The 144,179-nt window shown below is 44.6% G+C and overlaps 7 protein-coding genes and 2 pseudogenes across 7 annotated transcripts in view; 7 read left to right on the top strand and 2 right to left on the bottom strand.

The window, feature by feature from the left end:
• The window catches only part of LOC134294662 (zinc finger protein 135-like), a 72,228-nt gene extending 33,688 nt beyond the window's left edge, over positions 1 to 38,540 (top strand). Inside the window, exon 2 of the mRNA XM_062966254.1 lies at positions 36,334 to 38,540. Within this exon, the coding sequence (XP_062822324.1) occupies positions 36,696 to 38,093 (1,398 nt within the window). The 5' untranslated portion in view covers positions 36,334 to 36,695 and the 3' untranslated portion in view covers positions 38,094 to 38,540. The remainder of the gene's footprint in view (positions 1 to 36,333) is intronic.
• Positions 17,590 to 21,516, top strand: LOC134294660 (zinc finger protein 420-like). Its single transcript, XM_062966252.1, has one exon. The coding sequence runs from the start codon at positions 18,790 to 18,792 to the stop codon at positions 20,233 to 20,235; it is 1,446 nt and encodes a 481-aa protein (XP_062822322.1). The 5' UTR covers positions 17,590 to 18,789; the 3' UTR covers positions 20,236 to 21,516.
• A 14,696-nt stretch (positions 38,541 to 53,236) lies between the features above and the next one.
• On the top strand, positions 53,237 to 56,564 carry LOC134294642 (zinc finger protein 850-like). Its single transcript, XM_062966227.1, has one exon. The coding sequence runs from the start codon at positions 54,045 to 54,047 to the stop codon at positions 55,824 to 55,826; it is 1,782 nt and encodes a 593-aa protein (XP_062822297.1). The 5' UTR covers positions 53,237 to 54,044; the 3' UTR covers positions 55,827 to 56,564.
• Positions 56,565 to 67,637: 11,073 nt separating this feature from the next.
• On the top strand, positions 67,638 to 73,577 carry LOC134294674 (zinc finger protein 84-like; annotated as a pseudogene).
• Positions 73,578 to 86,442: 12,865 nt separating this feature from the next.
• LOC134294636 (zinc finger protein 135-like) lies at positions 86,443 to 91,146 on the top strand. The gene is made up of 2 exons (XM_062966221.1): positions 86,443 to 86,550; positions 87,191 to 91,146. The coding sequence occupies exons 1-2, from the start codon at positions 86,443 to 86,445 to the stop codon at positions 88,352 to 88,354; spliced, it is 1,272 nt and encodes a 423-aa protein (XP_062822291.1). The 3' UTR covers positions 88,355 to 91,146.
• Positions 91,147 to 95,272: 4,126 nt separating this feature from the next.
• Positions 95,273 to 102,420, top strand: LOC134294670 (zinc finger protein 135-like). Its single transcript, XM_062966262.1, has 2 exons — positions 95,273 to 96,910; positions 97,834 to 102,420. Exon 2 carries the CDS (start codon positions 98,279 to 98,281, stop codon positions 99,563 to 99,565), a length of 1,287 nt encoding a protein of 428 aa, XP_062822332.1. The 5' UTR covers positions 95,273 to 96,910; positions 97,834 to 98,278; the 3' UTR covers positions 99,566 to 102,420.
• A 4,777-nt stretch (positions 102,421 to 107,197) lies between these two features.
• On the bottom strand, positions 107,198 to 117,158 carry LOC134294658 (zinc finger protein 420-like). The gene is made up of 2 exons (XM_062966250.1): positions 117,041 to 117,158; positions 107,198 to 112,245 (listed from the first exon to the last, which is right to left on the bottom strand). Exon 2 carries the CDS (start codon positions 111,765 to 111,767, stop codon positions 110,322 to 110,324), a length of 1,446 nt encoding a protein of 481 aa, XP_062822320.1. The 5' UTR covers positions 111,768 to 112,245; positions 117,041 to 117,158; the 3' UTR covers positions 107,198 to 110,321.
• A 111-nt stretch (positions 117,159 to 117,269) lies between these two features.
• On the top strand, positions 117,270 to 127,971 carry LOC134294675 (zinc finger and SCAN domain-containing protein 2-like; annotated as a pseudogene).
• Positions 127,972 to 138,481: 10,510 nt separating this feature from the next.
• On the bottom strand, positions 138,482 to 141,958 carry LOC134294672 (zinc finger protein 135-like). The gene has a single exon (XM_062966264.1). It carries the CDS (start codon positions 141,469 to 141,471, stop codon positions 140,194 to 140,196), a length of 1,278 nt encoding a protein of 425 aa, XP_062822334.1. The 5' UTR covers positions 141,472 to 141,958; the 3' UTR covers positions 138,482 to 140,193.
• Between the last annotated feature and the right edge of the window lie 2,221 nt (positions 141,959 to 144,179).

Genomic DNA, 144,179 nt, shown 5'->3' with positions numbered 1-144,179 from the left:
AAGAATAGGAAAGGGTTAAGGGAGAGGCAGTGGGCGGGGCCATGCCAATTCCCTTCTACGTCCTATCCTTTTCTATGGCGCACAGCAAACAGAGGAACTGGTCAGCAGCAGAACATACTAGAGAGGGGGGGGGGTCTGGGGAGAATTCACCATGGTTTCTATGAGTTGTAGGGACTGGGATGTATAGTTCACGCGCAATCTAACAGCACTCTGAACTCTAGCAATGATGGAATTGGGCCAGACTTGGCCCACAGAAACCCCATGACCAGCAAAAAATACGGGAGGTCTTTGGGGGGAATTCACCTTGATTTGGGGGAGTTGTAGTTCACCTCCACCCAGAGCGCACTGTGAACCCAAACACGGATGAGCCTGGACCAGACTTGGCCTGCAGACCTGATGGGCCCACATGTGAATACTGGTGGGTTTGGAGGGGAATTGGCCCTGAGTTGTAGGGACTGGGATGTACAGTTCACCTGCAACCAATGAGCACTCTGAACTCCACCAACGATGGACCTGGAACTCACTTGGCCCACAGAACCCCCGTGACCAGCAAAAATACTGGAGGCCTTTGGGGGGGAATTCACCTTGATTTGGGGGAGTTGTAGTTCACCTCCATCCAGAGAGCACCGTGAACCCAAACACGGAGGGATCTGGGCCCAACTTGGCACACAGACCTGATAGGCCGGGATTTGATGACTGGAGGGGTTTGGGTGAGGGTAGTGACCATTCCAGCCCCAGCTTCTGCCAACCTAGCAGTTTGGAAACATGCAAATGTGAGTAGATCAATAGGTATCGTTCCGGCAGGAATGTAACATTGGTGCTCCATGCAGTCATGCCAGTGACCACAGGACCTTGGAGGCGTCTACGAACGTTGGCTCTTCGGCTTAGAAATGGAGATGAGCACCAACCCCAGAGTCAGACATGACCGGACAACATCAGGGGAAAACCTTTCCCTTTACGTAGAGGCATCACACTGGCAACGAAGGTCCACGTAGCTAAGGCAATGGTATTCCCAGTAGTGACCTATGGATGCGAGAGAGAGTTGGGCCATAAGGAAGGCTGAGCGAAGGAAGAACTGTGGTGTTGGAGGGAAGTCCTGAGAGTGCCTTGGACCGCGAGAAGATCCAACCAGTCCATCCGCCAGGAAAGAAGGCCCGACTGACTGCTCACTGGAGGGAAGCAGAGGAGAGGCAAAGATGAAGCCCTTTGGCCACATCATGAGAAGACAGGAAAGTATGGAGAAGAGAACGATGCTGGGGGAAAGGGAAGGAAAGGGGAAGAGGGGCCGACCAAGAGCAAGGTGGGTGGATGGTATCCTTGAAGAAACTAACTCCACCTTGAAGGAGGTGCGGGTGGCCTGGGCCGACAGGGAGCTCTGGCCTGGGCTGGTCCAGGAGGTCACCAAGAATCGGAAGGGACAGAACGAAGAAACAACAGAACAATATAATAATATGAAAATAGATTAGAAAAATAAAGAATATAATATAGAATAATCCTACAATAAATAATATAATAATAAAATACAATAATAGAATATAGTAATATAACAATTATATAAACATATTACAGTATAGTCTCACTTATCCAACGTACTGGATTATCCAACGCATTTTTGTAGTAAATGTTTTCAATACATCGTGATATTTTGGTGCTAAGTTCGTAAATACAGTAATTACTACATAGCATTACTACATATTGAACTACTTTTTCTGTCAAATTTGTGATAACATGATGTTTTGGTGCTTAATTTTTAAAATCATAACCTAATTTGATGTTTAATAGGCGTTTCCTTAATAGGGATAATAAGGAGGGCCTTATTATCCAACATATTCACTTATCCAACATTCTGTTGGCCCGTTTATGTTGGAAAAGTGAGACTCTACTGTAATAGAATAATAATAATAATAATAATACAAGTGTTACGAACCCAAAGGGTTCCTGTTCTTTTGTTGGATGCAGAGTGTTTAGGGAATCGTGAGGAAAATCCTGAGCGTGCCTTGGACCTTGGCAAGAAGTTCCGACCAGACCGTCCTCCAGGAAAGAAAGCCCAACAAGGACTGCTCACTGGAGGGAAGGATATTGGAGGCAAAGCTGAAGTATTTTGGCCACATCATGAGGAGACAGGAAAGCTTGGAATAGATCACGATGGTGAGGAAAATGGAAGGAAAAAGGAAGAGAGGCCGACCAAGGGCGAGATGGATGGACGGTGTCCTTGAAGTGACTGGCTTGACCTTGAAGGAACTGGGGGCGGTGACGGCCGACAGGGAGCTCTGGCCTGGACTGGTCCATGAGGTCACGAAGAGTCGGAGACGACTAAACGACTGAGCAGCAGCAGAGGGATCAGTGAGGCGCTTTTAGAGACCAAATTCGGTTTTAACACTTTTCATGTAACATTTATTGATAATCCCATCAGAATCATATCCAAATCACATCTAGAGAGAGCTCTCACCCACACGCACATGCATACATCCATACTCACACACACAGACCCTGCCCAGAAGAGGTGATCAGGTTCTCCCGACAGGTGTGGACGCTCCGTAGTCACAGGTCCAGAAAGCGTGCTGAATCTTTGAGGCATTTGATACCCTAAAGTTTAGTCCTTCTTTCGGGGAACGTGCTGTTCCTTCCGTTCTTATGGCATGGTTTCAAAACATTCTCCATCTCAGGCTGTAGGACTTATGGGGTCCCACCTGCACACGTTATTGACCATTGTTATTCGGATACGCCTTACTGGACCCTCGTTCCGTCTTGCCAGGTGAGAGACGCCTTGTTGGTTCCTCGCTTCATGTTGTGATCCCCATCTCATGCCATCTCCGGACACAAAGCGCTGACACAGAGCACATGACCATGGGCCAAAAGGGAGGACAGGACATACGAACCAGCCATAAAACTCAATTGCCCCGAGGTGGGGAAAAGGGACTCTGGAAGGTGGGAATGGGCAACCTCCAGGCGCCAGGACTCCAGGGTGATTTGATACTGTAGCTAAGCCTATATATACGGGCAGTAGAGCAGACTCATATTCCGAACAATAATGCCGTAGGTATCTCCAGCCCTTGTGTCTCTTGGCGTATTGTTTAAAAGAAGACTAACCCACACCACACAGTTGGAGCTGACAAGCCTCACACCCAACTGGATACAATTCAAGCCTTGGACAACTCATCAGAACCCAACTCATCAGAATCCAACTCAACTCAATGGAACCCAAGACAACTCAACTGAACCCAACTCAACTCATCAGAACCCAAATGAATACAACTCAAATCTTGGACAACTCAACGGAACCCAACTCAAGTCAAGTGAACCCAACTTGACTCAAATGAACCCAAGTCAACTCATCTGAATCTGATGCCATGATCCCCATCTCATGCCATCTCCGGACACAGAGCACTGACGGAGAGCACAAGGCCATGGGCCAAAAGGGAGGATAGGACACATGAACCAGCCATAAAACCTAAATGCCCTGAGGTGGGGGGAAAGGGACTCTAGAGTGATTGATGGTACGGTAAAGGTCAAGGTTTCCCCTGACGTTAAGTCCAGTCGTGTCCGACTCTGGGGGTTGGTGCTCATCTCCATTTCTAAGCCAAAGAGCCGGCGTTGTCCGTAGACACCTCCAAGGTCATGTGGCCGGCGTGACCGCATGGAACGCTGTTACCTTCCTGCCGGAGCGGTACCTATTGATCTACTCACATTTGCATGTTTTCGAACTGCTAGGTTGGCAGAAGCTGGAGCTAACAGCGGGCGCTCACTCCGCTCCCCGGATTTGAACCTGGGACCTTTCGGTCTGCAAGTTCAGCAGCTCAGCGCTTTAACACACTGAGCCACCGGAAGCTCCCGATGATACTGTAGCTAGGCCTATATACACAGGCAGTGGAGCAGACTCTTGTATTCTGAACATTAAAGCCGTATGGGATCTTCAGCCCTTGTGTGCCTGGGCTCTCTTTCAAAGAAGACTAACCCACACCAACACAGTTGGAGCTGACAAGCCTTACAATTTGCTCTAAATCCCTTACTCTCTGTAGCTTCTGCCTGCACCAGCCTGGAGGAAGGAGAGAGAGAGGACCAACCCGCAGGCATTTTGGGGGAAGAAGCAGGCTCCGAAGGAGGAGAGGGGGCAGGATCTCACACTCCCTTGAATGCAGCTCCCCCCCCCCCATCCAAGTGGGTCACACCAGCCCCGGGGGGCAAGAGGCTAGCTCCGGCCTTCCAGCGGCCGCTCCGTCTCCTCAGGCCATCTCCCCCGGCCTTTCTGCGGCAGCCCCTTCCTCCCATCCCGTTGGAGCTGACAAGCCTCACTCTTCACCACCCAAGTCCGTCCCATGTCACACTTTGCATGAACTCCGTTTTCTTTTGAGGCCCGTTTCTTCTTTCTTCACAAGCACCCACACAAACACACTCCCGTTTCTTACACACACGCCCTGGATACATCAATACTACTTTATTGTATCACATGTCTGATTCAGTGTCAATTCTATGTATATAATCAGTTTAATATAGTTATATTTAGCGGAAAAGCGAACCGCTCACATAGATTTAAATACCGGGAACTTTGCTGAAGCGCTATGGATCCAATCTGAGCCCAACAGAGTTTAAAACAAGTACCTTTATTATACTGCAGTATAGACGGATGGACAAATCAAAGGTGACCGCCGTGAAGAACATTGGAAATGAAGCTCAATATATAATGCCCTTGTTTACAACTAAGAAGTTCCTCATTTCTTTGGAGCAGTACAGAGTGTTGCAAGCGTGCTTCCTTTATCATAAACATTTGTAGAAAAACATGTTGTTCACTTATGTTCCAGTAAGTAGCTTAACCACATTAACCACAAGATGTTCCGGAAACATAGTGGCGACATACGGACACTTGCCTCTCCTCTGGAAGAAGGCAGGTTGCATCTTTAATAGAATAAGTTGAAGCAGACACCTTAATAATGCATAATTAAAAGCAATCAGAAATAGAAGAGAAATAGAATAGAAATGCAGGCACTTTGGCCCATCAACCCTCTCAATAGAGTCAACATACATCACAGTTCACAATTGCGTTTCTAAGTATTGCAATTTGTTTTCAAATACAGAAAATCGATCAGTCCCTCCTTGTAGCCCTCACCTTACTATTGGGTGCATCAATAGATGTAAACATGCTGCTGCCGCTTTGGGTGAATATCCGTTGATTTTATCCCACCAGTGACGTTCTGTCGGGCTGCTTCCTTCTGCGGCCACGCTCTGACGTTCTCCATCAACCTCTTGGATCCTAACAAAACCTTTCTTACTTCTTTCCTCATAACTCTCCAAATGTTTCTTCACCTGCTGATTCGTTTTTACGAGTATATTTAATTTTTCCCAATTAATTCCTTATCTTATATTTATGGATAACTTTTTAAACTTCAAGTCTATTTCACTGTCTCCATTCTCCATCACGTACACCAAATTCCCAGTTTCATCATCTTGAACAAAAGTTATGTTACATTTACATTTCAACCGAATGTTTGTTTATCGGGTTCTATTATATTTCCATCAGACCACAACATTAGCTAAACAGTAGTAACACAAAGACATCCCATTCCTGTATCTGGTGTGAATGTATCACATCTTCCATGTTTATAGCACACGTGGTCCTATCTGTGTGAGGTATGGTGAGCACACATAATCTGCTTCCCGCGCTTCCCACTGTTTTATATCCATTGTGGTGTTTCCTTTATAAATCTTTGTATCTGAGCACAATATCATCATCATCATTTAACTATTTATTAATTGCCCTCCATCCACGATGCTCTAGGCGATTTACAAGATAAAATTGTAAAGGATAAAAATATATACATACAAATATTGATAAAATTAACATAGATTAAAAGCTCTAGTAAAGAGCCAGGTCTTGAGTGCGAGGGTCAAAGGCCCTAACTCACGCATGGCTCTCATCTGGGGCGGCAAGGCATTCCATAAGGCAGGGGCAGAAATAGAAAAAGCTCTGCGCCTGGTCCTTTCCAAGTGCACTTCTCTAGGACCCGGTACATAAAGTAAGTCTCGTTGGGATGGTCGTTGCGACCTCCGATGATGGGAGAAGGAGAGATGGTCCCTAAGGGACGATGGGCCCTGGCCGTAAAGAGTTTTAAAGGTCAGGACTAGCATCTTATATAGACCACGGTAATCAGTTGGAAGCCAATGCAGATGCTGCAGCACTGGTGTGATGTGGCATTTCATGGGTGTTCTTGTGAGGAGCCTGGCTGCTGCATTCTGAACAATACGGAGCTTTCGGGTCGTGGACGTCGGAAGGCCAACATACAGGGCGTTGCAATAGTCCAGCCTAGACGTGACCGTGGCATGGATGACCGTTGCCAGTGCCTCATCAGATAGATAGGGTGCCAGTTGCCTCGCTTGTCGTAGGTGGGAAAAGGCCTGTTTGCTGGCAGCAGCGACCTGAGCTTCCATTGTCAGCTGTGAATCTAAAACGACACCCAGGCTCTTAACGGTGGGCGAAGGAGATAGGGCAGCACCATCGAAGGTGGGTAGCAAGTGGGTCAGACCAGTCGAGCGGCCATGCCAGAGAATCTCGGTCTTCGCCGGGTTCACCTTCAGTCTACTAGCACGTAGCCAGTTCGACAGAGCCTCCAGACATAAGGGGAAATTGTCTTACTTGACATTAAAGAAGGCATACAGAATATCCCATTGACTACTACAAGGGTTGTTGTTGTGTCACAAACCATTATCTAAATTGTGTCATGTTTTCTACTCACTGATCTCACAGACCTCACTCTTCCCTGAACACTCGGCAGCCAAAGAACAGGAAACCTTTGGGTTCAGAACAAAACAAGTTGACGGTTTCAGCAGTTTTGTCCCTTATAAATCCCCCTCTTTATGGCAAAAAAAAATCAAAATCAAAAAAGAGAGATTAAAAGCAACATTACAAAAAAGGCAGAAATTGTATATAATGCAACTACACATGAAACTAACTACTTCTGTCAGTCTGGCTTCAGGCCTGGTTACAGTACCGAGAATCTAGAGCGCCTTTGAACATCATTCCTTCTTCGGTGTTGGTGGCATGGGTTTGGATTCAATTGTCTTCCTTCAGACATTATTATTCCTACTATGCTTTACACAACATGTATTCACTGCTTTGATCCTCATCTATTCTTTTCCACTGCCTTGTCTATCCCGCAAACCCCTCCAGTGTTTTCTGCTGGTCATCGGGGTTCTGTGTGCTAAGTTTGGTGCCCATCTGTCATTGGTGGGCTTCCGAATGCTCTCTGGATGCAGGGCGAACTACAACTCCCACACACCAAGGTCAACCACCCCCAAACCCTCACAGTTGGCCATGTTGGGTCTGTGTGCCCAGTTTGGTCCAGATCCGGCATCCGCTTGTTTTGTTCTGGACCCAAAGGGTTCCTGTTCTTTGGATGCCGAGTGTTCAGGGAAGAGTGAGGTCCGTGAGATCCAGGAGGCCCTTCAGAGACCACGTCTGGTTGCTTTGCTGGGAAGTCATGCAAACACGTTCACACAAACGGGAAGGTTGGAAGATTTGGTTCATACAGATTTTAAGTTAATAACTTTTAAAAAATAGAAGATAAAATTTGGAAATTTGAATTATTAAGTCTGGAGTTGAAAACATGGCACAGTTCAGACAATGGTTTGTGATATAACAATAACTCTTCTCGTAGTCAACGGGATATTCTGGGTGCCTTATTTTATGTCAAGTAAGATATTGTGCTCAGAAACAAAGATTTATAAAGGAAGCACCACAATGGATATAACACAATGGGAAGCACGGGAAGCAGATCACGTGTGCCCACCACACCTCACACAGATAGGAGCACGTGTGCTATAAACATGGAAGATGGTACATGTAGGTTAACATCATGGGTAATGTAATACATTCACACAAGAGACAGGAATGGGATGTTTTTGTGTTAACTGCTGTTCAGCTAATGTTATGGTCTGATGGAAATATAATAGAACCTGATAAACAAAGAATTGGTTGAAATGTAAATGTAACGTAAGCTTTGTTCAAGACGATGAAACTGGGAATTTGGTGTACGTGATGGAAAATAGAGACAAACTCCATCACTGGTTAAAGTGTGTCATACTGGGCAAATGTGCTCTCTAGGTGCATCTTCGTAGTAGGAGTTCACTAGCTGCCGGGTGAACTACAGCTCCCACCATGGTGGGTCAGTTCCCCCCAAACCCCTCCAGTATATTAAGTTAGTCTTGGTGGTCCTGTGTGCCACGTTTGGTCCCGGTCTATTGTCGGTGGTGGTCCCAGTGACTCTGGATGCAGGCGAACTATAAATCCCAGTATCTACAACTCCCAAAGGCCCGCCCAAAGCCTACCAGTCTTCCAAATTGGCCATATCGGGTACGCTTGCCAGGGATATCCGCACCAGGCTTATCTTACCTTTGATACACAAGCACCCAGGCCGTCCAGGAGACTTTTATCCCTCCCAGCTACTTGTGGATACTCATTCAGCTACAACCGACAATGTTGCAAAGTTTTGTGCCTACAAAGTCCGCCAGAGGATGATGGTCCCAAAAGTGACCCATGTCTCCAGTGATCCTCTCTCTTGGTTCTATCACTGGCTGATGGACCTCTGCATTGTATGTTTTTGCCCTGTTTCCCCTTCCGCTCCTCACCCCTGTTTAATATCTTTATATCTTTAATATCTTTATATTAATGATTTAATATCTTTATATTTTAAATGTACTAAACATACCAAGTTTGTATGTAACTGTGACCTTTATGTCCTGTGCTGGTCTATGACCGAAATAAATGATGTGATTTGAAATTTGGTGCAAATCCATTGTTGTTTGCATTTGCACTGCTCTCTGGATGTAGGTGAACTATAATTCCTATAAATCAAGGCGACTTTCCCCCAAAGCCCTCCTGCATTTGTGTTGGTCATGGGGGTTCTGTGTGCTAAGTCAGGTTCAGGGCCATCCTTGGTGGGGTCCAGAGTGCCCTTTGGCTGCGGGTGAACTATAAATCCCAGCACGTCAAGGTGAATTCCCCCACAAACCCCTCCAGCATTTTCCTTTGGTCATGAGGGTTCTGTGTGCCAATTATGGTCCAGGTCCATTGTCAGTGGGGGTCACAGTGCTGTGTCTTGATCCAGGGTGAACTACAACTTCCACCATGTGGAGTCAGTCCCCAATTGTGGACCTGTGTCTTCAGGGGGAGTGTAACCCCATCTAGTGCAGGCTGTAACCCTATAACCTCTTTGGCCTTCTGACTGACCAGGAGGACCTCCGTCTTGTTTGTATCATTATAGTATTATTATATATTTTTATTATTATTATACTATTATATTATTATCAAATAATATAAGATTATTTGATAATTATAATATAATAAAATATTATGACAATATAATAATAATACTCCAGCGTTGCCCAGGTGATTTGACAAAGTCAGTGTTTTAATTGTCCAAATATCCATAAGATTGTGGGTGGACTACAACTCCCACCATGCCAGGTGAACCCCCAGAACTTCAATCGGTACTTGAAGCTTGTAATGTTGGACAAGTTTACTCAGGATGCACCACGGGTGGGGTTGAGCCTGCTCTCTGGCTGCAGGGTGAACTACAACTCCCACCACTTGGGTGAGTTCCTCTGCTCCAACCCTTCCCGGAGGTTGAGTGAGTCACGGGGTTCCGTGTGACACGTGTGGTCCAGGCCCACCATCGGTGGAGGTCCCCGTTTCCCTGGTGGTGGGTGAACTACGACTCCCAGGAAGGAAGACCCTTCCCTCCCATCCCCTGCAGGCATCCCATTCCAGCAGATCGGGTCTTCGTGCCAAGTGGGGCCCAGATCCCTCCGTGTTTGGGGTCACGGTGCTCTCGGGATGGAGGGGAACTACAACTCCCCCCAATCAAGGGGAATTCCCCCCAAAGGCCTCCAGTGTTTTTTGCTGGTCACGGGGGTTCTGTGGGCCAAGTGAGTCCCAGGTCCATCCTTGGTGGGGAAACACGTGAGATGCCTCTGCGTGTGCGTGTCGTGGGTCCGGTCATGGCATGGCGTGTGTGTGCCACGTGTGTCTTGACCTTGGAGGCGTCTACGGACAAGGCCGGCTCTTGGGCTGAGAAACGGGGAGGAGCCCCAAGGGCCCGAGTCAGGCTGGACCGCCCTTCATGTCCGGGGAAAGCCCATGGCTTCACTCAGACAGCCTTCAAGGTTTGCCCGGATCTGCCCCGGGATCTGCGGAACTCTCTGCCGAAGGAGGAGGGAGTTTGAAGAATTCGGCAGACGGGACTCGAACCCGCGACGCCCGCTCTCTCTCTCTCTCTCTCTCTCTCTCTCGTGCCTGAGCCGCTTGACCCATCGCGCCACTCAGCTCTGCGGGGAGAGGGAGGGGGCGGGGCTCTGACGTCACCAGAGCCAGGCTGGGAGGGGCGCCCTCGAACGGGCTCTGTGCTGGGCGGGGCTTCGAGAGGCAAGGCCCCGCCCTCCCCTTCCTCAGCCAATGAGGCCCCTCCCTTCCCCTGCCAGGCCGAGGTCCCGCCCCTCCCTCCCGTCTCTCAAAGGGAGAAGCCCCGCCCCCCTTCGTGACGGAATGAACCCTCGCCATGCCCCGCCCACGCCCTGACGTCACTCCCTCCGACGAAGAGGGGGCGGGGCCTCCATCCTGCCCTCAGAAGCCGCCTTCTTTCTCGCCCCTCCTTGTCACCCGTCCATCAAGGCCGGAGCCAATAGGGGCCCGCTCGTAGGCGGGGCGTCACGGACTCGGCCAATGGGGGGCGAGGGGCGGAGAAGGGGCGGGGCTTCTTCCTGGCTGGGCCTGCGCATAGCCTCTCTCGCCGCCATTGTTTTCTGAGGCGCTTCCTCTGGAGCCGCGAAGGAGGAGAGAGAGAGAGAGAGAGAGAGAGAGAGAGAGAGAGAGGTTGGTATTGATCTTGATATTGATCTTCTATCCGGATTGAGTGTCTCTGGGTCTGTCTTGGGAAGGAGGAGGGGGCGGGGCCTGCCTCCCTCCCGGAAGAAACGAGGCCTCAATGGCCGCCAAGGCCTCCCCTCCCCTTCCCCCTCCCTTTGGACTTGTTTGTTTATGTGTTTATTGTTTACTGCATTTCTATCCCGCCCTTCTCACCCCGAAGGGGACTCACAGCGGCTTAGCAATGATATGATATCAATAATATAATCATATTATACTATTGTATATACATGTAATACTAATAATAATAATATGATGTAATACAATGTAATAATAATTATAATTCACTATTATAATTCTATATTTATATTACATGCAATATTACTAATACTATTGCAATATAGTCGTATGACATAATATATTGTATGTATATATATTTGTAAACCGCCCTGAGTTTCCTTCGGGGTGAGAAGAGCGGGATACAAATGTCGCTAATAAATAAATAAATATGTACATACAGTATACTATAATATTAGCATAGCACAATATCAGCATTATCTATCATTCTATTGTACTATACTGCAATATTATTTGCAATATTACATGTAATATGTAATATACAATTATAATAGTGTAGTATTCTTACATTGCAGTACATTATAATATTATACGTATATACTATAATATATTATTAACATAGCACAATATCAGCATTATCTATTACTATATTGCACCATACCACAATACTGCAATATTAATAGCAATATTACATATAAAATATAATGTACAATTATAATAGTGTAGTATTATTACATTGCAGTACATTATAATATTATACGTATATACTATAATACATTATTAGCATAGCACAATATCAGCATTATCTATTAATATATTGTATTATACTGCAATATTATTTGCAATATTACATGTAATATGTAATATACAATTATAATAGTGTAGTATTCTTACATTGTTGTACATTATAATATTATACGTATATACTATAATATATTATTAGCATAGCACAATGTCAGCATTATCTATTACTATATTGTACTATACCATTATACTGCAATATTATTAGTACTTACATGTAATATATAAGATGTAATTGATATTATTATATTGTATTAAAGTATTAGAATTATATTGTATTACATTATATTATTATTTTATACTACAGTAGAGTCTCATCCAACATAAACAGGCCGACAGAACGTTGGATAAGCGAATATGTTGGATAATAAAGAGGGATTAAGCAAAAGCCTATTAAACATCAAATTAGGTTATGATTTTACACATTAAGAAACAAAACATCATGTTATACAACAAATTTGACAGAAAAAGTAGTTCAATACGCAGTAATGTTATGTAGTAATTACTGTATTTACGAATTTATCACAATGTATTGAAAACATTGACTACAAAAATGCCTTGGATAATCCAGAACGTTGGATAAGTGAGTGTTGGATAGGTGAGAATCTACTGTATTAGCATAGCACAATATCAGCATTATCTATTACTATATTTTACTATACTGCAATATTATTTGCAATGTTACATGTAATATGTAATATACAATAGTGTAATATTATATTGTACTAGCTGTGCCCGGCCACGCGTTGCTGTGGCGAAGTCTGGTGGTCTGGGAAATAAAGTATTGAGGAAATGGTGGTAGTTAAGGTCAAGGGTAAACATTTCCCCCTGACTCTGGGGGTTGGTGCTCATCTCCATTTCTAAGCCAAAGAGCCGGCGAGCAGTACCTATTGATGCACTCACATGTTTTTGAACTTCTGGGTTGGCAGAAGCTGGGGCTAACAGTGGGGGCTCTCTCCGCTCCTCCCAATTCAAACCTTTCGGTCCAGAAGTTCAGCAGCTCAGCGCTTTAACACGCTGCGCCATCAGGGGATATTATTTCCTAAAAGTTGTGAATATACAATATTTCTGATTTTTTTTTGTCTGTTGGAGGCAAGTATGAATGCTGCAGTTAGGAAAAATGATTAGGATGTAATGGCCTTGCTGGATTATATGAGGCCCCTTCTTCACAGCTGTATAAAATGCACACTGAAGTGGATTATATGGTAGTGTGGAGTCAAGATAATCCAGTGCAAAGCAGATAACATAAAATTATAAATGGGTTATATAGCTGTGTGGAAGGGCCTTGAGTCTACACTGCCATATAATCCAGTGCAAATTAGATAATCTGTGGAAGAGGCCTAAATGAGGCCTAAGTCTGCCTGTCCCCTCGGCTGAGTCAGTTGCTAGGAGACCAAGTGGGCAGAGATTAGCCTTCTAACTGGCAGCAATTGGATAAAAATAATTATTTCTTTCCCTCTAATTAGGACTTTATTTTTCTTTTCTTTTTCTTGTATCAACCTAGAGGCGTGGATGATGGGTTGTGTTGTCAAATTTTGAGGTTGGGGGCCCTGTAGTTTTGTTGTTTTGTCGGTCGCCGTGATGCCAGACTAGCTGTGCCCGGCCACACGTTGCTGTGGTGTTGTCTGGTGGTGTTGGTGAGAAATTGTTGAGGTAGTGGTGGTATTGAATGTCTGTTGTATGGTTGTCTTTATGTTGAGTATGCATTTGGTTGTTTGTGTACTGTGAAAGTGGTGAGGATAGAGGTGGTCTATGTCCCTGTGTAGTATTCTATAGTATTTATACGTTGTGCATGTGTTGTGAATGCTTGTATTGTGTCCTGCTGCATAGTAGAAAGGGTTGGGCTGGATGGCCCTTAGGGGTCTCTCCAAATTCTTGTGCCTGTCCCCTGGGCTGAATAGGTTGCTAGGAGACCAAGTGGGTGGAACTTAGCCTTGTAACTGGCAGCAATTGGATAAAAACAATTATTCCTCTCCCTCTAATTAGGACTTTATTTTTCTTTTCTTTTTCTTGTATCAACCTAGAGGCGTGGATGATGGGTTGTGTTGTCAAATTTCGAGGTTGGGGGGCCTGTAGTTTTGTTGTTTTGTCCGCTGCCCTGATGCCATCACTCTTTTATATATATAGACTACATTATAATATACATATATACTATAATCTATTATTAACATAGCATAGTATCAACATTATCCATCTATTACTATTTTGTACAAGGAGCCTTCGGTGGCCTAGTGGATTCGAATCCCAACCGGGGAGAGCGCAGATGAGCTCCCTCTATCAGCTCCAGCTCCATGCAGGGACATGAGAGAAGCTTCCCACAAGGATGGTAAAAATATCAAAACATCCGGGCAACGTCCCCTGGGCAACGCCCTTGCGGACAGACCTTGCGGACGGAATGTAATACTAGCTGTGCCCGGCCATGCGCTGTGGCGAAGTCTGGTGGTATGGGAAATAAAGTATTGAGGAATTGGTGGTAGTTAAGGTAAAGGGTAAAGGTTTTTCCCTGAGTCCAGTCGTGTCCGACTCTGGGGGTTGGTACTCATCTCCATTTCTAAGCTGAAGAGCCAGCGTTGTCCATAGACTCCTCCAAGGTCATGTGGGATGAGTGCATGGAGCAGCGTTACCTTCCTACTGGAGCAGTACCTATTGATGCACTCACATTTGCATGTTTTCGAACTTCTGGATTGGCAGAAGCTGGGGCTAACAGTGGGGGCTCTCTCTGCGCCCCCAATTCAAACTTTCGGTCCAGAAGTGAGACTCTACTGTATGTTGATAATCTTATATTATCTGCTTAGAACTGGATTATATGAGGCCCCTTCTACACAGCCGTATAAAATGCACACTGAAGTGGATTATATGGCAGTGTGGAGTCAAGATAATCCAGTGCAAAGCAGATAATATAAGATTATAAATGGGTTATATAGCTGTGTGGAAGGGCCTTGAGTCTACACTGCCATATAATCCAGTGCAAATTAGATAATCTGTGGAAGAGATCTAAGTGAGGCCTAAATCTGCCTGTCCCCTAACTGAACCCTGGCTGTGCTTGGCTGAATTGGTTGCTAGGAGACGAAGTGGGCAGAGATTAGCCCTCTAAACTGGCAGCAATTGGATAAAAACCAATTATTGCTCTCCCTCTAATTAGGACTTTATTTTTCTTTCTTTTTTTTGTTGTTGTATCTTACTGGAGCCGTGGATGATGGGTTGTGTTGTCAAATTTCGAGGTTGGGCGGCCTGTAGTTTTGTTGTGTTGTGGGTTGCCCTGATGCCATCACTCTTTTATATATATAGATTTATTTACAAGCTTTGGGGCATGCATTTGCCCAAGGAAGAAATGCAAGCAAAGCCCTCCTAAAAACAACTTTAGCCTCTTTTCTCCTGCCCTTTCCCACCTCTTTTATTTATCCCTTTTCAAACTCTAAAAGTAGCCAGAAAAGGCTTTTTAAAACTTCCCTTCCTCTCCCAAAAAACCCACCCCATTTTTGTTTCCTTGGGAATAAAAAGAAATACACACCTTCTGTTCCTCTCCTTTCCCTCCTTCCCTCCCTATTGACTCAAACATTCTTGCAATAATAGTAATAAAAATAATAAATCCTGCAAATTTGCAAGAGTCTCTCTTTTTCTTCCCCTTGCACCCATGCAATCTTTTTCTTCTTCCTGGCTTGCAAGAGGCTCTCACTCACTCTTCTTTCGCTTTTGAAAACATTCTCTTCTTGTCTCTCTCTCTCTTAAAAAATAAGATCACTCCAGCCTGGGAGGAGAAGCGGAGAAGGGAGGTTTTGGAAAAGAAAACATACTGTAGTCTCCAGGCTCCACTGCCTGGCTTGACCTTGACCCGATTATAAGCCGGGGGAGGCTTTTTCAGCTCATAAATAAGGGCTGAAAAACTTGGCTTATCTTCGGTATATATACGGTAATATTTTGTCTTCCATCCTTGTATGATTCTTACCTTCCTTGTCTTTAATGGATGTTATTATTTTCTTCCCTTTCTAACATGTGCTGCTTTGGCTAATAATTTGGAGTTTCTGTATTACTGTATTCAAAGTATTCTCTATTTAAAAATATCAAATCTTTTTGAGTCCTTTCTAACTCATGTTTTGCTAGCTGTTTTCTCGTTGCTAATGCTTTTATATAGAATAATCAGCTGCACTTTCATCATACAGTCCAAATCGCCTTGCCGGCTCCTAGCACTTTACTCCACTCTGGTTCCACTATTCATGTTTGCACAAGTCAGCCCCTCCCACGTAATCCTCAACAGCCCCACTCCCCTGTCTAACTGATATGCTATGTGTTTTATCTTAAAGTTTTAAAATTGTTTGGTTCTTGCTATGTATTTATATTTTGTAACTCCTACTGTTTTTATGCATATGTCAACTGTTGATTTTAGGGCTTTGTCCCCACGTAAGCCGCCCCAAGTCCCCTTGGAGAGATGGAGGCCGGATATAAGAAATAAATTATTATTATTATTTGTAATCATCTTCCGTTTATAGCAGTAGCCAAGGCCTTGGCAGTTGAGCGATATCACCTTCATCTCATCCACCATTTCGCTTGCATTCTTTGTTGGTCCCTGTAAAGAATAACACCATATTGTGCCACACTCTGTCCCCCTAATGATGATGATGATGATGATGATGATGACCATTTTATTTTTGTATCCCGCCACCATCTCCCTGAAGGGACGCAGGACAGCTTACATGGGGACCAAACTCAATCAAAGTTCAAAATATAACACAATAAAAATACATATACCAACATCATAAAGAACATAATTAAATAGATAATTCATCCTACAACCACCAGTATTTAGCTGAGTGTAATGGCCGTTTCCGAGCTGGGGCAAGGGAAAGGCCTTTGCAATACAGCTGCGAGAGCAGGGCTGAAGGCAGAGTGCGAGAGGCCGATGAGAAGTTAAGGCTGGAAGGGCCAGTCAGATGAACACAGTACAAACCCAGGACAGGGACAATAGTAAAGTGCAAGTCGAAAATGAAGTTCTGGCTAGAGGGATCCAGTCATTTAGTGAACGGAATTAATCAAAGGCACATTGGAACAGCCATGTTTTTAGGTCTTTATAAAAAGCGGGCAGGGTGTGCGCTAGACCCAGGAATGTGTGGGCTGGGCAGGAGAGGGTTCAAAGGCCTTTCCGCACGGAAACCCCTTTTCTCTTCCTTCCTCCCTTCCTTCCCTTCCCCTTCCCCTTCTCCTTCCTTCCTTCCTCCCTCCCTCCCTCCCTCCCTCCCTCCCTCCCTCCCTCCCTCCCTCCCTCCCCTCTCAGGCTGCCAGGTTCCTCCTCTCTCTCCTCTGCCTCCTCCTCCTCCTCCTCTTCGGTCGGGTGTCGAGGGCCAGGAGCCTCCTTGAGGAAACAAGGCTTTAGTGGAGGGAGGGCAAGCTCATGCTTTTCTGCTGTGGATGCGCTGAGGAAGAAGTGCCCGGCTCCTCCTCCTTGTCAGTCTCACTCATCTGCCGGTGGTGAAGTTGAGGACCTCTTCGCCCTCACTCAAGTGCAGCCTTGTTCCCTCAGGGAGGCACCCTCTTTCGTTCAGTCACAAGGACAAGGACTGCAAACGGTGACAGCTGCCTCTCAGCAACACCCGTCTCCCTCCTTCCCTCCCTCACCTGAGTATAAGCCAAGGGGGGCTTTTGCAGCATTAAAAACATGCTGAAAAGCCGGCTTATACTTGAGTAATTGTTTGTAGTTCCATCGTTACCATTAGAAACCTTCCTTCTATATCTGTCTTAACCATTTGCAGTTGCCAGAGTTTGGGGAGATAGAATACCAGGCCCTTTCTTTTGGAAGTTCCCTCTGATGCCAGTTCTTCTCCCAGTCATTTATGTTTTCAGCCTTACAGAATCAAGGGATAACCTTTCAGGCCATGTGGAGACCCCTTGAAGGTTCTTCCCAAAGGCATCCAAGGAAGACCTTTTCTCTCCATGGCCTCCAGTTTTCTTTGGATTTCCCCTGGATGGAGGAAAAAGAAGGAAAGGGGGAAGTGGGAAAAGGTGAAGGGAGTCGGCAGGAAGGAGGCTTTGTGGCTGGAGCTGTGCCTGTCTTTGCATCTCATCATGGGCTCAACAGAGGGAATGCAAGAATGCCTAATGGAACTTAGTTCAGCATGGACTCAATTTGTGAACGTGGTTGTGAATTAGCCAGTTGAGAAGGCAGGTCCTTCTTAGTTTGGAAGATTCATTTGGGAAATGTGGCCGGAGTGACCCTTTGAGATGCCGAGGAAGCAGAGTTGGGGGTCCCTGTGGCAGGGGAGATAATGACACAACCAATAAAGAAATCCTTTTTCCTTTGAGCATTTAGCACAATACTGGTAATTCACAGAAATCCATGATCCAGAATATGTTACACCCTTGAATGTTGGGAGGAATTCTGCCTGCCTTGTGTTCCTTTAACCATGTTTGGATTTGACCCAATGAAATTAGTGTGGTCCTCCAATATGGGAAAAGGGTTCAGTTCCCTCCTTCTGTGTTTCCTCCCTTCCTTCCACCTTTCCTTTCTTCTTTCCCTTTTTGCTTTGTTACCTTGAGCCAGAGGTACGCGACTTCATGTCTAACCTTTTGCTTCTTCTTTCTTGACCAGGACATGAGAGTTCTCTGGAGTCACCCCTGCCGTGATGGGAAATGAACCAGCTTCTAGTAGATATTGAGGCATTTGGAAACCAAAGTGCAGTAAGAAAACCAGTCCCCTAGGAAAAAGGATTCCTCTCAAGTGGCTGATCCTGCAGAATTCCTACATTCACTTTGGATTATAGAGTAGAACCATAGAGTCGGAAGAGACTGCATGAGGCACCCAGTCCAGGCCTCTGCCGTGCAGGAAACGTGCAAAGTACCCCTGACAGATGAGCATCTGACCTCTGTTTAAAAGATTCCAGAGGAGCCTCCACTGCATTTTGAGGCAGAGAGTTCCACTGCTGAACAGCTCTAACAGTCAGGAAGTTCTTAATGTTCAGGAAGAATCCACTTTCCTGTAATTTGAACCCACTGCTGTGAGTAATCAGAAAGGGAAAAACAAGAATCAAGTGTCCTTTTTAGAATTAAATATACATAACACTGCTGACATGGAGAAGAAAGCATATAAATGTATCGAAAGTGGAAAGAGCTTTAGTCAGCATGGAAAGCTGAAGGCACATCAAAGGACTCACACTGGGGAGAAACCCTATAACTGCCTGGAGTGTGGACAGAGCTTCACTCAGAAGGGAAGCTTACATACACATCAAAGGACTCACACTGGGGAGAAACCCTATAACTGCCTGGAATGTGGACAGAGCTTCACTCAGAAGGGAAATTTACATACACATCAAAGGACTCACACTGGGGAGAAACCCTATAAATGCCTGGAGTGTGGACAGAGCTTCACTCAGAGTTCAGCTCTACGTTCACATCAAAGGACTCACACTGGGGAGAAACCCTATAACTGCCTGGAGTGTGGACAGAGCTTCACTCAGAAGGGACACTTACATACACATCAAAGAACTCACACTGGGGAGAAACCCTATAAATGCCTGGATTGTGGACAGAGCTTCACTGAGAATGGACACTTACAAAGACATCAAAGGACTCACACTGGGGAGAAACCCTATAACTGCCTGGAGTGTGGACAGAGCTTCACTCAGAAGGGAAGCTTACATAGACATCAAAGGACTCACACTGGAGAGAAGCCCTATAAATGCCTGGAGTGTGGACAGAGTTTCTCTCATAATTCACATCTACATAGACATCAAAGGACCCACACTGGGGAGAAACCCTATAACTGCCTGGAGTGTGGACAGAGCTTCTCTCAGAAGGGAACCTTACATTCACATCAAAGGACTCACACTGGGGAGAAACCCTATAAATGCCTGGAGTGTGGACAGAGCTTTGCTCGTAGTTCAGGACTACGTTCACATCAAAGGACCCACACTGGGGAGAAACCCTATAAATGCCTGGAGTGTGGACAGAGCTTTGCTCATAGTTCAGGCCTACGTTCCCATCAAAGGACTCACACTGGGGAGAAAACCTATAACTGCCTGGAGTGTGGACAGAGCTTCACTCAGAAGGGAAGCTTGCATAAACATCAAAGGACTCACACTGGGGAGAAACCCTATAACTGCCTGGAGTGTGGACAGAGCTTCACTCATAATTCACATCTACATAGACATCAAAGGACCCACACTGGGGAGAAACCCTATAACTGCCTGGAGTGTGGACAGAGCTTCACTCAGAAGGGAAGCTTACATAGACATCAAAGGACCCACACTGGGGAGAAACCCCATAACTGCCTGGAGTGTGGACAGAGCTTCACTCAGAGTTCAGGACTACGTTCACATCAAAGGACTCACACTGGGGAGAAACCCTATAAATGCCTGGAGTGTGGACAGAGCTTCACTCAGAGTTCAGGACTACGTTCACATCAAAGGACTCACACTGGGGAGAAACCCTATAAATGCCTGGAGTGTGGACAGAGCTTCACTCATAGTTCAGGCCTACGTTCACATCAATGGACTCACACTGGGGAGAAGCCCTAAAAATGCCTGGAGTGTGGACAGAGCTTTGCTCATAGTTCAGAACTACGTTGACATCAAAGGACCCACACTGGGGAGAAACCCTATAACTGCCTGGAGTGTGGACAGAGCTTTGCTCGAAGTTCAGCACTACGTTCCCATCAAAGGACTCACGCTGGGCAGAAACCATAGAAATGCATGGAGTGTGGACAGAGCTTTTCATGGAATAGACATCAATTTGAGTTTAGCATATTCTAATAATTGTATATTTATTTCCTTTCTTAGTTTAATAAAATTATTAGTATCTAAATCTTCTAATTCTCTATAACATTTATTCCCAGATCCTTAATTGTCTTTAATTTTAATTATCCCCTCCTGTTTTATTTTTTAAATCTCTTCTTAGTGATAATTAAATAACTACACTTCTGACTTGTTCCAGTTAATTTGCAAAACTTTTAATTTTCCCAAATTCTTCTAGGTAATTTTCATTTTTTCCCCATTGTTGTATTGGGTTTTCCACTGATAAATGGGTATCTTCTGCAAATAAATTAATTTTATTTGTTTTAATACTCTTAGTTCCATAACTAATTTATCTGTTTCCTGGATCTTTATTTTCCAATATTTCTCAATATATTCCTCTATTTTACTTTTGGAGTTTTCTTTTGCCAAGTATAGTTCTTGATATGATCTTGGAAAAGTTAATATTTTGTCTTCCATCCTTGTATGATTCTTACCTTCCTTGTCTTTAATGGATGTTATTAATTTTTTCCTTTCTAATGTGTGCTGCCTTGGCTAATAATTTGGAGTTTCTATTACTGTATTCAAAGTATTCTTGTTGTGAATGCGCCTTCAGAGACTGTGAATGATAGTGGTGGGATTAGGAGAGGAAGGAAAAGCCCTCGCGAGGAGGGCTCATTGGAGGATTTGTTTAGGAAAAGGGTCAGGGAGACTGATGGGGAGTCTTCTGAGCAGGATTTATGTGGGGATCCTGAGGTGGAAATGGATGCTGGGGCCAATTCCCAGAGCTGAGTCTGCAAGCTCTGGAAATTGGAGCCATAACAAAGCGCGCTCCTGGAACACCTGGCAGCACAGCCTGGGAACTGGTGGAGTGAAAATGTAAACAAGTATAATGAGTAGTTTGTGTGAAAATGGTAGAAATGTGATACAGGGGGTGGGGTTTTGGTGATGATATTTACGTGTGATGTGACGTAGTAGCAAAGGTAATAAAAGTGGTTGTATGTAAACATTATGTCATTCTCGACTTTTTCCAAGTCGTGTGTTCTTCAATAAAGATTGGTTTTGAGAGCAGCTGTCTTTGATCTGCGTTCATGCTGGTCGTTTGAAGTGAGCGTGACATTTAAGTCGAGAATCCCATTCTCACCCTCCTGCGGAGTCGCAGTGAAGTGACAATGAGTGGAAGGGGCGACCAGAGCCCGAAGGGGGCAGAGGGGCCCCTGCCAGAGGTTCGGCCGCTGGGAGAGGAAACGCTACAAGCCATCGCTTCCTCTACCGGCTACCCCAGACCTAACAGAGTGACCCAGAGGATCCCTAGAGGAGGAAGAGGCGTCTCGGCGGCTGCAGAGACCAGTTGGGGGTCTGGAGGGAGCATGCCGGAGACCGTGGCCCTACGGTTGTCCATCTTGGAGACCAACTTGTCCAGGCTGTCGGAAACCGTGGGAAGATTGGTGCCGCTGTTGGAAGAGAATCTCCAGAGGGAGCCCACTCGATACGGTGCCGAAAGAGAGCCGAGTAAGGACGAGGCTTGGAGCCAGAGGGGCCAGCGCGCATCGACGCAGAGCCCAGCAGCGGCAGGCGGCGACGGAGACGAGGAGTACTGGCAGGAGCTGGAGTTCCGAGAGAGGATGGCGCGCGAGGTGGATCGCCAGCAAGCATTGGGAACTCTGAGGCCGCCAACTCCAACAGGACTCCCAACCCCCCGAATGGGCGTCGGGGTTGAAAGGCCGCTGGGACCAGGGATCGGGTCCAGTGGGTTGGCGGAGGAAGGCGAAGAGGAGCCGGAGATCCATGGAGATGGGGAGGATGCGCCGTACGACGAAGGAAGGCGAGGTGCGGGGGCTACAGCAGGGCCCGCATTCAGATGGGTGGAAGGGCCGATGGCAGCGGCAGAATTTTGAGAGCCGCGGGGAACAACCGCCGGGCTGGGGCGCGGCGTGGTCAAAGGGGCCGCCCAAGGGAACCCGATGCAACTCTTCCCCAGACCACCCATGCAGAGACAACGGGCCACAGAATGGATGCCTAGGAGAGAGGAGCTCAAATTGGAATACGGAGGGGAATCATCCGAGCTGAACTTTTTCCTCATTGGCATCAGAGGATACATGGAGGACAATGCGCACACATTCCCCTCCGAAGGAAGCATGATTCGGGCCATTGGTAATACCCTAAAAAGGGGGGCGGCCAGCTGGTATGTGCAGTTACATGCCAGACGCGACCCGTGCTTGAAGTCAGTGCCCCAATTCCTGGCCGCGCTAGAGAACCGTTTCAGAGACCCGCTGGAGCAATTAAGAGCCCGTGATCAACTTAAGGTCATAAAACAAAGGGACAAAACGGTGCCCGAGTATGCAGAAGAATTCCTCCATCTCGCAGAAAGGGTACCAGAATGGTCCAAAGTGACCAAAGTGGAGATATTCAAAGAGGGACTGCGCCCCGAGATATTCAGCTGGGCGGCGCACAGAGATGACCCGGAGTCATTACAGGGATGGATTCAATTGGCAGGGCACGTTGAATCCACCCTGTCCCAAGTAAGGCGCTTTCGGAGCGGCGGCGCCCAGCAGCGACCGGCAACGAGGGGTCGGGGAGAAACGCGGAAGCAGGAGCGACCAGGAGGGCGGCCCGGGATCCCCTCCAAAGGAGACGACAACAAACCCAAGACAGGATGCTTTGTGTGTGGAAAGACGGGCCATCGGGCGGCAGAATGTTGGGCCCGGAAGGGGGAGCCCCCCAAAGCCGTAAAACCCACGCCAGCAGCCGGGAGACGAGCGGAGGAGGAGGTGCGAGCCCCAGAACCCCCGGAGCAGCTGGTGAGTCAAGACAAATGCATGATAGTAGTGCCTATCTGCCTATCGGGGCTAGAGAATCGAGCCACCTGTAGAGCATTCGTGGATTGCGGCTGCTCTAGGAACATTATAACTCCAGAATTAGCGGAGGCGCTGAAATGCCAGCAAACTGAACTGAAAGCTCCGATTGCGTTCGCGCAATTGGACGGATCGGTTGCTGCTGGGGAGGCATCCACGAAAGAAATACAGGGGATCCCGTGTAAAGTAGGCAAGTGGGAGGGAGGAATATCCTTTGTGGTAGCCCCTATTGCCACGTATAATGTAATACTTGGGATCCCGTGGCTGGAGCAGGCAAACCCCGAAGTAGATTGGAGGGGAAAGAGCATGTCATTTAAAGAGCAACAAACACAATGGGAAATAAGCAAGATAGCAGGGGAAGAGAGCGAGGGAAATGAACCGGAGGAAATAAACCAAGAACTGTTGCCCCCTGAATATAGAGACTTTGTGGATGTGTTCAATCAGAAAGAAGCAAGTAAATTACCTCCCAAAAGGAATATAGAAGTGGGGATCGAAATAACCCCAGGGGCAAACTTACCTAAACCAAAGGTTTACCCTATGTCTGTTCAGGAGAAGGAGGAATTGAGGAAATATATTGATAAAAACCTGGCGCGGGGCTTCATTAAGCCATCCAGCTCCCCTTTGGGAGCCCCCGTATTATTTAGGAGAAAGACAACTCTTTAAGACTGTGCATTGACTATCGCAATTTAAATGCAATTACAAAGGACAATAAATACCCTATGCCATTAGTAAAAGATCTGATTACCGTGTTAAAGAAAGGGAGTATATTTACCAAACTCGATTTAATCGAAGCGTATCATAAATTAAGAATCAAACCCGAGGATACTTGGAAAACTGCATTTTCCTGCGCATTCGGACTTTTTGAATATCAAATTTTACCTTTTGGATTAAAAAATGGAGGCTCTTGCTTTATGCAGCTTATAAATGAAATCTTGCACCCACTGTTGTACCGAGGAGTATTCATATTTTTGGATGATATCCTTATCGTAAGCGAGGACAAAGAAAAACACGTGGAACTGGTCCGGGAAGTTTTGCAAAAACTAAGGGAAGCAAAGCTGTATGCAAAACTTTCCAAATGTGAATTCAACAAGACACAAATTGACTTTCTGGGGTATCGGATATCTCCGGATGGATTAGCTATGGACCCGTCTAAAGTATCAGACGTAAAGGAATGGGGAGTACCTCAAACAAGGAGGCAATTGCAATCATTTCTGGGGTTTGCAAATTTTTATAGATCGTTCATAAAAGGCTTTGCGCAAATAACCGCACCCCTTACCGAACTTTTAAAAACAAAGGGGAAAGGGGAGACGGCAAAAGTGAAAGCCCCTGGCGCCAAACTGAGTTGGACGCCAGAATGCCAAAAGGCTTTTGAAACCCTAAAAGAACGCTTCACAGAAGGACCCATCCTAAAACACCCCGATATCAGGAGCCCTTTCATAATCCATTGCGATGCCTCAGACTGTGCGTACGGGGCAGTACTATTGCAAAAAGATCAAAATGGGAACTTAAAGCCCTGTGGATATTTGTCCCGGAAGTTCAGCGAAACTGAAAAATGTTGGCCAATATGGGAAAAGGAGGCATTAGCCATATTAAAAGCCTTAGAATGCTGGCGACACTTCCTCGAAGGAAGCGGAATCCCATTTGAAATTTGGTCTGACCATAAGAACCTCCAGTATTTAAAGTCTCCTCGAAAATTGTCCCCCAAACAAATTAGATGGGCGCAATATTTCAGCAGGTTCGATTTCCAATTAAAGTTTTTCCAAGGGAAGCAGAATGTCTTGGCAGATGCTCTTTCACGCATGCCTCAACACGAAGGCATAACCACAGCAAAAGAGGGGACAATATTCTCTGATAAACAATGGGGCTTAGCTGTCAGGACAAGAGCGCAATCCCAAAAGGAGAACACGGCTATTGTTGAACTCGACGGGGAAGATAATTGGGGAAACGAACTGAAACAGTCTTATGAAGGAGATCAGTGGATCGCATCCAACGCAGAAAAGGGGGAGCAGAAGGGGGGATTTTGGTTTGTAAACAAGAAACTGTATATCCCAGCAATATTAAGGATTAAGATTTTGCATCGTTTTCACAATAACCAGAGCGCTGGTCATACAGGAATTACAAAAACAACAAAGGCAATAACAAAACATTGTTGGTGGCCAGGAATGAGGAAGGACATAAAGAATCACGTTGTTCAATGTGATGATTGTGCCAGAAATAAATCGAGAGGAGGGAAGCCTATGGGATTGTTACAAACAGTAGCAGAACCTACCAGACCTTGGGAATGTGTAGCTATGGACTTTGTGGGGGAACTGCCGGTTAGCAAAGGACATCGTTATATCTGGACAGTATTAGACCTGTTTTCTAAACAGGCCCACTTTATAGCACTGACAAAACTACCATCGGCCGAGAAACTAGCCGAATTGTACATAAATCATATTTACAAACTGCATGGATGTCCCAGTAGAGTGGTCAGTGACAGAGGAGTACAATTCACAGCAAAATTTTGGAAAAAATTCTTGGAAATGCTAGGAGCAGAAAGGAGTCTAAGTTCTGCTTTTCACCCCATGACAAACGGGGCAGTAGAACGTACTCAGCAGACACTTGGGCAGTTCCTTCGAATGTACTCTAACATGAGACAAAATGACTGGTCTAGGTGGTTGGCTTTTGCGGAACTAGCTTTTAATTCGACTATACATTCAGCAACAAATAAAACCCCCTTCGAAGTAGTTTACGGGTATGAAATACAGCCTTTGCCACAGTTGCCAAAATGGACAGAGAACGAGGAAACAGAGGCAGGGAAATGGAAAACGCAAATGCTAGAATGCTGGAGTCAAGTGACTGCATCCTTAAAGGAAGCACACAAAAAGTATAAAGCGTTCGCAGACAGAAAGAGGGTGGAAGGCGATAAATTGGATAAAGGAGATCTAGTATGGTTAAGTACCCAAAACATCAAATTGGGGCTACCTTCGAGAAAATTGGGCCCCAAATATATTGGACCATTCAGAATACAGAGTGTTATCAATGAAGTAACTTTCCAGTTGGCATTGCCAAAAAGTTTAGGAAAAATACACCCAGTATTCCATCGCAGCTTACTGAAAAAATATATGGGGACTTTGGACAAAATGGACACATAGGGTTGTTGTTTGATTTGTTTCAGGACTGTGATGAAAGAAGAGCCGAAGAGGAGGATGAAGAAAACGAGGGCGCCATGTCATGGAGCCAAATCCCAGGGCTGGATTTCCAAGCCCTGAATCTGGCTTCATAACATAAATAGCCCTGCAAGCACCTGGCGGGAGAAGATAAAATGAGCCTGGGAACTCAGGGTGGAAAGTGTAAACAATTATAATTGATATAGTGTGTGGGAATGGTAGTAATGTGATCCAGAGGGTGGAGTTTGATGATGATATTTACGTGTGGTATTACGTTGCATCAGAAGTGATATAATTGAGTGTATGTAAACATTAGGTCATTCTCGACTTTTCCAAAGTCATGTATTCTTCAATAAAGATTGGATTTGAGAGCAGTAATCCTTGATCTGCGTTCAGACTGGTCCTTTGAAGTGAGCCTGACATCCTATTTCTTTTACAAGATGTCGATTTGTCTAGATTTGTATCCAGTACCCCATTAAAGTCCCCAAAGATCATTAAATGTTCTATCTCTGTTTTTATTATTTGCTCTTTTAGAGCTTTTGTAAATTGGGTTTTGGGCCCATTTGGTGCATAGATATTGCAAACCAAGATTCTTAGTTCACCAATTTTGATTTCTACCCCTACATACCTGCCTTCTGTGTCTTTAAATTTTAGTTCTGCGGGAATGTTGTCACTAATGTAGGTTACCACCCCTCTCTTTTTTTTTAAGTCTGAGGAATAGAATTCCCTTCCTAGCTTTACATTTGTTAAATGGGCGACATGTTTTTGTGATATATGTGTTTCCTGCAGAGCCACTATGTCATACTTTCCTTTAATAATTGTATTCATCAGTGCTCTCCTTTTATTTGGTGAATTGATACCATTAACATTGTTCATATAACATTTTACTAGACGGTTAAACTCATCCATCATTATTGTCATCTTCTGTGGGAGTTTTTCCTCTTGCGCCTTCTTCAATGTAGTCCGAGTCCATAGGGTCTAAATTTTCCTTTGCAACCTTTTCTTCAGGGGAGTAAAATCTGGCTCTTTTTGGTTTAGTTCCCTTCATTGGGGGTGAATCTGAGGGGTTATCCATACTTCCGGTTTTTGTCTGGCTGGTTGTTGGAGAAGTGTTCCCTTTGCTTCCCACCTGGCGTCCCGTATTGTCAATGTTTGGAGATTTAATTTTCTTAAAAAACTCCCTTGCTTTTTCTTCTGATGTGAGCCAGTGTTTTTCATTTCTATAGGTAACCATGATTCCCTCAGTTTTTTCCCACCGAAAACGAATTCTTTGTTTTTTTTAACTCATCAGTAAGAAAGAAGTATTTCCTTCTTCTGCTCAGGGTAGTTAGGGGGAATTCTTTCAGTATTACAATTTTAGTTTCTTTAAAGATTAGTGGTCGGCGACTGTTATGAATCAGAATTTCATCTTTTATTCTTTTTTTCACCAGATGTACTATGACATCTCTAGGTGCTTTGTTTCTTTTAGAGTAGTTTGTATGAATCCGATAGGTTCTATCGATTTCATTTTCCATGTCCTGTTCTGTACGTTGTAGCATATCTGCCAGTAATTTAACTATAATTAGTTTAATTTCCTCATTTGCTTCTTCTTTGATATTCCTAAATCGTAGTTGATACTCCATTTCTTTTTGCTCCATCATTTCCTGTAGTCTCTCTATTTTTGAATTTTTGTTCTCCAAAATTTCAATTCTCTGTTGCGTCTTAAGTTGAGTTTTTTCTAATTTCACATTTGCTTTTTTTAGGTCGATAATTTCTTCGTGCATTGTTCTTATTTCCTGTTTTAACTGCCCAATTTCATTTTTAATTTCTTTTTTCATATCCAGCATTTCCTGATACATTTCTTTTTGCTGTTCATTATGTCTCTCAGACATGGCACATAATTCTTTTTGATAATTATCATTCTTCTCAGCTAGTTTCTGTATTTCTTTCATAATATCTTTCATAGAAATGTCCTCCGACTGGGAAGGCCTCCTTGCCATACCCTTGTTGTCCTTTAAGTCCTTATCCATCTTTGTTTTGGGGCCAGCCATCATTTCCTAGCTTTTAGTTTAATTACTTTAAAAGATATCCATTTTTTTCCTTTTCCTCCTAACTAGAGTTTGTCAGTTGCAGCTGTTTCTTTCTAATTTTTTATTTATTTATTTTATTTTATCCCCCAAATAGGTCTTATTTGGATAGAGTCTTCCCCAAGGACCAACTTCCTTGGATTAGTTTCCTTGGAGTTCTAATTGTTCCTCTCTCTGCTCTTCTGCTATGTCCCACGTCGTCCCGTCCTGAATTCCTATCTCCTCTTCGTCTTCTTCTGTCGAGCTTTATGAGGGCTCTTGGTTATCCTAGTTGACTATGTCCCACAGTCTTATTTTGTCTCTGGGTTTAAGTCTTAGTCCTGCATTTATTTTGTTTTCTCTTTAGACTTTTCCCTTATTTGGAAACTTGCAGAGGATGTTAGGTCTCTGTGTATTTCCGGATTGCTACCCCCTTCTTTGAACAGCTCGTTCAACAGGGAAACCGGCATTCCATTTCTTCTTTCCCCCTCTGGATTCTTCCGCCCTTCTCCTGGCTTTGCTTCAAGTGGCTTCCAACCAGGTTTCTTTTCTCCTCCCCTTCCTGTATGACGCTAGGATGGTGTTTGTTTATGAAGAAGGGAGGGAGGGGGAGGCTGTAGCCATTGCAATATGGCGCCGAAGGTCAGTAGACCCCTGATAGTTTATTTGTTTGTTAAGTCTGTCCAGTTCTAGTCAGGATCAACGTATTTCCCCTTCTTTATGCTTTTATATTTAGTTCGAAGCGGTCCGCGCCCTCCGTGGCTATCAGGGATTTCAATTGCCTATACGGAGGCTTGCGTTCCCCCCCGGCTGTCTCTCCGGGGAGAGGGGAGCCCACGCTCTACCCAACCGCTCAATTGAATGATATATTCACTCAGAAAGCTTTTCCAAATTTTTCATAGTCCAGTCCTAATTTAGCAAGTTTCTTCTTTTCCTTATTTTCTCCGTACCAGTTCCACCAATATGAATCAATGAGAGACGCTTGTTGCGTTCCGCCCGAACCTTAATGGTCCGCTTTACCCCAGCTCGGTTTCATTAGTCCCCAACCAGTTTTTGTTCCGGACCAATGAAAAAGTTATTGATTTAGGAGACTGTAGTCCCCTTAATGCCGTCCGGCTTCTTCTTTGCAATTCCTTTCCTTTAAAAATGGGCCGGGCTGGCGGTATATGAGGGGGTTTCCCCCTTCTTCCCGACTGACGATCCGCGCCCTCCTCGGCTCTCAGGTCTCTCCTCACACCCCTTTTGAGAGAGAGGTGAGCTGTTGGGACCCGAGTTGCCGCAATGGAGGCTTGCGTCCCCCCCTGATTCAATCCTCAGGGAGAGGGGAGCCAAGGCTCTACCCGACCTTCAGTAACGGTGGCTTACCGCAGAGCTCGGTAAGTCCGTCCCACCGCCATCTTGCCCACCGGAAGTCGACCCACATTGTCCGACTCTGGGGGTTGGTGCTCATCTCCATTTCTAAGCTGAAGAGCCGGCGTTGTCCATAGACTCCTCCAAGGTCATGTGGGATGAGTGCATGGAGCAGCGTTACCTTCCTGCCGGAGCAGTACCTATTGATGCACTCACATTTGCATGTTTTCAAACTTCTGGATTGGCAGAAGCTGGGGCTAACAGTGGGGGCTCTCTCTGCGCCCCCAATTCAAACTTGCGGCCTTTCGGTCCAGAAGTGAGACTCTACTGTATATTGATAATCTTATATTATCTGCTTAGAACTGGATTATATGAGGCCCCTTCTACACAGCTGTATAAAATGCACACTGAAGTGGATTATATGGCAGTGTGGAGTCAAGATAATCCAGTGCAAAGCAGATAATATAAGATTATAACTGGGTTATATAGCTGTGTGGAAGGGCCTTGAGTCTACACTGCCATATAATCCAGTGCAAATTAGATAATCTGTGGAAGAGACCTAAGTGAGGCCTAAATCTGCCTGTCCCCTAACTGAACCCTGGCTGTGCTTGGCTGAATTGGTTGCTAGGAGACGAAGTGGGCAGAGATTAGCCCTCTAAACTGGCAGCAATTGGATAAAAACCAATTATTGCTCTCCCTCTAATTAGGATTTTATTTTTATTTTTTTGTTGTTGTTGTATCTTACTGGAGCCGTGGATGATGGGTTGTGTTGTCAAATTTCGAGGTTGGGCGGCCTGTAGTTTTGTTGTGTTGTGGGTTGCCCTGATGCCTCTTTTATATATATAGATTTATTTACAAGCTTTGGGGCATGCATTTGCCCAAGGAAGAAATGCAAGCAAAGCCCTCCTAAAAACAACTTTGGCCTCTTTTCTCCTGCCCTTTCCCACCTCTTTTATTTATCCCTTTTCAAACTCTAAAAGTAGCCAGAAAAGGCTTTTTAAAACTTCCCTTCCTCTCCCAAAAAACCCACCCCATTTTTGTTTCCTTAAGAATAAAAAGAAATACACACCTTCTGTTCCTCTCCTTTCCCTCCCTATTGACTCAAACATTCTTGCAATAATAGTAATAATAATAATAATAATAATAATAATAATAATAATAATAATAAATCCTGCAAATTTGCAAGAGTCTCTCTTTTTCTTCCCCTTGCACCCATGCAATCTTTTTCTTCTTCCTGGCTTGCATTACTGTATTCAAAGTATTCTCTATTTAAAAATATCAAATCTTTTTGAGTCCTTTCTAAACTCGTGTTTTTCTAGCTGTTTTCTCGTTGCTAATGCTTTTATATAGAATAATCAGCTGCACTTTCATCATACAGTCCAAATCGCCTTGCCGGCTCCTAGCACTTTACCCCACTCTGGTTCCACTATTCATGTTTGCACAAGTCAGCCCCTCCCACGTAATCCTCAACAGCCCCACTCCCCTGTCTAACTGATATGCTATGTGTTTTATCTTAAAGTTTTAAAATTGTTTGGTTCTTGCTATGTATTTAAATTTTGTAACTTCTACTGTTTTTGTGCATATGTCAACTGTTGATTTTAGGGCTTTGTCCCCATGTAAGCCGCCCCGAGTCCCCTTGGGGAGATGGAGGCGGAATATAAGAAATAAATTATTATTTATTTGAGTTGAGCAATACCACCTTGACCTAATCCACCATTTCACTTGCATTCTTCTGTTTCTTTGTTTATTTTATGTATTTATTTCCATCATTTCTATCCCGCCCTTCTCACCCGAAGGGACTCAGGGCGGCTTACAAATCTGGCAGAATTTGATGCCAATACACAACAATACAAAAGAATAAAAACATAAGCGGTTAAATACAGATTTAAAACAATACAAAATATTTGAGCCATTCATCCACAGAACCTTGTACATAAACCTTAGTCCAGACCGAGTCGAAGCCGACAAAACTTATTCTTTGAACACTTTGTTCAACACTTTGTTGGTCCCTTTAAAGCAGGGGTCCCCAAACTAAGGCCCGGGGGCCGGATGCGGCCCTCCGAGCTCATTTACCTGGCCCCCGCCCTCAGTTTTATAATATAATATATTGTATATACATATAATATTGATAATAATATTATAATGTAATACAATATAACACTAATAATAATACCATATAATAATATTAATTATATATTCTATATTACATTCGTATAATATTACTAATAATATTGCCTTGCCTTAGGCGATCCCTCGTAGCTCGAGGACGATTGTCTTCCATCTTGGGTGTGTGTTCTCATGTGGCTGAAGAGACCGATTCTTGACCCGCATATTCTCCCGCAGTGAGGACATCGGTTTCCAGGTGGAAAGCGGTCCCGGTCGGGGTTAGCTTGACGCTCCTTCCTCTTGGCACGTTTCTCCCTTGAGCCCTCCATTTGTGCCTCTTCGAACTCCGCAGCACTGCTGGTCACAGCTGACCTCCAATTAGAGCGCTCAAGGGCCAGGGCTTCCCAGTTCTCAGTGTCTATGCCACAGTTTTTAAGGTTGGCTTTGAGCCCATCTTTAAATCTCTTTTCCTGCCCACCAACATTCCGTTTCCCATTCTTGAGTTCGGAGTAGAGTAACTGCTTTGGGAGACGGTGATCGGGCATTCGGACAACGTGGCCAGTCCAGCGGAGTTGATGGCGTAGGAGCATCGCTTCAATGCTGGTGGTCTTTGCTTCCTCAAGCACGCTGACATTTGTCCACCTGTCTTCCCAAGAGATTTGCAGGATTTTCCTGAGGCAACGCTGATGGAAATGCTCCAGGAGTTTGGTGTGACGCCTGTACACAGTCCACGTTTCGCAGGCGTAGAGCAGGGTTGGGAGGACAATGGCTTTGTAAACAAGGACCTTGGTATCTCTACGGATGTCCCGGTCATCAAACACTCTCTGCTTCATACGGAAAAATGCTGCACTCGCAGAGCTCAGGCGGTGTTGTATTTCGGTGTCGATGTTGACTTTTGTGGAGAGGTGGCTGCCAAGGTAGCGGAAATGGTCAACGTTTTCTAATGTTACACCGTTAAGCTGTATTCCTGGCTTTGCAGAGGGATTAGCTGGTGTCTGTTGGAAGAGCACTTTGGTTTTCTCGATGTTCAGTGAGAGGCCGAGCTTCTCGTATGCTTCTGCGAAGGTGTTGAGAGTGGCTTGTAGGTCTTCTTCTGAATGCGCACAGACTACGTTGTCATCAGCATATTGGAGTTCTATAACAGATGTTGTGGTGCCTTGGTTTTGGCTCTCAGTCTGCTGAGGTTAAATAGCTTGCCATCTGTCCGATAGATGATTTCCACTCCGGTGGGAAGCTTCCCATCAACAAGGTGAAGTATCATAGCGATGAAGATGGAAAATAAGGTGGGGGCAATAACACACCCCTGCTTGACACCTGATTCCACCTTAAATGGGTCACTTTGGGAGCCGTTGCTGTCCAAGACTGTTGCCATCATGTCATCATGGAGGAGCCACAGGATGTTCACAAATTTGTCAGGGCACCCGATTTTTTTCCATCATCAGATGGAACCAAAATTCTGAAGGACAAAACATCAATTGCACTACGTTAGAAAGAGCACTACCAGAACCTGCTGAATTGCAGCTCCAATGTGGCCGAAGAGACCCTCTCACAAATCCCGCAACAACAAACTAGGGATGAGCTTGCAGCACTGCACAGTTTGGAAGAAGTCAGCAATGCCATCAGCCAACAAAAAAACAATAAAGCCAGCGGACCTGATGGGATTCCTGCTGAAACCTTCAAAGGGGGTGGACCTGAGCTGATACAGCAACTCCACCAGCTCATTGAAAAGGTGTGGATGACCGAGAAAATCCCAGCTGACTTCAAGGATGCCACCATCATCACTCTTTTCAAGAAAGGGGACAGAACAGACTGCGGGAACTATCGCGGCATCTCCCTTCAAACCTCCACCGGGAAAATCCTCGCAAGGATCCTTGCAAACCGCCTTCTCCCTGTTTCAGAAGACACCCTCCCAGAATCCCAGAATGGCTTCCGTCCCTCCAGAGGAACAGTGGACATGATCTTCACTGCACGACAGCTCCAAGAAAAATGCAGGGAACAAAACCAACCTCTGTACATGGCATTCATTGACCTTGCAAAGGCATTCGACACAGTGAATCGCAGCGCTCTCTGGACCATACTAATAATATTACAGTATAGTGGTATAGTTCAATAAAGTAATATATAATGCTAATATTGTGCTATGCTAATAATATAATATATTGTATGTACATATAATTTGTAAGCCACTCTGAGTCCCCTTTGGGGTGAGAAGAGTGTGATACAAATGTAGTAAATAAATGTAGTAAATAAATAAATAAATAATAAATAAATAAATACATTTTAGACTTAGGCTCGCCCAAAGTCTGAAATGACTTGAAGGCACACAACAACAACAACAACCCTAATTAACGACTATCTCATTGCAGTGTGCATCGGAATTTATTTGTATTTTTTTAAAAAATGAAAATCCGGCCCCTCAACAGTCTGAAGGTTTGTGGACCGGCCCTCGGCTTAAAAAGTTTGAGGACCCCTGCTTTAAAGTATAACACCACATTGTACCACACTTCCCCCCCCCCAATAATAATAACATCAACAACAACTACTACTACTACTGCATTTTTTTTGTATCCCGCCACCATCTCCCTGAAGGGACGCAGGGCACCTTACATGGGGACCAAGCCCAATCAGACAAAGGTCAAAATATAACACAATAAAAATATATATACCACATCATAAATGACATAATTAAAAACATAATTCATCATACAACAACCAGTATTTAGCCGAGCATAATGGACGTTTCCGAGCTGGGACAAGGGAAAGGCCTGTGCAATACAGCTGCGAGGGAAGGGCTGATGGCAGAGTGCGAGAGGCCGATGAGAAGTTAAGGCTGGAAGGGCCAGTCAGGATAGTACAAGCCCAGGACAGGGACAATAGTAAAGTGCAAGTCGAGAATGAAGTTATAGCTAGAGGGATCCAGTCATTTAGTGAACGGAATTAATCAAAGGCACATTGGAACAGCCATGTTTTTAGGTCTGTACAAAAAGTGGGCAGGGTGGGCGCTAGACCCAGGAATGTGTGGGCTGGGAAGGAGAAGGTTCAAAGGCCTTTCCGCACGGAAACCCCTTTTCTCCCCTTCCTTCCTTCCCTCCTTCCTTCCTTCCTTCCCTCCCAGGCTCCTCCTCCTCCTCCTCCTCCTCTTCGGTCGGGTGGCCAGGGCCAGGAGCTTCCTTGAGGAAGGAAACAAGGCTGCAGTGGAGGGAGGAAAGCTCATCCTTTTCTGCCGTGGATGTGCTGAGGAAGAAGTGCCCGGCTCATCCTCCTTGTCAGTTTCAGCGAAGCATGAGGACCTCTTAGCCCTCACTCAAGTGCAGCCTTGTTCCCTCAGGGAGGCACCTGCTTTCGTTCAGTCACAAGGACAAGGACTGCAAACGGTGACAGCTGCCTCTCAGCAACACCCGCCTCCCTCCTTCCCTCCCTCACCCGAGTATAAGCGAAGGGGGGCTTTTTCAGTATTAAAAACATGCTGAAAAGCCGGCTTATACTTGAGTAATTGTTTGTAGTTCCATCGTTACCATTAGAAACCTTCCTTCTGTATCTGTCTTAACCATGTGAGGGTGCCAGAGTTTGGGGAGATAGAATACCAGGCCCTTTCTTTTGGAAGTTCCCACGGAAGCCCATTCTTCTCCCAGTCATTTTTATTTTGAGCCGGACAGAATCAAGGGATAACCTTTCAGGCCCTTGACGGTTCTTCCCAAAGGCATCCAAGGAAGACCTTTTCTCTCCATGGCCTCCAGTTTTCTTCGGATTTCCCCTGGATGGAGGAAAAAGAAGAAAATGGGGAAGTGGGCAAAGGTGAAGGGAGTCGGCAGGAAGGAGGCTTTGTGGCTGGAGCTGTGCCTGTCTTTGCATCTCATCATGGGGTCTACAGAGGGAATGCATGAGTGCCTGAATGGAACTTAGTTCAGCATGGACTCAATTTGTGAACGTGGTTGTGAATTAGCCAGTTGGGAAGGCAGGTCCTTCTTAGTTTGGAAGATTCATTTGGGAAATGTGGCCGGAGTGACCCTTTGAGATGCCGAGGAAGCAGAGTGGGGAGTCCCTGTGGCAGGGGAGATAATGACACAACCAATAACGAAATCCTTGTTCCTTTCAGCATTTAGCACAATACTGGTAATTCACAGAAATCCATGATCCAGAATATGTTACACCCTTGAATGTTGGGAGGAATTCTGACCCAATGAAATGGGTGTGTCCCTCCAATATGGGAAAAGGGTTCAGTTCCCTCCTTCTGTGATTCCTTCCTTCTCTTATCCTGTCCTTCTGTGTTTCCTCCCTTCCTTCCACCTTTCCTTTCTTCTTTCCTTTTTCGCCTTGTTTTCCTTGAGCCAGAGGTATGCGGCTTCATGTCTAACCTTTTGCTTCTTCTTTCTTGACCAGGACATGAGAGTTCTCTGGAGCCACCCCTGCCGTGATGGGAAACGAACCAGCTTCTAGTCGATATTAAGGCATTTGGAAACCAAAGTGCAGGAAGGAAACCAGTCCTCAAGGAAAAAGGATTCCTCTCAAGGGGCTGATCCTGCAGAATTCCTACATTCACTTTGGATTCTAGAGTAGAACCATAGAGTCGGAAGAGACTGCATGAGGCACCCAGTCCAGGCCTCTGCCGTGCAGGAAAAGTGCAAAGTACCCCTGACTGATGAGCATCTGACCTCTGTTTAAAAGATTCCAGAGGAGCCTCCACTACATTTTGAGGCAGAGAGTTTCACTGCTGAACAGCTCTAACAGTCAGGAAGTTCTTAATGTTCAGGAAGAATCCACTTTCCTGTAATTTGCGTAATTATGTAATTTGCGTAAAGATGCAAGGGAAAAACGAGAATCAAGTGTCCTTATTAGAATTAAATATACATAACACTGCTGACATGGAGAAGAAAGCATATAAATGTATCGAATGTGGAAAGAGCTTTAGTCAGCATGGAAAGCTGAAGACACATCAAAGGACTCACACTGGGGAGAAACCCTATAACTGCCTGGAGTGTGGACAGAGCTTTACTCAGAAGGGAAACTTAAATACACATCAAAGGACTCACACTGGGGAGAAACCCTATAACTGCCTGGAGTGTGGACAGAGCTTTACTCAGAAGGGACACTTACATTCACATCAAAGGACTCACACTGGGGAGAAACCCTATAAATGCCTGGAGTGTGGACAGAGCTTTGCTTGTAGTTCAGGACTACGTTCACATCAAAGGACTCACACTGGGGAGAAATCCTATAACTGCCTGGAGTGTGGACAGAGCTTCGCTCACAGTTCAGCTTTACAGAGACATCAAAGGACTCACACTGGGGAGAAACCCTATGAATGCCTGGAGTGTGGACAGAGCTTCGCTCATAGTTCAGCTCTACGTTCCCATCAAAGGACTCACACTGGGGAGAAACCCTATGAATGCCTGGAGTGTGGACAGAGCTTTGCTTGTAGTTCAGCTCTACGTAGACATCAAAGGATTCACACTGGGGAGAAACCCTATGAATGCCTGGAGTGTGGACAGACCTTCGCTCAGATTTCAACTTTACATTCACATCAAAGAACTCACACTGGGGAGAAACCCTTTAAATGCCTGGAGTGTGGACAGAGCTGCACTCACAGTTCAGACTTACGTTCACATCAAAGGACTCACACTGGGGAGAAACCCTATGAATGCCTGGAGTGTGGACAGAGCTTTGCTCGTAGTTCAGGACTACGTTCACATCAAAGGACTCACACTGGGGAGAAACCCTATATATGCCTGGAGTGTGGACAGAGCTTCGCTCAGATTTCAACTTTACATTCACATCAAAGGACTCACACTGGGGAGAAACCCTTTAAATGCCTGGAGTGTGGACAGAGCTGCACTCACAGTTCAGACTTACGTTCACATCAAAGGACTCACACTGGGGAGAAACCCTATGAATGCCTGGAGTGTGGACAGAGCTTTGCTCGTAGTTCAGGACTACGTTCACATCAAAGGACTCACACTGGGGAGAAACCCTATATATGCCTGGAGTGTGGACAGAGCTTCGCTCATAGTTCAGCTTTACATAGACATCAAAGGACTCACACTGGGGAGAAACCCTATATATGCCTGGAGTGTGGACAGAGCTTTGCTCGGAGGGGAAACCTAAATTCACATCAAAGGACTCACATTGGGGAGAAACCGTAGAAATGCCTGGAATGTGGACAGAGATTTTCACGGAATGACATTAGACATAAACATCATGGAATTCACCCTGGAGAGAATGGTGTTAATTGACCCCAGGGTGTCATTCAAACATGTACAAAAGCAACGCTTGCAAATTTTGGAAATGCGAGCTCAAAGTTGGGACTTTTCTTGCACTGGCAAGAGTATGGAAAGGAAAGAGAACTCCAACAATAGAAGAATGTATTTTAAAAGTACTTGACATTATACAAATGGACAATCTAACGCAAAATATAAGAGATTGGAAAAATAAAACGGACTGGACAAACTTTACAGAATTTATGAGAAAAAGAAAACTGTACATTGATATAGATCTGTCTTACATATAAAGAACTTACTAACAAAGGAGGATTGAAATAAACAAACAGGAAAAATCAGGAAAGTGAAAGAACATTCTCCAAAGCACAGATGGGAAGTGTATATGTATGTATATATATACACACACACACACATATATATATATATATATATATATATATATAGTCATTTTCCTTTTTTTCTTTTGTTTTTTTTAAAATATTTTTATATTCTATATGTGTGTGTGTGTGGGTATATATATATACACACACACACCTTTTTTCTTCCCTTTTCTTTGTCCTCTGTAAGCTATTCACTAAGCTATTCACTCTACCTTTCTATCTACCTATACGATGTTCTCCCACTTTTGATGTAATATACCACATAAATCAAATAAAAATATACACACAACAAAGTTGGGACATTTCATCACATGTGGTGTATTGTAGAAAGATTGAACTAAAATACATTCCATTCTGGAACGTAATTGAGGTTAAATGAAACTAGAGTTTTATATGTTGAGAATGTTGGATGATCAATTAGAATGAAAACATGGATAGTGACTGCAAGATACTAAAGTGAGAATTGACTATACACAGGGATGGAAGGAATGTTTTATTCCAACGCAAAAAGAATGGCTTATGAGGACCTGCAAATTAGCCAAAGTGAACAAACTGACAACAACATGGGCAAATGTCAGTTGTAATATTAATTGGAAGAGTGTTATCAGAAATAGAAGTGTGGTTATGTTATATTATCTAAAGGGAGTAGAATAATGAGAGATAAAAATTAACAGATCGAAAGAGGCCTGTTGCGAAAGAGGCCTATATCCACCCACCCTAGGCAAATCAGTAATGAAGTCCATAGAAATAATCTGCCAGGGCTTTTCAGGGAAGGGTAGAGGCAATAATAAACCACAAGGTCGACCCACTGGATGTTTACACTGCTGACAAATAGCACAGCTATCACAGTACTTTAAAATGTCCTGCCTCATTTTGGGCCACCAGTAATGACGAGTGATGGCTTGTACAGTCTTAAATCTCCCAAAATGTCCAGCAGTTGGCTCATCATGATATGCTTGGATGATTTCCAAGCGTAATTTACCAGGCGGTACAAAAATCTGCCCATTACGTGATAGTACCCCGTCCTCATCTTGTAAATTAGGCAGTATAGTCTTCATATCTTGAGAGAGCAATATCAGCTGTTCTTGCGTCCACCTATCCTCTTTTTGAGAGGACAACACCCGGTCATGAAGATCCTGCCTGTCCTGTACCATATTTAACAATGAAACAGGTAAAATGGTTTTCTCAGAGGATATTTCAGCAGTCTTAAACTCAGGCTTCCTAGACAAAGCATCAGCCCTCAAGTTCTGCTTCCCCTCTACAAATTGCACTCTGAAGTCAAACCTGGAAAAGAACAATGCCCACCTAATTTGCCTTTGGTTCAATTTCCTTGCAGTCTGCAAATGCTCCAGGTTTTTATGATCAGACAGGACCACTATCTGATGTTTAGCCCCCTCCAACCAATGCCTCCAAACTTCGAAGGCCACCTTGATAGCTAGCAACTCTTTCTCCCAAATTGTGTAGTTTTGTTCAAACGCAGTGAGTTGTCTAGAATAGAAACCACAAGGCCTTAATCTACCGGACGGGTCCTTCTGCGAGACCACTGCTCCCAGCGCATAATTAGAAGCATCTGCCTCAACAACAAATGGTCTGTTCACATTTGGATGTACCAGAATGTTCCCATTCTGAAAGCTACGTTTCAGTTGTACAAATGCCTCTTTGGCCTCTGTAGTCCATTCAGATGAACGCTTCTTTTGCAGGAGTTGGGTTAAAGGCACCGTCAATTGTGCAAAATGGGGAATGAACTCCTTATAATAATTGGCAAAACCCAAAAACCTTTGCACATCTTTTTTGAAGGTTAATTCTTGCCAGGTATTGACAGCGTCCACTTTTCGCGGGTCCATTTTTAGCTCCCTCCCAGATATAACATGTCCCAAAAACTCCACCTCAGACACATGAAAGGCACACTTTGAGGCCTTAGCAAACAACCCATTTGCCCTGAGCCTAGACAGAACCTGACGCACATGTTCCCCATGTTCACGAACGTTTTTCGAATAAATTAATATATCATCTAAATAAATCACCATAAATTTGTCCAAAAGGTCCCGGAACACATCATTAATGAACCGTTGGAATACCGCTGGTGCATTGCACAACCCAAATGGCATTACTAAATTTTCGTAAGCGCCATAACAGGTGTTAAACGCGGTCTTCCATTCATCCCCAGCCTTTATACGCACCAGATTGTAAGCCCCGCACAGATCTAATTTAGTGAAGATGGAAGCTCCCTGAACCCGAGACAATAACTCGGGAATTAGAGGTAGAGGGTACCTATCCCGAACAGTGTACTTATTTAGCACACGGTAGTCGCACACAAGTCTCAAGTCGCCTGTCTTTTTTGCCACAAAAAAGACTGGAGCGGCCGTAGGCGAGTTAGAAGGTCTAATGAAACCCTTCTGCAAGTTCTCATCCAAATACTCCCTTAAAGCCTGTCTTTCAGGTACCGTAAGCGCATACAACCTGCCTGCAGGCAACTTAGCTCCTTCCACCAAGTTGATTGCACAATCATAAGGCCTGTGTGGTGGTAATTTATCCGCTTCTTTTTGACAGAACACATCCCAGAAGTCCTGATAACAAGATGGAACACCTTCCATATCCCCACCCACTTTGTTTAGAGTTAAACACACTGGCGGGTCCAAGCTAATAGTTTTGCGAGCCCAATCCACCCGAGGATTGACCTGTGTCAACCAGTCCATACCTAAGATGACATCATATCTAGGTAGTGCAGTGACATCAAAAGTTAACGTCCCCTTTTGCCCTTGCACTTGCCAGGTTACAGCCGCTGTTTCTTGATCCACCATCCCGGAATGCAACAACCTTCCATCATCACCCTCCACCCAAGCTGTGACTTTTTTCTTCAATATTGAGATCTTATTCCTTTCTGCAAAACTTTGGTCTATGTACGAAACGGTAGCCCCTGAATCCAAAAATGCCTGAGTACTAACTGGTCTCTGACCCATTACACTTAATTGTATGGCCACAAACACATGCTTATTCCCTCTAGGCAATTGCATCATAGGCCCTAATGCGCTGGACTCATGGCACATTAGGGCTTCCCTTTTCCCGGCAGCTGAGACGGTTTTAAAGAGCAATTATGAGCAAAATGCCCCTCATTTCCACAGTATAAACACAGCCTTAATCGTCTGCGTCGATCTTTTTCCTCTTGGGACAGTTTGCGTTGCACTCCAAGCTGCATGGGTTCCTCCCCAGAGTTCACAGGGGCACTAGCATGATACTCCACAACTGGAGTCCTGTGAGTTTTCTTTCTAAACTCCAACCGAGCCTCAATTCTACAAACTTTGGTTACCAACTCATCCCAATTTTGAGCTGGTTCCACACGAGACAGTTCATCCTTCATTCAATCATTCAACCCAGCAGTAAATGCCAACATAAAAGCATGTTCTCCCCAGTCCAACTGATGCTTAAGCAAATTAAACTTATTCAAATAGTCAATTAAAGATCCTTTTCCCTGCTTTAACCGATATAAAGCCCAACCCGCATTTTCCTTTTGTAAAGGATCTCCAAAAGTCTCAGTAAGAGCTGCCTTAAAGTCCACCAAATTATTCTTAATTGGGCTATTGCCCCTAATTACATTAACTGCCCAACGCCCCGCTGGCCCAGTTAGTAAACTCAAAATAAATGCAACTTTGTTAGTGTCTGTAGGAAACGAGAGGTCAGATATTTGCAAAAAGTATAGGTCCACTTGAGCCAAAAAGGTTGGGAGTTTCTCCCTGGCTCCATCAAAACGTTCAGGAACAATAACTTGTCCTTTGATCTGCTGTGCCTTCTTTAAGGCTTCCAATTCCAGTTCCAAAGCTGCCACTCTGGCGTCCAGCCCAGCCATGTTAACTTGGCCCTTTGTTGTTGTTGTTTGGCGTGTGGCAATCTGTCAAGAGTCAGACGCCAATTAGCGAACAAAAATAGAGTTTATTCAGCAGATAAGCCAAAAAGTAATGTTAACACAGAAAAAACCTTGAAACACTTCACTATCAGTGCTTCAAGAGCAGTTCAAACAAAAATATAATTCAGCAACACAAGCAGGTAAAAACAAAGTTAAACAAACTTAGTGCAAACTGCACTTTCTGAGTCCAAGCCCTGCCAGCCGGCTCTGTAGTTTTCAAAGGAACAGTTCCCAAAAGAAAACACCAAATTGGTCAGGAAACAAACAAACAAACCAAGAATGCAGTAGACTGCTTCCACAATGTGGATAAAGCCGAAGGCTCCAAAAGGATGGTGAAAAGACGTCGTCCGGGATTCCAAGGTCAGGTCAGGAGATAACAGCGGTGTCCAAAGAGCAAGCCAGGAGTCAAAAGCCGATAGTAGTCATCAATCACAGGGCGAAGGCAGTAGCAAGGTCAAATTCCGATCCAAGGTCTGAAGAGGGTGCAGTCATCCAAAACAGGTCCACGATAAGACACAGCGAGAGCCAAGCTAGGTGATAACAGCAGATTCAAATCATAGTCCAAGTCCAGTCTTCATGGAAACACAGAGATCCCAATGGCGCCTCAGCAACACCTTGCCACACGCAAAGTGCAGTGGCCAAACATTCCCATTTTATTCCCCTTCCTCCTGGGTGACCAAACACTCACACCCAAACACCAGGTGTCCCAAATCTACTCAGAGTCTGAGCTCCACACAGCTAGAGCTCGTGGATCTGGAGTACCTAGCAATTTGTCGGAGTCCCAATCATCCTGCCCACACTTAGCTCCATGAACACTTAAAGAACCATCCTCCCTTCTCCAAGCATCCCAATTGGGATCAGCTCCTGCAGAAACCCCAGGTTCAGAAGTATCCATAGACCCCAAATCCCCAGACATCTCCGGTGGCTGTGCCCATTCAGTGCCCGCTTCCCCAGCCACCACCTGTTCCTCAGCATCCATCTCCCCATCTGAATCTTCCTCAGAAGATCCCCCATATAGCTCTCTAAGTCGCTTCCTGCGCAACTCCTCCAGTGAACCCTCATCACGAGGGTTTTTTCTTCCTCTTCGAATTCCATCCCCATCAACCATAATCCCCGAAGGCGCAGTCACAACAGGGCTCTCTGCTTCCTAATATGTACTCCAGAGTAGCAGCCAGCAAACAAAAGGAGACCAGATAAGAAAAAAAAATAAGAGGAAAAAATATAAAACAATCTTTGGATACCTGGAGCACTGCAAGCCTTCCAGCCAGCCAGAAAGAAAACAGTTTGAGGCAAGCAGAGATTCAGCAGTGTGATCCTCTTCTTACTTCCTCCTTCCCTCCTTCAAGGGAGGCTTGGGCTTAGGTGTTTCCAAACAGTTTCCAAACAGTTGCCAATAAAAACTTTAAAACTGCATTAGCTACACATGAACAGTCTTTAGTAAAAGCAAGGAGTTCTAGGGCAACAGTCTTCAATTAAAATTGAGAGTTTGAGATAATATAAGAGCAATTTGATATCAGCTTCAGAACTTGCCCTTGAGCTCGGCTGACGCTGCTCCTCCCGTTGCTCCACCGGAAGTCAGCATGATAATATAATGTAATATTTGGGAGACCTAACCTGCCTTCTTTTTGAGGTTTATACTATTTAGTTTTATTTATTCTGGCCTTTTTTATTTCCATTACAGTCCGTGTTTAACATAAATTGCAATTTTTAAAATTCCTGGTCGAATTTTTTATAGGTGACCTTCTAAATAAAAATAATTGATTTACATAATGTTTTCATCTTAAATCAATGCTATCCTTCCAAACTATGATAATTTGAGTTTAGCATATTCTAATAATTGTATATTTATTTCCTTTCTTAATTTAATAAAATTATTAGTATCTACATCTTCTAATTCTCTATAACATTTATTCCCAGATACTCAATTGAGTCTTAAATTTTAATTATCCCCTCCTGTTTTATTTTTTAAATCTCTTCTTAGTGATAATTAAATAACTACACTTCTGACTTGTTCCAGTTAATTTGTAAAACTTTTAATTTTTCCAAATTCTTCTAGGTAATTTCCATTTCCCCCCCCCCTATCGTATTGGGTTTTCCACTGATAAAAGGGTATCATCTGCAAATAAATTAATTTTATTTGTTTTAATTCTCTATACCTTTTATAGTACCTTCCTCTCTAATTGCATTGGCTAAAATTTCCAAACAAGACTGCAAACAAGATTGGGGAAAGGGAACAACACTGCCTTGTACCCCGGGTTATACTTATTTTTTTGTTAGGCATCATTTACCATCACAGCATAATTCTTTGAATATAATTTGTAAATTGGGCTTCTATTTTTTTTCCGAATCCAAATTTCTCCAATACCAGTTTTAATGCCAAGAGGCATTATCAAAAGCCTTATATATATATCGAGGGCTAATAAACCTGCTTTTACATTTTCTCTTTTTATATTATCAATTATATTTAGAACCCTACCCATTAAAGTTGAGATTTGTCTGCCTGCTATGAAACCACATTCATCTTCATTGATATACATATATATAAATATATTCATTCTTTTTGCCATAATCACTGTTAAAATTTTAGCATCTTGATTTATTAACTAAATGGGTCTATATGATCCGGGTTCTGTTGGGTCCTTGTTAGGTTTCAAAATTAATATAATCAGAGACTGTTCCTGAGATGGTGGCATCTTCTTTCCTGTTATTATCTTATTACATAATTCTTTTATTTTAGGTATTAATAAGGTTTTAATTTTTCTATAATATTCTGGTCCCATTCCTGGGGTCTTCCCAAGCTTTTAATTATCTATAATTTCTTTCATCTGAAATTAATTGTTCCATAACTAATGTATCTGTTTCCTGGATCTTTATTTTCCAATATTTCTCAATATATTCCTCTATTTTACTTTTTGCCGAGTATAGTTCTTGGTAAGATCTTGGAAAAGTTAATATTTTGTCTTCCATCCTTGTAGGATTCTTAGCTTCCTTGTCTTTAATGGATGTTATTAATTTTTTCCTTTCTTTTTTTAAATTTTTTAATATATATCTTTATTAAAGTTTTACATTATAGAAGAAAGAAAAGACAGGACAAAAAAAATACAAATCATGATATTTCACAGCGAAAGTGGGAGAACATTTCTTTATAGGGAGAAAGTAGGAGATAAAAAAGAAAAGAGAAGAAATAGATATATCTGTACTCGTCAAAACCTGTATGAATATAGGTGGATAGATAGCTAAAAGGGAAAAAATAATAAATAAATAAATAAATACTAATAGCAATAAAAATGATAATAAGAAGGGAGGAAAAAAATAATAATAGTAACAAAAATATGTAAATAAATAAATAAAAAGGTTGTAGACTTCCATCTGTCTTTTACTGGCTCTTCATCACCTTTTTCCAAATTATTATTAAGACACCATGTCCCTTCTTCCTCCTTACTCTTTAAGGTTGTGTCAGTTCAACAAATAAAATCAAACTTCATCTGTTTTAAATAGTCCTTCACCAGGTCCCAGTTTGTTTCTTTCTTTGGTAAACCTTGATTCGGGGATAACCAATAAGTGAGTCTATCCATGTTCATAATCTCTATAACTTTGTTTAACCAATCCCCCTTTTTTGGAATCTCCTTTTGTCTCCAAACCCTAGCATATGTTATCCTTGCGGCTGTAGTCAAGTAATTAAACAGAATCTCTTTGTCTTCATAATATTGTCCCAAAAGCCATTTCTGTCTGCAAAGCCTGACTCTTTATCTTTCCTAAAAAGATCATATACCTGTCTATAGTGAAACCAGGAACATTTCGGAAACAATAATTTAATATCTTTCTCCTCCTTTAGTTCAAATTTCCCCTTTGACTTTATTAACAAGTCCTCATAAGTAGGCCAGATTCGTCATCCCAACTCTCTCCTTTGAAAGGCCTCCAAAGGCGATACCCATAAAGGGGTCTTTGTATAAAATCTTGGTTTATATCTATCCCAGATTTTTATCAAGCCTACTCGAATGAAATGATTAAGAAAATTTCTTTCAATCTTTAACTTGTCATACCATATATAGGCATGCCACCCTCTCCACAGGTCAAAACCCTCAAGTGTCAGAATATTTCACCTTTTTAACGTCGTCCAGTCCCTGATCCAACTTAAACCAGCAGCTTCATAATATAATCTTAAATCCGGCAGGCCAAGAGCTCCTCTTTTTTTGTCATTTGTCATATTCACCCGTTTTATTCTTGGCTTTTTTCCTTGCCAAATAAATTTAGAAATGTCTTTATGCCAAATATTAAAAATGCTTACTTTCCTAATAATTGGGAGGCACTGGAATAAGTAGAGCAATTTTGGTAGTACATTCATTTTGATAATAGAAACTCTCCCAAGCAGAGATAATTTCAAGTGCTTCTAATTATCCAAATCCTTTTTCACTTCTTTCCATTTTAATTCATAATTATTTTTTAACAACTGAGAGTTTTTACCTGTTATTGTCAGACCTAAATATTGTATTTTATCAACCACCTTAAGTTCAGTAAGCTTGGATAGTTCTTCTTTTTTCTCTTTTGTCATATTTTTGGCCAGGGCCATAGATTTCCTTTTATTTAGTTTTAAGCCTGCAAATTTACCATATTCTTCTATTTTATCAACCTAGTTTGTTATGTTTTCAAATGGATTACTAATAATACAGATAACATCATTTGCGTAGGCTCTTATTTTATATTCTTCGTTCTTTATCTTTAAGCCCGTAAGCCTAGAATCTTGTCTGATCTCATTAAGCAAGATTTCTAATGACGTTATGAAAAGTAGCGGGGACAATGGACATCCTTGTCTAGTCCCCTTGCATATGTTAAATAAATCCGAATCTTGCATATTTATTGTTACCTTTGCTTGCTGCCGATCATATATTGCCTCAATAGCATTTATAAAGTGAAATCCAAAATCTAATTCTTTAAGTAGTAATTTTAGAAAGTCCCAATTCAGGTTGTCGAATGCTTTTTCTGCATCCAAACTTAGCAGAACTAATTCTTCTTGATTATTTTTTTCGTAATACTCAATTACATTTAAATTGTTCTAACATTGTCTCTCACTTGGCGACCAGGTAAAAAACCCACTTAGAAAAAATTTAAGTCTTTTCGCCAATACGTTCGCAAATATTTTATAATCCACATTAAGGAGTGAAATTGGTCTGTAATTCCTCACATCTTTAAGGTCTTGTCCTTCTTTTTTATCATTGTAATCATGGCCGTCTGCCAGGAATCCGGGGGCTTTTGCCTATGTAATATCGCATTCATAAGTCTATGAAGGTATGGTGTAACCTCATAAATCATAATTTTATAGTAACTAGCCGTAAAGCCATCCGGGCCTGGGGCCTTGTTTGAGTCCATGGACCTTATGGCCTTTTTTATTTCTTCTTCTGAAATCTCCTTATTTAACTTCTCCCCTTGTTGATCAGATATTTTTTGGAGATTCTGTCTGTTCAAAAAAGACACGATTTTTTAAAATTAAGTCCTTAGTATATAACTTCTTATAAAACTTAAAAAAATGTTTCAATATGTCCTGGTCATTCGTATAAATTTTTCCCTCTGTTTCAATTTCTGTGATAAATTGTGCCTGCTTCTTTTTCCGAATTTTCCTGGCTATCCATCGGCCTGGTTTATTTGCATTCTGAAAGTTGTATTGTTTAATAAACTTTAGTTGTTTAGCTGTTTGTTCAGCTTCTATGTAATCTTTCTGGGCAAGCCAGAACGTCAGGTCTTGTTTGAGTTTCTTATCTGTGGGATTCTGTTTTAGGCCTGCTTCTAATTTCGTTATTTGTTCTAGTACTTTTTCCAACTTTTGTCTCTTAAGTTTATTTTTCCTGGCATTTTGTTGTATCAAATGACCTCACATAACTGCTTTGCTCGCATCCCATAAAGTTTGGATTGAGGTCTCCTGGTTCGAATTCAGGTGAAAATACTCCTTTAAAATTTCCTTATTTTTTTTAATATCCTCTTCCGATTTTAACATGTTCTCGTTAAATCTCCATTTAAAATTACTCCTTCTCTCACCTAGTGTAAACTCTATCGGACAGTGGTCGGAAATACATCTGGGTAAGATCTTAACTTTGAATATACTTGTTGATATAGAATTCGTGGCCCATACCATATCAATCCTTGACCACGACTGATGTCTGTCCAAAAAGAAAGTAAAGTCTTTGTCTTTTTTATGTGTTATCAATTAGGTCTACCTCTTCCTTTAAATTTGTAAATTGTTTGGGAAGTTGACTCGCTTTATTCCCTAATTTATTTTTCTGATTTAATGATTTGTCCAACTTTGGGTCCAAAACCCCGTTAAAATCTCAAATTTATCAAATTATCAAAATTTTGACTTAATATCTTTTCTTTTAAGTCCTTTATAAAGGATGTTTTGGGACTGTTCGGAGCATATATATTGCAGAACAATGTGACTTGATTATTTTGATTTATAGTAATCCCAATCATTCATCCCTCTTGATCTTTAAAAGCTAAATTAGTTTCTAATCCTAGATTAACATAAATTACTACCCCTCTTTTCTTTTCATTGGCTGCCAAATAGAATTCTTTCCCAATATTTTTCTGTATCAAATTTGAGACATGTTTTTGGCATATATGTGTTTCCTGGAGCGCTACAATGTCAAATTTCCCTCTTTTAATTTGACCAAAAAGTTTTTTCCTCTTACTTGGAGAATTTAGACCGTTAACATTATTAATCCAACACTTAAGCTGCATTGTGTAACTTTATTTAATATTTTTGTATTTTGAGTATTATGATTTATTCAGATCCAAATCCGGTTGGGGCAAATTCTTGTTTGTCAAAGTTGGTGAAAGGAATCTAGCACGCTTCTTCTTTCTCGCATCTTTATCGTCCGGTGTCTTCTCATTTTCCTGCTCACTTATCAGCATCTCATAAAAAGCCTTAGCCTTGTCTCCGAGGTAATCCAGAATCTCTCTTCGCTGTACGAAAACATCATTCCTTCGCTCCTCTCCCACCGGAAGCGAATATTTCTTTTTCTTAATTCATCGGCCAGAAATGTATATTTCCTTCTCTTTATCAACGTAGCAGCGGGGTGTTCTTTAAGGATAGATATTTTACTTCCCTTATAGTGGTAGGGATTACGGCTGTTGCTCCTCAGGATCTCTTCCCTTAAATTTCTTCTTGCAAAGTGGACAATAACATCTCTAGCCACTTTGTGTTTCCTCGAGTAATTAGTGGTAATTCTGTATGTTTTTTCTATATTCTCTGCCATCTCTTCTTCCGTACATTTTGTCATCTCAGCTGTTATTTTGCATATAATCTCCCTTAGATTCTCATTAGCCTCCTCCTGTATATTTCTAAATCTCAGTTGAAATTCTGATTCTTTTTGTTCTAATCTTTCTTGTCTAGCTTCTAATTTTATACTTAGAGTCTCAAGTTTATGCATTCTAGCTTGCAATTCATCCTGGGTCTGCTCCATTTTCTGTTTTTCTTGTTTCATCTCTTTAATCTCTTGTACTGAATCAATTTTTTTTAATGTTACTAAATTCATCTATCATTTCCTTTCTCATGTTCAGCATCTGTTCCTGAAATGTATTTTGTATTTCATAATTTCCCGCATTATATTTTTGAAGCCCAGATTTTCCGGGAGAGATTGTCTCCTTTGTTGTGATTTAGCTTCTTCTTTCTCCACTCTTATCTTAGAAGCTGCCATTGTTAACTATCATATAAGGTAGTAATTAATAAATAATTTTGAGATTTAATCCTACTAAATATTAAAGACCTATGGGGGGAGGAAGATTTACAAGTTGATCAGTTAATTTAAATAATTAGTTAATTCTTTATTTGATACTTTAATTTATTAAGATAGTTATTTGATTCTTAGATATTTAATAATTGATCAGAAGAGTTGGTGATTTTATTAATTTAATTATCCCCTTATGTACCAAGAAAGGGAAGGATCTTCTTAATAAAAATGTGCTATCTAATCCCAGTTATAACGCAGCTTCACCCACTAAGCTGTCCTTCGCTGCCCTTCGCCGCTCCTCCCGGTCCGTCTCCTCTCCTGTTAATCTGTTACTCTGCTGAGTCTCTCTGCTGGCTCACTTCCCCAGTTGTTGAACTCGTCATTGGTAAGAGTCTCCTTTCTTTAGGAATACCGAGGTTTGTTGGCTTTGGAGGGTTTCATAGATCTATGTCCCCTTCCAACTTTTATAAACTTCCGCATTCTGTTCTCCCGGTGTCTCTCTATCTCATGACTTCCTGTCTCTATCCACTGTCTCTACTTCCTGTCTCTGCTTGCTTATTGTTGTCCCGCGTTATTTGGGACAGCCGCAAGCCTGCGCAGTACTCCTTTCTTCTTTGTTTAAAGAAAGGGAGAGGGATAGACTAAACAAAGACGATATCAAGGTCAGTCAATATTCCAAAATGTCAGCTCGGGTTCCGCTTCTCCTCTTTCCTTCCCTCCCCTCCTCACTCAATAAAACTTCTTATAGTTTGGAAAAAAGAAAAAAAAAGTCCAAATTTCCTTCTTTGTTATAAAGGTGCCCGGGTTAGTTAAAAATAACTTTCCCATCCGCCAAAAGTTCTTATCTTTCTACTCCAGCCTTAAATATATTTAACATAACCTTCAGCCCGCGCAGAGGGACGTTACGCCAGTCAAGCAGATTCGCTTCGTATAGAAACTTACTCAGTTGCGTTGAATTTCTTCTTAAGATTTGAAAGTGGATGGGTAGGCAGTCAGCTGGAAAAATCCAGGTCGCATTCCTTGCGGTCCGCTTGCCCTTGAAACTCCTTTGCCGGGTCCATGGACCCTCACCCTTGAGGGGAGAGGGACACTGGGACCATCGACGGAGCCCTGTGGGTTTAGCCGTCTAACAGACTAAAAATTCTGTCTGATAGAGGGAGCCTTCAGGCTCTACCCGACCGCTTGAATGGTGGCATCCTGAGAGCTTCAGAACACCCGTCCTGCCTCCATAGCATCCACCCGGAAGTCCCCAATTTTTTCCTTTCCAATGTGTGCTGCTTTGGCTAATAATTTGGAGTTTGTATTACTATATTCAAAGTATTCTCCATTTAAAAATATCAAAATTCTTTGTGCCTTTTCTAACTCTTGTTTCGCTAGCTGTGTTCTCATTGCTAATGCTTTCTTCTTCTTGTTTTCTTTAAATTATATTGTTCTTTAATAAAATTCCTCTGGCTACTGCTTTCATTGTATCCCTTACCATCACAGTGTAGCAATTGATGATGATGATGATGAATCTTCATTTGTACCCTGCCACCATCTCCCCTAAGGGACTCAGGGCATATAAAATCCCACTAATAAAATTGTAAGAGTATGAAATTATAAAAATCCCTGAAATGCAGTAGAACCTGCAGAAGGCCAGCTATCTGCCGTAACAGTCCAACTGCGGAGCAGTGCTTCATCAAGCTGAACATAGATTACTCAGGTCAATGGCCAGGGGTCTGAGCAGGTATCCCCGGCTTCACTAACTTTCATTAATTTTCCATATAAATTAATTTTCTTGGGAGAAGGAGAGCAAGAAAAAGGAAGAGGGAGGAAGAATAGAAGGAGGAGAAGAAGGAAGGAAGAAAAGCAGCAGGAGGAGGAAGAATACATGAAGGAGGAGAAGGATTAATCCTTATTTTAAAGGCTCAAATCCAATCAAAGGTTATTTCAGATCACTGTCCAACTACAATAGACATAGAAAAAAGAAGCATTAGGAGGAGGAATAGAGGAAGGAGGAGAAGGAAGAGAAGAAAAAAAGGAGTGGGACTAGGGGGGAAGAAGAAGGGCGAAAAGGTGGCCCCAGGTGTGGCTGCGGGTCAGAAGCGGAGAGGCATCCGTCCCTCCAAGGCCTGGCTTGGGGAGGCCAAGGTGTTGAACCCACAGAGGCCTGCCAGAAGCTGGGGCCCAAAGGGGCCCCCGAAGTGACCTGGGAATGCATGGCTGGGCAGGAGAGGGTTCAAAGGCCTCCGCCTTTCCCCATAGAAACCCCTTTTCTTTCCTTCCTTCCCTCTCTGGCTGTGTTCCGTCTTCTCTCTCCTTCTCCGCCTTCTCTTCCTTTTGAGTTGAGCTGGGATCACGGTGGCAGCGAGGGCCAGGACCCTTCTTGAGGCAACGAGGCCGCATTTGAGGGAGGGCAAGCTCATGCCTCTCCACTGGTGGGTGCGCTGAGGGAGAAGGGCCTGGCTCCCCTCCCTGTCAGCCTCGACAGCGCCTCCTTCTCTTCGCTCAGGTGAGCGAGGACGGCAAGGAGGGGGCTGGCGAGGAGGGGGAGCCGGGCACTTTTCCCTCAGCATATCCGCCGGTGGTGAAGAATGGGGACCTCTTTGCCCTTCCTCAAGTAGGGTCTTGTAACCTCAGGGAGGTGCCCACCTTCATTCAGTCACAAGGACAAGGACTGCAAACAGTGAGGGCTGCCCATCAGCAACACCCGCCTCCCTCCTTCCCTCCCTCACCCGAGTATAAGCCAAGGGGGGCTTTTTCAACATTAAAAACATGCTGAAAAGGCCAGCTTATGCTTGAATATACGGTATTTGTTTGCAGTTCTATCGTTAGTATTACAAACCTTCCTTCTACATCTGTCTTAACCATTTGAGAGTTTGGGGAGATAGAATACCAGGCTATTTCTTTGGGAAGTTCCCTCTGAGGCCAGTTCTTCTCCCAGTCGTTTTTGTTTTCAGCCGTATAGAATCAAGGGATAACATTTCAGGCCATCTGGAGGCCCCTTGAAGTCTTCTTCCCAAAGGCATCCAGGGAAGACCTTTTCTCTCCATGGCCTCGAGTTTTCTTAGGATTTCCTTCAGCCTAGCTAGTTCTTCTTCTGTTGCTGAAAATCTTCCACTGGATGGAGGAAAAAGAGGAGTTGGCAGGAAGGAGACTTTGTGGCTGGAGCTGTGCCTGTCTTTGCATCTCATCATGGGCTCTACCGAGGGAACCATGTTTGGGTCTGACCCAGTGGCCCTCTAATATGGGGAAAGGGTTGAGTTCCTTCCGTGATTCCTTCCTTCTCTTATCCTGTCCTTCTGTGTTTCTTCCCTTCCATCTTTCCTTTCTTCTTTCCTTTTTGCTTTGTTTTCCTTGAGCCAGAGGTATGCGGCTTCATGTCTAACCTTTTGCTTCTTCTTTCTTGACCAGGACGTGAGAGTTCTCTGGAGCCACCCCTGCCGTGATGGGAAACGAACCAGCTTCTAGTCGATATTAAGGCATTTGGAAACCAAAGTGCAGGAAGGAAACCAGTCCTCTAGGAAAAAGGATTCCTCTCAAGGGGCTGATCTTGCTGAATTCCTACATTCACTTTGGATTATACAGTAGAACCATAGAGTCGGAAGAGACTGCATGAGGCACCCAGTCCAGGCCTCTGCCGTGCAGGAAAAGCGCAAAGTACCCCTGACAGATGAGCATCTAGCCTCTGTTTAAAAGATTCCAAAGGAGCTTTCACTACATTTTGAGGCAGAGAGTTCCACCGCTGAACAACTCTTACAGTCAGGAAGTTCTTCTTAATGTTCAGATGGAATCTACTTTCCTGTAATTTGAACCCACTGCTGTGAGTGATCAGAAAGGGAAAAACAAGAATCAAGTGTCCATTTTGGAATTAAATGTACGTAGCACTATTGACATGGAGGAGAAAGCATATAAATGTATCGAATGTGGGAAGAGCTTTAGTCAGCATGGAAAGCTGAAGAGACATCAAAGGACTCACACTGGGGAGAAACCCTATAACTGCCTGGAGTGTGGACAGAACTTTGCTCATAGTTCAGGCCTACGTTCACATCAAAGGACTCACACTGGGGAGAAACCCTATAAATGCCTCGAATGTGGACAGAGCTTCTCTCATAATTCACATTTATATAGACATCAAAGGACTCACACTGGGGAGAAACCCTATAACTGCCTGGAGTGTGGACAGAGCTTTGCTCGTAGTTCAGGACTACGTTCACATCAAAGGACTCACACTGGGGAGAAACCCTATAAATGCCTCGAGTGTGGACAGAGCTTTGCTCGTAGTTCAGGACTACGTTCACATCAAAGGACTCACACTGGGGAGAAACCCTATAAATGCCTGGAGTGTGGACAGAGCTTTGCTCGTAGTTCAGGACTATGTTCACATCAAAGGACTCACACTGGGGAGAAACCTTATAAATGCCTCGAGTGTGGACAGAGCTTCTCTTATAATTCACATTTACATAGACATCAAAGGACTCACACTGGGGAGAAACCCTATAACTGCCTGGAGTGTGGACAGAGCTTTGCTCATAGTTCAGGACTACGTTCACATCAAAGGACTCACACTGGGGTGAAACCCTATAAATGCCTCGAGTGTGGACAGAGCTTCTCTCATAATTCACATTTATATAGACATCAAAGGACTCACACTGGGGAGAAACCCTATAACTGCCTGGAGTGTGGGCAGAGCTTTGCTGTTAGTTCAGGTCTGCGTTCACATCAAAGGACCCACACTGGGGAGAAACCTTACAAATGCCTGGAGTGTGGGCAGAGCTTTACTCTGAAGGGAAACTTACAAACACATCAAAGGACTCACACTGGGGAGAAACCCTATAACTGCCTGGAGTGTGGACAGAACTTTGCTCATAGTTCAGGCCTACGTTCACATCAAAGGACTCACACTGGGGAGAAACCCTATAAATGCCTCGAATGTGGACAGAGCTTCTCTCATAATTCACATTTATATAGACATCAAAGGACTCACACTGGGGAGAAACCCTATAACTGCCTGGAGTGTGGACAGAGCTTTGCTCGTAGTTCAGGACTACGTTCACATCAAAGGACTCACACTGGGGAGAAACCCTATAAATGCCTCGAGTGTGGACAGAGCTTTGCTCGTAGTTCAGGACTACGTTCACATCAAAGGACTCACACTGGGGTGAAACCCTATAAATGCCTCGAGTGTGGACAGAGCTTCTCTCATAATTCACATTTATATAGACATCAAAGGACTCACACTGGGGAGAAACCCTATAACTGCCTGGAGTGTGGGCAGAGCTTTGCTGTTAGTTCAGGTCTGCGTTCACATCAAAGGACCCACACTGGGGAGAAACCTTACAAATGCCTGGAGTGTGGGCAGAGCTTTACTCTGAAGGGAAACTTACAAACACATCAAAGGACTCACACTGGGGAGAAACCCTATAAATGCCTGGAGTGTGGACAGAGCTTCGCTCGTAGTTCAGCACTACGTAGACATCAAAGGACTCACACTGGGGAGAAACCCTATAACTGCCTGGAGTGTGGCCAGAGCTTTGCTCGTAGTTCAGGACTACGTTCACATCAAAAGACTCACACTGGGGAAAAACCATATAAATGCCTGGAGTGTGGACAGAGCTTTACTCAGGGGGGACATTTACGTTCACATGAAAGGACTCACACTGGGGAGAAACCCTAAAAATGCCTGGAGTGTGGACAGAGCTTTGCTTGTAGTTCAGGACTATGTTCACATCAAAGGACCCACACTGGGGAAAAACCATATAACTGCCTGGAGTGTGGCCAGAGCTTTGCTTGTAGTTCAGGACTACGTTCACATCAAAAGACTCACACTGGGGAAAAACCATATAAATGCCTGGAGTGTGGACAGAGCTTTACTCAGGGGGGACATTTACGTTCACATGAAAGGACTCACACTGGGGAGAAACCCTTGAAATGCCTGGAGTGTGGACAGAGCTTTGCTCGTAGTTCAGGACTATGTTCCCATCAAAGGACCCACACTGGGGAGAAACCCTATAACTGCTTGGAGTGTGGACAGAGCTTCATTGATTGTTCAACTCTACGTTCACATCAAAGGACCCACACTGGGGAGAAACCCTATAAATGCTTGGAGTGTGGACAGAGCTTTGCTCGTAGTTCAGGACTACGTTCACATCAAAGGACCCACACTGGGGAGAAACCCTATAACTGCCTGGAGTGTGGACAGAGCTTTGCTCGTAGTTCAGGACTACGTTCACATCAAAAGACTCACACTGGGGAAAAACCATATAAATGCCTGGAGTGTGGACAGAGCTTTACTCAGGGGGGACATTTACGTTCACATGAAAGGACTCACACTGGGGAGAAACCCTAAAAATGCCTGGAGTGTGGACAGAGCTTTGCTTGTAGTTCAGGACTATGTTCACATCAAAGGACCCACACTGGGGAAAAACCATATAACTGCCTGGAGTGTGGCCAGAGCTTTGCTTGTAGTTCAGGACTACGTTCACATCAAAAGACTCACACTGGGGAAAAACCATATAAATGCCTGGAGTGTGGACAGAGCTTTACTCAGGGGGGACATTTACGTTCACATGAAAGGACTCACACTGGGGAGAAACCCTTGAAATGCCTGGAGTGTGGACAGAGCTTTGCTCGTAGTTCAGGACTATGTTCCCATCAAAGGACCCACACTGGGGAGAAACCCTATAACTGCTTGGAGTGTGGACAGAGCTTCATTGATTGTTCAACTCTACGTTCACATCAAAGGACCCACACTGGGGAGAAACCCTATAAATGCTTGGAGTGTGGACAGAGCTTTGCTCGTAGTTCAGGACTACGTTCACATCAAAGGACCCACACTGGGGAGAAACCCTATAACTGCCTGGAGTGTGGACAGAGCTTCATTGATTGTTCAACTCTACGTTCACATCAAAGGACCCACACTGGGGAGAAACCCTATAAATGCTTGGAGTGTGGACAGAGCTTTGCTTGTAGTTCAGGACTACGTTCACATCAAAGGACCCACACTGGGGAGAAACCCTATAACTGCCTGGAGTGTGGACAGAGCTTCATTGATTGTTCAACTCTACGTTCACATCAAAGGACCCACACTGGGGAGAAACCCTATAACTGCTTGGAGTGTGGACAGAGCTTTGCTCGTAGTTCAGGACTACGTTCACATCAAAGGACCCACACTGGGGAGAAACCCTATAACTGCCTGGAGTGTGGACAGAGCTTCATTGATTGTTCAACTCTACGTTCACATCAAAGGACCCACACTGGGGAGAAACCCTATAACTGCTTGGAGTGTGGACAGAGCTTTGCTCGTAGTTCAGGACTACGTTCACATCAAAGGACCCACACTGGGGAGAGACCCTATAACTGCCTGGAGTGTGGACAGAGCTTCATTGATTGTTCAACTCTACGTTCACATCTGTGATGACTCATGGGCCATGTAGTCCCGTTCCCAGTACTATTGTGGCAGATGAAGAGGAAAACTTGGGTTTCCCACCGTTTCAGCCAGAATTGGAGCCCTTGCACCTGCAAGATGTTTGGCCACCAGAAGTCAGCCAAACAAGCCTTGAGCAGAAATCTCCCCCATTTTCTCGCCGGGATTATTATAATCGAGATAGAGGCGCTCAGGAGGCGACTCGCAGGAGCGCCAGGGTAGCTGCCAGACAATTAGCTGATTAAGTCTGTTTCCCTTGGGAAACTTTAAGGAGTCCTGCATCTGGACACAGTATGGGTTTCGTTTCTTGTTCCCCAGGGAAAGTGTTCCTTGGTGGGAAAACAAGATCCTATATAGGTGTTTGCCCGCAAAGAAATCCTTGCGGAGTCAATTCGTCACCTTGTGGAGTGAGATCGTGTGTGGACTACGCTACTCCAGTCCCTTGTCTCCAGGACCAAGTTCCAAGCCTTGTTTCACGGACCTTGTTCTAGCATCAAGCTTTCCTTGTTCCACGGACCTCGCCACGGACCCTGTTCTTGCTTATTGTCTTTTATAGCCACGTATCAAGCCTTGTTGCCAAGAATCTAGTTTGCTTCCAGCCTTGTTGTCAAGCTTCATTGGACTAAAGGACCCTGTCATTTCCCCACACTTTGCCTGGCAAAGTGTGTGTTTCGGTTATTGGATTATAACTTTGGACTCTAATATCACATATTGGACATTGTTTTCCTGGACTATATTTGACCTTTCCTGAAAGGTCTACTTCTGAACTTTATTCTTCACCGGTTTTTATTGACTTTATATATTCTTTTAATAAAGATATTAGATAGATTCTGGTCTCCGTGCATGGTTATTGGTGCTCTGCAGCCTGGGTCCTGACAACATCAAAGGACCCACACTGGGGAGAAACCCTATAAATGCCTGAAGTGTGGACAGAGCTTTGCTCGTAGTTCAGGACTACGTTCACATCAAAAGACCCACACTGGGGAGAAATCCTATAACTGCCTGGAGTGTGGACAGAGCTTCATTGATTGTTCAACTCTACGTTCACATCAAAGGACTCACACTGGGGAGAAACCCTATAAATGCTTGGAGTGTGGACACAGCTTCTCTCATAATTCACATCTACATAGACATCAAAGGACTCACACTGGGGAGAAACCATAGAAATGCATGGAGTGTGGACAGAGCTTTTCACGGAATAACATACATAGACATCATAGAATTCAACCTGGAGAGAATGGTGTTAATTGACCCGAGAGTGTCATTCTAACATGTACAAAAGCAACTCTTGCACATTTTGGAAATTCAAGCTCAAAGTTGGGACATTTCATCACATGTGGTGTATTGTAGAAAGATTGAACTAAAATATGTTCCATTCTGGAAGTAAACAAGGTTACATGAAACTAGAGTTTTATATGCTGAGAATGTTGGATGATCAATTAGAATGAAAGCATGGGTAGTTACTGCGAGATACTCAAGTAAGAATTGACTGTACACAGGGATAGAAGGAATGTTTTATTCCAAAGCAAAAACAATGGCTTATGAAGACCTGCAAATTAGCCACATCGAACTAACTGACAACATGCACAAATGTCAGTTGTAATAGGTATTAATTGGAAGAGTGTTATCAGAAATAGAAGTGTTGTTATATTATCTAAAGGGAGTAGAATAATGAAAGATAAAAATTAACAGATAGAATGAGGCTTTTAGGCACGTTTCCCTGTCTGTTTGTTAGTTCAGTTGTGTGTCTATGTAGGTCACTGTTTTGCAAGTGTGTTAGTTTCTGATTTAGTTTTGTATCTCATGTAGTAGTTAGTTTCATGTTCAGTTGAAGCATTATAAATTATTTCTGCCTTCCTTGTATTGTTACTTTTAATTTTTTTATTTTCAAAAAATAGGGTGATTTATAAGGGTCAAAACGGCTGAAACTGGAGGGGTGGGTAGAAATGACTGACTTATCGATTTTCTGTATTTGAAAACAAATTGTAATGCTTAGAACCGCTATTACGAATTGTGATGCATGTTAACTATATAACTATATAAAATGGATTATAGTCATATAATTGACACTGAATCAGACATGTATACAATAAATTAGTCTTGATGTATCAAGGGTGTGTGTGTGTGTAAGGAACTGGAGTGTTTGTGTGGGTGCTTGTGAAGAACAGAGTTCTTCACAAGCAGACTTCCAAAAAATGAAGGAATTACTGAGCGGCATTCCATGGACGCCGACATTAAAAAACAAGGGAGTTAAGGATGGATGGGAGTTTTTCAAATACTCAAGGCGAAATGCAAACAGTGCCAACAAAGAAGAAAAATAAGACAAGTGCAAAGAAGCCAGAATGGATGTCCAAAGAACTTCTAACTGAGCTAAAGCTCAAAAGTGACATGCACAAGAAGTGGAAAAGGGGAGAAATCACCAAAGAAGAATTCAAACGTATAGCCAACACCTGTAGGGAAAAGGTTCGCAAGGCTAAAGCGCAAAATGAGCTCAGGCTTGCCAGGGACATAAAAAACAACAAAAAAGGCTTTTTTGCTTACGTTGGTAGAAAAAGGAAGAAAAAGGAGGCGTTAGGGCCATTGCAAGGAGAAGATGGGGTGATGGCGACAGGGGACAGGGAAAAGGCAGAACTACTTAATGCCTTCTTTGCCTCGGTCTTCTCAGAAAAAGAAAGCCATCTTCAACTTCAGCAACACGGAATGGACGAAGGATTGGGGGAAATCCAACCCCAAATAGGGAGACACGTTGTCCAGGAACACCTGGCCTCTCTAAACGAATTCAAGTCCCCAGGGCCAGATCAGCTACACCCAAGAGTACTGAAGGAACTAGCGGAAGTTATTTCAGAACCACTGGCAATTATCTTCGAGAGTTCTTGGAGAACAGGAGAAGTCCCAGCAGATTGGAGGAGGGCGAATGTGGTCCCTATCTTCAAGAAGGGAAAAAAGAACGACCCAAACAATTACCGTCCGGTCAGCCTCACATCAATACCAGGCAAAATTCTGGAAAAGATCATTAAGGAAGTGGTCTGCGAACACTTAGAAACAAATGCGGTCATTGCTAATAGTCAACACGGATTTACCAAAAACAAGTCATGCCAGACTAATCTGATCTCTTTTTTCGATAGAGTTATGAGTTGGGTCGATACAGGGAATGCCGTGGATGTAGCGTACCTGGATTTCAGTAAGGCCTTCGACAAAGTCCCCCACGACCTTCTGGCAAACAAACTAGTAAAATGTGGGCTAGACAAAACTACGGTTAGGTGGATCTGTAATTGGCTAAGCGAACGAACCCAAAGGGTGCTCACCAATGCGTCGTCTTCATCATGGAAAGAAGTGACAAGTGGAGTGCCGCAGGGCTCCGTCCTGGGCCCGGTTCTGTTCAACATCTTTATTAACGACTTAGACGAAGGGTTAGAAGGCACGATCATCAAGTTTGCAGACGACACAAAACTGGGAGGGATAGCTAACACTCCAGAAGACAGGAGCAGAATTCAAAACGATCTTGACAGACTAGAGAGATGGGCCAAAACTAACAAAATGAAGTTCAACAGGGACAAATGCAAGATACTTCACTTCGGCAGAAAAAATGGAAATCTAAGATACAGAATGGGGGACGCCTGGCTTGACAGCAGTGTGTGCGAAAAAGACCTTGGAGTTGTCGTGGACAACAAGTTAAACATGAGCCAACAATGTGATGCGGCTGCTAAAAAAGCCAACGGGATTCTGTCCTGCATCAATAGGGGAATAGCGTCTAGATCCAGGGAAGTCCTGCTCCCCCTTATTCTATTCTGCCTTGGTCAGACCACACCTGGAATCACACTGTGTCCAATTCTGGGCACCACAGTTGAAGGGAGATGTTGACAAGCTGGAAAGCGTCCAGAGGAGGGCGACTAAAATGATCAAAGGTCTGGAGAACAAGCCCTATGAGGAGCGGCTTAAAGAGCTGGGCATGTTTAGCCTGCAGAAGAGAAGGCTGAGAGGAGACATGATAGCCATGTATAAATACGTGAAGGGAAGTCATAGGGAGGAGGGAGGGAGCTTGTTTTCTGCTGCCCTGCAGACTAGGACACGGAACAATGGCTTTAAACTACAGGAAAGGAGATTCCACCTGAACATCAGGAAGAACTTCCTCACTGTGAGAGCTGTTCGACAGTGGAACTCTCTCCCCGGGGCCGTGGTGGAGGCTCCTTCCTTGGAGGCTTTTAAGCAGAGGCTGGATGGCCATCTGTCGGGGGTGCTTTGAATGCGATTTCCTGCTTCTTAGCAGGGGGTTGGACTAGATGGCCCATGTAGTCTCTTCCAACTCTACTATTCTATGATTCTATGATTCTATGATTCTAGAAGAAACAGGCCTCAAAAGAAAATGGAGTCCACGCAGAGTCTGACATGGGATGGACTTGGCGGGTGAAGCAAGGAATCAGCAAGGCGTCTCTCACCTGGCAAGACGGAACGAGGGTCCAGGAAGGCCTATCCGAATAACCACGGGCAATGAAGTGTGCAGCTGGCACCCCATACGTCATGCAGCCTGAGACTGAGCATGTTTTGAAACCAGGCCGTAAGAACAGAAGGAACCGAAAGAAGGACGAAACTTTAGGCCAGGGGTCCTCAAACTTTTGAAGTGGGGGGCCGGTTGACGGTCCTTCAGACTATTGGGGGGGTGGACTATGAAGAAATAGTCCAAAATTAGGATTGTTGTTGTTGTGTGCCTTCAAGTCATTTCAGACTTAGGACAACCCCAAGTCTAAAGCTTAGGACAGGGGCCAGGTCAATGACCTTGGGGGCCGCATCTGGCCCACGGGCCTTCGTTTGGGGACCCCTGCTTTAGACTATCAAATGCAGGGGCCTCAAAGATCCAGCACGCTTTCCGGAACCGCCGAGACCACGTCTGTCGGGAGAACGTGATCACCTCTTCCGAGCAGGGCCTGTGCGTGAGAATATGGATGTGTGGGTCTGCGTGTGGGTGAGAGCTCTCTCGGGATGTGATTTTGACATGATTCTGATGTGAATGTCAATAAATGTTACAATGAAAGTGTTAAAACCAAATTTGGTCTCTGAGCCTCATTGATCCATCATGATTCCTTAAACACTCTGCATCCATCAAAAGAACAGGAACCCTTTCGGTTCATAACACTTGTATTATTATTATTATTCTGTTAATATGTTTATATTATTGTTATATTATTAAATTCTATTAATGTATTATATTATTTATTATAGGATTATTCTATATTTTTCTATTCTTTATTTTTCTATTCTATTTCCCTATTATTATACTATTCTGTTGTTGTTTCTTCATTCGGTCCCTTCCGGCTCTTGGTGACCTCCTGGACCAGCCCAGGCCAGAGCTCCCTGTCGGCCGAGGCCACCCGCACCTCCTTCAAGGTGGAGTCAGTTCCTTCAAGGATGCCATCCACTCATCTTGCCCTCGGTCGGCCCCTCTTCCTTTTATTTATTCATTTAATTAATTAACTTATACACCGCTCTTCCTCTTACATTTTCCCCATCATCATTCTCTTCTCCAAACTTTCCCGTCTAATCATAACGTGGCCCAGGGTTCTCCATTGCTGCCCCCAGTGGCACAGCCGGTTAAACCGCTGAGCTGCTTAACTTTCTGACTGAAAGGTCAGCGGTTCAAATCCAGGGAGCGGGGTGAGCTCCCGCTGTTAGCCTCAGCTCCTGCCAACCTAGCAGTTCGAAAACATGCCAATGTGAGTAGATCAATAAGTACCGCTCCGGCGGGAAAGTAACGGCGCTCCATGCGGCCATGCTGGCCGCATGACCTTCGAGACGTCTATGGACAATGCCGGCTTTTCGGCTTAGAAATGGAGATGAGCACCAACCCCCTGAGTCGGACACGACTGGATGTAACGTCAGTGGAAGTCTTTACCTTTTACTTTATAAAATGTTTATTATATATTATTGTATTCCTTTTATGTGCTTGTGGACGTAAGCGTTTCTTGCGGTTTTTGGCTATTCCTGGGTTGTATTGCCTTGGAATCTGATTGAGGGATTTGAACTCCTGTTGGATGTTGCTTCTTGCTAAACCCTTTTGGGATATACTTCCTTTTTCCCCGTTCTGGAATTTTCCCAATCTTTTCGATATTTTACACTAAACTGCTTGCTTCTCCCTCTTCTGGGCTTTGGTGTGGGGCTGTGATCATTGGGGTTTCCAGGCCGGGGGGGCATCAATCTCCTGCCCCCTCTCACCGAAGGGAGTCGGAGCGGCTTGCAACAATATAAACAGTATAAACAAAGTCAATGAGGATAAATATAGAAACAATCTAAAGGTTAAGTAAACAACAACAAAGCAAAATACATAGAAAATGCAAACGAACCTTATTAAGTACGGACCAAGCGGTGTCATCCATAAATAAGATAAGATACAATAGAATTAGCAATACTTACCCAATGCTCCCATGAAAACATGCCCACAGATGGCACCAAATTCCAAAGCTCCAGATGAGCTCACCCAGCAGGTTCATGTCGATGTCCAATAACATGGGGGAAGGAATCGAGCCTTGCGGCACCCCACAAGCCAAAGGCCAAAGGTCCGAGCAGGTGTCCCCCAGCACCCCCATCGGGCGCCTCTCAGAGTCTCCTTTGTCCCTACAAAGCAAAGCCAAAGACTCCCAAAAAAAGCCATGTCATTGAGAGTGAACCCTACAAAACCCCACAACGCAATGGCTGTGGGGCCGAGAAGGTGCCCCCCAAAAATACCTCCAGGAAGGACCAGACCCACTGCTAGACAGTGCCCCCAAGTCCCATTCCCACGAAGCATCCCAGAAGGAGACCGTGGTCTACAGTATTGAAGGCCAAGAGCTCGAACACTGTTTCCATCCTAAATATCTTGGTGTCACCTTAGATCGAACACTAACATATAGGAACCACGGCATGAACACCAAGCACAAAGTAGCTGCACGCAACAACATCCTGCGGAAACTGACTGGCAGCGCATGGGGTGCAGACCCACAAGTAATAAGAACATCAGCCCTGGCCTTGTCTTTCTCAACTGCAGAGTACGCCTGTCCTGTCTGGAACAAGTCTGCCCATGCGAAGCAGGTGGACATAGCACTGAACGAAACATGCAGAATAATCACAGGAGGCCTTAAACCTACACCTGTTGATAAACTACAACTTAGCTGGCATTGCCCCTCCTGACGTGCGACGGGATGTTGCTGCTAACGGTGAGAGAAATAAGGTCGAACATTGTGAAAGCCACCCATTGTATGACTATCAGCCTCCTCCCACCAGACTCAAATCAAGGAAGGGCTTCATGAGAACCACCACTCCCTCCTCTTGATGTCCCTCCAGCAACAGCAAGGGTGTCCCTCTGGGCAGCTAAACCAGGCAATGCCAACTGGATGGCCCCCCACGAGGGTCTTCCTTCCTCCAGGTGCAAACCAAGAATGGGCATCTTGGAAGTCCCTGAACAGACTCAGAAGCGGAGTGGGCAGATCTAAAGACAACCTGGCAAGGTGGCACTCCCTGGAGGAATCCTCCCCCTTGTGTGACTGTGGAGCAGAACAAACAACTCCGCATATGTATGCTTGCCCACAATGCCCTGCCTCATGTACAGAGGAGGAGTTGTTTAAAGCTATCAACAATGCAGGCACTGTTGCCCACTTTTGGTCTAAAACTTATTAGGTGCTTGTGATTTCCTTTATTTTATCACTTTTAAATTTATTATGCAATGCTTTTGACACGAAATAAATAAGGCAGCTGAGAGGTCAAAGAGAACCAAGAGGGACACCCGCCCCCCCCCCAGGTCCCTCTGCCCCTCCCCTCCTCCCCACACGAGGAGGGAAAAAGACTCACCGGGATGTAGACCAAACCAGGCGACACAGAGACAGGCTGAAAACGCAATGGGCAAGGAGCAAGAACCACGAGACAGAGAAACAGCAACTGCCTTCCTTCCTTCCTGCTGTGAACGGGAAAGTGAGCTTCCCAAGAGAATGGCCTTCAGAGGGAGATGCTGCAGCGCATCACAAGGGTCTCCATGGCGCCCCCTGCAGGCACGGAACAGCCATCCAGGGAGGGAGGGAGAGCTCCCTTGATGGGCAGGATGGGAAAGCCTTTGGAATAATATATAATAATAATAATAATAATATAACATTATAAAAAGAATAAGTCCCGGTGGTGAAGTGCGTTAAAGTACTGAGCTGCTGAACTTGCAGACCGAAAGGTCCCAGGTTCAAATCTGTGATGACTCATGGGCCTTGTAGTCCTGTTCCTAGTACTATTGTGGCAGATGAAGAGGAAAACATGGGGTTTTCGCCGGTTCAGCAAGAGCCGGAGTCTCTTCACCTGCAGGATGTTGATGTTTGCCCTCAAGAATTCAGCCAAACAGGCCTTGGGGAGAACTCCCCACCGTTTCCCAGAAAAGAATCTTATTCCAGAGAAAGGAGCCAGAGAGGCCCAACGGAGGAGTTTACGCTTAGCTGCCAAACATCAAGCTGATTAGGCCTGCTTCCCTTGGGAAATTCTAAGGAGTCACACATCTGGACAGAGTTGGGTTTCGCTTCTCGTTCTCTAGGGAAAGAGTTCTGTTGGCGGGAAAACGAGACCCAATATAGGTGTTTGGCGCGAGGGTTTCTTTGCGGAGTCAATTGATCAGCTTGAGGAGAGAGATCGTGTGTGGACTTCGTAATCCCAGTTCCTTGCTTTCCGGATCTAGCTTCAAGCCTTGCCTTGTCTCACGGTTTTACCACGGACTCTGTTCATGCTTCATGTTCGTCTTGCCTCCAGTCACGAATCTAGTCAAGAATCAAGTTTAATTCCAGCCTTGTTGTCAAGCTTCATTGGACTCTAAGACTCTGTTATTTCCCCACACTATTGCTTGGCAAAGTGTGTGTTTCGGTCAAGTGGATTAAAACTTTGAACTCTAATATCTTATATTGGACAATACATTTTTGGACTATATTTGACCTCATCTGAAAGGTCTGCTTCTGAACTATATTCTTCACTTGTTTTTATTGATTTTATATATTTCTTTAATAAAGATATTAGATAGAGACTGGCCTCCGTGTAAGGTTATTGGTGCTCTGCAGCCAGGGTCCTGACAAAATCCCGGGAGCGGAATGAGCACCCACTGTAAGCTCCAGCTTCTGCCAACCTAGCATTTCAAAAACATGCCAATGTGAGTAGATCAATAGGTGCCACATAGGAAGGCCACATGACCTTGGAGGTGTCTATGGACAACACCGGCTCTTCGGTTTAGAAATGGAGATGAGCACCAACTCCCAGAGTTGGTCACGACTGGACTTAACATCAGGGGAAACCTTTACCTTTTACTATAAAAAGAGTACAATAATATATAATAAAATATTATCATAAGTAGTATATCATAATTGTAATTTGACTTTGGTCAAAGCCCAGGATCGTATATTTTGGCAAAGGGTAGATTTGCGTGAAGCCCAAAGGAGTGGATCGACAACAAATCGGATAGGATAATTATAATATTGTATGATATTATAATATTATAATTATCTTATCCTATCTGATTTGATGTCAATAATATAGTCATAATCATATGATAATATAATAATTGTAATATATTATAATGACATGATATATAATATTATATATTATAAAATAATAATGCAATGTAGTATAATATTTTATAACTATATCATATCACACTTTAACACTATAATAATAAAATAATAATGATATATAATACTCAAATATAACAATTCTATTATAATATAAAATATATTATATTGTAAAATAATGATGTAAGGCTATGGAAGGGAAGGGGGCTTGGCTGGGACCTCACGCCGTGGCCGACCATCACAAAGGAAGGAAATCTCATGTATTGTAAGTGTTAAATTATTCTGCAATATACTGTAGTATTACAACTATTTATCATTATAATATGATTATATTATAGTATTATTATATATTATTATACCCTTGTAATATATTATTATATTATTATCACATAGTATTATAATATTATTATATAACAATGTATTGTAACACTATAATAATGATAACCTGGCGTTGCCCAGGTTCTTTGACCGAGTCAGTGTTTCAATCATCCCAAAGGCCTGAGGTTGTGTCTGAACTCCCAGGATCTCCCAGGATCCTCCTCGGTGGCGGAAGAGCGAGAGGCGGGGCGAGTGTGCTCAGAGGCCTCCCGGGTGGGGCTGGGCGCCCTCTCTGGCGGGAGGGAGAACTGCAACTCCCACGGGCCAGCCCCTCCCCTCCCCTCCCCTCCCATTGGCGGAGCCAGTCCCGGGGGCTCCGTGTGCCGAGGGCGGGCCAGGCCCATCCTGGGTGGGGGTCCCGGTGTCCCCGGTTGAGGGCGAACTACAACTCCCAGGAAGGAAGGAAGGAAGGAAGGAAGGAAGGAAGGAAGGAAGGAAGGAAGGAAGGAAGGAAGGACAGTCTGCGGCTTCACAGGCCTCAATCGGCCCACGGAAGCCCCGCCCTGCCGCCCGTCAATCAAAGGAGGGGGAGCGGCAGGCAGCTAAGGGGGGCTATTCAGCATTAAAAACGTGCTGAAAAAGCCAGCTTATACTTGAGTATATACGGTATTTGTTTGTAGTTCTATCATTACCATTAGAAACCTTTCTTCTGTCTTAACCATTTGAGGGTGCCAGAGTTTGGGGAGATAGAATACCAGGCCATTTCTTTTGGAAGTTCCCTCTGATGCCAGTTCTTCTCCCGGTCGTTTTTGTTTTCAGCCTTACAGAATCAAAGGGTAACATTTCAGGCCATCTGGAGACCCCTTGAAGGCTTCTTCCAAAAGGCATCCAGGGAAGACCTTTTCTCTCCATGGTCTCCAGTTTTCTTAAGATTTCCTTGAGCCTAGCTAGTTCTTGTGTTGCTGAAAGTCTTCCCCTGGATGGAGGAAAAAGAAGGAAAGGGGGAAGTGGGCAAAGGGGAAAGGAGTTGGCAGGAAGGAGGCTTTGTGGCTGGAGCGGTGCCTGTCTTTGCGTCTCATCATGGGCTCTACCGAGGGAATGCATGGCCTGGATGGAACGTAGTTCAGCATGGACTCATTTTGTGAAGATCCCAACAAACTTCAATTTGGTTTTGAAATTAGCCAGTTGGAAATGCAGGTCCTTGTGAGTTTGGAAGATTCATTTCGGAAATGTGGCCGGAGTGACCCTTTGAGATGCTGAGGAAGCAAAGTTGGGAGTCCCTGTGGCAGGGGAGATAAGGACACAACCAATAAAGAAATCCTTGTTCCTTTGAGCATTTAGCACAATGCTGGTAATTCATGGAAACCCATGATCCAGAATACGTTACACCCTTGAATGTTGGGAGGAGTTCTGCTGCCTGCCTGCCTTCTGTTCCTTTAACCACGTTTGGGTCTGACCCAATGAAATGGGTGTGGCCCTCCAATACGGGAAAAGGGTTCAGTCCCTTCCTTTCGTGATTCCTTCCTTCTCTTATCCTCTCCTTCTGTGTTTCCTCCCTTCCATCTTTCCTTTCTTCTTTCCTTTTTCGCCTTGTTTGCCTTGAGCCAGAGGTATGCGGCTTCATGTCTAACCTTTTGCTTCTTCTTTATTGACCAGGACGTGAGAGTTCTCTGGAGCCACCCCTGCCGTGATGGGAAACGAACCAGCTTCTAGTCGATATTAAGGATTTTGGAAACCAAAGTGCAGTAAGGAAACCAGTCCTCTAGGAAAAAGGATTCCTCTCAAGGGGCTGATCCTGCAGAATTCCTACATTCACTTTGGATTCTAGAGTAGAACCATAGAGTCGGAAGAGACTGCATGAGGCACCCAGTCCAGGCCTCTGCCGTGCAGGAAAAGCGCAAAGTACCCCTGACAGATGTGCATCTGGCCTCTGTTTAAAGGATTTCAAAGGAGCCTCCACTACACTCTGAGGCAGAGAGTTCCACTGCTGAACAGCTCTTACAGTCAGGAAGTTCTTAATGTTCAGATGGAATCTACTTTCCTGTAATTTGAACCCAATGCTGTGAGTAATCAGAAAGGGAAAAACAAGAATCAAGTGTCCATATTGGAATTAAATGTACATAGCACTGTTGACATGGAGGAAAAAGCATATAAATGTATCGAATGTGGAAAGAGCTTTAGTCATCATGGAAACCTGAAGAGACATCAAAGGACTCACACTGGGGAGAAATCCTATAAATGCCTGTAGTGTGGACAGAGCTTCACTCAGAGTTCAGGTCTACGTTCACATCAAAGGACTCACACTGGGGAGAAACCCTATAACTGTCTGGAGTGTGGACAGAGCTTCACTCAGAAGGGACACTTACATACACATCAAAGAACTCACACTGGGGAGAAACCCTATAACTGCCTGGAGTGTGGACAGAGCTTCACTCAGAAGGGAAGCTTACATACACATCAAAGAACTCACACTGGGGAGAAACCCTATAACTGCCTGGAGTGTGGACAGAGCTTTGCTCATAGTTCAGCACTATATTCACATCAAAGGACCCACACTGGGGAGAAACCTTACAAATGCCTGGAGTGTGGACAGAGCTTCACTCAGAAGGGACACTTACATACACATCAAAGAACTCACACTGGGGAGAAACCCTATAACTGCCTGGAGTGTGGACAGAGCTTCACTCAGAAGGGAAGCTTACATACACATCAAAGAACTCACACTGGGGAGAAACCCTATAACTGCCTGGAGTGTGGACAGAGCTTTGCTCATAGTTCAGCACTATATTCACATCAAAGGACCCACACTGGGGAGAAACCCTATAAATGCCTCGAGTGTGGACAGAGCTTCACTCAGAAGGGACACTTACATACACATCAAAGAACTCACACTGGGGAGAAACCTTATAACTGCCTGGAGTGTGGACAGAGCTTTGCTCGTAGTTCAGGACTACGTTCACATCAAAGGACCCACACTGGGGAGAAACCCTATAAATGCCTGGAGTGTGGACAGAGCTTCACTCAGAAGGGAAGCTTACATACGCATCAAAGGACTCACACTGGGGAGAAACCCTATAACTGCCTGGAGTGTGGACAGAGTTTTGCTCATAGTTTAGGACTACGTTCACATCAAAGAACTCACATTGGGGAGGAACCCTATAACTGCCTGGAGTGTGGACAGAGCTTTACTCAGAAGGGACACTTACATACACATCAAAGAACTCACACTGGGGAGAAACCCTATAACTGCCTGGAGTGTGGACAGAGCTTTGCTCGTAGTTCAGGACTACGTTCACATCAAAGGACTCACACTGGGGAGAAACCATATAACTGCCTGGAGTGTGGACAGAGCTTCACTCAGAAGGGACACTTACATACACATCAAAGGACTCACACTGGGCAGAAACCATAGAAATGCATGGAGTGTGGACAGAGCTTTTCATGGAATAGACATCATAGAATTCACCCTGGAGAGAATGGTATTAATTGACACCAGAGTGTCATTCTATAATGTACAAAAGCAACTCTTGCAAATTTTGGAAATGCAAGCTCAAAGTTGGGACATTTCATCACATGTGGTGTATTGTAGAAAGATTGAACAGTGTTCAATCCCCTACAGTGTTCCCTCACCTATCACGGGGGTTAGGTTCCAGGACCACCCGCAATAAGGGATGCTACATATTTATACATTATTTTAGTATTTATACAGTATTTTAAGTCTTTATCAACCAATTGTGTGTTGAGAAATCGCCTCCTTCTCCTCCCGTTGCCGCTTGGGCTCCTTTTCTCTCCCTTCGGCTTCTCCTTCCTCCCTTCCTCAGGCTGTAAATTGTAATTTTTTATGATTTATAATATTCTTTTAGAGTTTATTGAAAAACCGCGAAACAGAGAATTTGCAAACAGTGAAACACAAAGTAGTGAGGGAACTCTGTACGTTCCATTCTGGAAGTAATTATATTATCTAAGGGGCGTAGAATAATGAGAAATAATAATTAACAGATAGTCACGTATCCATGTCTGTTTGTTAGTTCAGTTGTGTGTCTATGTAGGTAACTCATTAGTCTGTTTCTTGTTTAGTTTTGTATCTCATGTAGTAGTTAGTTTAATGTGCAGTTGAAGCATTATATATAATTTCTGCCTTTTTGGTATTGTTGCTTTTAATATCTATGTTTTTTTATTTTTGCAAAAAAAAGGGGGGGATTTATAAGGGTCAAAACGGCTGAAACTGGAAGGGTGGGTAGACCTGGTTTTAGCCCAATGTGGATGAGCTCCCTCTATCAGCTCCAGCTCCATGCGGGGACACGAGAGAAGTCTCCCACAAGGATGGTAAAAACATCAAAATATCCGGGCATCCCCTGGGCAACGTCCTTGCAGACGGCCAATTCTCTCACTCCAGAAGCAACTCCGGTTGCTCCTGACACGAAAAAAAAGCCCAAAGTGGGGTTTAATGTTTAATCTAGAGCGCCTTTGAAGATCATTTCCTTCCTCGGTGTTGGTGGCATGGGTTTGGATTCAGTTGTCTTGCTTCAGACATTATTATTCCTATTATGCTTTATACAACATGTATTCACTGCTTTGATCACCATCTATTCTTTTTCACTGTCTTGTCTATCCCCCAAACCCTTCCAGTATGTTCTTTTGATCATCAGGGTTGTGTGTGCAAAGTTTGGTCCACATCCATCATTGGTGGGCTTCCGAATGCTCTCTGGATGCAGGGTGAACTACAACTCCCACACGGGTGGGTCGGTCCCCAAAACCCTCCAGTATGTTCTGTTGGTCCTGGGGTTTCTGTGTGCCAGGTTTGGTCCTGATCTGTCATTGGTGGGCGTTGCAGATCCAATGTCAGCTGGATTCAGTGCTCTCTGGATAAGGGTGAACTACGACTCCCACATGCCAAGGTCAACCACCCCCAAAACTCACCTGTATGCACAGTGGGCCATGCTGGGTCTTTGTGCCAAGTTTGGTCATTCACTTGTTTTGTTCTGAGCCCAAAGGGTTCCTGTTCTTTGGATGCCGAGTGTTCAGGGAAGAGTGAGGTCCGTGAGATCCAGGAGGCCCTTCAGAGACCACGTCTGGTTGCTTTGCTGAGAAGTCATGCAAACACGTTCACACAAAAGGGAAGGTTGGAAGATTTGGTTCATACAGATTTTAAGTTAATCACTTTTAAAAAATAGAAGATAAAATTTGGAAACTTGAATTATTAAGTCTGGAGTTGAAAACATGACACAATTCAGACAGTGGTTTGTGACACAACAACAACACTTCTAGTGAACTACAGCTCCCACCATGGTGGTCAGTTCCCCCCAAACCCCTCCAGTATATTAAGTTAGTCTTGGTGGTTCTGTGTGCCACGTTTGGCCCCGGTCTATTGTCGGTGGTGGTCCCAGTGTCTCTGGATGCAGGTGAACTATAAATCCCAGTATCTACAACTCCCAAAGGCCCGCCCAAAGCCTACCAGTCTTCCAAATTGGCCATATCGGGTACGCTTGCCAGGGATATCCGCACCAGGCTTATCTTACCTTTGATACACAAGCACCCAGGCCATTCAGGACACTTTTATACCTCCCTGCTACTTGTGGATACTCATTCAGCTACAACCGACAATGTTGCAAAGTTTTGTGCCTACAAAGTCCGCCAGGGGATGACGGTCCCAAAAGTGACCCATGTCTCCAGTGATCCTCTCTCTTGGTTCTATAACTGGCTGATGGACCTCTGCATTGTATGTTTTGCCCCGTTTCCCCTTCCGCTCCTCACCCCCCCCCCCCCGGTTATTGTGCTTTAATGTCTTTATATTTTAAATGTACTAAACATACCAAGTTTGTATGTAACTGTGACCTTTATCTCCTGTGCTGGTCTATGACCGAAATAAATGATTGGATTAGAAATTTCCGGGCTGTGGCGCAGGCGGGAGATCAAGCCAGCTGCAATTAACTGCAATGAATCACTCTGACCAGGAGGTCATGAGTTCGAGGCCCGCTCGGAGCCTATGTTTGTTTGTCTTTGTTCTATGTTAAAAGGCATTGAATGTTTGCCTAGATGTGTCATGTGATCCGCCCTGAGTCCCCTTCGGGGTGAGAAAGAAGGGCGGAATATACATGCTGTCAATGAATAAAATAAATAAATTTGGTGCAAATCTATTGTTGTTCGCATTGACAGTGCTCTCTGGATGTAGGTGAACTATAATTCCTATCAATCAAGGTGACTTTCCCCCAAAGCCATCCAGGGAGGGAGGGAGGGGGGAGGAGCTCCGTTGATGGACAGGACCGGAGGAGGGGCAGGACGGGAAAGCCATGGTCATAATAATGTAATGATAATAATAACAACAATTACTTTAAAAGAATACAATAATATATAATAAACATATTATCATAATTATTATATCATACTTATAACTTGAATTTGGTCAAAGCACAGGACAGTATATTTTGGACAAGGGTAGATTTGTGTGAAGCCCAAAGGAGTGGATCGACAACAGATCGGACAGGATAAGATCATTATAATATTTATTTATTATAGCAGGCACCGGAGAGCCGTGTCGTGTGCGTGTCGTGGGTCCGGTCATGGCATGGCGTGTGTGTGCCACGTGTGTCTTGACCTGGGAGGCGTCTACGGACAAGGCCGGCTCTTGGGCTGAGAAACGGGGAAGAGCCCCAAGGGCCCGAGTCAGGCTGGACCGCCCTTCATGTCCGGGGAAAGCCCACAGCTTCACTCAGACAGCCTTCAAGGTTTGCCCGGATCTGCCCCGGGATCTGCGGGACTCTCTGCCGAAGGAGGAGGGAGTTTGAAGAATTCGGCAGACGGGACTCGAACCCGCGACGCCCGCTCTCTCTCTCTCTCTCTCTCTCTCTCTCTCTCTCTCTCTCTCTCTCTCTCTCGTGCCTGAGCCGCTTGACCCATCGCGCCACTCAGCTCTGCGGGGAGAGGGAGGGGGCGGGGCTCTGACGTCACCAGAGCCAGGCTGGGAGGGGCGCCCTCGAACGGTCTCTGTGCTGGGCGGGGCTTCGAGAGGCAAGGCCCCGCCCTCCCCTGCTCAGCCAATGAGGCCCCTCCCTTCCCCTGCCAGGCCAAGGCCCCGCCCCTCCCTCCCGTCTCTCAAAGGGAGAAGCCCCGCCCCCCTTCGGGACGGAATGAACCCTCGCCACGCCCCGCCCACGCCCTGACGTCACTCCCTCCGACGAAGAGGGGGCGGGGCCTCCATCCTGCCCTCAGAAGCCGCCTTCTTTCTCGCCCGTCCTGGTCACCCGTCCATCAAGGCCGGAGCCAATAGGGGCCCGCTCGTGGGCGGGGCGTCACGGACTCGGCCAATGGGAGGGCGAGGGGCGGAGGAGGGGCGGGGCTTCTTCCTGGCTGGGCCTGCGCAGAGCCTCTCTCGCCGCCATTGTTTTCTGAGGCGCTTCCTCTGGAGCCGCGAAGGAGGGAGAGAGAGAGAGAGAGAGAGAGAGAGAGAGAGAGAGAGAGAGAGAGAGAGAGAGAGAGAGAGAGAGAGAGAGAGAGAGGTTTGTGTTGATATTTATATTGATATTTATATTGATATTGATATTCTCTCTGGATTGCGTGTCTCTCGGTCTCTCTTTGGGGAGGGGAGGGGAGGGGGCGGGGCCTGCCTCCCTCCCGGAAGAAACGAGGCCTCAATGGCCGCCAAGGCCTCCCCCTCCCCCCTCCCTTCCCTTTGGACTTGTTTGTTTATGTGTTTATTGTTTACTGCATTTCTATCCCGCCCTTCTCACCCCGAAGGGGACTCACAGCGGCTTAGCAATGGTATGTACATACAGGACAATAGATTATTAGCAAAGCACAAGATCAGCATTATCTATGACTATATTGTACTATACTGCAACATTACATGTAATAGGTAATATACAATTATAATAGTGTAGTATTATTGTATTGTATTACATTATATTGTACGTATATACTATAATATATTAGCATAGCACAATATCAGCATTATCTATTACTATATTGTAATGTACTGCAATATTACATGTAATATGTAATATACAATTATAATAGTGTAGTATTATTGTATTGTATTACATTATATTGTACGTATATACTATAATATATTAGCATAGCACAATATCAGCATTATCTATTACTATATTGTACTATACTGCAATATTACATGTAATAGGTAATATACAATTATAATAGTGTAGTATTATTGTATTGTATTACATTATATTGTACGTATATACTATAATATATTAGCATAGCACAAGATCAGCATTATCTATTACTATATTGTACTATACTGCAATATTACATGTAATAGGTAATATACAATTATAATAGTGTAGTATTATTGTATTGTATTACATTATATTGTACGTATATACTATAATATATTAGCATAGCACAAGATCAGCATTATCTATTACTATATTGTAATGTACTGCAATATTACATGTAATAGGTAATATACAATTATAATAGTGTAGTATTATATTGTATTGCATTATATTGTACGTATATACTATAATATATTAGCATAGCACAAGATCAGCATTATCTATCACTATATTGTAATGTACTGCAACTGGTCGGTTGATGTCAGTTGATTACGTACTTTTATGATGTTTTTCTTTTTCTTGTTTCAGTTGTTTTCATTGTATTGTTTATTTGTTATATGTTTTTAATTGTGTTATAATAATAATAACAACAACACCAACTTTATTTTTATATCCCGCCTCCATCTCCCTGAAGGGACTTGGGGCAGCTTACACAGGGCCAAGCCCAAGTGGTACAAACATTGTAATAAAACAAATTGATAAAACATAATAAAATTACATTAAAAATAAAACATGGCTTGATAAAAGACCTGAGGACGCTCATAAAAATGACCTGGAGGCCTTGTTTATGCTGGGCTTGGTCTCCATGCAAGCTGCCCCGAGTCCCTTCGGGGAGAGAGATTGTGGTGGGATATAAAAATAAAGTTGTTATTATTATTATGTACATACAATATATAGATGTCACTATCTATATTTTCCAATTCCCAATCACTTCCTTGTTCCTTCCTTCCTTCCCACCTCACTCCATTCTTCCTTCCCTTCCTTCCTCCTCCCTTATTGTTATTTATTTATTTATTTATTAATTATTATTATTATTAAACTTATGTACCGCTACTCCCGGTTTGGCTCGGAGTGGTTTACAAAAATAGATTAAAACAATACACTTGGCTTTAAAATAGCAATAAAAACAATAAAAGCAACAATAAAAACAGACATAGCCCTGAGTCTTTCACCCATTGAACGCTTGTCGGAAGAGCAAGGTTTTGCAGGCTTTCCGAAAGGCAAGTAAGTCTCGGGTGGTTCGAGTTTCCACTGGCAAGGCATTCCATAATTGAGGGGCTACAACCGAGTAGGCTCTCTGCCTAGTGGAAGACAAATGTTAGGGACTTCAAGCAAATTTTGGTCTTCAGACCGAAGTAATCTCTGGGGTTGGTAGGGTGATAAGCGGGCCCTCAGGTACGCTGGCCCCAGACCATGTAAGGCCTTGAAAGTTAGTACTAGTATCTTGAAAGTAATCCGGTACTCAATCGGTAGCCAGTGCAGCTGTTGAAGAATTGGGGTGATACGCCACCTCGCCGGCACCCCAGCGAGAAGACGAGCCGCCGCGTTTTGCACCAGCTTCAGTTTCCGGATCACTGACAGAGGAAGGCCAATGTAGAGGGCGTTACAGTAGTCGAGCCTCGAGATGACCGTCGCCTGGATCACCGTCGCCAGGTCGTTCCTAGATAGGTAGGGAGCCAGTCGCCTAGCCTGGCGTAGATGGAAAAACGCAGATCTGCTCACAGCAGAGACCTGGGCCTCCATTGTGAGCAGAGGGTCTGATAAGACACCAAGACTTTTTACAGAAGATGACGGACGTAGTGTCTCACCATCCAGGGTAGGCAGCTGGATCTCCCTCCCACCCGGATGGCCCAGCCAAAGGATCTCCGTCTTCGCTGGATTCACCCTCAACCTGCTGGCACGCAACCATCCAGTAACGGCTTCAAGGCACTGATGGAAACTATCGGGTACGGAGTCCGGCTGGCCCTCCATCCTCAGAATGAGCTGAGTGTCATCAGCGTACTGGTGGCACTCGAGCCCAAACCAGTCGGGCAAGCGGTCGCATATAGATGTTAAATAATAGAGGAGAGAGAATAGCTCCCTGTGGGACCCCACAAGTTAGCGGAGACCACGCGGAAACCAACCCTCCCCTCACCAAATGCTGCTGTGAGATCCAATAACACAAGCAGCGCTGATCCGCCTTGATCCCTCTGGCAGCGAAGTTGGTCTGTGATGGCGACCAGCACAGTCTCCGTCCCGTGCCCCCTACGGAAGCCGGACTGGAAGGGATCAAGTCCGGCTGTGTCATTGAGGAACTGCTGCAACTGTTCCACTGCTGATCTCTCAACCAGCTTGCCCAGAAACGGAAGGTCCGACACTGGGCGGTAGCTAGCGGGAAGCGAACGATCTAAGTCTGGTTTCTTCAGCAGCGGAGATACTGATGCCTCTTTTAAACCCTCTGGAAAAACTCCTTGCTCAAGGGAGCTATTTATTATATTCAACAGAGGTTCACGTAATCCATCTAGGCAGGATTTTACTAGCCAGGAGGGACACGGATCGAAGGAGCAGGTGGTCGGCCTAGCTGCAGTCATGATCCTGTCGACAGCCTCTGCATCCAGCGGGGTAAACCGGTCCAGGATGGGCCCAGAGAGTGGCCACGGAGTCTCAAGTTCAGTTACTGTATCCATCGTGGCAGGGAGTTCCCGACGAAGAAGCGAGATCTTGTCTGCAAAATAGCTCTGGAAAACCTCAGCAGAAGGAGCCAGGTCATTATTGTTTGGAACAGAAGGGACCTTTGTCAGGGATCTAATGATCTTAAATAATTGTGCTGGGTGTGAGCTTGCAGACGCTATCAAGGAAGCATAATACGACTTTTTTGCCTCGGTGATAGTCTGCTCATAAGACTCTCTGGACTTCTTATAAGCTGATTCCGATTCCTCATCACGGCGTTCCCGCCACATGACCTCTAGCCGTCTCTTCTCCCGTTTCATCGCACAGAGCTCCTCAGTGAACCAAGGAGACTGATTCTTACGGGGTCGGAGAAGGCGTCTAGGTGCGATCTCATCGAGTGCATTGGATAATTTGGTGTTCCATGTATCCACTTGCACCTCCAGTGAGTCGCTGACAGGTTCTATGGCCTTTAGAGCATTCAGGAACCTGACCGGTTCCATTAGTCTCTTTGGGCGAACCCAAATAGGTTTGGCGCCCAGGTTGGGTGGGTTGGTGTGCTCTATACGGATTCCTAGGGCACAGTGGTCCGACCATGGAACCTCCGAAACGGAGGTTAGGGTCACTTGGATTCCAACCCCAAAGATCAAATCTAGTGTGTGGCCAGCCTGATGTGTAGGCCCAGTATTATAAAGTGAGAGTCCTAGTGTCGCCATGGTCGACACTAGGTCTTCAGCTGCTGAGGAGAAGGAGCCTGCATCAGCATGGACATTGAAGTCCCCCAAAACAATAAGCCTGGGGAACCTCAAGGCCCAGTCCGACACAACCTCTAGCAGCTGTGATAGGCTGTCCACTGGTGCATTAGGCGCACGGTACACCAGTAGAAAGGCTATACTCTCCTGTGAATCCCACACAAGGCCAACGCTTTCCATACCAGAGATGTTTGGAGTGGGAGCCGCCCTCAGAGATAAATTTTCTCGTGCGAGCATTGCCACTCCACCCCCCCCCCCCCCCCGTCTCCCGGTCCGCATCTGGTGGGTGATAACAAAATCTGGAGATGATAATTCCTGGAGGAGGACCTCATCACCCTCCTGCAACCAGGTTTCTGTGATACATGCTAAGTATGAAGAAGTATGAAGTAATGAAGAATAATTTAGGTAAACGTAAAGGTTCCCCTCCCCCAGTGGCGCAGCGGATTAAACCGCTGAGCTACTGAACTTGCAGATCCCTTTCTTGGGATTGCGGTTTCTATTGTAGTTGGACAGTGGCCTGAAATTATACTTGACTGGATTTGCGCTTTTGAATGAAGATTTACTTAATATTTAGTGATCCAAATGATATCAATTCTTGAGTATGACTTGTGTCTCTCTATCAGAGAAGAAGGTTTCGTTCTTTTCTTCTGGGTGTAAGAACCTCCAGAGATCTATGATTGACAGTTTTTCTACCCTAATCCAGAAGCATTTTTCCTTGATTCTCTTGAATTGGCTTTATAGTTTTTCAAAATCCATATTGAAATCCACAATAGAGTTGCAGTCAATATCCTCCATCTCTTTCCAAAAAGTTTCAAAGAAAGAAGCTTTTGCATAGTTAGAAGCATAAATATTGACAAGTGTTTTCTTTGTTTGTAATTTTATCATGGCCATTAGAAATCTTTTTTTTATCTTAACCATTTGAGGTTGCCAGAATTTGAGGATATACAATAACAGGCCATTTCTTTTGGAAGTTCCTGCTGAAACCAATTCTTCTCCCACTCTTTTTGGTTAAAAGTATTTCCTGGCCTGTTGTTTAAGGTGTGTCACCTGCACCACTATTATATTAGCATTTTAAAATATAATTTTAATTGACAAAAATATTTATTACAGTGTTATAAAATGAGAATATCGGGGACAGGAAAGGGTCCTGGATAAGAGTAGGGACAACTACCACCTGGGTGAAGGTGATTTTTTTTTCTCGGGGTATAAGGTAGAACATGGGATGGAAAGAAGGGAAAAGACAGAGAAGGGGATTTTGTTGACCTCCAATCTTCTTCACTGGGGTTTAAAAGTCTGCATTTCATCTATTATTTAATTAGTGGGTCTCCCATTCGTCCTTTCTCCAGATGTGAACAATGCAGTGGGCCTTTCCGCACACAGAGTGCTCACCGGGAGGGAAGAGACGCGGCCGGCGGAGACCTTTCCCGTTGGGCACAGCTTCCGACCTTTGCCGACCACGTCTCACCCCTCCCGGCGGTGTAACTTGGTAGAAAGTTGCTAACCACCATTACTAACAGCTTCAGGACCTTTCCTGTCCCCCCTCAGCCACTTAAGTACCTGGAGGGAGGGCCCAAGTTGACCCGCGCCTGATCTACCCAGGGACTCCATTATGTTGGATGAGCCAGACTCTACTGTACTGACTACTGGGACTCAGTGCTGCAGAATCCTGGGAGCTGTAGCTTCATGTGGTGTCTAAATGTCTCTGCTACAGAAAGCTCTTGCCTTCTTAAACTACAACTCCCAGGAATTTGGTCTCAGTGAGCAGTTAAAATGGAGTCACGCTGCATTAGTGGCCCAAATCAGGGAAGCCTTACAGAATCAAAGGAAACCATGTAGGCCTTTTGGAGACTCCTTGAAGGCCTCTTCCCTCCCAAAGGCATCCCGGGAAGACCTTTCCTTTCTTTGCACAACCTCCAGTTCCCTCTTGATTTCCTTTTGCCTGTCCAAACTTGCAGGTCGTGTTTTGATTGACAGGAGGGGCGGACGGGACTGGCTTATCTCCTCGCCTTGCTCTTTCCTCGCTGTTCGACTGAGGGAATGAATGGCCTGAATGGAACTTCGTTCAGCATGGACTCATTTTGGGAACATCCCAACAAGCCTCAGTGTGGGTTTGAATGAGCCGGGTGGGAAGGCAGATCCTTGGTCATTTGGAGGATTTCTTCGTCCCCAAGCTCGTATTATATAATATGCGCCAGGTTATGCATATATAGGGTTGTTGTATGTCTTTCGGGGTGTGTGGCCATGTTCCAGAAGTATTCTCTCCTGATGTTTCGCCCACATCTATGGCAGGCATCCTCAGAGGTTGTGAGGCATGGATAAACTAGGCAAGGAAGGTAAATATATATCTGAGAGTCCAGGGTGTGACAAGAGTGTCAGTTGGAAGCCAGCATTAATGTTGCAATTAATCACCCTAATTAGCATTGGAAAGGTTTGTCTCTTGCCTGGGGGGCATCCCCTGTTCAGAGTCATTAGTCGTCCTTGGGGCTCCTCTGCCCTCAGAGTGTTGCTTCCCATTTACTGTTCTGAGTTTTTTAATACTGGTAGCCAGATTTTGTTCGTTTTCATGGTTTCCTCCTTTCTGTTGAAGTTGTCCACATGCTTGTGGATTTCAATGGCTTCTCTGTGTAGTCTGACATGATAGTTGTTGGAGTGGTCAAGCATTTCTGCATATATAGATTGTATAATTATATATACAGTATATTACTAGCTTGGGTCCCCAGCGTTGGCCCAGTTATTCGAAAAAGTAATTTTTTAATTGTACAAATTCATGGTTCAGGCAATCAATACCAGGCAAAATTCTGGAAAAGATCATTAAGGAAGTGGTCTGCGAACACTTAGAAACAAATGCGGTCATTGCTAATAGTCAACACGGATTTACCAAAAACAAGTCATGCCAGACTAATCTGATCTCTTTTTTCGATAGAGTTACGAGTTGGGTCGATACAGGGAATGCTGTGGATGTAGCATATCTAGATTTCAGTAAGGCCTTCGACAAAGTCCCCCACGACCTTCTGGCAAACAAACTAGTAAAATGTGGGCTAGACAAAACTACGGTTAGGTGGATCTGTAATTGGCTAAGCGAACGAACCCAAAGGGTGCTCACCAATGCGTTGTCTTCATCATGGAAAGAAGTGACAAGTGGAGTGCCGCAGGGCTCCGTCCTGGGCCCGGTTCTGTTCAACATCTTTATTAACGACTTAGACGAAGGGTTAGAAGGCACGATCATCAAGTTTGCAGACGACACAAAACTGGGAGGGATAGCTAACACTCCAGAAGACAGGAGCAGAATTCAAAACGATCTTGACAGACTAGAGAGATGGGCCAAAACTAACAAAATGAAGTTCAACAGGGACAAATGCAAGATACTTCACTTCGGCAGAAAAAATGGAAATCAAAGATACAGAATGGAGGACACCTGGCTTGACAGCAGTGTGTGCGAAAAAGACCTTGGAGTCCTCGTGGGGAAGAAGTTAAACATGAGCCAACAATGTGATGCGGCTGCTAAAAAAGCCAATGGGATTCTGGCCTGCATCAATAGGGGAATAGCGTCTAGATCCAGGGAAGTCCTGCTCCCCCTTATTCTATTCTGCCTTGGTCAGACCACACCTGGAATCACACTGTGTCCAATTTTGGGCACCACAGTTGAAGGGAGATGTTGACAAGCTGGAAAGCGTCCAGAGGAGGGCGACTAAAATGATTAAGGGTCTGGAGAACAAGCCCTATGAGGAGAGGCTTAAAGAGCTGGGCATGTTTAGCCTGCAGAAGAGAAGGCTGAGAGGAGACATGATAGCCATGTACAAATATGTGAAGAGAAGTCATAGGGAAGAGGGAGCAAGCTTGTTTTCTGCTGCCCTGCAGACTAGGACACGGAACAATGGCTTCAAACTACAGGAAAGGAGATTCCACCTGAACATCAGGAAGAACTTCCTCACTGTGAGAGCTGTTCGACAGTGGAACTCTCTCCCCGGGGCCGTGGTGGAGGCTCCTTCCTTGGAGGCTTTTAAGCAGAAGCTGGATGGCCATCTGTCGGGGGTGCTTTGAATGCGATTTCCTGCTTCTTAGCAGGGGGTTGGACTAGATGGCCCATGTGGTCTCTTCCAACTCTACTATTCTATGATTCTATGATTCTAGGTGTTTCTCACTTTTAGCTGCCAGAACCTCCATGCCATCTTGCATCGCAGCTTTCTCCATTTTGTCGGGTATTCTTCTGGTCTTGCACTAACTGCTGGCATGATACTCCTGGTGGCTGACATCTGCTGTCGAGCATTCCTTAGAGCAGATCATTCTCATTTCCCAGCAGGAGGGAGTCCTTGCTGTCCCAGTCGGTGCATGGGTCCCTGTGCTCACTCTCTCTGTGTAGGGCCGTGGGCTTTGTCCTTCCCCATTCTAGCTGGTGGGGCCTGTCGGGACTGTCCTTTCTCTCCCTGGGCCGATGTGGCTCCCTCCAGCACTCTGCTGCTCGACGGCTTTCCTTCCCGCATGGGAAACAAGGATCCCGTTGTCCTTTTCTTTCCTGGCTGCTCAACCATCCTTGTGGAGGATTCTGTGGACCTCCTCCTCCCAAGGCTATTGCTGTCAGTCCTTGGAAGGTGTAGGACACAAAGGTAGGCTCACACAGCTGGGGCTATGGAAACTTTATTGAATCCGCCTTGCCAAGATGATCACAAAGCTTACACTGTCCCTTTTCCGCCAGCCCCCCAGTATATCAAGATGCTTCTTCCCTCCCTCTCCCACGTTTCCCCCTTCCCATTCACACCTTCCCGTCAACAGTTCTTTCCCATGTTTGAAACCCAGAGCAGGTCATAAATCAGTCTTTCCAAACAAATGGTCTTCCTCTTCCGGCTCTCCCCCCCCCTGCCCCTTTGCTCTGGTCGGATGTGAAAAGGTCAGTTGGCTTTTTGCATCCTGACAATTGCGGTGTTTCTCCTGATGACGCCATCCCTGGCTCCTTGTCTCACTTGCTCTTTGTCATACTCCACTCTCCCCGCTAAGATGATCCATTCCTCTAGAGACCTGGGACTCCTTGGCCCACAGGATACTGGGTCAAACTCTGTGGTCCTCTATTCTCTCACAAATTTAGTGACTCTTCTGGGTCTTCTCCCAGAAATGACGGGTCGAGTGCTAGGGCAGCCATGAGAGCTGCAGCCCCACAGGGGGAGAACTCCTGCGGGGTTGTCTCTAAGGCCTCGCTAGGTGTCCAGTCTCTGACATCCTGCTGCTACACACCTCTCATTGTTGGTAGAGAAAGAGCCTTTCGAAGAGACAGGGCTTAATGTCAAAGAAAGTTGCTTCTAAGCTCTAACCCTAATGCACCAGGTTATATCTCTTCCCTGTTTCCTTTCACCGCCTCATTGTTTACACATTCCCATGGAACCTAACTGCTGTCTCCATAACAACCATTATGGTTACCTTCCCTCTCCCACCCTTGATCACCCAGATGGTCATCATTAACAGCTTCTTGTTCACAGCTCTTTGATGGCATGGTCACTCCTAAGGCTTCCTTCGAAGATAGAGTGATCCATGACAGCTGATGCCTTATTGAATGGCAACTCCCAAAAATTCTATAGTATTGATCTATGGCAGCTGAGGTTGGACTCAGTTTGTCTTTGTTCTACATGGTAGGTGTGTCCCAGGTCAGGGAAGCCTTTCAGAAGCAGAGAACAGCATTTTGGACCTTGTAGAGGCCACTTGGGGCACTTCCAGACAGCACTAAATCACGGGTTTTAAACAGGGGCAAAAGATCCCAGAACTTCAGAAGAGGTCCACATACAGACCTGTTGGTCCTGGGATTTCTGCCTCCATTGTCCAGACTTGCTGCTTTGTTCCGAGAGTTAGAGGCTCCCAAAATGGTTGCTGCAGGACTTCTGCCTGAAACCTCAGCGGGTTTTTTTTTTAAAAAATGGCAAGATGCAGATTTGCAGAGATTCAGATATGCGGATCACTGCAACAGTTCCGTTCTTTGTCCTGGCCAGAGAAACTGCCCTCCAAACGTTTCATGAAGTATTTGCCACACAAACAAACCTAATGGGGCAGGGCCACCTTGCCCAAGTCAGCACTGCACAATAAAACAGGAACAGGCAATTGTAAGCCAGGAACAGAAGTTTGTCATTATCTCCTACTTTTACAGCCTGGCTGCCTGGCCATCTGTCCAGACAGATTTGGTTGTGTACTTGTGGCATCGAACAACAGGGCGCTGTTCCTAGGTTCCACATGACTTTCCCTATTAGCCACCTGCATGACCTTGTCTCTATATATTTACATTCCTCTCCTCCCAACAGCCCGTAGTAAGCATTTGTCATTTACGTTACCCATGTTGTCAGCACACACCCAATGAGGAACCAACATGTATAGCCTGGCAATATCATCATGTTGTTCCCTGGCGCAAGTACACTACAAAACCTGTCTTCACCGATGGCATACAACAAAGTGTGAGTAATTATAGTAAAGATGGCATTCTGTTCCTGGTTTGAAAGTGTCTGCTCCTGTGTCATTGTGTACTGCTTACTGTGAAGGTACTTGTTGCACCCCAGGAACTCGATTTTTCGGCCACAACCTTCATTAAACAGGTGAAGGGTGAAGTTCCTCTTCCCTGGCCAAAGTTTTTGCCTTCTTACTCGAGTGTCACCTTCCTTTTAGGAACCAACCAATCATGAACAAGCATCTAAAACCCGGGAACAAACCCAGTTCAAAAATCCTGTGATTTCCGATTCCAGGGACATGCAGACATGCGAAGATCTGGATATTTGGCAAAAACCACGATATTCCCACACCTGGAAATCTCACGTTTTTTGCCTTTTCTAGCGGTTGCTTTTGGGTTTACAGGGAACGGTGTCTGGCCACCCTACTGTTTACTACGGAAGCTCCTGGGATGAAGGGACTGTCTGGACGGGCCCTTGGAGGCATCCTCCAAAAAGTATCCAGGCAGCCTTTTTTCCCCACAGCCTCTGTTTTTCTCAAGATTTCCTTTTGGTTGGCCAAATATTGAGGCCCATACTTTTATTTAATGCCGGGGGAGGGGGCAATTGAATTATCTGCTCCCTCCCTTTTCCCTCTGTTTTGCTCATGCTCAGTAAGTCATTCGTGAGGCATCTTCCAGGACAGGAATGGACAGAGTGGGTGCCGTTCTTCCCCAGGTTGGGATTTAATGGCTTAGATTATTGCAGACACGTTCCTACAACCCTGTGCACATAACCCGTGTTTCTCTCAATCGCCTTCACCTCCTGAAAAGCCTTTCCCCACAACAGAGGGCAGGAAATAGAGGCGGAAATGGACAGGGGTGGAAAGGGCTGGGCAGGAAGGAGGGTTTCCCGACTGTGCTGTGCCTGTGAATTTGCATGCCGTCCTGCGGCTCAACCAAGGGAGTGAACAGCCCAACGGGGACTTAGTCCAGGCGAGACCAGTTCTGTGGACATCTCAGCATGCCTAAATGGGGTGTTGAATTTGCCAGGCAGGAAGGCAACGTCTTTGGGAATTTGGGGTTCCTTTGAGAGATGTAGGAAATGTGGTGGCAGCAGAGGTCCAATTTGGGATGCACAGGAGACGGACCTGGGATCCCTTGTGGCCTGAAAGGGAACCTGAAATTCATGAAATCTTCAGTAAAGGGATCATTGTGCCTCTTAAGATTAAACTTATGCTGGTAATTCAAGGAAACCCATTATTCAGAGTGAATGACGTCCTGTCTATGGTCTGTTTGACTGTCTGCCTTGTGTTTCTTTAGCCATGTTTAGGTCAAGCCAACAAAACCAATGTGGTTCTTTAGTATTGTACGAAGGTCCCTTTTTTCTTCCATCCATCCCTCTTTCCTTCCATCAATCACTCATTATTTTCATCCTCCCTCCCTTCTTTCCTACTTTCCTTCTGAATCCATCCCTTATTGTTCATAAATCTGTGATCACCTTTGCTTGTTTCTGTGTGTCCTTGAGACCCTTTATATCTCCATTTCTGGGTAGTTCAATTTTCAACACGAGCCATGAATGGAAAAGAGGATCATCTTGGAAATAAAGGAAGTTTTCAAGTTCATGTTTAACCTTTTGCTTCTTTCTTGATCAGGGAAATGAAGTCACCACAGGCATAAAAAGAAAATATCAATATCTAGGGGAGATTGAGGAATTTGGAAACCAAAGGGCAATAATGAAAGAAATCCTGTGGAAAGAAGAAATCCTCTCTAGGTGCCAATCTTGTGAAACTCAATTTTGACCAGAAAGAAAAAGGGAACACTCACGTGTCCATATCACATAACTGTCGACATGGAGGAGAAACCCTGTACATGCCTTTAGTGTGGAAAGAGATTCAGTTGGAGGAGCAGGCTGCTACTGCATGAAAGGACTCACACTGGGGAGAAACCCTATAACTGCCTGGAGTGTGGACAGAACTTTGCTCATAGGGGAAGTCTAGTTTCACATCACAGGACTCACACTGGGGAGAAACCCTATAAGTGCCTGGAGTGTGGACAGAGCTTCGCTCGTAGGGGAAGTCTAGTTTCACATCAAAGGACTCACACTGGGGAGAAACCCTATAAATGCCTGGAGTGTGGACAGAGCTTCAATGATTGTTCAGGTCTACGTTCACATCAAAGGACTCACACTGGGGAGAAACCCTATAAATGCCTGGAGTGTGGACAGAGCTTCACTCATAGTTCAGGCCTACGTAGACATCAAAGGACTCACACTGGGGAGAAACCCTATAAATGCCTGGAGTGTGGACAGAGCTTCAGTGATTGTTCAGGTATACGTTCACATCAAAGGACTCACACTGGGGAGAAACCCTATAAATGCTTGGAGTGTGGACAGAGCTTTGCTGTTAGTTCAGATCTACGTCCACATCAAAGGACTCACACTGGGGAGAAACCCTATAAATGCCTGGAGTGTGGACAGAGCTTCACTCATAATTCAGCTCTACATTCACATCAAAGGATTCACACTGGGGAGAAACCCTATAAATGCCTGGAGTGTGGACAGAGCTTCGCTCATAATTCAGCTCTACGTGCACATCAAAGGACTCACACTGGGGAGAAACCCTATACATGTCTGGAGTGTGGACAGAGCTTCACTGAGAGGGGAAGTCAACGTTTACATCAAAGGACCCACACTGGAGAGAAACCCTATACATGCCTGGACTGTGGACAGAGCTTCGCTCGTAGGGGAAATCTAGTTTCACATCAAAGGACTCACACTGGGGAGAAACCCTATAACTGCCTGGAGTGTGGACAGAGTTTTACTCAGAAGGGACACTTACATTCCCATCAAAGGACTCACACTGGGGAGAAACCCTATAAATGCCTGGAGTGTGGACAGAGCTTCACTTGTAGTTCAAATTTACATAAACATCAAAGGATTCACACTGGGGAGAAACCCTATATATGCCTCGAGTGTGGACAGAGCTTTGCTCGGAGGGAAAACCTAAGTTCACATCAAAGGACTCACATTGGGCAAAAACCGTAGAAATGCGTGGAATGTGGACAGAGATTTTCATGGAATAACATTATACATAAACATCATGGAATTCATCGTGGAGAGAATGGTGTTAATTGACCCCAGGGTGTCATTCTAATATGTACAAAAGCAACGCTTGCAAATTTTGGAAATGCGAGCTCAAAGTTGGGACTTTTCTTGCAGTGGCAAGAGTATGGAAAGGAAAGAGAACTCCAACAATAGAAGAATGGATTTTAAAAGTACTTGACATTATACAAATGGACAATCTAACGCAAAATATAAGAGATGGGAAAAATTAAACGGACTGGACAAAGTGTTGTCGAAGGCTTTCATGGCCGGGATCACAGGGTTGTTGTATGTCTTTCGGGCTGCAGGAGTCTACCGGATACCATGCAGCTGTGGACAAGTCTACATAGGGACCACCAAACGCAGCATTGCCCAAACAAGAGTCAAAGAACATGAAAGGCACTGCAGACTAAGTCAACCAGAGAAATCAGCCATAGCAGAGCACTTGATGCATCAGCCTGAACACAGGATATTATTTGAGAACACAGAAATGCTGGACCATTCCAACAACTATCATGTCAGACTACACAGAGAAGCCATTGAAATCCACAAGCATGTGGACAACGTCAACAGAAAGGAAGAAACCATGAAAATGAACAAAATCTGGCTACCAGTATTAAAAAACTCTAAAATCAAAACAATAGATGGGAACCAACAGTCTGAGGGCAGAAGACAGATAATGACTGAACAAAGGATGCCCCCCGGCAAGAGACAAAATCTTTCCAATGCTAATTAGGGTGATTAACTGAAACATTAATGCTGGCTTCCCAGTGACAAAGGACTTGCCACACCCTGGACTCTACACAGATATATGTTCTTTCCTTTCCTTACTTAGTTTATCCATACCTCACAACCTCTGAGGATGCCTGCCATAGATGTGGGCGAAACGTCAGGGAAGAATACTTCTGGAACATGGCCACACAGCCCGAAAGACATACAACAACCCCGGACTGGACAAACTTTACAGAAAAAGAAAACTGGGCTTTGATATAGATCTGTCTTAGATATAAAGACTATACTAACGAAGGACTGAAATAAACAAACAGGAAAAATCAGGAAACTGAAGGAAGATTCTCCAAAGCACAGATGGGAAGTCAACTCACTATATATATAATCGTTTTCCTTTTTTCTTTTGTTTTAAAATATTCTTATATTCTATATGTGTATGTGTATATATATACACCTTTTTTCTTCCCTTTTCTTTGTCCTCTGTAAGCTATTCACTCTACCTTTCTATCTACCTATACAATGTTCTCCCACTTTTGATGTAATATACCACATAAATCAAATAGAAATACACACACAACAAAGTTGGGACATTTCATCACATGTGGTGTATTGTGGTAGAAAGATTGAACTAAAATACGTTCCATTCTGGAACGTAATTGAGGTTAAATGAAACTAGAGTTTTATATGTTGAGAATGTTGGATGATCAATTAGAATGAAAACATGGATAGTGACTGCAAGATACTAAAGTGAGATTTGACTGTAAACAAGGATGGAAGGAATGTTTGATTCCAAAGCAAAAAGAATGGCTTATGAGGATCTGCAAATTAGCCAAAGTGAACAAACTGACAACAACATGGGCAAATGTCAGTTGTAATATTAATTGGAAGAGTGTTATCAGAAATAGAAGTGTGGTTATGTTATATTATCTGAAGGGAGTAGAATAATGAGAGATAAAAATTAACAGATCGAATGAGGCCTTTAGGCACGTATCCCTGTCTGTTTGTTAGTTCAGTTGTGTGTCTATGTAGGTCACTGTTTTGCTGGTCTGTTTGTTTCTGCATTAGTTTTGTATCTCATGCAGTAGTTAGTTGCCTGTGTAGTTGAAGCATTATATATACAGTAGAGTCTCGCATATCCAACCTCTGCTTATCCAACGTTCTGTATTATCCAACGCAGTTTGCCTTTTAGTAGTCAATGTTTTTGTAATCAATGTTTTCAATACATTGCGATGTTTTGGTGCTAAGTTCATTAATACAGCAATTACTACATAACGTTACTGTGTACTGAACTGCTTTTTTCTGCCAATTTGTTGTAAAACATGGTGTTTTTTATCAATGAATTCTCTGAGTGCCTTTTTCTCTGGCTCTGACATTACACATAGTTTTGGTTTTGGTAATTTGGCGTTTGTGTCTATTTCAATCGCACAGTCAGTTTTCCTATGGGGGGGCGGGTAATTGGTCACTCTCTCTTTCGCTGAAAACATCTGCAAAATCCTGATAAACTTTGGGGATGTTCTCCATTGGCACATCTTGTTCTCCATTGGCACATTAGCACCCCTTCCGGCTTTAATTCTCTTATGCGCCTCAGAGAGCTCTCAAAGTTGCAAGTCCCATCCCAGAATGTGTTTACGGGCGTTCAAAACAGATCTTGGCCATTTCCCGATAGTTCCAGCCGTTAAGGACAGTTTTGTACTTCCCTGCTACTTGTAGATACTAATTCAGTTACTACTGACAATATTGCGAAGTTTTGTGCATCCAGGGGATGACTGGTCCCAAAAGTGACCAATGTATCCAGTAATCATCTCTCTTGATTCTATAACTGGCTGATAGACCTCTGTGTTGTATGTTTTTGCCCTGTTTCCCCTTCCGATCCCCCCCCCCCCCCGTATTGTGCTTTTGTAACTTTATATTTTAAATGTACTAAATGTACCAAGTTTGTATGTAACTGTGACCTTTATTTCCTGTGCTGGTCTATGGCCGAAATAAATGACTGGATTTGAAATTTGGTGCAGATCCATTGTTGTTTTCATTCACAGTGCTCTCTGGATGTAGGTAAATTATAATTCCTATAAATCAAGGCAACTTTCCCCCAAAGCCCGCCTGCATTTTTGTTGGTTGTGGGTGTTCTGTGTGCTAAGTTAGGCTCAGGGCCATCCGTGGTGGGGTCCAGAGTGCCCTTTGGCTGCGGGTGAACTATAAATCCCAGTACCTACAACGGCTGTATATCAAGGTGAATTCCCCCACAAACCTCTCCAGTATTTTCCTTTGGTCATGAGGGTTCTGTGTGCCAATTGCGGTCCAGGTCCATTGTCAGTGGGGCTCACAGTGCTGTGTCTTGATGCAGGGTGAACTACAACTTCCACCATGTGGAGTCAGTCCCCAATTGCGGACCTGTGTCTTCAAGGGTGTTCTAGCGCAGGCTGTAACCCTATAACCTCTTTGGCCTTCTGACTGACCAGGAGGACCTCCGTCTTGTCTGGATTCGGTTTCAGTCCATTCGCCCTCATCCAGACCGTCAGAGCTGCCAATCACCAGTTCAGGACCTGAGCAGCCTCCTGAGCGGGAGGAGGAAAGGAGGAGCGGAGGTGGACGTTACCTGGGAGCGCATGACATTGAACTCCAGAACGCCGGATGATCTCTCCCTGCGTCTTAATGTAGATGTTAAACAACATGGGGAGAAGACTGAACCCCACGGGACCCCACAAGAGAATGGCTGTGGGGCCGAGCAGGTGTCCCCCAGCAACGCCTTCTGAGAGCGACCTTCTAGGAAGGAAAACTGCCACCAAGCCCTATTCCCATGAGGCATCCCAGAAGGAGACCGTGGTCTACGGTATGGAAGGCCGAAGAGAGGCCCAGGAGAACCAAGAGGGACACCCTCCCCCCGTCCAGTTCCCTGCTGAGATCATCTACTGAGGAGACAAAGACTGATTCAGTTCCATGACCCGTCCTAAAGCCAGACTGCGCCCGATCTAGACACTCAGTGTCTTCTAAGAACACCTGGAGTTGCGAGGCCACACCACGTTCCATGACTTTGCCCAAAAAGGGAGATTGGAAACTGGCTGGAAGTTGACCAATTGAGTGGGGTCCAGGAATGGTTTGTCAACAGCTTCCTTTTTAAATTACAGCTTCATTTAATCCGGCTGGACTCTTGCCTTCTTGTAAGGAGGCCTTAACCACCACCACACAGAGTCTCCTTTGTCTCCACAAAGCAAAGACAAAGGGGTCATCAGGTCGGAAAAAAGCCATGTCATCGAGACTGAATCCTCAGGACTCCACGACACAATGGTTGCGGGGCCGAGAAGGTGTCCCCCAACAACACCCCCAGGAAGGGCCGGAGCCACTGCTAAACGGTGCCCCCAAGTCCCATTCCCACGAGGCATCCCAGAAGGAGACCGTGGTCTAAGGTATGGAAGGCCCCTGAGAGGTCCAAGAGAACCAAGAGGGACACCCTCCCCCCGCCTAGGTCCCTGCGTTCCTTCCGTTCTCCCCACACGAGGAGCGAAGAAGACTCACCGGGATGTGGACCCAACCGGGCGACACGGCAACAGGCTGAAAAGGCAACGGACAAGGAGCAAGAGCCACGAGAGAGAGAGAGAGAGAGAGAGAGCGACTGCCTTCCTTCCTTCCTTATTATATCATAACTAGCTGTGCCCGGCCACGCGTTGCTGTGGTGAAGTCTGGTGGTCTGGGAAATAAAGTATTGAGGTATTGGTGGAGTTAAGGTACAGGGTAAAGATTTTCCCCTGACATTAAGTCCAGTCATGTCTAACTCTGGGGGTTGGGGCTCATCTCCATTTCTAAGCTGAAGAGTTGGCGTTGTCCATAGACACCTCCATGGTCATGTGGCCGGCATGACTGCATGGAGCGCCATTATCTTCTTGCCGGAGCAGTACCTGTTCATCTACTCTCATTTGCATGTTTCCGAACTTCTGAGTTGGCAGAAGCTGGGGCTTTAGATAATTTGTGAAAGTGGCCTAAGTGAAGCCTAACTCTGCCTGTCCTCTGGGCTGAGTCAGTTGCTAGGAGACCAAGTGGGCGGAGCTTAGACTTCTAACTGGCAGCAATTGGATAAAAACAATTATTCCTCTCCCTCTAATTAGGACTTTATTTTTCTTTTCTTTTTGTTGTATCAAGTTAGAGCCGTGGATGATGGGTTGTGTTGTCAAATTTCGAGATTGGGGGCCCTGTAGTTTTGTTGTTTTGTCCGCTGCCCTGATGCCATCACTCTTTTATATATATAGATTATAACTTGAATTTGGTCAAAGCACAGGATGGTATATTTTGGAAAAGGGTAGATTTGCGTGAAGCCCAAAGGAGTGGATCGACAACAGGTCGGATAGGATAAGATAATTATAATATTGTATATTGTATATTACTATTGTAATTTAATAATGTAATAATATTATTGTCATGGTTATATTATTCTATAATATAGTGTATTATTATAAGTTTATATCATTATAATATGATTATTATAGTATTATTATAAATTTTTATTATACTATTATATTATTATCAAATAATATAAGATTATTTGATAATTATAACATAGTAAAATAAAATATTATGATAGTATAATAATAATAATACCCCGGCCTTGTCCAGGTTATTTGACAAAGTCAGTGTTTTAATTGTCCAAATATCCATCAGATTGTGGGTGGACTACGACTCCCAGGAAGGAAGAACGTTCCCTCCCATCCCCTGCAGGCATCCCATTCCAGCAGATCGGGTCTTCGTGCCAAGTGGGGCCCAGATCCCTCCGTGTTTGGGGTCACGGTGCTCTCGGGATGGAGGGGAACTACAACTCCCCCAAATCAAGGTGAATTCCCCCCAAAGACCTCCAGTGTTTTTTGCTGGTCACGGGGGTTCTGTGGGCCAAGTGAGTCCCAGGTCCATCCTTGGTGGGGAAACACGTGAGATGGCCTCTGCGTGTGCGTGTCGTGGGTCTGGTCATGGCATGGCGTGTGTGTGCCACGTGTGTCTTGACCTTGGAGGCGTCTACGGACAATACAGTTGAAGTGGTTGGATCCTTAGGGGCAAGTGACCATGTGCTCCTGCAGTTTGCAATACAAAGGAATGCTGAAACTAAGACAAGTCAAACACGCATTCTGGACTTTAAGAGAGCTGACTTCCAAAAAATGAAGGAATTACTGAGCGGCATTCCATGGACGCCGATATTAAAAAACAAGGGAGTTAAGCATGGATGGGAGTTTTTCAAAAGTGAAATACTCAAGGCGCAAATGCAAACAGTGCCAACAAAGAAGAAAAATAAGACAAGTGCAAAGAAGCCAGAATGGATGTCCAAAGAACTTCTAACTGAGCTAAAGCTCAAAAGTGACATGCACAAGAAGTGGAAAAGGGGAGAAATCACCAAAGAAGAATTCAAACGTATAGCCAACTCCTGTAGGGAAAAGGTTCGCAAGGCTAAAGCGCAAAATGAGCTCAGGCTTGCCAGGGACATAAAAAACAACAAAAAAGGTTTTTTTGCTTATGTTGGTAGAAAAAGGAAGAAAAAGGAGGCGATAGGGCCACTGCAAGGAGTAGATGGGGTGATGGTGACAGGGGATAGGGAAAAGGCAGAACTGCTTAATGCCTTCTTTGCCTCGGTCTTCTCACAAAAAGAAAGCCATCTTCAACCTCAGCAACATGGAATGGACGAAGGATTGGGGGAAATCCAACCCCAAATAGGGAAACAAGTTGTCCAGGAACACCTGGCCACTCTAAACGAATTCAAGTCCCCAGGGCCAGATCAGCTACACCCAAGAGTACTGAAGGAACTAGCGGAAGTTATTTCAGAACCACTGGCAATTATCTTTGAGAGTTCTTGGAGAACAGGAGAAGTCCCAGCAGATTGGAGGAGGGCGAATGTGGTCCCTATCTTCAAGAAGGGAAAAAAGAACGACCCAAACAATTACCGTCCGGTCAGCCTCACATCGATACCAGGCAAGATTCTGGAAAAGATCATTAAGGAAGTGGTCTGCAAACACTTAGAAACAAATGCGGTCATTGCTAATAGTCAACACGGATTTACCAAAAACAAGTCATGCCAGACTAATCTGATCTCTTTTTTCGATAGAGTTACGAGTTGGGTCGATACAGGGAATGCCGTGGATGTAGCATATCTAGATTTCAGTAAGGCCTTCGACAAAGTCCCCCACGACCTTCTGGCAAACAAACTAGTAAAATGTGGGCTAGACAAAACTACGGTTAGGTGGATCTGTAATTGGCTAAGCGAACGAACCCAAAGGGTGCTCACCAATGCGTCGTCTTCATCATGGAAAGAAGTGACAAGTGGAGTGCCGCAGGGCTCCGTCCTGGGCCCGGTTCTGTTCAACATCTTTATTAACGACTTAGACGAAGGGTTAGAAGGCACGATCATCAAGTTTGCAGATGACACCAAACTCGGAGGGATAGCTAACACTCCAGAAGATAGGAGCAGAATTCAAAACGATCTTGACAGACTAGAGAGATGGGCCGAAACTAACAAAATGAAGTTCAACAGGGACAAATGCAAAATACTTCACTTCGGCAGAAAAAATGGAAATCAAAGATACAGAATGGGGGACGCCTGGCTTGACAGCAGTGTGTGTGAAAAAGACCTTGCAGTCCTCGTGGACAACAAGTTAAACATGAGCCAACAATGTGATGCGGCAGCTAAAAAAGCCAACGGGATTCTGGCCTGCATCAATAGGGGAATAGCGTCTAGATCCAGGGAAGTCCTGCTCCCCCTGATTCTATTCTGCCTTGGTCAGACCACACCTGGAATACTGTGTCCAATTTTGGGCACCGCAGATGAAGGGAGATGCTGACAAGCTGGAAAGCGTCCAGAGGAGGGCAACTAAAATGATTAAGGGTCTGGAGAACAAGCCCTATGAGGAGAGGCTTAAAGAGCTGGGCATGTTTAGCCTGCAGAAGAGAAGGCTGAGAGGAGACATGATAGCCATGTACAAATATGTGAAGAGAAGTCATAGGGAAGAGGGAGCAAGCTTGTTTTCTGCTGCCCTGCAGACTAGGACACGGAACAATGGCTTCAAACTACAGGAAAGGAGATTCCACCTGAACATCAGGAAGAACTTCCTCACTGTGAGGGCTGTTCGGCAGTGGAACTCTCTCCCCCGGAATGTGGTGGAGGCACCTTCTTTGGAAGCTTTTAAGCAGAGGCTGGATGGCCATCTGTCGGGGGTGCTTTGAATGCGATTTCCTGCTTCTTAGCGGGGGGTTGGACTAGATGGCCCTTGAGGTCTCTTCCAACTTTACTATTCTATGATTCTATGATTCTATGGTTTAGTTATGTTGGTTTGTGATGACAAGTACTGTACAGTATGGAATAAATGTTCATTTTTTTGTTCAACAATAAATGTGGATTCTTCTTCGTGGAAAAATAAGACATCCCCTGAAAATAAGACCTAGCACATCTTTGGGAGTAAAAAATAATGTAAGACACTGTCTTATTTTCGGGGAAACACGGTAGTGGTAAGTTTTGGCATCCAGGGATATCTCTAATTAGGTGCCAATGTTTTCTAATAATTTTGTGGATTTTTGGAGAGAATTGTGTTAAAGTTAATGGCCAAATGATGCGATCATTGTTTTGTTTTGTCTGTTCCTTTAGTAAGTTACTCCTGTCTATAGATTCTGCCTTCCTAATAGCTGGTTTTATGATTCTTATAGGATAACCTCTCTCCTTAAACTGTTTCTTAAAGATAGACACTTCTGTAGCAAGATCCTCAGGGGAACTAGTGTTACGTTTCAATCTTATTAATTGTGCAAAAGGTAAGTTGGTTTTTAATTTATGGTGGTGGAATCTGGAGTAGTGCATTATGGAATTTTTATCTGTTGGCTTTCTATAGTTTTTGACCATCAATCTCTTGCCATTTTTGTATACTGTGACATCCAAGAAAATAACATGGTTAAATACAATACATGACAGTATAACATTCACCAGTACCTATAGCCATACAAGCATTAATTTCTCTCCTCCGCCTCTTTGGTTGGGCCGGGGCCGCGCGGGTGGCGAGGGCCAGGAGCTTCCTTGAGGAAACAAGGCTGCAGTGGAGGGAGGGCAAGCTCATGCTTTTCTGCCGTCGGATGCGCTGAGGAAGAAGTGTGCGGCTCCTCCTTGTCGTCAGTCTCAGCACATCCGCTGGTAGTGAAGAATGAGGACCTCTTAGCCCTCCCTCAAGTGTGACCTTGTTACCTCAGGGAGGGGCTTTGAATTAGCCAGTTGGGAATGCAGGTCCTTGTTAGTTTGGAAGATTCATTTGGGAAATGTGGCCAGAGTGACCCTTTGAGATGCTGAGGAAGCAGAGGTGGGAGTCCTTGTGGCAGGGGAGATAACGGCACAATCAATAAAGAAATCCTTGTTCCTTTCAGCATTTAGCACAATGCTGGTAATTCACGGAAACCCATGATCCAGAATATGTTACACCCTTGAATGCTGGACGGAATTCTGCCAGCCAGCCTGCCTTGTGTTCCTTTAACCACATTTGGGTTTGACCCAATGAAATGGGTGTGGCCCTCCAATATTGGAAAAGGGTTCAGTTCCCTCCTTCCATGACTCCGTCCTTCTCTTATCCTCTCCTTCTATGTTTCTTCCCTTCCATCTTTCCTTTCTTCTTTCCTTTTTCGCTTTGTTTGCCTTGAGCCAGAGGTATGCGGCTTCATGTCTAACCTTTGGCTTCTTCTTTATTGACCAGGACGTGAGAGTTCTCTGGAGCCACCCCTGCCGTGATGGGAAACGAACCAGCTTCTAGTTGATATCAAGGCATTTGGAAACCAAAGTGCAGAAAGGAAACCAGTCCTCTAGGAAAAAGGATTCCTCTCAAGGGGCTGATCCTGCAGAATTCCTACATTCACTTTGGATTCTAGAGTAGAACCATAGAAGAGACTGCATGAGGCCCCTAGTCCAGGCTCCTGTCATGCAGGAAAAGTACCCCTGACAGATGAGCATCTAGCCTCTGTTTAAAAGATCCCAAAGGAGCCTCCACTACATTTTGAGGCAGAGAGTCCCACTGCTGAAAAGCTCTTACAGTCAGGAAGTTCTTAATGTTCAGAAGGAGTCTCCTTTCCTATAATTTGAACCCACTGTTGTGAGTAATCAGAAAGGGAAAAACAAGAATCAAGTGTCAATATTGCAATTAAATGTACATAACTTTTGACATGGAGGAGAAAGCATATAAATGTATTGAATGTGGAAAGAGCTTTGGTCAGCATGGAAAACTGAAGACACATCAAAGGACTCACACTGGGGAGAAACCCTATAACTGCCTGGAGTGTGGACAGAGCTTCACTCAGAAGGGACACTTACATTCACATCAAAGGACTCACACTGGGGAGAAACCCTATAACTGCCTGGAGTGTGGAAAAAGCTTTGCTCATAATTCAACCCTCCATGCACATCAAAGGACTCACACTGGAGAGAAACCCTATATATGTCTGGAGTGTGGACAGAGCTTCACTCATAGTTCAAGTCTACATTCACATCAAAGGACTCACACTGGGGAGAAACCCTATAACTGCCTGGAGTGTGGACAGAGCTTTGCTCGTAGTTCAGGACTACGTTCACATCAAAGGACTCACACTGGGGGGAAACCCTATAACTGCCTGGAGTGTGAACAGAGCTTTGCTTGTAGTTCAGCACTACGTAGACATCAAAGGACTCACACTGGGGAGAAACCCTATAACTGCCTGGAGTGTGGACAAAGCTTCACTCAAAGTTCAAACCTGTGTAGACATCAAAGGACTCACACTGGGGAGAAACCCTATAACTGCCTGGAGTGTGGACAGAGCTTCACTCAAAGTTCAGACCTACGTAGACATCAAAGGACTCACACTGGAGAGAAACCCTATAACTGCCTGGAGTGTGGACAGAGCTTCACTCATAGTTCAGACCTACGTAGACATCAAAGGACTCACACTGGGGAGAAACCCTATACATGCCGGGAGTGTGGACAGAGCTTCGCTGATAGTTCAACTCTACGTAAACATCAAAGGACTCACACTGGGGAGAAACCCTATAAATGCCTGGAGTGTGGACAGAGCTTTGCTCGTAGTTCAAGTCTACGTTCACATCAAAGGACTCACACTGTGGAGAAACCCTATAAATGCCTGGAATGTGGACAGACCTTCGCTCAGATTGCAACTTTACATCCACATCAAAGAACTCACACTGGGGAGAAACCCTATAAATGCCTGGAGTGTGGACAGAGCTGCACTCACAGTTCAGACTTACGTTCACATCAAAGGACTCACACTGGGGAGAAACCCTATAAATGCCTGGAGTGTGGACAGAGCTTCGCTCAAAGTGGAAACCTAAGTTCACATCAAAGGACCCACACTGGGGAGAAACCCTATAAATGTCTGGAGTGTGGACAGAGCTTCACTCGTAGTTCAGGTCTACGTTCACATCATAGGACTCACATGGGGTGAAACCGTAGAAATGCATGGTGTGTGGACAGAGCTTTTCACGGAATAACATTATACATAGACATCATAGAGTTCACCCTGGAGAGAATGTTGTTAATTGACACCAGAGTGTCAAAAGCAAGACTTGCAAATTTTGGAAATGCAAGCTCAGAGTTGTGACATTTCATCACATGTGATGTTTTGTAGAAAGATTGAACTAAAATGCCTTCCATTCTGGAAGTAATTAAGATTATAGGAAACTATAGTTTTATATGTTGAGAATGTTGGATGATCAATTTCGAATGAAAACATGGATAGTTACTGTGAGATACTAAAATATGAATTGACTATACAGTGTTACCCCGCTACTTTGTGGTTTGCTTATTGCGGACTCCCTGTTTCGCAGGAAATTTATTTATTTATTTAGCCCTCTGCTGCTGCTTCTCCTCCTCAGGGCTGCCTCCTTGCTTTGGCCCTGCCATGCGGCTCTGGCTGCCTCTGCCAGGGAAGAAGGAACGTCGCTCCATGAGTGAGGGAGGGAGGGAGGGAGGGAGGGCACGCGGCTGAGGGACGAGCCAGGCTTGGAGGGTGCCCCGCTGCTTGTTCCTAGCGATCCTCTTCCTCTTCTCCCTCGGCAGCCTGACTCTCGAAGGAGAGGAGGAGGAGGAGGAAGAGGACAAGTCCCCTCCTCTTCCGAGTCCTCCAAGTCTCGCGGCACGGCCGTCTGGAGCGGTGGCAGGAGAGGAGTGTGGCCGCCTCTTCCAGGCCCTTCTGCCACCACTGCCGCCCTCCCTCCTTCGCTCCCTCACAGAGCGTCGTTCTTTCCCTGGCAGAGGCAACCAGAGCCACAAGGGGGCAGCCCTGAGGAGGAGGAGAAGCAGCAGCAATGGGGGAAATAAAATAATGTACTGTATAAATATTAAAATTAAAATAGTGTTCCTACTTTGTGGATCGTAATCCCCGCGGTAAGTGAGGAAACACCACACAGGGATGGAAGGAATGTTTTATTCCAAAGCAAAAAAGAATGGCTTATGAAGACCTGCAAATTAGCCAAAACAAGATGGGCAGATGTCAGTTGTAATATTTATTCATTGGAAGAGTGTTAATCGGAAATAGAAGTGTGGTTATACTATATTATCTAAAGGGAGTAGAATAATGAGAGATAAAAATTAACAGATAGAATGAGGCCTTTAGGCACAAATCCCTTTCTGTTTTCTAGTTCAGTTGTGTGTCTATGGAGGTAATTGTTTCGTTAATGTGCGTGTTTCTGATTTAGTTTGTATCTCATGTAGTAGTTAGTTTCATGTAGTTGAAACATTATATATAATTTCTGCCTTTTTGTATTCTTGCTTTTAATCTCTTTTTATTGTTTATTTGCAAAAAAGAACGGGATTTATAAGGGTCAAAACGGCTGAAACTGGAGGGGTGGGTAGACCTGGTTTTAGCCCAAAATGGGGTTTAATGTTTAATCTAGAGCGCCATTGAACATCATTTCCTTCCTCTGTGTTGATGACATGGGTTTGGATTCCATTGTCTTCCTTCAGACATTATTGTTCCTATTATGCTTTATACAACATGTATTCACTGCTTTGATCACCATCGATTCTTTTTCACTGCCTTGTCTATCCCGCAAACCCCTCCAGTGTGTTCTGTTGGTCATCAGGGTTGTGTGTGCTAAGTTTGGTCCACATCCGTCATTGGTGGGCTTCCAAATGCTCTCTGGATGCAGGGTGAACTACAACTCCCACGTTCTGTGTTCCAAGTTTGGTCGTCAGCTTGTTTTGTTCTGAACCCAAAGGGTTCCTGTTCTTTTGATGCCGAGTGTTCAGGGAAGAGAGAGGTCTGTGAGATCAATGAGGCTTTCAGAGACCACGTCTGGTCGCTTGGCTGGGAAATCGTACAAACATGTTCACACAAATGGGAAGGTTAGAAGATTTGGTTCATGCAGATTTTAAGTTAATAACCTTTAAAAATAGAAGATAAAATTTGGAAAGCACAGGATGGTGGAGCATCTGAGTTGGTTGAGCCTCAGTAACGGTGGAAGCCCAGTGATTTTATTTGATCTATCATGTCAGAAACTAATTGAGAGTACTCTTATAATGTATTTTAATAACACAAAGTTTTTGTTTTTTCGTGTCAGGAGCAACCTGAGTTGCTTCTGGAGTGAGAGAATTGGCCGTCTGCAAGGACGTTGCCCAGATGTTTTGGCATTTCACCATGCTTGTGGGAGGCTTCTCTCATTTCCCCGCATGGAGCTGGAGCTGATAGAGGGAGCTCATCCGCACTCTCCCCAGAAGCGACTCAAGTTGCTCCTGACACGAAAAAAATAAAATAACACAAAGTTAAAACTTGGCATGATACTAGATTTCCTTTGACTAGAAGCTGGCCGCTTGGAGTGCCTCTGGTGTCGCTGTGAGAAAGTCCCCTGTAACGGAAAGCCTTATTTTATTGGGGATTTTTGTCTATGTTATGTAATGTTGATTCAGTGGTCAAGGTGGGCAGGAGTTGGCTACTGCTGATTGGATATGTGTCACCATGGTAACGTAGAAATGCAACTATTTCGAAGCTAGCACGAAAGGGGCGGAGCTAGCTGGATGAAAAAGGAGGGAATGTTTTAAAAAGAGTGAGTTAGTGAAGTTCTCTAGCCGGTGAGCTAGAAAGAAGATGTCTGAAGTCAGTTAGGTTTAAGTTTCCAGTGAGATAGAGCTGAGGAAAAGGAATACTGTTGAGACAAAGTTCCAGTCAAGTGGTTGATGTTACAGAATGAAAGATATTATCTATATAATGTACAAATGAAACGGAAGAAGTAAACCTTTGCAACCAGTTACGCTTTTTGGACTAAAGAAACCATCAATAAATAATTCTTTGTTTGTAATAAAGACAGTGTTCCTGAGTGGTGAATTGCTCTACTTAGAGTCAGCGGAAGATTTGTCTCTCATCCTTCCCCTCCGTGTCACATCCTCTCATACACGCACAGCACAGACTCAAGGGTTTCTAGCTGGCAGTGGCTGGGATCCTGAAAGAAGGATGGCCCCCTGCCATAGTGGGATTTGAGAGATCCCATCTTGAAAAGGCGTGGCAAAGGCGTGGGATATTAAGAAGAAGATTCCCTTGGCCTAAATGGAAAGAGCTGTGGGCAGGGTGTCCCACATTTAATGGTGGCAGTGGTTGGGATCTTGAAAGAGAGATTTCCCCCTGCCTGTTTGAGAAGCCACTCTTGTGGCTTTTTTGGAAGTGAGCCTTGCACCCCCCAATGTGCTTGTGGCTGCATTGTAGTAAGGGGTCTGTGGTTGGCTCTTCTCCACACTCGCATGTCGCGGACTCCACTTCCTAGCCCCATTTCTTAAGATCAGCTCTGGATCTCGTGGTGCCAGAACGCAATCTGTTCAGCGTCTTCCAAGTTGCCCAGGAGGGAGTCCCTCATCTGGTATCAGCCATGGACTGAGGTTATGGGTTCTGCCCTGCCACTTTTGGACTCTCGCTTGCTGAGGTGTTCCTGTGAGAATCTCTGTAGATTTTAGAAAGCTCTTTCTTGATTTAAAGTGTTGGCGTACTGACTGATATCCAAACAGAGGATGGGCCAGAGATGTCACTGCCTCGGTCCTTTCATTGCTGGCTGCTACTTCCCGACAGATGTCAAGTGGTGCAGTACTGGCTAAACAGTATAACTTCTCCAGTGGTGTCGGGGTAGATATCCTGTGATAAGGCAGCATGTCTCACCAAGGGCCACATCCCCTGTTTTAGTACGGTGAGATGTGTTCCACACTGGGCACACGTATTCAGGAGCAGAGTAGCAGAGTGCAAGGGCCGAGGTCTTCACTGTGTCTCGTTGTGATCCCCAGGTTGTGTCAGTCAGCTTTCATATGATATTCTTTCCAGCACCACTTTTTGCTTGATATTCAAGCAGTGCTTCTTGTAAGTCAGGGCACAGTCTAGAGCAGGGGTCCCCAAACTAAGGCCCAGGGGCCGGATGCAGCCCTCCAAGATCATTTATGATATAAATGATAATTTATAATTTATAATATATATTCAGTTTTATAATATAATATTTTTATATCATTTTAAATAATATAATATATTGTATATACATATAATATTGATAATAATATTATAATGTTATACAATATAATATTAATAATACCATATAATAATATTAATTATATGATATATATTACATATAATATTACAGTATAGTGGTATAGTTCAATATAGTAATATATAATGCTAATATTGTTCTATGCCAGGGGTCCCCAAACTAAGGCCCAGGGGCCGGATGCGGCCCTCCAAGGTCATTTACCTGGCCCCCGCCCTCATTTATAATATAATATTTTTATAACAGTTTTAATAATATAATATATTGTATATACATATGATATTGATAATAATATTATCATTTTATACAATACTAATAATAATCTATCTATATATATAAAAGAGTGATGGCATCACGGCGACCCACAAAACAACAAAACTACAGGCCCCCCAACCTCGAAATTTGACAACACGACCCATCATCCACGCCTCTAGATTGATACAACAAAAAGAAAAGAAAAATAAAGTCCTAATTAGAGAGAGAGGAATAATTGCTTTTATCCAATTGCTGCCAGTTAGAAGGCTAAGCTCCTCCAACTTGGTCTCCTAGCAACCCAATAAAAATAATAAAAAACACTAAAAATTAATACAATAAAATACTATAATAACAGAAAATAACTAAAAATAATACAAGAAAATAATAAAATATAATAAATAAAAATATAACTTACAATAAAATTAATAAAAAATGCAAATAACGTCAAATAAAAATTACACAACAATTTTTAACCAATACCACCACCACTTTGCGACAGCAACACGTGGCCGGGCACAGCTAGTACCATATAATAATATTAATTATATGTTATATATTACATATAATATTACAGTATAGTGGTATAGTTCAGTATAGTAATACAGTAGAGTCTCACTTATCCAAGCTAAACGGGCTGGCAGAAGCTTGGATAAGCGAATATCTTGGATTATAAGGACGGATTGAGGAAAAGCCTATTAAACATCCAATTGGGTTATGCTTTTGCAAATTAAGCACCAAAACATCATGTTATACAACAAATTTGACAGAAAAAGTAGTTCAATACGCAGTAATGTTATGTAGTAATTACTGTATTTATGAATTTGGCACCAAAATATCATGATATATTGAAAACATTGACTACAAAAATGGCTTGGATTATACAGAGGCTTAGATAAGTGAGACTCTACTGTATATAATGCTAATATTGTGCTATGCTAATAATATAATATATTGTATGTACATACAGCAGCTCTGAGTTCCCTTCGAAATGAGAAGGGTGGGAAATAAATGTAGTAAATAAATGTAGTAAATGAATAAATAAATACTTTTAGACTTCTGCTCGCCCAAAGTCTGACATGACTTGAAGACACACAACAACAACAACAATCCTAATTAACCTGACTATCTCATTGGCCAGAAGCAGGCCCACACTTCCCATTGAAATCCTGATAGGTTTATGTTGGTTAAAATTATTTTCATTTTGAAATATTGTATTGGTCTTTCATTGTTATTGTTGTTGTTTTGCATTACAAATAAGTTATGTGCAGTGTGCATAGGAATTTGTTTGGTTTTTTTTTTTTCAAATGATAATTCGGCCCCTCAACAGTCTGAAGGATTGTGGACTGGCCCTCTGCTTAAAAAGTTTGAGGAGCCCTGTTCTATGCTAATAATATAATATATTGTATGTACATACAGCTGCTCTGAGTCCCCTTCGGGGTGAGAAGGGCAGGATATAAATGTAATAAATAAATGTAGTAAATGAATAAATACATAATTTTAGACTTAGGCTTCCCAAAGTCTGAAATGACTTGAAGGCACACAACAACAATCCTAATTAACTTGACTATCTCATTGGCCAGAAGCAGGCCCACACTTCCCATTGAAATCCTGATAGGTTTATGTTGGTTACAATTGTTTTCATGTTTAGATACGTTGTTTTGCACTACAAATAAGACGTGCAGTGTGCATAGGAATTTGTTCGTTTTTTTTCCCTCCAAATGATAATTCGGCCCCCTCCAGTCTGAAGGATTGTGGACCGGCCCTCTGCTTTAAAAGTTTGAGGACCCCTGGTCTAGAGTGACTCCCATGTATGTTGATGTGCTTCGATGCTCCAGTGGGAATTGGTGGAGACTCAGACATGGTGTAGGTCCAGTGATGGTGGAGACCCATCAATGGTGGAGGCCTTTAAACAGAGCAAGCCAGGCGGCTTACAAATGATATGTACATACAGTACAATATATTATTAGCATAGCACAATATCAACATTATCTATTCTTATGTTGTACTATACTGCAATATTATTAGAAATATTACATGTAACGTGCGCGCCTTCCAAAGCTTGGCTGGCTTATAATGGTATTTTAATTATTATTTAATTAATTATTAAGGAGTGCTCAACTCAATGGAACCCAAATGAATACAACTCAAATCTTGGACAACTCAACGGAACCCAACTCAAGTGAACCCAACTTGACTCAAATGAACCCAACTCAGCTCATCAGAATCTGATGCCATGATCCCCATCTCATGCCATCTCCGGACACAGAGCACTGACGGAGAGCACATGGCCATGGGCCAAAAGGGAGGATAGGACACACGAACCAGCCATAAAACCCAACTGCCCTGAGGTGGGGGGAAAGGGACTCTAGAGTGATTGATGGTACGGTAAAGGTCAAGGTTTCCCCTGACGTTAAGTCCAGTCGTGTCCGACTCTGGGGGTTGGTGCTCATCTCCATTTCTAAGCTGAAGAGCCGGCATTGTCTGTAGATACCTCCAAGGTCATATGGCTGGCATGACTGCATGGAACACCACTACTTTCCCACTGGAGCGGTACCTATTGATCTACTCACATTGGCATGTTTTCGAACTGCTAGGTTGGCAGAAGCTGGAGCTAACAGCGGGCACTCACTCCGCTCCCCGGATTTGAACCTGGGACCTTTCGGTCTGCAAGTTCAGCCGCTCAGCGCTTTAACACACTGAGCCACCGGAGGCTCCCGATGATACTGTAGCTAGGCCTATATACACGGGCAGTGGAGCAGACTCTTGTATTCTGAACATTAAAGCCGTATGGGATCTTCAGCCCTTGTGTGCCTGGGCTCTCTTTCAAAGAAGACTAACCCACACCAACACAGTTGGAGCTGACAAGCCTGACAATTTGCTCTAAATCCCTTACTCTCTGTAGCTTCTGCCTGCACCAGCCTGGAGGAAGGAGAGAGAGAGGACCAACCCGCAGGCATTTTGGGGGAAGAAGCAGGCTCCGAAGGAGGAGAGGGGGCAGGATCTCACACTCCCTTGAATGCAGCTCCCCCCCCCCCCCCCGATCCAAGTGGGTCACACCAGCCCCGGGGGGCAAGAGGCTAGCTCCGGCCTTCCAGCGGCCACTCCGTCTCCTCAGGCCATCTCCCCCGGCCTTTCTGCGGCAGCCCCTTCCTCCCATCCCGTTGGAGCTGACAAGCCTCACTCTTCACCGCCCAAGTCCGTCCCATGTCACGCTTTGCGTGAACTCCGTTTTCTTTTGAGGCCCGTTTCTTCTTTCTTCACAAGCACCCACACAAACACACTCCCGTTTCTTACACACACGCCCTGGATACATCAATACTACTTTATTGTATCACATGTCTGATTCAGTGTCAATTCTATGTATATAATCAGTTTAATATAGTTATATGTAGTGGAAAAGCGAACCGCTCACACAGATTTAAATACCGGGAACTTTGTCAAAGCGCTATGGATCCAATCTGAGCCCAACAGAGTTTAAAACAAGTACCTTTATTCTACTGCAGTTTAGACGGATGGACAAATCAAAGGTGACCGCTGTGAAGAACATTTGAAATGAAGCTCAATATATCCTCATGTTCCTCATTTCTTTGGAGCAGTACAGAGTGTTGCAAGCGTGCTTGCTTTATCATAAACAACATTTGTAGAATAAACATGTTGTTCACTTATGTTCCAGTAAGTAGCTTAACCACATTAACCACATCGACCGACCACAAGATGTTCCAGAAACATAGTGGCGACATACGGACACTTGCCTCTCCTCTGGAAGAAGGCAGGTTGCATCTTTAATAGAATAAGTTGAAGCAGACACCTTAATAATGCATAATTAAAAGCAATCAGAAATAGAATAGAAATAGAATAGAAATGCAGGCACTTTGGCCCATCAACCCTCTCAATAGAGTCAACATACATCGCAGTTCACAATTGCGTTTCTAAGTATTGCAATTTGTTTTCAAATACAGAAAATCGATCAGTCCCTCCTTGTAGCCCTCACCTTACTACTGGGTGCATCAATAGATGTAAACATGCTGCTGCCACTTTGGGTGAATATCCGTTGATTTCATCACACCAGTGACGTTCTGTCGGGCTGCTTCCTTCTGCGGCCACGCTCTGACGTTCTCCATCAACCTCTTGGATCCTAACAAAACCTTTCTTACTTCTTTCCTCATAACTCTCCAAATGTTTCTTCACCTGCTGATTCGTTTTTACTAGTATATTTAATTTTTCCCAATTAATTCCTTATCTTATATTTATGGATAACTTTTTAAACTTCAAGTCTATTTCACTGTCTCCATTCTCCACCACGTACACCAAATTCCCAGTTTCATCATCTTGAACAAAGGTTATGTTACATTTACATTTCAACCGAATGTTTGTTTATCGGTGTAAAGATGTCATGATCATTGTGTTTTATTCATGATTGCTATGTTTAGGTTGACTGTTTAAGGTTATATATTTCAGCTATTCTTATACAGAAGCTGGGAGCCTCTAAGGCATGGCCAGGAAAAGGGGCGTGGCTTCACCTTGCTGGTGGAAGCCTTAGAATTCAAAATTTAGCAGTTGGAATTCGGCAGTTGGAGTTTGTCGGTTGAGCAGAGCAGTTGGTTCTATTCAGTGGGAAAGGAGTGTGATCGAAATAAAGAGATTGTGGGAGGAAGTTGAGCAGCTAGAGAGTTTTAGCGGAGAAGGGCTAAAATTAAAGTTGCTGAGCCTTTAGTAGGAATAACTAAAGAGCTGAGGTTACATCCCTAAGTCATAGAAGGACTAGGGTTAACCAGTTAAACTCCCCAGTCCAAGTTTGATCGGGTACAGATCAATTAAGTTCAAGAAGGACAGTATTCCTAACTGAAAGAAACAAGTCTTATAAAGCTAATACCATACTAAGCTCAGTGAAACGATTGAAAAGTCTTGCAACACTTACTGTACAGAAGTAACATCGTTCAACTTAAGTTATAACATTCTTGCAACCATCAAGCTTTGTACTATAAATAAACAAGTTACTGTTTCTTCAAATGTTGCTTATTATTTGAGCAAAGCATCTTTCAAAGGTGGTGGCAGCGACAACATAGAAAAGTGAAATACATAGAGGTAGAAGGTGAACCCTTCGCATTTTGGTGGCAGCGGTGGGATCCAAAAAGGTTCCATCCCTGTCATCACATCAAGTCTTCACAATCGGGTTCTATTATATTTCCATCAGACCATAACATTAGCTGAACAGTAGTAACACCAAGACATCCCATTCCTGTATCTTGTGTGAATGTATCACATCTTCCATGTTTATAGCACACGTGGTCCTATCTGTGTGAGGTGTGGTGAGCACACATAATCTGCTTCCCGCGCTTCCCACTGTTTTATTTCCATTGTGGTGTTTCCTTTATAAATCTTTGTATCTGAGCACAATATCTTACTTGACATTAAAGAAGGCATACAGAATATCCCATGGACTACTACAAGGGTTGTTGTTGTGTCACAAACCATTATCTAAATTGTGTCATGTTTTCTACTCACTGATCTCACAGACCTCACTCTTCCCTGAACACTCGGCATCCAAAGAACAGGAAGCCTTTGGGTTCAGAACAAAACAAGTTGACAGTTTCAGCAGTTTTGTCCCTTATAAATCCCCCTCCTCTTTGTGGCAAAAAAATAAAAAGAGAGAGATTAAAAGCAACAATACAAAAAGGCAGAAATAATTTATAATGCTTCAACTACACATGAAAACTAACTACTACATGAGATACAAAACTAAATCAGAAACAAACAGACCTGCGAAACAGTTACCTTCATACACAACTGAACTAACAGACAGGGATACATGCCTAAAGGCCTCATTCTATCTGTTAATTTTTATCTCTCATTATTCTACTCCCTTTAGATAATATAATTACTTCCAGAATGGAACGTACAGATTTCCCTCACTACTTCGCTCTTTGAGGATTCACAGTTTTGCGGTTTTTCAATAAACTCTAAAAGATTACTATAAATAATAAAAAATTACAATGTACAGCCTAAGGAAGGGAGGAAGGAGATGCCGAAGGGAGAGAAAAGGAGCCCAAGCGGCAACAAGAGGAGAAGGAGGCGATTGATCAACACATGATTTCTTGATAAAGACTTAAAATAGTGTATAACTACTAAAATAATGTAGAAATATATAGCATCCCTACTTTGCGGATTTTCACTTATTGCGGGTGGTTCTGGAACCCAAACCCCGGGATAAGTGAGGGAACACTGTATTTTAGTTCAATCTTTCTACAATACACCACATGTGATGAAATGTCCCAACTTTGAGCCTGCATTTCCAAAATTTGCAAGAGTTGCTTTTCTACGTGTTAGAATGACACTCTGGTGTCAATTAACACCATTCTCTCCAGGGTGAATTCTATGATGTCTATGTATAATCTTATTCTGTGAAAAACTCTGTCCTCACTCCATGCATTTCTATGGTTTTCCCCCTGTGTGAGTTCTTTGATGTAAACGTAGACCTGAACTATGCATGAAGCTCTTTCCACACTCCCGGCATGTATAGTGTTTCTCCTCAGTGTGAATCCTTTGATGTTTACGTAAATATCCACTATGACTGAAGGTATGTCCACACTCCAGGCATTTATAGGGTTTCTCCCCAGTGTGAGTTCTTTGATGTGAATGTAGTCCTGAACTACGAGCAAAGCTCTGTCCACACTCCTTGCAGTTATAGGGTTTCTCCCCAGTGTGAGTCTTTTGATGTGAATGTAGACCTGAACTCTGAGCAAAGCTCTGTCCACACTCCCGGCATGTATAGGGTTTCTCCCCAGTGTGAGTATTTTGATGTTGACGTAGAACTGAACTATGAGTGAAGCTCTGTCCACACTCAAGGCAATTATAGGGTTTCTCCCCAGTGTGAGTCCTTTGATGTGTATGTAAATTTCCCTTCTGAGTGAAGCTCTGTCCACACTCCAGGCATTTAAAGGGTTTCTCCCCACTGTGAGTCCTTTGATGTATTTGTAAGTGTCCATTCTGAGTGAAGCTCTGTCCACACTCCAGGCATATATAGGGTTTCTCCCCAGTGTGAGTCCTTTGATGTGCATGGAGGGTTGAATTATGAGCAAAGCCTTTTCCACACTCCAGGCAGTTATAGGGTTTCTCCCCAGTGTGAGTCCTTTGATGTCTTTGTAAGTGTCCCTTCTGAGTGAAGCTCTGTCCACACTCCAGGCATTTATAGGGTTTTTCCCCAGTGTGAGTCCTTTGATGTATATGCAAGTGTCCCTTCTGAGTGAAGCCCTGTCCACACTCCAGGCAGTTATAGGGTTTCTCCCCAGTGTGAGTCCTTTGATGTCTTTGTAAGTTTTCCTTCTGAGTGTAGGTCTGTCCACACTCCAGGCATGTATAGGGTTTCTCCCCAGTGTGAGTACTTTGATGTGAACGTAGTCCTGAACTACGAGCAAAGCTCTGTCCACACTCCAGGCAGTTATAGGGTTTCTCCCCAGTGTGAGTCCTTTGATGGTTACGTAGTCCTGAACTATGAGCAAAGCTCTGTACACACTCCAGGCATTTATAGGGTTTCTCCCCAGTGTGGGTCCTTTGATGTGAATGTAGACCTGAACTACGAGCAAAGCTCTGTCCACACTCCTGGCAGTTATAGGGTTTCTCCCCAGTGTGGGTCCTTTGATGTGAACGTAGTCCTGAACTACGAGCAAAGCTCTGTCCACACTCCAGGCAGTTATAGGGTTTCTCCCCAGTGTGAGTCCTTTGATGTAAATGTAGACCTGAACTATGAGTGAAGCCCTGTCCACACTCCAGGCAGTTATAGGGTTTCTCCCCAGTGTGAGTCCTTATATGTGTCTTCAGGTTTCCATGCTGACTAAAGCTCTTTCTACATTCAATACATTTATATGCTTTCTCCTCCATGTCAACAGTGTTATGTACATTTAATTGCAATGTGGACACTTGACTCTTGTTCTTCCGTTTCTGATTACTCACAACATTGGGTTCAAATTACAGGAAAGTAGATTCCTCCTGAACATTAAGAACTTCCTGACTGTAAGAGTTGTTCAGCAGTGGAACTCTCTGCCTCAAAATGTAGTGGAGGCTCCTTTGGAATCTTTTAAACAGAGGCTAGATGCTCATCTGTCAGGGGTACTTTGCGCTTTTCCTGCACGGCAGAGGCCTGGACTGGGTGCCTCACGCAGTCTCTTCCGACTCTATGGTTCTATTCTAGAATCCAAAGTGAATGTAGGAATTCAGCAAGATCAGCCCCTTGAGAGGAATCCTTTTTCCTAGAGGATTGGTTTCCTTACTGCACTTTGGTTTCCAAATGCCTTAATATCGACTAGAAGCTGGTTCGTTTCCCATCACGGCAGGGGTGGCTCCAGAGAACTCTCACGTCCTGGTCAAGAAAGAAGACGCAAAAGGTTAGACATGAAGCCGCATACCTCTGGCTCAAGGCAAACAAAGCGAAAAAGGAAAGAAGAAAGGAAAGATGGAAGGGAGGAAACACAGAAGGACAGGATAAGAGAAGGAAGGAATCACGGAAGGAACTGAACCCTTTCCCCATATTAGAGGGCCACTGGGTCAGACCCAAACATGGTTCCCTCGGTAGAGCCCATGATGAGATGCAAAGACAGGCACAGCTCCAGCCACAAAGTCTCCTTCCTGCCAACTCCTCTTTTTCCTCCATCCAGTGGAAGATTTTCAGCAACAGAAGAAGAACTAGCTAGGCTCAAGGAAATCCTAAGAAAACTCGAGGCCATGGAGAGAAAAGGTCTTCCTTGGATGCCTTTGGGAAGAAGACTTCAAGGGGCCTCCAGATGGCCTGAAATGTTATCCCTTGATTCTATACGGCTGAAAACAAAAACGACTGGGAGAAGAACTGGCCTCAGAGGGAACTTCCCAAAGAAATAGCCTGGTGTTCTATCTCCCCAAACTCTCAAATGGTTAAGACAGATATAGAAGGAAGGTTTGTAATACTAACGATAGAACTGCAAACAAATACCGTATATTCAAGCATAAGCTGGCCTTTTCAGCATGTTTTTAATGTTGAAAAAGCCCCCCTTGGCTTATACTCGGGTGAGGGAGGGAAGGAGGGAGGCGGGTGTTGCTGATGGGCAGCCCTCACCGTTTGCAGTCCTTGTCCTTGTGACTGAATGAAGGTGGGCACCTCCCTGAGGTTACAAGACCCTACTTGAGGAAGGGCAAAGAGGTCCCCATTCTTCACCACCGGCGGATATGCTGAGGGAAAAGTGCCCGGCTCCCCCTCCTCGCCAGCCCCCTCCTTGCCGTCCTCGCTCACCTGAGCGAAGAGAAGGAGGCGCTGTCGAGGCTGACAGGGAGGGGAGCCAGGCCCTTCTCCCTCAGCGCACCCACCAGTGGAGAGGCATGAGCTTGCCCTCCCTCAAATGCGGCCTCGTTGCCTCAAGAAGGGTCCTGGCCCTCGCTGCCACCGTGATCCCAGCTCAACTAAAAAGGAAGAGAAGGCGGAGAAGGAGAGAGAAGACGGAACACGGCCAGAGAGGGAAGGAAGGAAAGAAAAGGGGTTTCTATGGGGAAAGGCGGAGGCCTTTGAACCCTCTCCTGCCCAGCCACGCATTCCCAGGTCACTTCGGGGGCCCCTTTGGGCCCCAGCTTCTGGCAGGCCTCTGTGGGTTCAACACCTTGGCCTCCCCAAGCCAGGCCTTGGAGGGACGGATGCCTCTCCGCTTCTGACCCGCAGCCACACCTGGGGCCACCTTTTCGCCCTTCTTCTTCCCCCCTAGTCCCACTCCTTTTTTTCTTCTCTTCCTTCTCCTCCTTCCTCTATTCCTCCTCCTGCTGCTTCTTTTTTCTGTCTATTGTAGTTGGACAGTGATCTGAAATAACCTTTGATTGGATTTGAGCCTTTAAAATAAGGATTAATCCTTCTCCTCCTTCATGTATTCTTCCTCCTCCTGCTTCTTTTCTTCCTTCCTTCTTCTCCTCCTTCTATTCTTCCTCCCTCTTCCTTTTTCTTGCTCTCCTTCTCCCAAGAAAATTAATTTATATGGAAAATTAATGAAAGTTAGTGAAGCCGGGGATACCTGCTCAGACCCCTGGCCATTGACCTGAGTAATCTATGTTCAGCTTGATGAAGCACTGCTCCGCAGTTGGACTGTTACGGCAGCTAGCTGGCCTTCCGCAGGTTCTACTGCATTTCAGGGATTTTTATAATTTCATACTCTTACAATTTTATTAGTGGGATTTTATATGCACTGTTGAGTTTACTTATGTCTTTATATTTATACTTGTGTATTGTTGTTTATATGCGGGGCACTTGGAATGCTTCTGTGAGCCGCCCCGAGTCCCTTAGGAGAGATGGTGGCAGGGTACAAATGAGGTTTTATCATCATCATCATCATCATCATCATCATCAATTGCTACACTGTGATGGTAAGGGATACAATGAAAGCAGTAGCCAGAGGAATGTTATTAAAAAACAACAAAATTTAAAGAAAACAAGAAAAAAAGATTAGAATAAGGAATTAGAGATGAAACATATGCTAGAAAAGGATAAACAAAGCTATATAAAAACATTAGCAATGAGAAAATAGAGTAAGAAAAGGCACAAAGAATTTTGATATTTTTAAATGGAGAATTGTCAGTCAGAAAAGTCAGACGCCAATTAGAGAGCAAAATAGAGTTTATTAAAGCAACAGTCCAAAAAATAGCTCAACAAACTAAAAAGACTTAAAACACTTAACTTTCAGTGTTATTAAGTAGAACAAGCAGGAAAAAAAACCAAAAAACAAGAACTAGCAAATAATCTGGATTAGCCAGAGATATAATCCAGGTTAAACTTGAAGTTCTAGAACTTGACCCAAAAGTTCACAATGGGCTGAAAAACGGAGGCATGAACTAAGCAAGCAGTATTGAAGCCCACAAACCTTTCCCAAAACTCAAAAGTACAAAAAGGAGTTCAAAACAAACAAACGCACAAACTGAGCTAGGGAACTCCCAGCTGAGAGCAGCAAAGACAGCGAAACAGTGAGACTCTGGGGAGCTCACAGCAACCGCTGGTGGAACATACACCAAACCAAGAGTTAAAGGAGCAGAGCGGGAAAGTATCGTCAAGCCGGTCCGAAGTCGGGATAAACCAGCAGCGCCAAGCTGCTGCAGAAGCAAACGCCAAGCCAGGAGTTAAAGGAGCAGAGCGGGAGAACGTCGTCAAGCCGGTCCAAAGTCGGGATAAGCAGACAGCGTCGGTATCAGGAGTGAAGGTAGTAGTCAACAACAGCAGACAGCCACGGAATAGAGAACGACGCCAAGCCACGGATTGAGAGCAAAGAGCAAAGCCGAGTCAAGTTCCAGTCCAAGGTCCGAGAGGTTGAAGTCATCCAAGAAAGTCACAACACGAAATGGCACAAAGAGCCAAAGTAACGAGGGCAAACAGCAGCTAATACAAAATAGCAATAACAGTGCAGTCCAGGAAAACCCACACAATTCCAGCCCTCCGTTGCAGAATAACCCAGATTAAATTTACATCCGTTGCAAAGTCCCAGTTCAGTCTTCAGTAACACACACAGGAAACCCAGTGGCGCCCAGCAACACCTTGCCACACGCAAGGTATAATGGCCAAACAACCCCAATATATCCAGGTCTCCCTGGGCGTCCAAACTATTCACGCCCAAAGAGCAGGTGTCTCAACTTCTTAATCTGAATCAGAACTCCACACAGCCAATGCCCTTGGGTCAGGCGTTCCTAATTCCTCATCAGAGTCCCAATCATCCTGCCCGTGCCCAACTCTATCCACACCTGTGGACCCCCTCTCACTCCTCCAAGCAGACCAAGTGGGATCTGCTTCTGAAGACACCCAAGCTTCCCCAGCATCAGCAGTATCCATGGGCCCTGATTCGTCCCCAAGCATCTCCGGTGCCCGTGCCCAGTCCGTGCCCAATTCCTCCGTTAACACCTGTTCCCCAGCATCCATTTCCACCTCAGGATCCCCACATGAATCCTCCTCAGAAGATTCCTCATCAGTCTACCTGACCCTTTTCCGAAACAAATCCTCCAATGAGCCCTCCTCGCGAGGGCTTTTCCTTCCTCTCCTGATCCTACCACTATCATTCACAGTCTCCGAAGGCGCATTCACAACAAGAATACTTTGAATACAGTAATAGAAACTCCAAATTATTAGCCAAGGCAGCACACATTAGAAAGGAAAAAATTAATAACATCCATTAAAGACAAGGAAGGTAAGAATCATACAAGGATGGAAGACAAAATATTAACTTTTCCAAGATCTTACCAAGAACTATATTTGGCAAAAGAAAACTCCAAAAGTAAAATAGAGGAATATATTGAGAAATATTGGAAAATAAAGATCCAGGAAACAGATAACATTAATTATGGAACAATTAATTCCAGAAAAAGAGACTGGAAAAATTATAGATAATTTAAAAGCCGGGAAGACTCCAGAAATGGATGGGCTGGGACTGGAATATTATAGAAAAATTAAAACCTTATTAATACCTAAATTAAAAGAATTATGTAATAATAACAGGAGAGAAGATCCCACCATCTCGGGAACGGTCTCTGATTATGTTAATTTTGAAACCTCCATGTAATATCGCAAATAATATAGCAGTATAGTACAATAGAGTAATAGATAATGCTGATATTGTGCTATGCTAATATTATAGTATACTGTATGTACATGGTTATTTATTCATTAGCGACATTTCTATCCCGCTCTTCTCACCCCGAAGGGGACTCAGGGCGGATTACAAGTCTATATACATACAATATATTATGTCATACGACTATATTGCAATAGTATTAGTAATATGGCATGTAATATAAATATAGAATTATAATAGTGAATTATAATTACTATTACATTGTATTACATCACAATATTATTATTAATATTACATGTATATCCAATAGTATAATATGATTATATCATTAAATTGATATCATATCATTTCTAAGCCGCTCGGAGTCCCCTTCGGGGTGAGAAGGGCGGGATAGAAATGCAGTAAACAATAAACACGTAAACAAACAAGTCCAAAGGGAGGGGGAGGGGGAGGGGGGGCCTTGGCGGCCATTGAGGCCTCGTTTCTTCCGATAGGAGGCAGGCCCCGCCCCCTCCCCTCCCCACAGAGAGACCGAGAGACACTCAATCCAGACAGAATATCAAGATCAAGATAAATATAAATATAAACACAAACCTCTCTCTCTCTCTCTCTCTCTCTCTCTCTCCTCCTTCGCGGCTCCAGAGGAAACGCCTCAGAAAACAATGGCGGCGAGAGAGGCTCTGCGCAGGCCCAGCCAGGAAGAAGCCCCGCCCCTCCTCCGCCCCTCGCCCTCCCATTGGCCGAGTCCGTGACGCCCCGCCCACGAGCGGGCCCCTATTGGCTATTGAAAAGTATTATTAACTACAACTCCCATCATGCCCGGTTCACCCCCAGAAACTCCGTCAGGACTTGAAGTGTGACGTTGGGCAACTCTGCTCAGGAGCCCCGCCCTGCCGCCCGTCAATCAAAGGAGGAGGAGCGGCAGGCAGCCAATGGGGGGCCTCCGGTGGGCGGGGCGTCCCGGGCTCAGCCAATGGGAGGGGGCGAGGGCGGGCTCCGGGGAAGGAGGACGACGAGGGGGAAGATGGCGGCGCCTGGCCTGGCCTGAGGCCTGGTCTGTGCCTGTGAGGCGGACAAGGTGAGAAGAGACGGAAATAAATAGACATCTATTATTATTATTATTATTATTAAGTGGAGTGGGTGGGGCCACAGTGTCGGTGAGGGTCCCGCCAGTCCCGTCCTCCGCGGCCAGTGTGGTCCAGATCCAGGGTTGTTGGCTCGGCCGTTCTCTCTGGATGCAGGTCAAGCGCGACTCCTCTCAGTCAGGATGCGAATCCTCCCCAAACCTCTTGGGAATGGAAAACATGGTGGTTCAATGAACAGGCCCAATGGAGCTGTCCTGAGAAGACTTCTTCCTGTTTTGAAAGCAAATGGCACTTGATCACTGTCACTCATTTCCATGACACACCACTGTAGGGAACCTCTCCCCACTGGGTTGCTTTTAATTGCTCTGGTTTTATCTGCTTGGATTTTAATGTATTGGCCCATTATTTTATTTTGTTGGAATGCTTTAAATTTATGTCAAATAGGTTGTTGTTGTTGTTTCGGGCTTGTCCCTGTTGTGAGCCGCCCCGAGTCCCTTCGGGGAGATGGGGCGGGATATCAAAATAAAGTTGGAGTGCCTCCTGACCCCTTGGAGTGAGTGAGTGCCTCTGGAGTGGCTGTGAGAAGGCCCTCCCTTGTGCACGTGGTGGGGCTCAGGCCGCATTGGAGTCCGTGGCCGGTGGTTTGCTCTCCTCCACATTCGCATGTCGTGGACTCCACTATGAGGCCCCATTTCTGAAGGTTGGCTCTGCGTCTCGTGGTGCCAGAGCGCAGTCTGTTCAGCGCCTTCTGAGTCTCTCCGTCTTGTGTGTGCCCAGGGGGAGTCTCCCATTCGGTATCAGCCGTGGTTTTACCCTGCCACTTTTGGACTCTTGCTTGCTGAGGTGTTCCTGCGAGTATCTCTGTAGATCTTAGGAAGCTATTTCTTCATTTAAGGCCTTGGCGTACTGACTGATATCTGAACAGAGGATGGGCCAGAGATGTCACTGCCTTGGTCCTTTCATTATTGGCTGCTACTTCCCAGCAGATGTCAGGTGGTGAACAGTATATTTTCTCCAGCGATGTGAGGCGTAGACACCCTGTGTTCATGCGGCATGTTTCATTAAGAGCCACATCCCCTCTTTTAACGTGGTGAGATGCATTCCACGCTGGGCATGCGTACTCAGCCGCAGATTAGCCAAGCGCAAGGGCAGATGTCTTCACTGTGCCTGGTTGTGATCCCCAGGGTGTGCCAGTCCTCTTTCGTAGGATGTTATTTGTTGCTTGATAGCCAAGCAGTGCTTCTTGTGGGTCAGAGGTGGGTCCAGGTGACTCCCAGATATGTTGTTGTGCGTCAATGCTCCAGTGGGATTCCTTCCCGGGTCATCCTCTGCGCCTGACTTGCAGCATGCAACCAACTCTTTTCAATGGGAATCAGAGGATCCCACAGAAGGGCCACCCTGCCCGGCCCCCTCCTTTCTTTCTTTCATGCAGGAAGGGAGGAGAAGCACCACGAAAGCAGCCCCGACAGATGGCCACCCAACCACTGCTTAAGAACCTCCAAAGAAGGAGCCTCCCACCACTGAGCAGTCCTTCCTGAGGTTCAGGTGGATCTCCTTCCCTGTCCTTGGAACCCACGGCTCCGCTGAGGCCTCGTCTCCAGGGCAGCAGAAAGGAAGCCCCCTCCCTCTTCCTCGGGGCCTCCTTCCCCACGTTCACACATGGCTCCTCTCCAGCCCCCTCCTCTCGGTCTTCTTTTCCGGGGACTCAACAGACCCCGCTTCTCTTTCGGCCAGTGGTTCTCAACCTTCCTGATGCCACGACCCCTTAATACGTTAGTTCCTCATGTTGTGACCCCCAACCATAACATTATTTTCGTTGCCCCTTCATAACTATGATTTCTCTACTGTTGTGAATCGTAATGTAAATATCTGATATGCAGGATGTATTCTCATTCACTGGACCAAATATGGCACAAATACCCGAAGTGCTCAAATTTGAATACTGGTGGGGTTGCGGGTGTGGGATTGATTTTGTCATTTGGGAGTCGTAGTTGCTGGGATTTATAGTTCACCTACAATCAAAGAGTATTCTGAACTCCACCAACTATGGAGTTGGACCAAACTTGGCACACAGAACTCCCATGACCAACAGGAAATGCTGGAAGGGTTTGGTAGGCCTTGACCTTGCGTTTGGGAGTTGTAGTTCACCTGCATCCAGAGAACATTGTCGATTCCAAATAATGATGGATCTGGGCACCCTGGAAGTGTCTCCTGATGTGAGGAAATGGGCCGCCTGCCTGCAAGGAGGGTGCCCAGGGGAGGGTGTCCGGATGTTGGATATGAGACCTTCCGGAGTAAGGGAGGGAGGGAGACGTCTCTGTGCATGGCCCCAGGAATTGGGGGTGGAGCTGGATCGGACATATAATATTATAATAATGACATACAATAATAATAATAATAATAATAATAATAATAATAATAATGTTTTAATATGGTATTATAACTGATATAATGTAATAATAGTAATAATATAAACTATTCTCTCTCTTCCTTCCTGCAAAGAGATATTGGGTTGTGTCTCTGTTTATCATCTTATTTAAACCCCAGTCTCTCATTTCCATTCTCCCTCTTTTTTAGAAACTCTTCCGTCTTAATTCTTTTAAAACATTTATTGCGGAATTTTCTAACGTTAATACTGGTGTTAAAGGAGATAATAATAATCCCTGGCCTGAGTTTTATTTTGTGTCATTTCCAAAATGTTTTTAATAACTAACTGGGGCTGGTTACAGGGACCATTCCGCGCCCCTATGAAGACAGCTCCACTGGCTTCCAACAAGTTTCTGTGCCCAATTCAAGGTGCAGGTGGTTACCTAGAAAGCCTATACACTTGGGGTCCAACCTCTCTTCAGGACCGCATCTCCTTTTATGAATGGTCGTGAACTTTAAGATCTGCCAGGGAGGCCTTCCTCTTGGTCCCGCCACTGTCTCAAGTAGGGTTGGTGGGGACGAGAGCGAGAGAGAGGCTGCGATTGGGGGGGGGGGCTTCCTTCTCGGTGGTGGCCCCGTGGCTTTGGAATGCCCTCCTGAAGGAGATCAGGTTCCCCCTTCTCTTCAAGCTTTCTGGGCACAACTGAAAAGACGTTTTTTTGAACAAGCCTTTGGACCAGGATGAGCACCTTCCTCACTCAACCTGAGGCCTTAGCAATGGATTCTGTTAGTACTTTATGGACTGAGACAGTTCACAGCCTGTTGTACCCGCAGTTTTGCTGCAGTGTTGAATTTTAATCAGTTGGGTTGTATGTTATTCAATGGAATTATTGTTTTGTGTAATTATTGATTGATATTGATTTATTTGTTATGTATTTTGCTGCGTCTTGTGTGTTCTGCACAATTGTGTGCTTTTGTGAGCCACTCCGAGTCCCTTCGGGGAGATGGTGGTGTTATGAATAACTTCTCAATAATTTTAAAGCATAGGTTCTTTTTATTGCAATTTCAGTGTGAGAGGTATCAGAACGTTTACACAAACAACAAAGAGTGACATTAGACATACAGATTTTATGTAACCACATTGGCTTGATAAACAACCTACAACAGACAAAGCGGGGGGGGGGTTACATTTTCACTCAGCATTCACACACATCTCCATGTATTCATCCTCGTGCATCCATCCAGATATTACCATATCCTTTCTCCCTCCTTGGAGAAGCACCTGCTTAGGCCAGGCCCTGCTTCCTCTGCAGCATAGTTCCAAAACGTCAAAATGCATCCTTTTTTCCTACGAACAATGCCAAGGATAAGATAGAACGGACTCCCTGCAACCCGTATCATGACTCCGAAATGCACTCCTTCCTCTTCCCTTGAGAAAAGGAGGCCCAGTGACAAGACCGCTTCCATGCAAATCTGCCACTTTCCCATGCATCATCTCCACTGAGCATGGTGGACAAACAGCATCGCTGTTTGTCACAATTTCTGGATCATCATAAATAATAATAATAATAATAATAACAATAATAATAATAACTTTATTTCTAGACCGCCCTCTCTCCCCAGAGGGACTCAGGGCGGTTAACATACATATAGATGGCAAACATTCAGTACCCCAACTACATCACTAATATCAAAAGTATAAAATGACAATAACATACTCATTATAATAAAAAATTCCACATTAGAAAAAAACAATAAAATTTAAACAAGACACTTAGTAAAAACATAGACACTTATATAACAATATTTTTCTGATGTTGTCCCAAAGTTGTAAATGAATGATAGACGTCTTCCATCCCGGAACATCCTGGCTCCATCTCCGTTTCCTGGACCAGATGTTGACTCTTCTTGATTAGTGTTGGCCTTGTGTTGACTTCCTTCTCAACAGTTGTAAACATTTCCTTAACTTAAAAAACCATTGTCTCTGCCCCAAAGTTCATCAAATCAGCAAATATTGACAGATGTAAACAGATGTAAACATTTCTCTTCTCACTGTCGCAGTTCTTAACCGAGTTTACCAGACAGGTCAACTATTTCAGTTATCATTAGCAGGTTTTAATTACTATTCAGCAAGCAGGTAGTTAGTCATTGTAGGCCTTAATATTTTAGAATGGTGTCTCCAAAATTATTAGCTCTCATTCATTCATCTCTTTCATTGATACCATATATTCATATTTCATTTTATCTTATTACAGTGGTGGGGTACAAATAAATAATAATAACAATACTAAAACTTTATATACCACCCTATCTCCAACAATGAAACCAGACAACAACAAAACATAATACGATAATGAGCATAAGTGCGCTAAACATACAAATCAATCAATTAACCACAGGCTTAGGAACCAATGACAAAATACTCCATCGGCGGGACAGGATACAGGGATCAAGGGTTCCACGTTGGGGTGGCCAACTAGCAGGTGCCAGGCGGGTCAAGGGCAACAGTATGGCATGGGAAAAAGTTTAGATAGAAAGTTTATATTTATGTAAGGGGGTTACTCTGTTCATTATACCAATTCCTTTTAGACTTTCCTTTATTTTCTATCAAAATATACTTCTAATTTCTTATCCTCTTCTTCTAGCCCAGTGGTTCTCAACCTGGGGTCCCTCACCAGATGTTTTTGGCCTTCCAGTCCCAGAAACCCTAACAGCTGGTAAACTGAACTGGCTGGGATTTCTGGGAGTTGTAGGCCAAACACACCTGGGGAGGGACCCCGGGTTGAGAACCCCTCTTCTGGCCCTTCCAGTTTTCCTTGCTTCGCTAATCCTTCGACTACGTACCTTATTATTTGGTTGGCATGATCATATACTTTAATATTTGGGAGACCTAACCTGCCTTATTTTTGTGGTTTATACATTTAGTTTTTATTTATTCTGACTCTATTCCCATTACAGTCCATGTTTAATATAATTTGCCATTTAAAAAAAATTTTGGTCCAAATTATTATAAGGTAACATCTGTATCTATTAATCTAAATCTATCTAATCTAATCTAAATCTAATCTAATCTAATCTAAATCCATAATAAAAGCGAAAACCCGTATGTGTGTATGTGGCACGGATGCCTGCTCACACAGACAGCCTCCAACCTCCACAAACAGGCTATAGTTCCCATGGTTAAAAATCTAGCAAGTCACTCTTTTCCGCTGACATTTTGGCTACAGTGAGCTCAATGAACATGCAGCCCAGCCCCTGCCAATGTCCTTCCCAAACACTACGGCCCACCACCCAAGGAATGCTTTCGTTTGGGGACCATTTCATCCTAGATTTTGCATTTTCCTCCACCACAGGCAGGCATCCCAGGGTTCTCCATTGCTGTGGAATTTGCATGACCCCTCCTACTGCCCTTCCCTTTCAAATCTGTCTGCATAACAAACACAGCAGAACTGAGCAGAAACTAAACTTACTGGAGGAGTTTGGGGATTGACTGCACATGGTGGAAGTTGTAGTTCACCCTGCATCAAATCAGAGCACTGCTGTGACTCCTACTGGGGAAGGAGTTGTAGTTCTCCTACACCCAGAATGCTATGAACCCAAACAAAGATGGCTCTGGGCCAAACTTGCCATGCATCCCCAAGATGCCCAGATTTGAATACTGGTGGGTTTGGAGGGAAATTGGCCTGGATAGGAGTAGTAGGTACTGGGATTTATAGTTCACCTGCAATCAAACCCCACAAATGATAGACCAGGACCACACTTGGCACACAGAGCCCCCATAACTAATAAACATATTGGACTAGTTTGGGGAAAAGGGACTTGTAGTTCACCTGCATCCAGAGAAAAAGTGACCCCCACTGACAATGGACCAGGACCACACTTTGCACAGAGAAGCCTCATGACCAACTGAACATACTACAAGGGTTTGTGGGAATGGGCCTTGATTTTGGGAGTTGTAGTTCACCTGTATCCAAAGACCACAGAACCCAGCCAAAGACCAGAACCCAGCCTTCACCTGCTGAAAAGCCTTTCCCCACAACAGAGGGCAGGAAATAGAGGCGGAAGTGGACAGGGGTGGAAAGGGCTGGGCAGGAAGGAGGGTTTCCCGACTGATCTGTGCCTGTGAATTTGCATGCCGTCCTGCGGCTCAACCAAGGGAGTGAACAGCCCAACGGGGACTTAGTCCAGGCGAGACCAGTTCTGTGGACATCTCAGCATGCCTAAATGGGGTGTTGAATTTGCCAGGCAGGAAGGCAACGTCTTTGGGAATTTGGGGTTCCTTTGAGAGATGTAGGAAATGTGGTGGCAGCAGGGGTCTAATTTGGGATGCACAGGAGACGGACGTGGGATCCCTTGTGGCCTGAAAGGGAACCTGAAATTCATGAAATCTTCAGTAAAGGGATCATTGTGCCTCTTAATATTTAACTTATTCTGGTAATTCATGGAAACCCTTTATTCAGAGTGAATGAAGCTTCATATTTAACCTTTTGCTCTTCTTTCTTGATCAGGGAAATGAAGACCCTATGAAGTCACCACAGGCATAAAAAGAAAATACCAGTATCTATTGGAGATTGAGGAATTTGGAAATCAAAGGGCAATAATGAAAGAAATCCTGTGGGAAGAAGAAATCCTCTCTAGGTGCCAATCTTGTGGAACTCAATTTTGATTAGAAAGAAAAAGGTAACACTCACGTGTCTGTATCACAGTCAATCATAACTGTCAACATGGAGGAGAAACCCTATACATGTCTTGAGTGTGGAAAGAGCTTCAGTTGGAGGAACCAACTGCTACTGCATGAAAGGACTCACACTGGGGAGAAACCCTATAACTGCCTGGAGTGTGGACAGAGCTTCACTCAGAAGGGACACTTACATACACATCAAAGAACTCACACTGGGGAGAAACCCTATAACTGCCTGGAGTGTGGGCAGAGCTTTGCTCATAGTTCAGGCCTACGTTCACATCAAAGGACTCACACTGGGGAGAAACCCTATAAATGCCAGGAGTGTGGACAGAGCTTCACTCATAGTTCAGTTTTGCGTTCACATCAAAGGACTCACACTGGGGAGAAACCCTATAACTGCCTGGAGTGTGGACAGAGCTTCGCTGATAGTTCAGCACTACGTAGACATCAAAGGACTCACACTGGGGAGAAACCCTATAACTGCCTGGAGTGTGGACAGAGCTTCGCTCGTAGTTCAGGACTACGTTCACATCAAGGGACTCACACTGGGGAGAAACCCTATAACTGCCTGGAGTGTGGACACAGCTTCGTTCAGAAGTCAGGCCTACGTTCGCATCAAAGGACTCACACTGGGGAGAAACCCTATAAATGCCTGGAGTGTGGACAGAGCTTTGCTCAGAGGGGAAATCTACGTTCACATCAAAGAACTCACACTGGGGAGAAACCCTATAAGTGCCTGGAGTGTGGACAGAGCTATACTTGTAGTTCAGGATTACGTTCACATCAATGGACTCACACTGGGGAGAAACCCTATAACTGCCTGGAGTGTGGACACAGCTTCGTTCAGAAGTCAGGCCTACATTCGCATCAAAGGACTCACACTGGGGAGAAACCCTATAAATGCCTGGAGTGTGGACAGAGCTTTACTCAGAAGGGACACTTACATTCACATCAAAGGACTCACACTGGGGAGAAAACTTATATGTGCCTGGAGTGTGGACAGAGCTTTGTTCATAGTTCAAGCCTACGTAAACATCAAAGGACTCACACTGGGGAGAAACCCTTTAAATGCCTGGAGTGTGGACAGAGCTTCGCTGATAGTTCAACTCTACGTAAACATCAAAGGACTCACACTGGGGAGAAACCCTATACATGCCGGGAGTGTGGAAAGAGCTTTACTCGTAGTTCAGGTCTACGTTTACATCAAAGAACTCACACTGGGGGGGAACCATAGAAATGCATGGAGTATGGACAGAGCTTTTCACAGAATAACATTATGCATAGACATCATAGAATTCAGCCTGGAGAGAATGGTGTTAATTGACACCAGAGTGTCATTCTAACAAGTAGAAATGCAACTCTTGGAAATTTTGGAAATGCAAGCTCAAAGTTGGGACATTTCATCACATGTGGTGAATTGTAGAAAGATTGAACTAAAAATACAGTGTTCCCTCACTAATCCCCGGGTTTGGGTTCCAGAACCACCCGCAATAAGTGAAAATCCGCAAAGTAGGGATGCTATATATTTCTACATTATTTTAGTAGTTATACACTATTTTAAGTCTTTATCAAGAAATCATGTGTTGATCAATCGCCTCCTTCTCCTCTTGTTGCCGCTTGGGCTCCTTTTCTCTCCCTTCGGCATCTCCTTCCTCCCTTCCTTAGGCTGTACATTGTAATTTTGTATTATTTATAGTCGTCTTTTAGAGTTTATTGAAAAACCGCAAAACAGCGAATCCGAAAAGAGCGAAGTAATGAGGGAACTCTGTATGTTCCATTCTGGAAGTAATTATATTATCTAAAGGGAGTAGAATAATGAGAGATAAAAATTAACAGATTGCCTTTGGGCAGGTATCCCTGTCGTTTGTTAGTTCAGTTGTGTGTCTATGAAGGTAACTGTTTCGCAGGTCTGTTTGTTTCTGATTTAGTTTTGTATCTCATGTAGTAGTTAGTTTCATGTGTAGTTGAAGCATTATATACAATTTCTGCCTTTTTTGTAATGTTGCTTTTAATCTCTCTTTTTTATTTATTTTTTGCCACAAAGAGGGGGATTTATAAGGGACAAAACTGCTGAAACCGTCAACTTGTTTTGTTCTGAACCCAGTTTTTGTTTCCTGTTCTTTGGATGCTGAGTGTTCAGGGAAGAGTGAGGTCTGTGAGATCAGTGAGTAGAAAACATGACACAATTTAGATAATGGTTTGTGACACAACAACAACCCTTGTAGTAGTCAATGGGATATTCTGTATGCCTTCTTTAATGTCAAGTAAGATATTGTGCTCAGATACAAAGATTTATAAAGGAAACACCACAATGGATATAAAACAGTGGGAAGCACGGGAAGCAGATTATGTGTGCTCACCACACCTCACACAGATAGGACCACGTGTGCTATAAACATGGAAGATGTGATACATTCACACCAGATACAGGAATGGGATGTCTTGGTGTTACTACTGTTCAGCTAATGTTATGGTCTGATGGAAATATAATAGAACCCGATAAACAAACATTCGGTTGAAATGTAAATGTAACATAACTTTTGTTCAAGATGATGAAACTGGGAATTTGGTGTACGTGATGGAGAATGGAGAAAGTGAAATAGACTTGAAGTTTAAAAAGTTATCCATAAATATAAGATAAGGAATTAATTGGGAAAAATTAAATATACTAGTAAAAACGAATCAGCAGGTGAAGAAACATTTGGAGAGTTATGAGGAAAGAAGTAAGGTTTTGTTAGGATCCAAGAGGTTGATGGAGAACGTCAGAGCGTGGCCGCATAAGGAAGCAGCCCGACAGAACGTCACTGGTGTGATGAAATCAACGGATATTCACCCAAAGCGGCAGCAGCATGTTTACATCTATTGATGCACCCAATAGTAAGGTGAGGGCTACAAGGAGTGACTGATCGATTTTCTGTATTTGAAAACGAATTGCAATACTTAGAAACGCAATTGTGAACTGTGAGGTATGTTGACTATTGAGAGGGTTGATGGGCCAAAGTGCCTGCATTTCTATTCTATTTCTGATTGCTTTTAATTATGCATTATTAAGGTGTCTGCTTCAACTTATTCTATTAAAGATGCAACCTGCCTTCTTCCAGAGGAGAGGCAAGTGTCCGTATGTCGCCACTATGTTTCCGGAACATCTTGTGGTCGGCCGATGTGGTTAATGTGGTTAAGCTACTTACTGGAACATAAGTGAACAACATGTTTTTCTACAAATGTTGTTCATGATAAAGGAAGCACGCTTGCAACACTCTGTACTGTTCCAAAGAAATGAGGAACATGAGGATATATTGAGCTTCATTTCCAATGTTCTTCACGGCGGTCACCTTTGATTTGTCCGTCCGTCTATACTGCAGTATAATAAAGGTACTTGTTTTAAACTCTGTTGGGCTCAGATTGGATCCATAGCGCTTCGGCAAAGTTCCCGGTATTTAAATCTATGTGAGCGGTTCGCTTTTCCGCTAAATATAACTATATTAAACTGATTATATACATAGAATTGACACTGAATCAGACATGTGATACAATAAAGTAGTATTGATGTATCAAGGGCGTGTGTGTAAGAAACGGGAGTGTGTTTGTGTGGGTGCTTGTGAAGAAAGAAGAAACGGGCCTCAAAAGAAAACTGAGTTCACGCAAAGCGTGACATGGGACGGACTTGGGCGGTGAAGAGTGAGGCTTGTCAGCTCCAACGGGATGGGAGGAAGGGGCTGCCGCAGAAAGGCCGGGGGAGATGGCCTGAGGAGACGGAGCGGCCGCTGGAAGGCCAGAACTAGCCTCTTGCCCCCCGGGGCTGGTGTGACCCACTTGGATCGGGGGGGGGGGGAGCTGCACTCAAGGGAGTGTGAGATCCTGCCCCCTCTCCTCCTCCGGAGCCTGCTTCTTCCCCCAAAATGCCTGTGAGTTGGTCCTCTCTCTCTCCTTCCTCCAGGCTGGTGCAGGCAGAAGCTACAGAGAGTAAGGGATTTAGAGCAAATTGTAAGGCTTGTCAGCTCCAACTGGGTTGGTGTGGGTTAGTCTTCTTTGAAAGAGAGCCCAGGCACACAAGGGCTGAAGATCCCATACGGCTTTAATGTTCAGAATACAAGAGTCTGCTCCACTGCCCGTGTATATAGGCCTAGCTACTAGGCTTGCTCAAATAATTCGTTTTCCCCGTTAACCGTTATTAATTCGTTATTTTCATTTGTTTTGAAGCAATTTTGAAGCATTGGTTGTCCACACGTCTGGATATCGCGGTTTCGAATCGCGAGAGGCCGTTTTTCGTTATGTCGTCGTTTTTTTCGTTAGGAAAAAAAAGCTTTTGCAAATCACCCAAACTCCCACCATTCAGGCCCTTTCCTTTTGCCCCTCAGCAAAAGGGGCGTCACGGGCTCAGCCAATGGGAGGGGGCGAGGGGGAAGGAGGCCGAGGAGGAGGAGGAAGACGGAGGGGGGAAATGGCCGCCGCCGCCGCCGCCTCGCCTCAGCTCAGGCCTGGTGTCTCTCTGTGAGGCGGGAAGGCGGCGGATGGAGCCGGGAATGGAGAGACCGAGAGAGACAGAGAGGGGCCCGGTGGTAAGGTTTTGACGTCTGTGCGAAGCTAGGCAAGTGGGGTTTATATATCTGTGGAAGGTCCAGGGTGGGAGAAAGAACTCTTGTCTGTGGGAGGCAAGTGTGAATGTTGCAATTGGTCACCTTGATTAGCATTGAATAGCCTTGCAGCTTCAAAGCCTGGCTGCTTCCTACCTGGGGGAATCCTTTGTTGGGAGGTATTAGCTGGCCCTGATTGTTTCCTGTCTGGAATTCCCATTTTCTGGGTGTTGTTCTTTTACTGTCCTGATTTTAGCTTTTCTGTAGCTAAAAATGCATATAAAATTGATTCTATAGGGAGGATAAATGATTGGATTTCAACTCCTACAGCTTAGCTTTCTCTGCCAATAATGGTACCATATCAAACTAAACCTCCCAAGATTCTGTAGCAGTGAGCCATCTTGGATATTGTAAGGGATTTTTTATTATTATTATTATTATTATTATTATTATTATTATTATTATTATTATTATTATTAGACCTTGCTCCCAGGAAGGTGCCTTCGCTGTGGCTCCCAACTTATCTATCTACCTTTCCACATATTCTCCACATTGTGTGTATGTGTATGTATATTATATATACATGAGCCCCGATGGCGAAGTGTGTTAAAGCACTGAGCTGCTGAACTTGCAGACTGAAAGGTCCCAGGTTCAAATCCCGGGAGCAGAGTGAGTGCCCGCTGTTAGCTCCAGCTTCTGCCAACCTAGCAGCTTGAAAACATGCCAATGTGAGTAGATCAATAGGTACCGCTCTGGCGGGAAGGTAATGGCACTCCATGTAGTCATGCCGGCCACATGACCTTGGAGGTGTCTATGGACAACACTGGCTCTTGGGCTTAGAAATGGAGATGAGCACCAACCCCCAGAGTCAGACATGACTGAACTTCACGTCAAGGGATACCTTTACCTTTACCTATATACACACACACACACACACACACACACACACATTATGCAGGGACTATATATATATTACACAGTATATATCACACACACACCAATTTAACAAAGTTTCAGCCACAAAAACAAAGTTTCTGAAGTAGAACAATGACTTTCACAGTAAAGACAACCCAATTTAACAGGAAATAAGACTTTCAAACCAGGAACAGATTTCTGCAATTATTAAAAAATGGTTTATTATAAAAGCTATGAAAATTCGCCAAAAATCAGAGGATAAGGGAAACGTTCCAAATTTTGGTGAGCTATCAGTGTTAAATGTGTTCTACCACTGTACCAAGTTGGAAGAAGATCACTCAAAAAATGAGGGTGGGAGAGTCCTGTAAAGTCCTCTCCCTCTGTGCTGTTTTTGGGAATTGCGCATGCGCGTCCGCCATTAACGAATTAATTTAGAAAATAACGAATTTTCGTTAATTTCGAATTTTTTGGGGGGCCAAATTCGGAAATACCATCAGAAACGAAAAGCTGCCCCCCTCTAGTTTTGAAACGAGTTTAGAATCAAATTTTTCGTGGATCGATCAAGCCTACTAGCTACAGTATCATCAGGAGCCTCCGGTGGCTCAGTGTGCTAAAGCGCTGAGCTGCTGAACTTGCAGACCGAAAGGTCCCAGGTTCAAATCCGGGGAGTGGAGTGAGCGCCCGCTGTTAGCTCCAGCTTCTGCCAACCTAGCAGTTCGAAAACATGCAAATGTGAGTAGATCAATAGGTACCGCTCCGGCGGGAAAGTAGCGGCGTTCCATGCAGTCATGCCAGCCATATGACCTTGGAGGTATCTACAGACAATGCCGGCTCTTCAGCTTAGAAATGGAGATGAGCACCAACCCCCAGAGTCGGACATGACTGGACTTAACGTCTGGGGAAACCTTTATCTTTACCGTATCATCAATCACTCTAGAGTCCCTTTCCCCCCACCTCAGGGCAATTGGGTTTTATGGCTGGTTCATGTGTCCTATCCTCCCTTTTGACCCATGGCCTTGTGCTCTCCGTCAGTGCTCTGTGTCCGGAGATGGCATGAGATGGGGATCATGGCATCAGATTCTGATGAGCTGAGTTGGGTTCATTTGAGTCAAGTTGGGTTCACTTGACTTGAGTTGGGTTCCATTGAGTTGTCCAAGATTTGAGTTGTATTCATTTGGATTCTGATGAGTTGGGTTGGGTTCCGATGAGTTGTCTTGGGTTCCATTGAGTTGAGTTGGATTCTGATGAGTTGGGTTCCGATGAGTTGTCCAAGGCTTGAATTGTATCCAGTTGGGTGTGAGGCTTGTCAGCTCCAACTGTGTGGTGTGGGTTAGTCTTCTTTTAAAGAGTACACACAAGGGCTGGAGATACCTACGGCATTATTGTTCGGAATATAAGAGTCTGCTCTACTGCCCGTATATATAGGCTTAGCTACAGTATCAAATCACCCTGGAGTCCTGGCGCCTGGAGGTTGCCCATTCCCACCTTCCAGAGTCCCTTTTCCCCACCTCGGGGCAATTGAGTTTTATGGCTGGTTCGTATGTCCTGTCCTCCCTTTTGGCCCATGGTCATGTGCTCTGTGTCAGCGCTTTGTGTCCGGAGATGGCATGAGATGGGGATCACAACATGAAGCGAGGAACCAACAAGGCGTCTCTCACTGGCAAGATGGAACGAGGGTCCAGTAAGGCATATCCGAATAACCATGGACAATAAAGTGTGCAGGTGGGACCCCATAAGCTCTACAGCCTGAGACGGAGAATGTTTTGAAACCATGCCATAAGAACGGAAGGAACAGCACGTTCCCTGAAAGAAGGACTAAATCAAATGCCTCAAAGATTCAGCACGCTTTCTGGACCTGTGGCTACGGAGCGTCCACACCTGTCGGGAGAACCTGATCACCTCTTCCGGGCAGGGTCTGTGAGTGTGAGTATGGATGTATGCATGTGCGTGTGGGTGAGAGCTCTCTCCAGATGTGATTTTGATATGATTCTGATGTGATTATCAATAAATGTTACATGAAAAGTGTTAAAACCAAATTTGGTCTCTAAAAGCGCCTCACGGATCCCTCTGCTGCTGCTCAGTCGTTTAGTCGTCTCCGACTCTTCGTGACCTCATGGACCAGTCCAGGCCAGAGCTCCCTGTCGGCCGTCACCGCCCCCAGTTCCTTCAAGGTCAAGCCAGTCACTTCAAGGATACCGTCCATCCCTCTTGCCCTTGGTCAGCCTCTCTTCCTTTTTCCTTCCCTTTTCCCCAGCATCATTCTCTCCTCCATACTTTCCTGTCTTCTCATGACGTGGCCAAAGGGCTTCATCTTTGCCTCTCATCTCCTTCCCTCCAGTGAGCAGTCAGTCGGGCCTTCTTTCCTGGCGGATGGACTGGTCGGATCTTCTCGCGGTCCAAGGCACTCTCAGGACTTTCCTCCAACACCACAGTTCCAAAGCTCAGCCTTCCTTATGGCCCAGCTCTCTCTCGCATCCATAGGTCACTACTGGGAATACCACTGCCTTAGCTACGTGGACTTTCGTTGCCAGTGTGATGCCTCTACGTAAAGGGAAAGGTTTTCCCCTTATGTTAAGTCCGGTCGTGTCTGACTCTGGGGGTTGGTGCTCATCTCCATTTCTAAGCCGAAGAGCCAACGTTCGTAGACGCCTCCAAGGTCCTGTGGTCACTGGCATGACTGCATGGAGCACCAATGTTACATTCCTGCCGGAACGATACCTATTGATCTACTCACATTTGCATGTTTCCGAACTGCTAGGTTGGCAGAAGCTGGGGCTGGAATGGTCACTACCCTCACCCAAACCCCTCCAGTCATCAAATCTCGGCCTATCAGGTCTGTGTGCCAAGTTGGGCCCAGATCCCTCCGTGTTTGGGTTCACGGTGCTCTCTGGATGGAGGTGAACTACAACTCCCCCAAATCAAGGTGAATTCCCCCCAAAGGCCTCCAGTATTTTTGCTGGTCACGGGGGTTCTGTGGGCCAAGTGAGTTCCAGGTCCATCGTTGGTGGAGTTCAGAGTGCTCATTGGTTGCAGGTGAACTGTACATCCCAGTCCCTACAACTCATAGAAATTCTCCCCAGACGCCCCCCTCTAGTATGTTCTGCTGCTGACCAGTTCCTCTGTTTGCTGTGCGCCATAGAAAAGGATAGGACGTAGAAGGGAATTGGCATGGCCCCGCCCACTGCCTCTCCCTTAACCCTTTCCTATTCTTTCCTGTGGCACACAGCAACTGGAGATTGAGGTTTGGGGAGTCCTGACCCTGACTGAGAGGAGTCGTAGGGAGTGGAACGTATAGTTCTGCTGCAATCCAAGAGCCCTGTGAACGCCAACAACGAAGGGCCTGGGACTCACTTGGCACACAGACCCAACACGGCCACCTTGGCATCCCGGGCCGGGCTGTGGTGCAGCCGGTTAGTAGCCATCTGCAATAAATCACGACTGACTGAGAGGTTGTGGGATCGAAGGCCGCGTCAGATTGAGTTCCCGACCATTAAGAGCCTGGCTCGCTGCTCACGTAAGCAGCTTGAAAGACAGTTGCATCTGTGGAGTAGGGCCCGGGCTGTGGCGCAGGCTGGTGAGCAGCCAGCTGCAACAAATCACTCTGACCAAGAGGTCATGAGTTCGAGGCCAGCTCGGAGCCTGCGTTTGTCTTTGTTCTATGTCAAGGCATTGAATGTTTGCCTTATATGTGTCATGTGATCCCTTCGGGGTGAGAAGGGCGGAATATAAATACTGTAAATAAATACATAAATAAATAAATGCATTCTAGGTACCGCTTTAACATGGCTGTTCTGTTGTGCTTTTGAGTAGACAAGTCTGTTATAACCTGGTCCATGTCTACACTGAAACTTGCCCTGCTCACTTTTGAGTTTGATTCCCGTTCAGATTCATCTTCCTTACCGGTTGTATCTATTTGATGTATGTCCTATTTGTAAATGGACACTCCCTAAATCAGTTTTAATTATCGCCCAGATGTGATCCTATATTGGACCTTTAATGCCCGGATGATTGTTTAACATTTTAACTTTGTCGATTTTAACTATGACCTGTTTAAATTGTTTTTAAATTGTGTTGTCTGATGTCTAAAGTGTTATTTTATGATTTTATGTGATTATTTTGGGCTTGTTCCCCGTGTGAGCCGCCCCGAGTCCCCTGCTGGGGAGATGGAGGCAGCATACAAAAATAAATTTATTATTATTATTATTATTATTATTATTGACACAACAACATTGTATGACACAGCAAAAAAGATAGATATGCTGGATTTCGTGTCACAAAATCCACAAGTCAAACACTTCCCAAGTGTCTAGGACTGTGTGATGTATTTTCGGATGATGCGTGTAGATCCCAGTAGGGTGGCCTTTTGCAGTTGGCAGATCGTAATTTTGTCAATGTCTATTGTTTCCAAATGCGGGCTGAGATCTTTTGGCACGGCACCCATTGTGCCCATCACCACTGGGACCACCTGCACTGGTTTTTGCCAGAGTCTTTGAAGTTCAATCTTGAGGTCCTGAGAGCGGCTGAGTTTTTCCTGTTGTTTTTCATCAATGCGACTGTCACCTGGGATGGCGACATCAATGATCCAAACTTTTTTCCTTTCCACAACTGTGATGTCTGGTGTGTTGTGTTCCAGAACTTTGTCAGTCTGGATTCGGAAGTCCCACAGTATCTTTGCGTGCTCATTTTCCAATACTTTTGCAGGTTTGTGATCCCACCAGTTCTTTGCTGCTGGGAGCTGGTACTTGAGGCATAAGTTCCAAGTTTTAGTCAATTGTTATGTTTTGTTTTTGTTTATAATTCTTATAGCATTTTATAGTGTTTTCAGTGTTTTATTGTACAATGTTTTATGCTGATTTTATATTGGAAACCGCCCTGAGTCGCTTTCGGGAGAGAGGGCGGTATACAAATAAACTTTTACTTACCCTGTTTCCCTGAAAATAAGACATCCCCAGAAAATAAGACCTAGTAGAGGTTCTGCTGAATTGCTAAATATAAGGCCTCCCCCAAAAGACCTAGCAAAGTTTTTGTTTGGAAGCATGCAGGATCGGTAAATGTACATACCATAGATTGTTGTACATGGAAATAAAGGTAGTAACAAGAAATAATAATAATAATAATAATAATAATAATAATAATAATAATATAATAACTTTATTCTTGTATCCCACCTCCATCTCCCAGAAGGGACTCAGGGCAGCTTACACAGGGACAAGCCAAACAACAACATAAATTTACATACAAGCAGAAATTTAAAACAGTAATTTAAAAACAGCGTAGCAATAAAATATAATATAGAAATTCTTGAAAGGACTCACAGTTTGGTTATGCTGGTTTGTGATGACAACTACTGTACAGTAGATAATAAATTTTCATTTTTTAAAAATTCAACCATAAATGTGAACTCTTCTTTGTGGAAAAATAAGGCATCCCCTGAAAATAAGACCTAGCGCATCTTTGGGAGCAAAAATTAATATAAGACACTGTCTTATTTTCGGGGTAAACAGGGTACTACTTACTTACTTACTTCCAATGAATCATTTGGGCCACATAGTTGTGCCTCTGTTTGTAGCCTGTCTGTGCGATTTTCTTACAGCAGCTGAGGATATGATCAATGGTTTCATCAGCTTCCTTGCACAGTCTGCATTTTGGGTCATCAGCTGATTTTTCGATCTTGGCCTGAATGGCCTTTGTTCTGATGTCTTGCTCCTGGGCTGCAAGGATCAGGCCTTCTGTCTCCTTCTTCAGGGTCCCCTTCGTGAGCCAGAGCCAGGCCTTCTCTTTGTCAGCTTTTCCTTCAGTTTTGTCAAGGAACTTTCCATGCAATGTTTTGTTGTGCAAACTGTCAGCTCTAGTTTGTAGTGCGGTTTTCTTGTACTGGTTTTTTGTCTGCTGTGCTTTGAGGAGTTTCTGATTTTTGACTTCAATCAAAGCAGGTTCTTCACTTTGCTTGACATATTCTGCCAGGGCATGTTCTTCTTCTTTGACTGCTTGTTTTACTTGCAAGAGTCCTCTGCCCCCTGATCTTCGAGGCAGATATAGCCGGTCAACATCACTGCGAGGGTGCAGTGAATGATGAATGGTCATGAGTTTTCTTGTTTTTCTGTCCAAATTGTCCAGTTCCGCCTGTGTCCAATTTATAATGCCAGCAGTATATCTTATGACAGGTATGGCCCAGGTGTTTGTGGCCTTGATGGTGTTGCCTCCATTGAGCTTGCTTTTGAGAATTTTTCTGACCCTTTCTGTGTATTCTTTACTGACCACAGTCTTCACATGTTCATGCTTGATGTTGTTCAGCTGTAATATGCCCAGATATTTATAGGCCTCTGGCTGGTGACACTTTATTGTTTTGCCATTAGGCATATTCATGCCCTCACTTTCAATGATTTTTCCCTTCTTCAATGCCACTGTCGAACATTTGTCCAAACCAAGCTCCATGCTGATATCAGTGCTAAAAATTCGGACAGTGTTAGTCAGAGACTGGATTTCAGTTTCTGTTCTCCCATACAGCTTCATTATTATTATTATTATTATTATTATTATTATTATTATTATTATTATATAATTATATTATGATAATGGATTTCCTGTCCTGCCCCTCCTCTGGTCCTGCCCACCAGCTGAGCTCTCCCTCCCTCCCCCTCCCTTCCTGGATGGCTGTTCCGTGCCTGCAGGGGGCGCCATGGAGACCCTTGTGATGTGCTGCAGCATCTCCCTCTGAAGGCCATTCCCTTCGGAAGCTCACTTTCCCGTTTACAGCAGGAAGGCAGGCAGTCGGTGTCTCTCTCCCCTGATTCATGCTCCTTGCCCTTTGCTTTTGCAGCCTGTCGCTGTGTCGCCCGGTTGGGTCCACATCCCGGTGAGTCTTCTTCGCTCCTCGTGTGGGGAGGAGGGGAGGAGCAGAGGGACCTAGACGGGGGGAGGGTGTCCCTCTTGGTTCTCTTGGACCCCTCAGCTGCCTTATTTATTTCGTGTCAAAAGCATTGCATAATAGATAAATTTAACAGTGATAAAATAAAGGAAATCACAAGCAGCTAAATAGTTTTAGACCAAAAGTGGGCGACAGTGCCTGCATTGTTGATAGCTTTAAACAACTCCTCCTCTGTCCATGAGGCAGGGCATTGTGGGCAAGCATATACAGAGTTGTTTGTTCTGCTCCACAGTCACACAAGGGGGAGGATTCCTCCAGGGAGTGCCACCTTGCCAGGTTCCCTTTAGATCTGCCCACTCCGCTTCTGAGTCTGTTCAGGGACTTCCAAGTTGCCCATTCTTGGTTTGGCCCTGGAGGAAGGAATACCCTCGTGGGGGGCCATCCAGTTGGCATTGCCTGGTTTAGCTGCCCAGAGGGACACCCTTGCTGTTGCTGGAGGAACATCGAGAGGAGTGGTGGTTCTCATGAAGCCCTTCCTTGACTTGAGTCTGGTGGGAGGAGGCTGATAGTCATGCAGTGGGTGGCTTTCACAATGTTCGACCTTATTTCTCTCACCGTTAGCAGCAACTTCCCATCGCACGTCAGGAGGGGCAATGCCAGGTGTAGAGTTTAACATCAGGTGTAGGTTTAAGGCCTCCTGTGATGATTCTGCATGTTTCGTTCAGTGCCTTGTCCACCTGCTTCGCATGGGCAGACTTGTGCCAGACAGGACAGGCTCACTCAGCAGTTGAGAAAGACAAGGCCAGGGCTGATGTTCTTATTACTTGTGGGTCTGCACCCCATGCGCTGCCAGTAAGTTTCCGCAGGATGTTGTTGCGTGCAGCTACTTTGTGCTTGGTGTTCATGCAGTGTTTCCTATATGTTAGTGTTCGATCTAAGGCGACACCAAGATATTTAGGATGGAAACAGTGTTCGAGCTCTTGGCCTTCAATACTGTAGACCACGGTCTCCTTCTGGGATGCCTCGTGGGAATGGGACTTGGGGGCACCGTCTAGCAGTGGCTCTGGTCCTTCCTGGAGGTATTTTGGGGGGGCACCTTCTCGGCCCCCCAGGCATTGCGTTGTGGGGTTTTGCAGGGTTCACTATCAATGACATGGCTTTTTGGGGGCTGATGACCCCTTTGGCCTTGCTTTGTAGGGACAAAGGGGACTCTGAGAGGCGCCCGATGTGGGTGCTGGGGGACACCTGCTCGGACCTTTGGCCTTTGGCTTGTGGGGTGCCGCAAGGCTCTATTCCTTCCCCCATGCTATTGAACACGGACATGAAACCTCTGGGTGAGCTCATCCAGAGCTTTGGAATTTGGTGCCATCTGTGGGAATGTTTTCATGGGAGCATTGGGTAAGTATTACTTATTCTATTGTATCTTATCTTATTTATGGATGACACCTCTTGGTCCGTTATGAACCAAAAGGGTTCCTGTTCTTTTGATGGATGCAGAGTGTTTAGGGAATCGCGATGGATCAATGAGGCTCAGAGACCAAATTTGGTTTTAACACTTTCATTGTAACATTTATTGATAATCACATCACAATCATATCAAAATCACATCCCGAGAGAGCTCTCACCCACACGCAGATCCATACATCCATATTCTCACGCACAGGCCCTGCTCGGAAGAGGTGATCACGTTCTCCCGACAGACGTGGTCTCGGCGGTTCCGGAAAGCGTGCTGGATCTTTGAGGCCCCTGCATTTGATAGTCTAAAGCAGGGGTCCCCAAACGAAGGCCCGTGGGCCAGATGCGGCCCCCAAGGTCATTGACCTGGCCCCTGCCCTGAACTTTAGACTTGGGGTTGTCCTAAGTCTGAAATGACTTGAAGGCACACAACAACAACAATCCTAATTTTGGACTATTTCATCATAGTCCAGCCCCCCCCCAATAGTCTGAAGGACCGTGAACCGGCCCCCCACTTCAAAAGTTTGAGGACCCCTGGCCTAAAGTTTCGTCCTTCTTTCGGTTCCTTCTGTTCTTACGGCCTGGTTTCAAAACATGCTCAGTCTCAGGCTGCATGACGTATGGGGTGCCAGCTGCACACTTCATTGCCCGTGGTTATTCGGATAGGCCTTCCTGGACCCTCGTTCCGTCTTGCCAGGTGAGAGACGCCTTGCTGATTCCTTGCTTCACCCGCCAAGTCCATCCCATGTCAGACTTTGCGTGGACTCCATTTTCTTTTGAGGCCTGTTTCTTCTGTTCTTCACAAGCACCCACACAAACACTCCAGTTCCTTACACACACACGCACACACCCTTGATACATCAAGACTAATTTATTGTATCCATGTCTGATTCAGTGTCAATTATATGTATATAATCAATTGTATATAGTTAACATGCATCACAATTCATAATAGTGGTTCTAAGCATTACAATTTGTTTTCAAATACAGAAAATCGATTGGTCAGCCATTTCTACCCACCCCTCCAGTTTCAGCTGTTTTGACCCTTATAAATCACCTTATTTTTTGGAAATGAAAAATTAAAAATTAAAAGTAACAATACAAGGAAGGCAGAAATAATTTATAATGCTTCAACTGAACATGAAACTAACTACTACATAAGATACAAAACTAAATCAGAAACTAACACACTAGCAAAACAGTGACCTACATAGACACACAACTGAACTAACAAACAGACAGGGATACGTGCCTAAAAGCCTCATTCTATCTGTTAATTTTTATCTCTCATTATTCTACTCACTTTAGATAATATAACAACACTTCTATTTCTGATAACACTCTTCCAATTGATACCTATTACAACTGACATTTGCCCATGTTGTTGTTGTCAGTTTGTTCATTGTGGCTAATTTGCAGGTCTTCATAAGCCATTGTTTTTGCTTTGGAATAAAACATTCCTTCTTACTTGTCAATTCTTACTTGAGTATCTCGCAGTAACTACTCATGCTTTCATTCTAATTGATCTTCCAACATTCTCAGCATATAAAACTCTAGTTTCATTTAACCCTGTTTCCTTCCAGAATGGAACATATTTTAGTTCAATCTTTCTACAATACACCACATGTGATGAAATGTCCCAACTTTGAGCTTGAATTTCCAAAATGTGCAAGAGTTGCTTTTGTACATGTTAGAATGACACTCTGGTGTCAATTAACATCTTTCTCTCCAGGGTGAATTCTATGATTTCTATGTATAACCTTATTCCATGAAAAGCTCCGTCCACACTCCATGCATTTCTACGGTTTCTCCCCAGTGTGAGTCCTTTGATGGGAACGTAAAGTTCTACTCTGAGCAAAGCTCTGTCCACACTCCAGGCATGTATAGGGTTTCTCCCCAGTGTGAGTTCTTAGATGTCTACGTAGGCCTGAACTATGAATGAAGCTCTGTCCACACTCCAGGCATGTATAGGGTTTCTCCCCAGTGTGAATCCTTTGATGTATACGTAGACCTGAACTAAGAGCAAAGCTCTGGCCACAGTCCAGGCATTTATAGGGTTTCTCCCCAGTGTGAATCCTTTGATGGGAACATAGACTTGAACTACAAATAAAGCTCTGTCCACACTCCAGGCATTTATAGGGTTTCTCCCCAGTGTGAGTCCTTTGATGTATACGTAGACCTGAACTAAGAGCAAAGCTCTGGCCACAGTCCAGGCATTTATAGGGTTTCTCCCCAGTGTGAGTCCTTTGATGTCTATGTAGGTTTGAATTATGAGAGAAGCTCTGTCCACACTCCAGGCAGTTATAGGGTTTCTCCCCAGTGTGAGTCTTTTGATGTGAACGTAGACCTGAACTACGAGCAAAGCTCTGGCCACAGTCCAGGCAGTTATAGGGTTTCTCCCCAGTGTGAGTCCTTTGATGTCTATGTAGATGTGAATTATTAGAGAATCTCTGTCCACACTCCAGGCAGTTATAGGGTTTCTCCCCAGTGTGAGTCCTTTGATGTGAACGTAGTCCTGAACTATGAGCAAAGCTCTGTCCACACTCCAGGCATTTATAAGGTTTCTCCCCAGTGTGGGTCCTTTGATGTGAACGTAGAGTTGAACAATCACTGAAGCTCTGTCCACACTCCAGGCAGTTATAGGGTTTCTCTCCAGTGTGGGTCCTTTGATGTGAACGTAGTCCTGAACTTTGAGCAAAGCTCTGCCCACACTCCAGGCAGTTATAGGGTTTCTCCCCAGTGTGAGTCCTTTGATGTTTATGTAAGCTTCCCTTCTCAGTGAAGCTCTGTCCACACTCGAGGCAGTTATAGGGTTTCTCCCCAGTGTGAGTCCTTTGATGTTTATGTAAGCTTCCCTTCTCAGTGAAGCTCTGTCCACACTCGAGGCATTTATAGGGTTTCTCCCCAGTGTGAGTCCTTTGATGTGAACGTAGGCCTGAACTATGAGCAAAGCTCTGTCCACACTCCAGGCAGTTATAGGGTTTCTCCCCAGTGTGAGTCCTTTGATGTCTCTTCAGCTTTCCATGCTGACTAAAGCTCTTTCCACATTCGATACATTTATATGCTTTCTCCTCCATGTCAACAGTGCTATGTACATTTAATTCCAATAAGGACACGTGATTCTTGTTTTTCCCTTTCTGATTACTCACAGCACTGGGTTCAAATTACAGGAAAGTAGATTCCATCTGAACATTAAGAAGAACTTCCTGACTGTAAGAGTTGTTCAGCGGTGGAACTCTCTGCCTCAAAATGTAGTGAAAGCTCCTTTGGAATCTTTTAAACAGAGGCTAGATGCTCATCTGTCAGGGGTACTTTGCGCTTTTCCTGCACGGCAGAGGCCTGGACTGGGTGCCTCATGCAGTCTCTTCCGACTCTATGGTTCTACTGTATAATCCAAAGTGAATGTAGGAATTCTGCAGGATCAGCCCCTTGAGAGGAATCCTTTTTCCTAGAGGAGTGGTTTCCTTACTGCAGTTTGGTTTCCAAGTGCCTCAATATCTACTAGAAGCTGGTTCGTTTCCCATCACGGCAGGGGTGGCTCCAGAGAACTCTCACGTCCTGGTGAAGAAAGAAGAAGCAAAAGGTTAGACATGAAGCCACATATCTCTGGCTCAAGGTAAACAAAGCGAAAAAGGAAAGAAGAAAGGAAAGATGGAAGGGAGGAAACACAGAAGGAAAGGGTAAGAGAAGGAAGGAAACACGGAAGGAGGGAACTGGACCCTTTCCCCCATATTGGAGGGCCACACCCATTTCATTGGGTCAGACCCAAACGGGGTTAAAGGAACAGAAGGAAGGCAGACAGGCAGAACTCCTTCCAACATTCAAGGGTGTAACATATTCTGGATCATGGGTTTCCATTAATTACCAGCATTGTGCTAAATGCTCAAAGGAACAAGGATTTCTTTATTGATTGTGCCGTTATCTCCCCTGCCACAGGGACCCCCAACTCTGCTTCCTCAGCATCTCAAAGGGTCACTCCGGCCACATTTCCCTAATGAATCTTCCAAACTAAGAAGGACCTGCCTTCCCAACTGGCTAATTAACAACCACGTTTATAAATTGAGTCCATGCTGAACTAAGTTCCATCCAGGCATTCATGCATTCCCTCTGTAGAGCCCATGATGAGATGCAAAGACAGGCACAGCTCCAGCCACAAAGCCTCCTTCCTGTCAACCCCCTTCACCTTTGCCCACTTCCCCCTTTCCTTCTTTTCCCTCCATCCAGGGGAAATCCTAGGAAAATTGGAAGCCATGGAGAGAAAAGGTCTTCCCTGGATGCCTTTGGGAAGAAGACTTCAAGGGGCCTCCACATGGCCTAAAATGTTATCCCTTGATTCTGTAAGGCTGAAAACTAAAACGACTGGGAGAAGATTTGGCTTCAGTGGGAACTTCCAAAAGAAAGGGCCTGGTATTCTATCTCCCCAAACTCTGGCACCCTCAAATGTTTAAGGTAGATCTAGAAGGAAGGTTTCGAATGGTAACGATAGAACTACAAACAAATACCATATATACTCAAATATAAGCCGGCTTTTTCAGCACGTTTTGGCTTATACCCGGGTGAGGGAGAGAAGGGGGAGGCGGGTGTTGCTGAGAGGCAGCGGTCACCATTTGCAGTCCTTGCCCTTGTGACTGAATGAAAGTGGGCACCTCCCTGAGGTAACAAGGCCGCGCTTGAGGGAGGGCGAAGAGGTCCTCATGCTTCATCACCGGCGGATGCGCTGAAACTGACGAGGAGGAGGAGCCTTAAGTTTTACCACCAACGGATACGCTGAGGGAAAGTGCCCAGCTCCCCCTCCTCGCCAGCCTCCTCCTTGCCGTCCGGCCACTCACCTGAGCGAAGAGAAGGAGGCGCTGTGGAGGCTGACAGGAAGGGGAGCCAGGCACTTCTCCCTCAGCACATCCGCCAGTGGAGAGGCATGAGCTTGCCCTCCCTCAAATGCGGCCTCGTTGCCTCAAGGAGGCTCCTGGCCCTCGCTGCCACCGTGATCCTGGCCCAACCAAAAAGGAGGATGAGGTGGAGAAGGTGAGAGAGGAGGGAACACGGCCAGAGAGGAGAGGAAGGAAAGAAAAGGGGTTTCCATGGGGGAAGGCCTTTCAACCCTCTCCTGCCCAGCCACGCATTCCCGGGTCACTTCTATGTTCAGCTTGATGAAGCACTCCTCCGCAGTTGGACTGTTACGGCAGATAGCTGGCCTTCCGCAGGTTCTACTGCATTTCAAGAATTTTTATAATTTCATACTCTTACAATTTTATTAGTGGGACTTTATATGCACTGTTGATTTTGCTTATGTCTCTATATTTATACTTGTGTATTGTTGTTTATATGCAGGGCACTTGGAATGCTTCTGTGGGCCGCCCGGAGTCCCTTAGGGGAGATGGTGGCAGGGTACAAATAAAGATTTATCATCATCATCATCATCATCAATTGCTACACTATGATGGTATGGGATACAATGAAAGCAGTAGCCAGAGGAATTTTATTAAAGAACAACATAATTTAAAGAAAACAAGAAGAAAAAAAGATTAGAATTAGAAATTAAGGAATTAGAGATGAAAAATATGCTAGAAAAGGATAAACAAAGCTATATAAAAACATTAGCAATGAGAAAACAGCTAGCGAAACAAGAGTTAGAAAAGGCGCAAAGAATTTTGATATTTTTAAATGGAGAATACTTTGAATACAGTAATAGAGAAACTCCAAATTATTAGCCAAAGGACTATATTGAGAAATATTGGAAAAATAAAGATCCAGGAAACAGATAAATTAGTTATGGAACAATTAATTT

Source organism: Anolis carolinensis, unplaced genomic scaffold (genome assembly GCF_035594765.1).
Source record: "Anolis carolinensis isolate JA03-04 unplaced genomic scaffold, rAnoCar3.1.pri scaffold_18, whole genome shotgun sequence".
Lineage (NCBI taxonomy): Eukaryota > Metazoa > Chordata > Lepidosauria > Squamata > Dactyloidae > Anolis > Anolis carolinensis.
This window is presented reverse-complemented; position numbering and strand designations above follow the sequence as displayed.

Bases quoted from the DNA above. Each gene is read 5' to 3' on its own strand.
- LOC134294660 (XM_062966252.1), top strand. From the start codon at position 18,790: ATGGAGAAGAAAGCATATAAATGTATCGAAAGTGGAAAGAGCTTTAGT.
- LOC134294642 (XM_062966227.1), top strand. From the start codon at position 54,045: ATGGAGGAGAAAGCATATAAATGTATCGAATGTGGGAAGAGCTTTAGT.
- LOC134294636 (XM_062966221.1), top strand. From the start codon at position 86,443: ATGCACAGGAGACGGACCTGGGATCCCTTGTGGCCTGAAAGGGAACCT. The intron at 86,551-87,190 runs GTAATTCAAGGA...ACATGCCTTTAG, and splicing joins TTAAGATTAAACTTATGCTG to TGTGGAAAGAGATTCAGTTG.
- LOC134294670 (XM_062966262.1), top strand. From the start codon at position 98,279: ATGTACATAACTTTTGACATGGAGGAGAAAGCATATAAATGTATTGAA.
- LOC134294658 (XM_062966250.1), bottom strand. From the start codon at position 111,767: ATGGAGGAGAAAGCATATAAATGTATTGAATGTAGAAAGAGCTTTAGT.
- LOC134294672 (XM_062966264.1), bottom strand. From the start codon at position 141,471: ATGGAGGAGAAAGCATATAAATGTATCGAATGTGGAAAGAGCTTTAGT.